The sequence below is a fragment of the Oryctolagus cuniculus genome, chromosome 11, assembly GCF_051225735.1.
Source record: "Oryctolagus cuniculus isolate XC-2025 breed Fujian yellow rabbit chromosome 11, ASM5122573v1, whole genome shotgun sequence".
In the NCBI taxonomy this organism is placed as follows: domain Eukaryota; kingdom Metazoa; phylum Chordata; class Mammalia; order Lagomorpha; family Leporidae; genus Oryctolagus; species Oryctolagus cuniculus.
Genome location: NC_142877.1, coordinates 26,610,876 through 26,734,032, shown reverse-complemented (window position 1 = coordinate 26,734,032; position 123,157 = coordinate 26,610,876). Strand labels below are relative to the sequence as shown.

Sequence of the window (123,157 nt, the reverse complement as noted above, 5' to 3'; positions counted from 1 at the left end):
GTTCCTTCAGATAGATGTTCCCGGTGCATGTTGGCTCTCTCCTCCTTTATAGTCCTCTTCCACCAATCCCAACTCTGCTACCCACACGCCGAGTACGCTGCTCTCCTCCAATCAGGAGCAGGTCCTACAGTTTATTGGTTGAACTGGAGGCAGCTGCGTAGAAGTTGTTACTCCCTTCTCAGCGCCATATTGTGGGAGAGCAGATGCATAGAATAAGTCTTAATTCCAGTAACTTAGTCTAGTCTGAGTTGCTCCCCACAGACATATTTGCTTGTCTGTACTGACATCAGTGTAAGAAAATGCCTAAGAGTAAAACCTGAATTTCTGCATAAAAGCCACGTCTGTGCCTGTGCTTAAAGGCTGCTGTCGAGCGGCTGAGCCCTGCCTCCATCTTCAGTGTATACGTTGTACGGTATTGCCATGCACTACCAGACCAACCAAATATGTTCCCATCTAGGTTCGAATATATTTGTGTATGAATATAGATTTGTTTATAAACTTAACAAGAGGCCAGCGCCGCGGCTCAATAGGCTAATCCTCCGCCTTGCGGTGCCGGCACACTGGGTTCTAGTACCAGTCAGGCGCCGGATTCTGTCCCAGTTGCCCCTCTTCCAGGCCAGCTCTCTGCTGTGGCCAGGGAGTGCAGTGGAGGATGGCCCAGGTCCTTGGGCCCTGTACCCCATGGGAGACCAGGAGAAGTACCTGGCTCCTGGCTTCGGATCAGCGGGATGTGCCGGCCGCAGTGCGCCAGCCGTGGTGGCCATTGGAGGGTGAACCAACGGCAAAAAAAGAAGACCTTTCTCTCTGTCTCTCTCTCTCACTATCCACTCTGCCTATTAAAAAAAAAAAAAAAAAAAAAAAAAAAAAAAAAAAACTTAACAAGAATACACAGCATCTCTGTATAGTTCTAGCAAAATTGCATCTATTCCTGTGTTCAATGAAGTTAGATTTTTATGTAAAAAAAAAAAAAAAAAAGAGTGTTCCATTTGAACTATTTCAAGTCTACACTTTGATGGCATTGAGTCCATTCATGCTGTTATCAGCCCTACCTTCTGTCTCCAGAACTTTCTCGTCTCCCGCAGCTGGAACTCTGTGCCCACTAAGTACTAGCTCCCCGTTCCTCCCTCCCCTGACCCCTGCAAATGCCGCTCAACTCCCTGTCTCTGTGGGCTGGATGACTCCTGGCACCTCGTGGAAGTGGCCCTGGAGTTTGATGGCCAGCCCTGCTGATGGTGACGGCAGTAGGAGGAGCAAACGCGTCCAAGGCAGGGCCCTCTGTTAGGCTCTCTGCTCAGTGAGACAGATGGACAGACAGACGGACACCCCTTGGCTGATGGTGAGGAGTTGTCCTGGTAAACCCAGTAGAAATCAGAAATATCAGGAGTCAAAACCGCATGTGATGTCTGAGCTGCTGAGCAGGGGCCTGGCCAGGCCTGCCTGAGGACACGGCCCGCTGTGCAATAAAGCGTTGATTGGCTCATGCAAGTTATGCAAGATGACGAGAATGGCAGGATGGCTGTGTCGCATAGTCGGGAACTCCTGAGTCAGCAGGCGTCTGCACCTGTACCGTGGTCACTGACTCCTCGTGCTGTCATCACTGCACACTTATTAGCACGGCTACAGATCCATGTGTGTGTATGCGTGTGTGTGCACTCTAAAGATTCATTTATTTATTTGAAAGGCAGAGTTACAGAGAGAGAGAGAGAAGGAGAGACAGAGAGAGGTCTTCCATCCACTGGTTCACTCCCCAGATGCAATGGCTAGAGCTGAGCCAGGCCGAAGCAGGGAGCCAGGAGCTTCCTCTGGGTCTCCCACGTGGGTGCAGGGGCCCAGGGACTCAAGCCATGTTCCGTTGCTCTCCCAGGTGCCTTAGCAGAGAGCCAGATCAGAAGTGGAGCAGCCAGGACATGCACCGGAGCCCACACGTATTGCTGGCATCGCAGGTGTCGGCCTAACCCACTGAGCCACGACGCCGACCCCTAGAGATTTTTTTAAAAACCTGATTCTAAGAGCTGGAATGGCTGGAAATGTCCAGCCCCATTGGAAAACAGTGTGTCAGTTTCTTACAGAATTATAAATGAACTGATACTTCTACTCCCTGATATCCACAGCAGAGACAACAATGTGTCCCCACACAGAGCTGCATGCTGTTCACGGCAGCTTTCTTTATAACGGCCCCAGATCGGACATGACCCAGTTTGGGCCATTATAACAAGGAGCAGAGGGGTAAAGCTGTGGTGTAGCCACACCACGGAGCACCACTCAGCAATGAAAAGGAGCAGACCCCGGGCAGGCTCTGCAAGCAGCTGGCTCTCCAAGCCATCTGCAGACTCAAAGCAGCCAGGCTGAGAAAGCCTCTTGCTGCAGGATCCTACAGACAGAACACAGAGCGTGCTGCGCCCGTGTTCCCGGGCGTCATAACCCCAGCGCTCCAAACAGCAAAAACGCACCCCTTACAGCTCGGAGGCCCGCGGCGGCCACCCCGGGCTGGGCCGGGCCACACTCCACCCAGAGGCTGGGGCAGACCCCTCCCCTGCCCCCCAGCTCAGGCGGCTCCGGTGCTCCTTAGCTGGTGGCCGCGCCCCTCGAGTCCCTCTCCTCTGTGTGTCTGCCACTCTCCGATAAGGACGCTCGAGCGGGCACTCACGGTCCACTGGAACCCTCCAAGGGTGGCTCCACACCTCGGGATCCTTGACTTAATTCCATCTGCAGAGACCTTGTTTCCTGCTACAGTAGCAACTACAAAATCCGGGACTTGGAACTGGTACCTGTGAATGGCCATTATCCAATCTGCTACAGCAGGGGCTGGGGACCGGCATTAACTACCAAAGGGCATGAGGAAACTTGCTTGGGTGACAGCAATAGTCCGTATAAGAATATACACGTACTGAGGCCGGTGCCTGCAGCACTGGCATCCCATATGGGTGCCAGTTTGAGTCCTGGCTGCTCCACTTCCAATCCAGCTCTATGCTGTGGCCTGGGAAAGCAGTAGAAGATGGCCCAAGTCCTTGGGTCCCTGTACCCATGTGGGAGACTCGGAATAAGCTCCTGGTTCCTGGCTTTGGATCGGTGCGGCTCCAGCTGTTGTGGACAATTAGGGAGGGAACCATCGGATGGAAGACCTCTCTCTCTGCCTCTCCTTCTCTCTGTGTGTAACTCTTTCAAACAAATCTGAAAAAAAAAAAAAGAATCCATATGTATTGCGATTTGGACTTGCAGTCATGAAGGCGTGCACGTCGTCACGATGCCCCCAGGGCACCCCAGCTGTACAGGCTGAGCTGGGGCCGGAATTCCAGGTTCCACCGCTAATACTTCAGCCACAGCTGTGGCCGTGACAGCACTGCCGGACCTTTCACCAGTCGGCAGCCTCTGGGCTTCCAGAATCTTTGCGCAGAATTCCACGAGGCAGAAGCCTCTGCCCACACTGGAGCCCAGGGGCAGGCGTCTGGGATGCTGTGGCCGTGCGGGGAGGGGAGAGCAGGAAGGGGCCGGTTGAAGATAATGGGAGGGGGAGGGGGTGTCTGACCCCTCTCCCCACAGAGCACTCAAGCCCTGTCCCCAGGGACAAGGCCTCTGTCCCCTCCATTCACTCGTCCCAGCTGATGCCACCCCCCCCCCCAGGCCTCCCAGCTCCCCTCATTGTCTGCAGGGCTCAGATGGAGGGGCAGCCCATTAACCCCTTCCTGGACTCACTGCTTCACTCCGCAGCTGTCACAGCCAGGCCGCGGCCCGAGCAGGGAGAGGCCTGGTTGTTAATCACAATTAGAGAGCAGCGTGTCAGCTGTGAGGCTAGCCGCCCTCGCGGCTGCCAGCCGGCCCGGCCGAGAGCCGACCCGCGTCAGCCACGCAGCAGGTTTTGAGACCGACAGAGGCAAAGAGGGGACAGCCCCTTCCTGGCTTACTCCTGGGGACCTCCCCCAAAGACCCCACCCAGGTGCCCGTCCTCTGCCTGATCCTCACCTGGCAGGTTCCTCCTCCTGCAGGTCTCTGCTGAAAGCCTACTTCCTCCAAGAGGCCCTCCCTGACCACCCCGGCTAAGATGACACCACTCACAAGCAGTGTCTTTCACACGCCCTGTCTACCAGTTGCGTTTCCCCTAAGCACTTGTCACTGCCTAGACTTGGGTTAGCACATGTATGCATTTCCTGGTAACAAATGCCCACAAAGTAGATGGCTAAAGGCAACAGGAACAGATTCCCCCAAAGTTCCAGGGGCCCAGAGTCCTATATCAAGGTCAAATCCATTTCCCCTTAAAAGCCCAAGGATGCTTCCTGGCTTTTAAGGGCCCGTGGGCGCACTACTCCTCCAACACCAGGTGGTGTCTCTGTGTCTCTGATCAAGCCCCCCTCCATGAGGACACCAGCTTGCTGACGTCTGCCGAGGCCCTGTTTCTAAGTATTAGGTCACAGTCCCAGGGTGGAGACTCGAACAGGTCTCCAGGCAGGCGCAGCTGGCTCCACAGCGGGATGCTTCTCCGGATGGCCTATGAGAGCAGGGCCATGTGGGTCTTGCCGTGGAAGGGGTCCCCCGTGCAGCCGTCACCTCATTTAGAAAGAACACGTTTTGTCCAGGCTTCTGCAGGAGGATGGCCCTGGCAGGAGAAGCCACGGTGTGCAGGGCACAGGAGAGGGTGCAGGCTTCCCCTAAAGACAGACCCCTGGCCCCCCGCACTCTGGGCTCCAGCTCTCGGCAGGCGCCAGGAACCCAAGGCAGCCCAACAGATGGGGGGGGGGGTGGCAGTGTGCAGCAGGTCCCCGCATGCAAAGGACTCACTGGGAGTTCAGTGACCAAGTTCAGTCACCAAGAACAGACGAGTGCACAGGGAAGGGGGTGCTGAGGGGTGGAGGGGGCCCGGGCGAGAGCCGGGGGCGGCGCCGTCCACAGAAGATGCTGCCTGGTGTGGCCGGGTGCGGGGCAGGACAGCTCAGAGAGCTCGGAGCCGCGACTCTGTGCCCACTGTCCTGAACAGCCCTCCGAGCACTGAAGGCAGCGGCGAGGTGATGACAAAGATGACTTTGTCACTTGTAACCTTTAATTACGTCATCCTGAGGATTCACTGGGAACAACAGGAAACGGAACAAGGGGTCTCTTCCCCAGCCCCGGCCACACAGGCAATCAAACAGACACAGGATCCCATGGCTCCCACACAGGCCTGCACCTCGCTCTTTGAGAATACTGAGACGTCACCGGCGCCGCGGCTCAATAGGCTAATCCTCCACCTGTGGCGCCGGCACACGGGGTTCTAGTCCCAGTCGGGGCGCCAGATTCTGTCCCGTATGCTCCTCTTCCAGGCCAGCTCTCTGCTATGGCCCGGGAGTGCAGTGGAGGATGGCCCAAGTCCTTGGGCCCTGCACCAGGAGAAGCACCTGGCTCCTGGCTTCGGATCAGCGCGGTGCGCCGGCCGCAGCGCGCTGGCAGCCATTGGAGGGTGAACCAACGGCAAAAGGAAGACCTTTCTCTCTGTCTCTCTCTCTCACTGTCCACTCTGCCTGTCAAAAAAAAATTTTTTAAAAAAAGAGAATACAGAGGCGTCGCTGACACGCGGTGAAGCGCCCTGCGTAAGCAGCATCCCAGCCAAGCCCCGGGCCGCTCCCAGCTCCACAGGCAGTACTGCATGCTCCCCCCCTCAACGCTCCCCAGCCTGGGGGAAGCCCCGTTCTGCTTCGCTCACCACCCATTGGTGGTTCCGCCTGACCTAGGCTGCCCTGGAAAGGCGTCATTACATATTGCGTGTTGTGTGCAGACTCTTTTCCCTCCGCGTGTCCCCTGTCCATGCTGAGAGTGTCCCGGAGAGCAGCAGGCGACTCTGGCTGCCCCAGGGTAGCCGGTGACTGTGGATGCACAGCGAGGCGCCTCTGGTTGTCCTGTACTCCCTGTTAAAGTCTTCTGACGGGCCAGCACTGTGGCACAGCGAGTTAATGCCCTGGCCTTAAGCACCGGCATCCCATATGGGCGCCGGTTCGAGTCCCGGCTGCTCTACTTCCAATCCAGCTCTCTGCTATGGCTTGGGAAAGCAGTAGAAGATGCCCCAAGTGTTGGGCCCTTGCACTCACGTGGGAGACCTGGAATGAGCTCCTGGCTCCTGGCTTTGGATCGGCACAACTCCGACCATTGTGGCCATTTGGGGAATGAACCATTGGATGGAAGACCTCTCTCTCTCTCTCTTTGCCTCTCCTCTCTCTGTGTAACTCTGACTTTCAAAAAAAAAAAAAAAAAGTCTTCTGAACACATTCGTGCAACTTCTCGTGGGACTATGTAAACCTAGGGGTGAAGGCATATGTTTAACTGTATACGAAATTGCCACGCAGTTTCCCACGGTGGAATATTTGGGGACAGGTGTTTGGCCCGACAGGCAAGACGCTGCTTGGGCCGCCCGCACCCCATAGAGAAGAGCCTGGGTTCAAGGCCCAGCTCCACTTCTGATTCCAGCTTCCTGCCAACACCCATCCTGAGAGACAGCAGGTGACGGCTCAAGCACTTGGGACCCTGTCACCCATGGAGAAGTGGATTCCTGGCTCCTGGCTTCGACCTGGCCCAGGCCTGGGAGTGCTGGGCTTTCGGAGAGTGAACCAGCAGATAGAAGACACTTTCTCTGTGTGTGTTTGACTCTCTGTCTTTCCAATAAATAAAAATAAGTCAAGAAATAATTTTTAAATAACAAAGTGGAATCCCTTAAACCCCACTTCACATCTGGACGCCAGCTGCACGGTGCTCCGGGGGAACCCACGCCCTGCCTGGGGATGCCCAAGCTGCCTCCAGTTTCTTCTCTGCTGTCAGAGCCAGCTGGCCCTGTAGCTGGGTCCCAGATGACATGGGCATGCACTTGTAGACACTGCTAGAGGTGGAACTCCTGAGTGTGGCAGACCTACAGGCTCCGCTCTCCTTCATCATGTGAGCAAATTCTAGCCAATGGAATGTAAGGAAAAGGATCCTATGTGACTTCCAGGGTCTCTAGGGGGAACTTCCTCACTTCTTGGCTCCCTTCTGCTTTCTCCTGAGTGGAAGGCCCTCCATCTGAGGATGGAGAGGTGATGATTGGTGTCTGAGCAGCCATTTTGGGCCTTGAAATGGAAGCCATGTACCGAGAGTGTTGGAGAAACAGGGAGGAGTCCATGCAGCCAGCCCTAGGCTGCCTCACTCTGGACAGAGAGAGGCCTCTACCTTGTTTAGGCCGCTATTATTATGGGCTTTCTGTCACCGAGGGGGCTGCAGAACTGCCCATTTGTAATTTTGAGAAACGGAACCACAAATGCTTTTAGAAAGGCCGTGGGAGGTGCAGACTGAAGGTCGCGATGAGAGCCAGGGAGATCAGCGCGACAACTAGGCAGGGGACAAGGGGACAAGGAGGACAAGGCCTGGAGACCGACGGAGGTGATGGGGACCGGAAGTTATGAGGGGCTTGGGAACAAACCCCTGTGCAAATCCAGAGGATCCGACAGGCGTCCTGCCCTGAGACTCCCGCCATCTGCATCTGACCCGTGCTCCCCTTCGTGGTGAGCGCCGGCTCCTCCCCCAGGAGCCTCTGCCCCGGGCGCACCGGGCTCACCGGGCTCTCCCCGCGACCCTGCTGCACCTGCGGAGCCCTGCCCTTCCCTGCTCCCGACCAGGCCCGCGCCCCGCCGCCGCCCTTCCTCCGTCCGGCGTTTGCCGGGCTGCATGCGGGGCCCCTGTGCAGCGCTGGTCCGGGTGAAAACGGAGGTTGCTTTGTGCCGGGACCCGCGTCTACCCGCGCCGAGAGCGAGGGGACGAACGAATGAGGTCCCCACCAGGGGGCGTTGGCGCATTGCCACCAAGCCCTGCGCCGGGGGGCGGGGGGAGTCGCGACCGCAGCCGCCCCGCCGACCCCTCCTCCGCGCGCCCCTCCCCGCCGCAGATAATTAACTGGATCCAATAAAACGCTGATTGCGGCGTCTTTGTACGCACCGCCCCGGCATTGTCATGGAAAACGGGGTCCCCTCCCCACCCGGGCCGCCCGCCCCGCCCCGGCCCCCGCAGCTGGCCCGGAGTCGGCCCGAGCCACCTGGACGGGACCGGGGGACCCGGGCCGACCGGCGCCCCGTCCATCTGCTCCCGGCCCCCACCCGCGCCGTCAGCTGCGGACGCGGCTGGCCGGCGAGGGCGGGCGAGGGCCTCCTGCGGGGCTCCAGGAGCCCCGACCCCTTCCCTGCCGCCCGGGGGCGCGCGTGCCCGCCCGCACGCGGGGTCCGTCCCCGGGGGTGGCAGCGGGTGGACACGAGCTGCTAGGCAGGAAGATGTGGGAGCGGCCCGGGAGGAGGCTCGCCCCGCCTCCAGCCCGGCCCCCCCCCCGCAGCACCTTCCAGAAAGAACCTTTAAAATGACAAGTGCACGAGCGCGTTTATAAAGAGGCCACAGATGACACAGATCACCAGTTGGACGAGGCCAGTTAAAACAAGGCCGTGGGTTGGGATAGAAGATGGTCCTCCCTCGTTCTCGCCCCTCGGTTGTCAGTCTGGGGGCTGCCCTTCCAGTCTTCCCACTGCCTGCGCGCTGCGCGGCGTGTCCCCACGCACACGTGTGCGCCCGAGTGGACCGCGGCAGTCTTCCGCGGGCGGCTCCGAGCAGGTGGGAACGCGGTGGAGCACTCTCACGCGGTGGGTGTTGGCGAAGCAAGGCTGCCGCGAGTCGGCTCTGCCCGTCGCCTTTTTCGGCCTGCGAGAGCTGCCTAGCGGCCCTCGAGCCGGACAGGGCCTGCACGGATGTGCGTCCCGTGTGCGTGTGGGTGGGGTGCGGCCTGGTGCCCTTCTCAGAGAGCGATGGAGAACAAGAAAGAAAAAGGATCCCAAACCTAGGAACCAACCGGACGCGATTCTCCCGTGGTTACAACACCCTGACCTTGGAAAAGATGTAGAGTGGCAGATTTGACCGGAAGTAGAAACGACGCTAAAAGCTGGGTCAGTTGCCCTTGGGAGGTGAGGAGTGAGGGACCTCTCTCGGGTCCCTGGTCCTCGTCTGAGCCAGCTCTGCCTTCCTGCCAGCTCCCTCCTGAATGAATTCCATAAAACTTGCACACCTGCTGGCCACGCGTGAGGCAATGTCAAAGAGCTGGTGGAAAATGGAGCGTAAAGACATCCATGCAGTTTCCTCATAAGGCGCACCTCGGTGCACTAGAGGGGCCTTTGTGTGCGCAGATTACAAAGAAACAATTCTGCACCCCAAAAAACTTCTCTTCCTCCCCGAGAGCCTTCGGAAGCACCCTGGTATTGGAAGGAGTCTTCAACTTCCTGACACTCCTGCTGTGGCCCGGCTAACGTTTCCTAAGGCTCACCTGGTGCCAGGCTCCCCATGGCTGAGGCTTAGAGGGATGTGGGCTCAAAGCCTCCTTCCACCACTCACCAGCTGTTGGGCTCCACTGAGCACCTACTGTGTGCCGGGCTCCTCCCCTTTCTTATCCCTTACTCATCCCAATTGCAGCACCGCCACTTCATCCCCGCCCCGAGCCGGAGTTCACGTCTCCCTGCGTGGCACTCTGCCCCTGATGGGTGGGTGACAGCGGCCTCTGGGATTGTGCCAATGCGCAGTGCTTGAAAAGAGGGTTCTGTCACAGTGTGCCTCGCTCCCTGCGGCTCAGCCAGCGCAGGCTGAGGGAAGAGGAATCCCCTACGGAGTCACAGAGCTGCCTGGGCGCCTCCTCCTACCTCAGCCACTCGGTGCCTCCACTCCCACCGCCGTGAAAGCGGGGTGCGGAAGCCCGGTAGCTGTTGCTGGCACTGAAGCAAACTCTGCCTGGCCGCGGGTTGGCCCCTGCAGCCGCTGCAGAGGGGTAGTCCTGTGGCTCTGTGAATGACTCCAAGCTGCCTGTGTCCAGTGTCAAGGTCACCTCTTGGGCAGCCCTGTTGGTTCTTGCTTTAAGCACTGGCACCCGAGAAGAGAAGTTTGTGCTCTGAGCTCTGGCCTGTTGCTGGGGGAGTCCTTGGTGGCTTCCCTGCATGTCTGAGGTTTTCTTTTCCGAGGTGGACCCCACTCAGATTCGGGGTTGGGGCTCCTCAATGTTGCTCTTCCCACAGGGGTCCAGTGTGGGAAGGACCATGCAGCCAGGTGCCACCTCAGGATGACAGGGCAAGAAGAGGTGGCCTTGGGATCCTGACTCCACTTACACCCTGCATGACCTTGAAACCCTGGTGCATCTTGGTTTCCTCCTCCGTGAAATGCCTTCCCCGAGTTACTTCATTCATTCACTAAGCCTTGGGCCGTTTCTACGGCTCGGTTTGCTCAGCCATGCATGGGGATGGTAACTGCTCTTCCTGCAAGGGCCGCAGTGAAGACAGAAGGAGTTTGCACTCAGGGCAGTGCCGGGAGTACAGCACGGACCCAGGACACCGGCGGGGGTTCCTGGGCATGCCCAGCCCTGACTGCACTCCTGCTGTGTGCCGGGCACCCCGGGGCTGGCAGTCCAGCTGGGGGCTGGGGCACTGCTTTATGCAGGATCCTGCAGTGAGTCATGGGGGAGCCCCAGAGCACCCTGCTCTCCCAGGCTGTGCCCTGGCCAGCCGCACGGCTCTGCCAAAAAGAGGTGCCAAGAGAGGCTGGCACCCGAGGGCACAAAGGCAGCTCCTTGCACGTGTCATGGGCACGGCCCAAGGGGAGAGCGCCAACCACCTGGCCCCACAACTGTGGAGGGGGCAGCTTGGCTCCCCTCCCCGTGTGTGGCTGGAGCTGGGGCAGGAGACAGGCCCACGAGGCTCCGCAGGGAGAGGCCGGAGCCGCAGGGGTCCCGGGCTTGGGGAGATGCTGGGCACAGGAACGAGGAGGAACACTGGGAACCTACAAGGCGCCCTGCCCTAGCCAGAGGGGCCAGGCGCTGCACCTTCACCTTGGGCCAACCTTCCAGAAAGGACCTGCACAGCTCAGGACACCAAAGCACAGACAGCAGCAGGAACTCACCCCAGGTCATACAGCCAGTAGGTGGCAGAGCCAGGCCTGGACCCCGAGCAGGCTAGCCTGAGTCCAGGATGCCAACCAGTATGAAGCTGCCCGGGGGGGGGGGGGGGGAGCAAAGGAAGGCAGAGAGGAGAAAAGGCGAGCAGAGACCGGAAGAAGAGAAGGGAGGGGCGAGAGAGAAAGCAGGCAGCAGGGAGCTAAGGTGGGGATGAGTGAATGGTGCGGAGGGAGGGAAGGGAGGCGGCCCATCCTTGGGGGTGTGGGGGAGGGCGGCTGCCGGAGCGCCCCCCTGCCCTGGGCTCAGGACAGAGAGAGGTCTAACCTGCACACAGCGGCCTCCCTGAGGGGCCGATGGGCCAAGGGAGGGGAGGCTGAGGGCTGGGGACAGAGGGGCTCCCGCCGGCGCCCAGCTGGAGGCAGGCTGGTTTCCAGCCTGCAGCACCCTGAAGGTGGTTCAACGATGAAGAAGCCTAAGTCAGCAAGGTGAAGTCAGGCCAGGTGTCGTGGCTGGCGAGCGCTGGTGCAGGGCTGGAGAGCACCGTGTGGCCCCCCTGGTTCCAGATGCCTGGTGGGTCAGCTGCACCTGTGGATCCGCGCCAGGGGGCCTTGCCCCAGGTCGTGCGAGTGACCCCAGGTCACAAGAGCTGGCTTCGCAGAGCCATCAGACATAGAGACCAAAGCAGAAGCTGCAACAACACGTGTTGTGGCCTGGCCTGGGAAGCCACAGGCTACCATTCTTTTCTGAGGGGTACGACAGCAGGAGGAGGTCCCGGGGGATTTCTGTGGGGGCCGGCGGCCACAGGGGGCGTGCACAGGACAGGTGAGCGGAACGTCTGCAATGTTCAGAGCCCTGGACAGAGCGGGGCTGTGTCAAGCCCAGCACTTTCCACCGCACACCCCAGGCCGTCTTCCACTTTCTACCTCATGTCGGCCAGTCCCCTTCCCACGCTGTCTCGGGGTTCCAGGCTTGCTGACTTCCTAGCAATTCTCCAAAGTCAAGCCTTTGTTTCTACCCTTCTTTCAACTGTGAATGTTCTTCTTACCTCTTCTCTCAGGCTACCTCCTCCAGGAAGCCTTCCTGAGTGATCCCAACATGTGTCAAGTGTCCTGTCCAGTTCCTGATACATCCCCCAAAGCGGCACAGGCCACCCCGCCCGTGCCTGCCTCCCACTGCACCAGAAGTGCCCTGGGCTGGGGGACTGATTGCCTGGCAGCGCATTGCTGTGTGGTGCATGAGTGAATGCTATGTGGGCAGAGAGGCACAGAGATGTGGGGAGAGGACCCCCTGGGAACGTGTCCCCACCTGTCATCTGTGACATCACCCTGGAAGTGTGCAGCAGACAGCACCTTGAAATTAGGAGAGGGGTCAGAGCAGGGTTCGCATCCCACGGCCCACGCTTGCCACATCTGCCCGGCCAGGCAAGCCCTCGGCCTCTGCTTCCTCCGCGGTGAGGGGGGCCAGTGTTCGTCTTCTCGCACTTGGCGCTAAGGCACAAGAAGGGGCAAATCTTGGCTCCACCGCCAGGCAGATGGTGTAACCCCTCAGCGCGTCCGTTTCTTTGTCTATTAAATGGGGACAACTATACTGGCTGACCGCCTCTGGGCACTGCACCTCCATGGTCCAGCTTGGTAAAGCCAAGGCTACGTTCTTCTCAGGTGGTCCTGGACTGAGCCAGCAGGTGCACCAGGACCTGGCCCCTTCTGCCAATGCAGAGCCCCTGTCACGGGCTAGCTTGGCTCCAGCACCCCTGTTGGGCTGACCTTGCTAGATGACTGTGGTCGCCCCTGGAGTCCCTCTCTCCGCCCTCCCCATCTCCTGCTGAACCTCTCACTCTCCTACCTCCCCCGGGGTCTGCACCCAGGCGGTGGTGCTCACAGCGGGCCCCCAGCTGGAGACCTGCAGGACACGCACACTCTCAGGCCGTCCCCTCCGTGGGGCCCAGCAATCTGTGTCTCCACACATCCTCCTGTTGCACTCAGCTCTGAGAACTGCTCTCGTGGTGGGACGCACGTGTGTGTTTCGTGGCAAGAACCAGTGTTTTCTCACAGTCTCAGCATCCCCACGCCCAGCCCCTCTCTCATTTATTTCTTGCGTCTAGAGGGATAGACCAGCAAGCCTCCCTCCCCATCCCAACCCTGCAGCTGGAGCCATCACCACCCTCGTGAGGCTGCACGCAAGCCTCAGCCTCCTCCCTGAGGCACCTGGCCCCACCAGCCTGCCTCTCCTTTGTCTGCCAATCTGCCTCTAGCCCGACGTGAGCCCCAGCCTCAGCCAGCCAGCCCGTGCTCTGTGGTCAGGACCTAGGGGGCAGCCTTTACACCCAAGAGCTTCTCACACACCTGGGAAAGAGGCCAGGAAAGTGGTCCACACCCCCAGCCATGGCCAACAATCACCCACCTGCTGGGAAGCATCCTGCCCCATCTAAGGCACTGAAAGCCTCACCATACACACAGGAGAAAACAGGAACAGAGAGGTGCTGAGGCTTGCCTGAGGCCACACAGCAACAGAGGAGAGAAGCTAGGGTTTGGCCCTTGCTCTCTCTTTCCGCTCAGCACCCCCTCCCGGGCCCCACCACATGGCAGGTGAGGATTTTGAGGTGGTCACATACGCCAGCAATGTTGTGGACCCTGGATGATGGAGATGCTTAAGAGTTCACAGAGGCAGCCACGGGCTGCCCCTGCGGTGTGCAGCGCCAAGGCCGCTCTCTCCAGTGGGCGTGGTCTGTGTACTTTTCGCCGCAGCCACAGCCCTGGAGGCGGCAGGTGGCCCCTGGCCAAGGCGCAGCCTGCTGCCTGCACTGGACGAGGCTGGCAGCAGAGTGGTCACTTAGCACCTCCTCCTCGGTGCTCAGCTCCTCCCTCACCCAGCCAAAGATAAGGATAAAGGCAGATTCCTTGCTGGAGATAATGTAAGGGGGAAGATGGTAGAGCAACATTGTTTTGTTTAAGCGTTTTCTTCAGTGAGAGAAAAATGCAGGGAAGTGAGGGCTTTAATGAGGGGAGAAAGAAGTCTAGAAGCTAAGTTGGTCCATACCAGGCAGAGAGCAGGCTGGGAGCCGCGTGGAGCAAGCGTGCAGGCAGGAAAGCAGAGAGCGGGCTACCCAAAGGCCACAAGTCGTGGGGGAACAAGGGAGGGGCCCACTGTGTTCCAGGCCTTTTATTCCCTCCCAAAGGGGCGTGGTTATGTAGTCTGATTGACAGGTGGGTGTACAGGTGGGGCCAGGTAGGAGTGTGAGATCACACAGGGGCATGGTCTCCAGCTCCCAAACCTAACAGATTTTATCCTATCTGCCTGCCTGCTTCATTCCCCCCTCAGAGACTCCAAACCTTATTCCTGAGGGATGTTGAGGGGCGTAGAATCATCAGAGCTTCTACAGCTGCTTCCTACTTACTAGGGGTGTAGCACAGGCCCTGCCTGTCCTGGGTCTGCAAGTCTCTGCCTATCTCATCTAACAAATTCGCTCTATGAGCTGGAGTAGTCTCTGTCACCACCAATGGCTGTGTCCCCTGCATGGTCAGTTATTCCCAGAAGTTGTCGCGTTCTGAAGCATGTAAGTTTATCAGTCAGCATAGGCAAAACTGGAACAAAACCAATTACAAGTGGAGTGCCCCTTAAGATGGAAAGAACATATCTTGGGGCGGGTGCCATGGCTCACTTGGTTAATCCTCCGCCTGCGGCGCCGGCATCCCATATGGGTGTTGGTTCTAGTACTGGCTGCTCCTCTCCATCCAGCTCTCTGCTGTGCCTGGAAAGGCAGTGGAGGATGGCCCAACTGTTTGGGCCCCTGCACCCGCATGGGAGACCAGGAAGAAGCACCTGGCTCCTGGCTTTGGATTGGCATAGTTCCAGCCATAGCGGCCATTTGGGGGGTGAACCAATGGAAGGAAGACCTTTCTCTCTGTCTCTCTCTCTCACTGTCTATAACTCTGTCAAGTAAATAAATTTTTAAAAAGACAAAGAAAAGAACATATGCTTAAAAAAAAAAAAAAAAGAACATCTTACAGACTCCCAGATAGTGGGTGGTGATAGGGAGATACACCTTTTAAGGTACTGAAAGAAAAAGTCTGCCAGTGCAGACTCCTATATCCAGTTAACCACCTTTTGGAAATGACGGTGAGGGGCAGGTGTTGTAGTGCAGTGGGCTATCCTGTCGCTTGGGAAGCCCACGTTGTGTATCTCCTGGGATGCATCCTGGCTCCACTTCTGGCTCCCTGCTAATGTGACTGGGAGGCAACAGACGATGGCCCATGTTCTGAGTCCCTGCCACTTGCATGGGAGACCTGATGGCGTTCCTGGCTCCTGGCTTCAGCTTAGCTCAGCCCTGACTACCTACCATGGGCATCTGGGGAGTGAATCAGAGGATGAAAGATTCTCTCTCTCTCCTTTTCATTTCAAACAAAAAAATGAATAAGATTTTTTTTTAGAAAGAATTGAAGTTGTGATCAATCAAAATATGTTTTTAACAGGTGCAATAAAGATGTTTTAGACATACAAAAGCTGAAGGAATTGGTCACCAGCCGATCTGCACTGCAAGAAATAATAGAGGAAATCCTTCAGGCAGAAGGAATGTGATTACAGGTGGAAACCCAGGTCTACACAAGGGAGCAAGAATCACCGGAAATGCCAACCACACGGGTGAATACATTAGTACTTCGTATATTTAGATTTTAAATATCTAATATATATTAATTTTTTGACAGGCAAGAGTTAGACAGTGAGAGAGAGTCAGAGAGAAAGGTCTTCCTTCCGTTGGTTCACCCCCCAAATGGCCGCCACAGTTGGTGTGCTATGCTGATCTGAAGCCAGGAGCCAGGTGCTTATCCTGGTATCCCATGGGGTGCAGGGCCCAGGCACTTGGGCCATCCTCTACTGCCCTCCCGGGCCATAGCAGAGAGCTGGACTGGAAGAGGAGGAACCGGGACAGAATCCGGCGCCCCGACCGGAACTAGAACCCGAGGTGCCGGCGCCACAGGCGGAGGATTAGCCTAGTGAGCCGCGGTGCTGGCCAAATATGTAACATATATAAGATATTAATATATTAGTATTTTAAAATTTAAATGTCTTTAAAAGATAACTTACCATTTTAATAAAAATAGTATGTGCAGGAGTTTGTAACAATGTATATGGCATGGATGGCAACTTCTGCATACATTACACAGATGTATAAGTAACACACACACACTTAAAATGCAGGACAACCTTTTGCCTTGTTGCACTCCTCTAAGCAAGGTGGACCACCAGCAGCTCTATTGGAGCAACCGCGAAAATTCGGCCAGGGTTCCAGCTCCTGCCGCGTACTCAAAGCCACACGGTCTGACCCAGAAATGCGGGCACGACACACGCTGCCAGTGTTTCCAGCATATGCAAAGGATATTGGCTTCTTAGCTAAGCTAAGTAGTTCTCCTTGGATGGATTCTCCAAGACATCAGCACTAGGAAGTCCTGCCAGCTCTCTGTACATAACATAAGGAACTTCAATTAAAAAAAAGTGTGACAATGGCAAAACAAAGGCCATGAGTAGAGAAATGAAACCATGCTACTGTAAGGTTCTTATCCTATGTGTAAGTGGTATAATGTCACTTGTAGTTAGACTGTGATAAGTTAGAGATCAGGAACATAAATCCTAGTACAACCACTAAAATAATAAAATAAAGACTTAGAACTAATAAGCCATCAAGGCTTATTAAACCAGAATAATAAAACACTCAATTAATATGAAAAAATGAAGAAAAAGGAAATAACAGGTGGGGAAAATAGAAAATTTATAAGAAGATGACTGAAATCTAACCATATCAATAATTACATTAAATGTAAATGGTCTAAACACACCCAATTAAAAAGTACAGATTGTCATATTGAATTAAAAGAAAATGCATGGCCCAAGTACGTGTTCCACCTCATAAAAAAGCACACTTTATTTTTTAAAAAATATTTTATTTATTTATTTGAAAGGTAGAATTACAAAAAGAATGAGGGAGAGAGAGAGAGAAAGGTCTTCCATCCACTAGTTCTCTCCCCAATGGCTGCAATAGCCAGAGTTGAGCCGGTCCAAAGCCAGGAACAAAAGGTGCTTCCTCCAGGTCTACCACTCGAGGTCAGGGGCCCAAGCACTTGGGCCATCCTGCACTGCTTTCCCAGGCCATAGCAGAGAGCTGGATCAGAATCAGAACAGCCAGGACTAGAACCTGCGCCCATATGGGATGCTGGTGCCACAGGTGGAGGCTTAGTCCACTGCGCCACAGCACTGGCCCCAAAAACCACACTTTAAATATAAAGTCATCAGTTAAAAGTACAGTGATGGAAAAAGGACATACCACTCTAACACTAAACAAAAGAACAATGGAGTGGTTTGTTTAATATCAGATAAACTTGGCTTTAGAACACAGTATAGCAGGGACAGAAAGATCATTTAATCATAATCTTAACCAAGAGCATATAAGAATTCTAAATATTTATGCCCTTAGTAGCAGAAATCCAAAATACTCAAAGCAAAAACTGACAGGTCTTCAAGAAGAAATCAATCTGCAATTATCAACTAAGATTTCAAATCTCAATAACTGAAAGAGGAGCAAACACTCAGACTAAGGATTAGGACAGGTGCATCTCACATCAGAGTTCCTGGGCTGGAATCGCAGCTCTAGCGCCTGACTCCAGCTTCCTGCCAGCGCAGATCCCAGGGAGAAGCAGGTGCTGGCTCAAGGGATTGGGTCCCTGTAACGCCTACGGGAGACCTGACTCCTGGCTATGACTCCAGCCTGGCCCTGGTCACTGCAGGCATTTGGAAAGCAAAGCAGCAGCTGATTCCCCTCTTTCTCTCTCTCTCTCCCCCCACCCCTTCTCTCTGCCCCACAAATACATAAAATAAATCACTGAATTACCAAGTAGAAAGAAAATAAAGTGCCACACTTGTAGTGAGTCCTGCCTTGATGGTCCATTTTAATTACACCCCTTACTGCCTGTTCCTCTCTCCCTCATCCATCATCTTCTAATATGATATTTATTTATTTAAATGTATTCATTTGTATGCCTAGAATGGTGACTGTTCAGAATAGTATCAAAAAATACTTGTTGACTAAAAACGTGACTGAAAAGTTAGTTGCTCTTTGTGTAATCTTTATTGTTATTAGAATGAGTAGGCCCTGATAAATCAATACTGGGGCCTCAAAATTGGAGGACATTAGGGGTAGAAATCCGAGCACTCCAGAATGTTTGTGTAAGATGCACGAAATATTAAAATTCTAGAAAATCAGGGCCGGTGTCATGGAATAGCAGGTAGAGCTGCTGTCTTTCGAGGCTGTTATCCCATAAGGATACCAGTTCACGTCCCGGCTGCTCCACTTCCAACCCAGCTCTCTGCTAGCAGCCTGGGAAAAGCAGCAGAGGATGACCTCAGTGTTGCTCCAACCACGTGAGAGATCAGGTTGAAGCCCCTGTCTCCTGGCTTTGGCCTGGCCCAGCCCTGGCAGTTGCGGCCATCTGGGGAGTGAACCAGTGAACGGAAGATATCTCTGTGGTGCACGCACCCAGGTGTGTGTGTCTCCCTCTCTCTCTGTAACTCTGATTTTCAAAATAAATTAACTCTTTAAAAACAAATTCTAGAACATCTGAAGCCTGCAGCATTAAAATTGTAGGGTGTTTAGAGCCTGAACATCAGAAGCAGGGGGCCTGAGTTTAGAAGAGAGGCCAATGTGGTATGCACAGGGAGAAGGCGGCTGGGGGCAGAGCTAACAGCACTGCGAAGGAGCCCACCTACTGGTTCCAGGTGTCCCCTAACCTCGGTAACCATGAGGGGTGTCTGCCCTCCAGGCCCACTCAGCGAGGCAGAGGGACTGGGAAACTGTTGGCCCAGGGCGGCAGGAGCTGCAGGAATGAGGGGAGGAAGGGGGCAGCCGTATTTCTCCATTTTAATTCCTCCTCGGCTCCCAGGGCCCCTTCTGGACCGCAGGCTCAGGAGGCGTCGCGGTCATGCAAGACTGGCGGCTTCATTATCAGAGAGCCACCAGCACCTCAGGGACAAGGGGGAGAGGCCGCAGCAGCCCCAGGCCTGTCCATCATCTCTGGGACTGCACCCCGCAGCCGCAGAACGGGCACGAGGCTGGGCCTAGCGCATAGGGAGATGAGGCCGCACAGGGTCAAGGTGGCCCTGGGTCCCTGGTCCCAGGAGGGTGGTTTTCACTGCCACATTCTAGTCAGGGTGCAAGGGAGGGGGGTCCAGCAAACCACATCACCCCCTAATCGGATGCCCTGCTTTGTTTTTATCGCCAGCTCTTAGCGCCCACTGACTTGCCTGTATCCATCCTGTTAATTTCTCATCCATCTCCCAAACTACACTGCCAGTCTGTGAGGGAAGCCAACAGCCTCTGCTTTGCTTGGGGGGTGGGAGGGAAGGGTCCCAGCTCCCAGGGGCTTTCTCTGGACTCCTGGCACAAGAAGCCTTCAGCCAGTCCTGCTCCTGGCCTGAACTGGGGTGCTGCGTCCCCAGTCCCCAGCACGTCGGGTCACACCGTCTCAGGGCGAATCCTCTACCCAGACGTCTGCTCCCTCCTGCTGCCCCATGCTACGGCCTCGGGTTTGCAGCCAGCCCAGGAAGGGGCTGAATCTCAGGGGGGCCTCTTTCCAGCCCCGTCCCTTTTCAGTTTTTCCCGTGAGGGTCCAGGGACAACCACGGAAGAAAGCAAGAACGACCCCCTGCGAGGACTCGCATCCCCCCAGTGCCGCGCTCGCATGATGCAGCCGTCAGGGGCACACGCAGGTGGCCCGGGCTCACACAGCCCCACAGGTGACTAGCAAGCACGTTTTGGACCCCGTTCCGAACCTCCACGCCATGCACCTCTAAGAGAGTCCCGGGTTTTCGCCCGCACGTGGGGCGCTGGCTCTGAACACCACCTGAGCGCTGGCGGCCTCCGGGAGGATGGGTCAGCCGCTGCCAGGGAAAAGCACAAAGAGGCAGATTCTCCTGGCAAGGCCCAGGGACCTCCTTCCCACCTGCCCCGTCCTCGGTCCTGCGAGCGGCGGCCCCGCGCTGCACACCTGGGGCACCCGATGGGTGGCAGCGTCCCCCTCCGCTCTGGCCTCAGACTGCTGTTGTGCTTCGCGCAACCCCTTCTTAATTATAACCGCGCGGCTTAATTGGCGGCCCCGAGTGTGCGCGTGTGTGCGCCCGCGCGTCCCGGGGGCTGGCGGCGGCCGGGTGGAGGGGCGCTGGCGCCCTGCCCGGGAGCGAGCCCCCTCCCCCGCCCAGGCCGCTGGGGGATCGCGAGGCTCAAACAGATGGAGCGAGCCCAGGGGCGGGGGCGCGCTGACGGGGTGCGAGACGGCGGCGCGGCGGCCCGGCCTCCCCGCGCCCCGACAAAGGCGGGGGCCGGCGGCGCGGGGCCGCCTTATCAGCGCGAGCAGACCCGGCGGCCGGCCGGGCGCCCGCGGCCCGCGCACGGCCGCACAAAGGCCCGGCCGCGGGCGGGGCCGGGGCGCGAAGATTAATTGCCCAATCAAGTCGCCGGCGCAGGGCGGGGGCGGGGGCCGCGGCCCCGGGGGACGCGGGGCGGCGCATAATGAAGTGTGCAAAAAGTTAATTTGCTCCGCGACTCGCTGCTCACCGCAATCAAAGGCCTTGGCGGAGAGGTGGGGCATGAGCAGGGAGCCCCCGCTTCCCGGCCCCCGCTTGCGATCTATTGACTGGGTCGGGGACACGGGCGCACACCCCCGCGCTCGGGGACGTGCGCGCCACCCCGCTTCTGCCTGCTGCGTGTTCCCGGGCAGGTCCCGTCCCCTCACTGGGCTCAGCGCTCCTCTCCCGGACGCACAATGGTTGACATTTCTGGAGCGCTCTTGCTGCGCCGGGCACTGGGCCAGGCGGCCAAGCGTTTCCGTGGCGTGGTCTCCTTTCCTGTCACAACCTGAGGAGGTGGGGTCTGTGCCAGGCACCCAGTTCTGTAGAGGCAGCCCGGGAGGCCTGGACATGCTGGTAAGGCCAGGTGCCCCAAGGTCACCGCTCTTACCCAGCCCGGGAAAGTGTCACTAACAAATCACACGGGAGAGATGGGGAGCTATTGTTCCAGCTATTGAGGGGAGAATACCTCAATCCTCAGACTCAGGGGGAGTCTGCGGGTTACAGGTGGGGGCATGGAGAATGGGGGAGGTCTCCATGGAAGAGGAGATGGTTATCTCTGTGTCTGGCTGGCTGCAGAGGGGCCCCGTGTAATCTCAGCTCCCCAGCCAGGAGACAAAAGAGTGGGAAGTGGCAGCCTCTTTGTCTGGTTTTGCCAGCAGGTTCAGGCAAAAGGGCAAAGGTCAAGGCAAACAGGAGTCTCAGAGAGTGAACAGTCCCACCCGAGTGGCATGGGGAGGGGTGGTCTGTCTCCATCTAGCATTTCCCTGAACAGAAAGGGCAGGAGGGTTTCTTAACCATCCCTGTTTTCCAGGAGCACAGAGTTGGGGTCAAAAGCTGGCTTCTAGCTAGGGCAGAGGCCCTGGCACCCAAAGACAGCAGCTCTGCCTGCTAAGAACTCCATCTTCATAAATACAAGGGGACCTCAAACAGTCCACAGACAAATGGAATGAAAAGATAAATTCCTTGTGATTGAAAACAATTTTGAAACCCTTTCAGAGGTTTTTCATACTAGGCATTTTCCATGAACCTGTGGAAGCCCCTCTGTACAAATGCACTGTGCAAATGTGACCCCGGGGCCGGCCGTGGAACCCCTCCACACCGCGCAGAGGATGCCGTTCTCAGTGAGAGCGTAAACACCGGGCACGAAGCTGAACAGCGGACCAGGGCAGGCGCTCGACGTGGCTGTGATCACTACTGCTTTCTCAGAGAGAAGTGGGCAGGGGTTTGAGTTCCAGCGGCGAGGTTGCAGAGGCCACTCCCCATGGTGCACCTGCTGGCTCTCCCCGTGCAGACTCAGTTCTCGCACAGCAGATACATCGCGTACGTGTGCCCCGGCTACTGGGTGCCCTCCCAAGGAAGGGCTCTCACAAGGCCTGCCCTCCTGTGTGGTTCATCCAGCCAGGCAGGCTAGCTCCAAACAGACAATGGCACAGAAGCCATGGGCCCCACCCCAAAGGAAGCTTCCAAGGCACACTGGCCAGGCTCACCCACTGGCTCTGGCTGGTGGCTCCTGAGTTCTGCTTCTCTGACTTACTGCCCAGGCTTGTCCCTGGACCCAGGCTGGACTTGGGGGCTAAGAGGGGGCCCTTGATGGCGACAGGAGCCAAGCTTTCCAACAAGAAGGGGCAGGGTCCCAGCCAAACCAAGATTTATGGGCCCGATCATAATAATGAAAGAAAAAAAGAAGAAAAGGACGCGTGTTCCGCAATGCCCAGGGACCAGGACTGCTGCCCTATTACCAAAAATGTCGTCGCTCTCGACTCTGCAAATTAGCATAAACATGCTGTTTTGCATCTATTTGCATGTCATTTGCATGCTAATGACTTGCCGCCACAATGCGCCCAGTCCCCTAAGACGCTTCTGGTCCTAGCTTTTTTCCCAGTGCCTGCCCCTTCCTTGTCTTGCAGGGAGAAAACCAGGGAGATGGAGGTTCTAGGCTACGCTGGGACACTCACTGCTGGCTGGTCCCTGCCCCTCTCTGAGTCTCTTTGCTTGACTGTGAGCTGAAAGGGACAAACGGAGCAGGGGTTTCAGATTATGCTCTAGTAGCTCCCTTGGGGGCTGCAGACACAGAGACGGGGGAGCAGGTGGGGCAGGCGCCCCCCTCCCAGACCCTCGGAACAGCTGGGGCTCTGAGTAAAATTTCTCTTGAGCAATGCAAAGCTTCTCTGTTAAAAACAAAGACTTAGAAAAAAAAAAAGTTTGCAAACAAATGGACTCAGTTTTCTCCACAGCATCTTTGGAGTGCACCACGCCCTAAAGATTTGACTCAGCCTAGTGATCAGAGTGAACGTACTTAGTTCTTAGCACGGACAAGGCCAGTTCTAAGCAACAGCCATGTATAAGTCCCTTCATCCTCACACAACGCGAGAAATAGTCATCCATGATACGATAACACCCTTATTTTACAGATGGGTAAACTAATTTAGCTACGGTCAAAGACCCACTCCAGGCAGTCTGGCTGGAATGTCTAAACCACAAATTTATCCAGCTTTTCTGGGGAAACTGAGGCTGGGAGAGGGAGGGAGACTTTCTAAGCCTCGCAGCTGAGTGGGCACTTGGACTTTTGTTTCCTGTGCAAGCCGGAGCCTCTCGGCCACCCAGGGAAGAAGGGCTGGAAGAGAGAGGCACGGGGTTTCAAAGGTGGTCCCTTGGCCCGTAGCAGTGAGGCTGCCCTGCTCCCTGGCCGCCACCAGAGCCTGCATCCTCCCCTCAGCAGCCCCCTCCCAGCTGGTAGACATCAAGGAGCGGGCGGCTGAGCCCCTAAATCAGGGCGGCAGCAGGCTGGGAGAGCACCAGGTGTGCCTGCCAGAGCCGCCTCACAATGCCCTGCTTGGCCACGCAGGTGGAGGCACCGCCGAGGGGGTCCCTGGTGAAGGGCAGGCCGTGCCAGGCCGGCAGATGCTCAGCCCCCACCCCCGGGGCTCCGGCTGGGAAGCCCCCAGATGCAGGGAAGCCTGGCCCCCCAGGGGCGTGCCGAGGCAGGTGGGCCGTCTCTTCTCTCTATTCAGTGCCTCTCCCTGGCCCGCAGGACTTGGTCCGGCCTCCGCCCCCTCTGAACTGTCCCCGCACCCTGCTGCAGCCACCCTGACCTGCTCTCACTTCTTCTCGCACCCCAAGGTTCACACCTGCTGCTCCCTCCACCCTGCTCAGCCCCTCTGCACCCTTTGGGTCTCAGTTCACTTCCTCCAAGAAGCCTCCCTTGATCACCTCTCCATCAAAAATGAATGACGAGTGGCCACCCCAGTGACTCCCTAACATCTCAACCTTGTGTGCTTCCATGTCTGAACTTGTCTGCGTGACTCCTCACTCGGTGCGCGTCTCTGCCGCTGGCCTCTCACGGCAGAAAAGCCAGGATCATGTCTGTCCTCCGGCAATACGGTTCTCAACAGAGAAATCAAGAGGGAAGACGTGGCTGCTGCTGCTGCCTTTGGCTGGTGCTAGTCTTCCCCTCCCCCACCCCACCCCAGCTATAAACACCACAGGAGCAGGGATTTGCAGTCTATTGGGCTTGCTGCTGTGTTCCCGTACCTGGCACACAGTAGGTGCTCCACAAATATGTGTTACTCACATGAGCCAAGTGTGCAACAGCTCTGACCTGGGAGTCGGGAGCCCGGAGTCCCCGGCTGGCCCCACTCTGATGGCGTGGGGGACCCAGGCCCATTCCTGCCCCTCCCAGGCCTTCCACACCTTCTCTGCCACCTCCACCAGGACTTGGAGGGTCAAGTGCGGCCCACCCTCACTCACCCCTTAGGGAAGAGTTAGGGCTGGGGCTAGCATCATCGAGAGGGGTCTCCCCACCTACTTGTCGGTCAAGTCCTGCTCAGCTGAGCTGTCACCCAGGCACCTACACGTGGCTTCCCCAGGGTGCTGGGCTTCCTCCCAGCATGGACTCTGAGCTCCAAGAGTGGGTGTCCCCTGAGGCTCCGACAGATGTGGCATGGCCCCTTCTCACTATGCTCGGAGTCACATCATGTCCCTTCTGCCACAATTTATTCCTGGAAGCAAGTCAGGGAGGGGACACCGACCTTATCCCTTGAGAGAAGAGAGTCAAGGAACTTGGGGTTGTGTTTGAAAAAGGGCCTGACTCGGCAGGAGCACCCACTGAATGGCAGCCAGGAGGAGGCAGGGGCACAGAGCTGCGAGGTTCAGGCCTGTGTGTGGCGAGCCAGCCCTATCTGGCAACACAGGCACAAAGGGCTTAAGGGGAAGGCGAGGGGACAGGTGCCTGGGGCCTAACTCCTGCACTCAGCAGGCGAGGAGAGCAGGAGCTAACACGCCTGCCCTATGTCAGGCCCCACGGGTGATCTACCCCATGCAGCAATCCAGGAGGCAGAGCCCATCAGGACACCCAACCGAGGAGGAGACAGAGGCTCAGAGAGGCCAAGAGTCTCGCCCAAGGCCACACAGCTAGGAAGAGGCCCTGCCAAGATTTGAACCCAGGCAGTGGGCTGCCAGAGCTGGTCCTCACGCCCGGAGACTAAGCCGGGCAGCCGTCCAGCCTGCCAGGTGGAACAGGCCGTCCTGACTGTTTGGTGACAGACAGGGAGGGCTGGTGCTGCTGGCCGCAGAGCCAGGACCAGGAGGTTTGTCAGCTGCAAGCCCACAGCCACAGGCGGGGGCACGGGCCAAGGGCTCCGTCTGGAGGGTGGGGGAGGGGAGGGGAGAAAACCCAAAGAGCAGAACCCAGCCCACCCCACCCCCGCCCCCAGAGGCCGTGCTCAGCTCAGAGGTGCATGGGGAGATGAAGCCCCGGTCAGCGGAGCTCAGCAAGACCCTGACCTCCGCTCCCTGGAACCCCAACCCGGTCTCCCCAGCTAGTTCCCCTCCTGGAGCAGGGCCCAGCCACTTCTGGGGACCCAGAGGCCTCAGCGATAGCGCTAGGAAGCAGAGAAATGGGGGTGTGGGGCGCCATTCCACGCCTGAGCCAGGAAAGGCCCTGGGAGCCCAGCACCCGCAGCGCGGGAGGGCGGCCAGGAGCACGCGGCCGTGCCCGGTGTCCGGACCCCTTTGATTCTCGCCAGCCTTCCTGTCCTCTCCTTCTCCCTGCTTGGCCCTCTTCTTTCCACACTGCCCTCCCAGCCCTCCTCCCTCCCTCCTTCCTTTCCCTGCCACATGGAACCGAGCAGATGGGAGGAGCTGCAGCCCCCAGGCCAGGGGAGGCCTGGCCTGAACCTCACGGACCACGCATCCAAGGCAACACGACCCCTCTGCTCTCCCGAAAGCAGCACCCGCAGTGCTGTGGGCCTGGGTGACCGCCACTGCTCCCGCAGATGGGAAACGCGTCAGTTCCTCTCCACCGCTCCCCACCAAGGCCAGAGCCCACGCGCATCCTGCTGGCTTCACAGGCACAGGGTTAGCAGCCGGATCACCTGGCACTAACGGCTCAGCCTCTCTTGGCCTCAATGGAACAACTTTGCAGGGTTGTGAGCGGCCGGCCAATGCCCAGCGGCCCTGGGTCTCGGCGGGGCTTCTGCCTGGCCCAACCTCTCGCTGGCACAGGCCTCTGACCCTTCTCCCACGCCTGTGGGGCAGAGCCAACTCTCAGCTGATGTTGGCGAGCACCGGGAGGGTGGACAGGCAGCCTGTTGGGGCCGGCTGTGTGCCCAGAGAACCTTCTGTGCCACCGTTCCCTGGCCCAGGCAGGCTCAGCCCACCGGCCACTTCCTGTGCCCCTGGCAAGACGAGGCTGCAGGCCCCTCCTCTCCCGCATGGCTGCTCAGCTGACCGGAGTGGCCACCCCTCCTCCCCCCAGGCCCTGGAAACAGAAGTCTCCAATATAAATGCAAATTTGCTGCGAGCCCAGTCTCGCTGGCAGCTCCAGCCTGTGCTGCAGGCTGGGGACAGGAGCTGACACTGGCCCGGGGTAGATAAGGAGCTTCTAGGCCACCCCCGCCCCCGGCCCTGCCCACCCCTCAGCCTGTCAGCTCCACAAAGACCCCAGGGAGGCCCTGCAGCTCGCTTCCCTTCTCTTCCCTGTCCCAGAAGGCCTGCGAAGCCCCCCTCGCCACAATTAAGGAGGGAGGCAGTCGTCAAATGGCAAGCAGGATGCTCCACCCATCTGCCCCGCAGGGCGCGGCAGGAACAAAGCCCGGAAGCAGGAGACTCTGGGAGGGTCGCATCCTCCCCCCCAACCCTCCCCTGGGCTCAGGGCCTCTGCTAGCCCCAGCATTCCTTTCTGTGCACCAGAAACAGGTACCCTTTCTTCCCCGGGGCCACAGCCCCCCATGGGGGTGCAAGGCATTCACAGCCAGAGCGAGCCCTGCACAGCTTGCACAGCCCGAGGTCACAGCCCTTGGCAGGGCCCGGCCCATCTCTGGGACTTGGTTTCTTTTTGGCCAGGCAGTTCACCTCAAGAGACCCCTCATGTTGCCCAGAGCCCCTGGAGCTGGGCAGGGCAGCACCACGGGTAAGAGTTCTGGGGGCTCGGACATCTCCTCATCCTTGTCTCCTGGTCCCAGAATCTCTGTTCTGTAAACCGAGCCTCCAGGATTCTTCATAAGGAATTGAGGGACTCTGGTAGAAGCATCCTGTGATCCACACAGAATAAAAGATGGGTCCGCTAGGGGTCAGGGGCAGGACTCTGAAATTCACAGCGTTCTAGTACGGTATTGGCTGCAGCTCTTAGGTCACCTCTTCCAAGAAGCCTCCCCTGATAACATCCAAAAAGTAGCTTCCTTCCCTTCCTCCAGGGACCACAGCACTTCTGCTCTGTTGGGTTTTCCCTCTCTGGCCATTATCCTTCCGTGAAGTGATCTCATTCGTGTCTCCCTGGGGTTCTTCTCTGGTTCCCCTCTCCCTTACAAGAATTCAAGTTTCTACAATACCAGACACCATGAATCAATAACTCCTGCGCTGACATCGAGTTAGTGTAGAGTGCTCAATGAGACGGCCGGAGTGGCTTAGCACAGAGCTGGCACACAGCAGGCGCTCAATACATGCCGACGGCATCTGTTACTGGTATTAAGCAAGGGCTGGGAGCCTCCTGATGCAGCCCCACAAATTCCGAAGGGAATCCTGGCTCCTATCACCACGCGGCCCACCCCCACGGTGGGGGCAAGTCCTCCCCAGTCACTCACCTGAGACCAAGGGCAAACTGTCACTCCTCCCCCTGCAAACTGATGAGGTGAGCTTGCTGCCTGACATGTCACTAGGCAGCATGAGTGTCAGTCAAGTGATGCCATGGAGGAGAGCACTCTAACTCCGCCCCCATGGTCCTTGACCACGCCAAGCCAGGCCTGGTCCCAAGAGGGAGCTTCTCAAAGTGCAGAACTAATCGCCTTCCTCACACACCACTGCAGCCTGCCTGTCTTACCACTTGCTTAGTATTTTTTTAAGGTTTATTTATTTATTCGAAAGGCAGAGGCAGAGGCAGAGAGGTCTTCCATCTGCTGGTTCACTCCCCAGATGGCTGCAACGGCCGGAGCTGAGCTGATCCGAAGCCAGGAGCCAGGAGCTTCTTCTGAGTCTCCCACGTGGGTGCAGGGGCCCAAGGACTTGGGTCATCTTCCACTGCTTCCCCAGGCCATAGCAGAGAGCTGCATTGGAAGAGGAGCAGCTAGGACTCGAACCGGCACCCATATATGGGATGCCGCACCACAGGCAGCGGCTCTACCCACTACACCACAGGGCCTGCCCCTAGTATTTGTTTTTAAATTGTCCCATTTAAAAAAAATAAAGCCAATTCTGGGCCAGTGTTGTGACACAGGGGGTTAAGCCATCATCTGCGAGGCTGGCACCTCATATGAGGACTGTTTCATGTCCCAGCAGCTCCACTTCCGGTCCAGCTCTCTGCTAATGCACCTGGGAAAGCAATGGAGGATGGCCCAAGTGCTTGGGCCCCTGCGCCGATGTGGGAGACCCGGATGGAGTTCCAGGCTCTTGGTTTTGAGCTGACCCAGCCCTGGCCACTGCAGTGAGTCAGTGAATGGAAGATCGGTCTCCCTCTCTCTGCCTTTTAAATAAATTAGTAAATCTTGGAAAAAAAAAAAAGCCAATTGATGCTAATGAGAAACTTTCTACCACTGTCATAATTGAAAATGACTGGTAATTACCATAAAAAGAGGCTGTGCGTTGACATCCCCTAAAGTAAGTCCGTAAGTATTGAAAGCATGGTGCTCCAAGCCAGAGGGGAACCTCCTGGTCGGGTTTCTCAAGCTGAGGGTTCTCTGGGGGACTCTGAAGATGTCCTGGGCTCACTGGACACGTGACAGCACTGTGTGCCCAGCCCGGAGGCAGCTGCTGGCCCTGCCCTCCGCACCTGCAGGCTGCAGAAGCAGCAACCCATGGCGCTCTCAAATCACCACCCCAGTAGGCCTCCCTTCCTGGCTCTCTTCTCACTCAGTGCTACCTCACAGAGGCAGCTCACCTTTCGGGGTGGGCTCTTAACTGCCAAGGTGACAGTCACCACACACAGAGAATGCCGGTCTCACACCTGCCACCTGCTCCGGTGCAGCCCCTCCTCTAGGGCCCCACTTGCTGGCTGCCAGTCTGTCAGGAAAGGCAGCCTACTACAGGGGCCTAATGCTTGGAATGCAATTGAAAGTGGGATCTGAAAATTTGGTGGAGTGCATCCGAACCCTTAAATTTCATGAGCAATTTCACTCCTAGGACTTGAAGAAAAATAATCATAAATGTGGACTTCAGCTGCCATGGGATTTTTTTTAAAGAGACTTATTAACTCTTTGAAGTGGGGGGGGGGGGAATCTTCTCTCTGCTGGTTCACTTGCCAAATGGCCACAACAGTCAGGCATTGTGGCATAGCCGGTAAAGCTGCCATCTGTGATGCTGGCATTCCTATATGGGTGCCGGTTCTAGTCCCGGCTGCTCCATCCAGCTCCCTGCTGATGCACCTGGAAAAGCAGCGGAGGATGGCCCAAGCGCCTGGGCCCCTGCATCCACATGCGAGATCTGGAAGAAGCTCAGTGCTCGTCTCACTCTGTCTCTCTCTCTCTCTCTCTGTGCAATTATGACTTTCAAATAGATGAATAAATCTTTAAAAAAAAAAAAAAAGCCAGAAGCCGGAAACTCCATTCGGGTCTCCCACATGGGTGGCAGGGGCCCAAGCACTTGGGCCATCCTCCACTGCCTAGTTAGGTGCACGAGCAGGAAGCTGGATCTGAAGAAGAGTAGCTGGAACTCAAGCCAGCGCTCTGATATGGTTGTGGGTGTCACAGCAGCAACTGGCCTCCTGTGCCACACAGGCTGGCCCCCGTGGGAGACTCCTGCAGTACTGCTGACCACAGGGAAAAGCTGAAAACAAACAAAATGTTCACCGACGGGATTCAGAACATACAAGTGGTACACTCCAGGCAACGGAAAACCATGCAGCCACCTACCAATGGAGCTGTAAAATATTTAGACAGAGGAAAATGTTCATGCTATATTGTTCACTGGAAAAAATAGCTACAGAACAGAATGTACAATATGTTCCATTTAAAAACACATTCATATGCATGGTAGAAAGAGTAGGATGGTGTTGGATTGGAGAGGATTTCTGAAATAACAAGTAAAAAGTACAAACCATGAAGGCAAATATTAATAAATTAATCTGCATTAGAATTGCCTCTGTTCATTAGAGTTCATCATTTAAAACAAAGTGGAAAGATAAAAGGTGGGAGATGTTTGTAACAATTTTACCAACAAAGATTAGTGTCCAAAATATGTAAAGAGCTTCTACAAATCAATGACAAGGACAAACAACCAAAAAGGAAAACAAGCTGAAGATCTGGACATATACAATAGGAAACATGAACAGATGTCAGCATTGTGTCACGTGGGTTAAGCCACTGCATGCAACGTGGACACCCCACATCGGAGCACTGGTTTGAGTCCTGGGTACTCCACTTCCCATCCAGCTTCCTTCTAATGTGCCTGAGAAGGCAGCAGAAGATAGCCCAGCTGTTTGGGTCCCTGCCATTCACCCGAATGACCCAGATGGAGTTTCTGACTCCTGGCTTTGGCCTGGCTGAGCCCCAGGTGTTGTGGCTGTTTGGGGAGTGAACCCATGGACTAAAGCTCCCCATCCCCCATGCCCTGCCCACCTTTGTCTTTATCACTCCTGCTTTCAAATACTTAAAAATAAAGAAAACAGCAGGGGCCAGCGCTGTAGCCTAGCAGGTAAAGCTGTCGCCTGCAGTGCCGGCATCCTATATGTGGGTGCCGGTTCGAGGCCTGGCTGCTCCGCTTTCAACCCAGCTCTCTGCTGCGGCCTGGGAAAGCAGTGGAAGATGACCCAAGTCCTTGGGTCCCTGCACCGGCGTGGGAGACCTGGAAGAAGCTCCTGGCTCCTGGCTTGGGATCGGTGAAGTGAGGAGTGAACCAGCAGATGGAAGACCTCTCTCTCTCTGCCTCTCCTCTCTCTGTGTAACTGTGACTTTCAAGTAAAACAAATAAATCTTTAAAAAAAAGAAAAGGAAAACAGGAGCAAGCAATCAACATTTGAAAAGACGCTCCACCCCTGAGTAATTCGGGAGATCCAAATTAAAAGCTCATTTCATGCCCGCAAGATTGTCCACTCTTAAAAAAAGATGGACAAAGCCAAACATGACAATGAGGACTCTGTGACGCTGGTGACAACTGCGGGCCAACTGGACGATGTTGCACTTTCTCCTACCCAGCGCTCCATGCCTGGGCACTCGTGGGCAAGAACTCGCGGGCTGGCGGAAGTGAGCCCCTCCTTCCGCCCGGGCTCTGGGGTTCCTGAAAGCCCTCCTCTTCCTCGGGAGCCCAATGGCACGGGCTCACACTTGGGGCCTCAGTCCCGCATGCGGCTAGATGGCAGGAGGTGTCTCCCCGACTCCCCGAGGGGCTCTGCTCTCTCCTGCCCCTCACCCCTCCTTCACCCTTCTCTAATCTGGAGCCTCAGATTCTAAGATGGCCCCCAAGTTCAACCCCTCCCCCTCTCGCAGGTGCACAGGTTCTACCAAATCAGCTGGCTGAGACGATGACGGCGTCCCCTCCTGTGATTCACCTGTTAGCAGCGGTGACCTTCCGAGACAGAAGCTGTCCGGGTGTGCCCGACCCCATCGCGTGAGCCCTTTAACAGTTTTCTCTGGCAGGTCACCAAAGAGAAAGTCAAACAGGAGGAGTCTTGGAGGCGACGGGGACGCCCGTCGGGGGACGCAGGTGGCCTCCGGGAGCTGGCAGGAGGCAGGGAGCCGAGGAGCTCGGCCTAGCACCACGACACTCGGAACGGTTGCTAACAAGAGCTCATGTGGAAGTGGATTTTTCCCCCAAGGCCTTCAGCTGAAAACCAAGCTCAACCTACAGCTTGATTTCTACTTTGTGACACCCCGAGCAGGGAACCCAGCCTCCCTGGCCAGCACCGCGAGCCAAAGGGGCGTCGGTTTAGGCCACCAAATGCGTGGTGATTTACTGCACAGCACCAGACACCGACGACTCGGCCACCCAAGGCGGCTGTGCTTGGGCCTCTCCCGGGCCGATCCCTTGCCTGCAGAGCCTTCCCCGGGGGTCCACAGGGCCTCTCTGTCCTTTGACCCAGGTTCCCTGCCAGACCGAGGCCCATGCTGACCACACCCCCCAGGAATACCCTCCCACCACCCCCCACCACCCCTCCGCCCACCGGATTGTTCCGTATTCCACCTTTCACTACCTGACATCATCCATTTCAGTTTCATCTGAAAAACCTGTTTATTTTGAAATAACATTAGGAGGTGTAAATGCTGGGCGGAGATTCCCATGCGTCTCTCACCCAGAATCTCCGACTGTTGACATCGAGCACATCTGCTTTCTCCATCTCTCTGTACACGCACAGCTTTTCCCCTGCGCCATTTGAGTGTAAGTTGTCATCATGCTGCCTTGCTGTTCTAGAGAACTTCAGTGTGTGTTTCCCCAAAGCAAGCACATTCTCCCCACAGTACAACTGTCAAAATCAGGAAACTGACAGACAGTTGCCACCACTGCATCTTCATACCCCAAATATTGGCAATTGACCCAATACTAATAAAGTCCTTGATAATAGGCAAAAAGATCCATCCAGAAAGGCTCTCCGCATTTAGTTGTCTTATCTCTGCAGTCTCCGCTCATCAAAAGAGGTATCAGGGCTGGCACTGGGGCACAGGTTAATCCTCTGCAGCGCCAGCATCCCATATGGGTGCCGGTTCGAGTCCCGGCTGCTCCTCTTCCCATCCCGCACTCTGCTGGAAGAAGCTCCTGGCTCCTGGCTTCAGATAAGCTCAGCTGCAGCCAATTGGGGAGTGAACCAGCAGATAGAAGATTTTTCTGTCTCTCTTTCTCACTGTCTATAACTCTAATTCTCAAACAAATAAAATCTTAAAAAAAAAAAAAAAAGAGGTTTGTGGTGTAGCAGGTAAAGCCTCTGTCTGCAGTACCGGCATCCTATGTGGGCACCAGTTTGAGTCCCAGCTGCTCTTCTTCCAATTCAGCTACCTGCTACTGCGCTTGGGAAAGCAGTAGAAAGAAGATGGCCCAAGTGCTTGGGCCCCTGTACCCATGTGGGAGACCCGGAAAAAGCTCCTGGCTCCTGGCTTCAGTCTGGCCCAGCCCAGGTTGTTGTAGCCATCTGGGGAGTGAACCAGTGGATGGAAAATCTCTCTCTCCTTCTTTCTGCCTTCCAAATAAATACATTTTTAAAAAGGCCTCTCTGAGTTTTGCTTTGCCTTTTGCTTCCTTGCATCTTACGGAGATCACAGGCATTTCCTAGACGAGTCCTCCGCTCGGGTTTACCTGATGGCTCCGTGTGATGGCATCGGATCTGCCAGCTTTGGCAGGGACATCCCAGCTGGGGTTTCGCATTTTTCCTCCTGTCTGGAGGCCCCCATCAGTGTGTCCTATGATCAGTTGATTAGGGTGGTCTTTGCCATGTGTCTCCACTACCAAGCCACTCCCCTCCCCTTTGCAATTTGTCTTGGTGGGTGGGGATACTTCGAACTTTGTCAGTAGCCTGTCCCCATCGGACCCTTCCAGAGCAGCTCCGGTTTCAGCCTCTGGCCATCACTCTTGCGTCAGTGACCACATCAGTACCTGCAGCCCTCCCTCAGCACGGACGGCACACCTCTACTGTAGAAGGCCTCTCCTCGCCTGGAAGACGTGGACGTGTGTGTGTGTGTGGTCGAGGCCCATGCTGAGTCGCTGGATTATTATCTGTTGCAGTGGTGAGTTCCACGCCCAATGTGTCCCACGCTGGCCAGTGGAGGCCCCTTCACATCAGCTCCTAAGCTCTTTGGATGGGCTCCCAGCATGCCTTGAGCACTCCCTGACTCTATGGCCTGACTACATGTTTCACATACCTAGTACCATGCACCTGCTCCATCTCCCAAGGAGCCCTAGGCCCTCTTGGTGAAGGGCAGTATTTTTTTTAAGATTTCTTTTTATTTATTTGAAAGAGTTACAGAGAGAGGTAGAGAGAGGGAGAGAGAGAGAGAGAGAGAGAGAGAGAGAGAGAGAGAGGTGTCTTCCATCCGCTGGTTCACTCCCCAGATGGCCGCAATGGTCGGAGCTGTGCCGATCTGAAGCCAGGAGCCAGGAGCTTCTTCCAGGTCTCCCATGCAGGTTCAGGGGCCCAAGGACTTGGGCCATCCTCCCCTGCTTTCCTAGGCCACGGCAGAGAGCTGGATTGGAAGTGGAGCAGCCAGGACTAGAACCAGCGCCCATATGGGATGCCAGTGCTTCAGGCCAGGGCGTTAACCCGCTGTGCCACAGCGCCTGCCCCGAGGGGAAGTATTTAAACACCCAGGTCTGGGTGCTGGGTGTCCTTGTTACTGCTCCTGGGCCCTATGTAAACAGAGCTGGAGAATGTGAGGATCCCACAAAGGTGGAAAAATGGAACGAGTGGCCGGCGCTCTGGCGTAGTGGGTCAAGTTGCCACCTGTGGTGCCTGCATTCAATTTGGGTGCCAGTTTGAGTCCTGGCTGCCCCCCTGCAAATCTAGCTCTCTGCTATGGCCTGGGAAAGCAGTGGAGGATGGCCCAGGTCCTTGGGCCCCTGCACCCATGTGGGAGACCTGGAAGAAGCTCCTGGCTCCTGGCTTCGGATCGGCACAGCTCCGGTCATTGCAGCCATCTGGGGAGTGAACCAGCGGATGGAAGACCTCTCTCTCTCTCTGTGCCTCTCTCTCTGTGTCACTCTGCCTTTCTAATAAAATAAACCTTTTTTAAAAACAAAAAGAAATGGATTTTGGTACAGTTTTTGAAATCCATGCATACTTTTCCACAATACTCATTTTTGTGAACTTTCTGAAAGACCACTTCATAACACAGGTTTCAAACTTTGTACCAAAATAAATGTACCGGTTATCACAGTTCCCCTGAGCTTTCTGAAGTACCCTCACACACGGAGGCACTCTCACACACTTGCGTGACCGATAACCTCTCTGTCTGCGTGACAGCCGTGTGTGCACACCGAGCCGGCTGCCTCCAGCGCACCGACACAGGGCTCACTCGAGGCCAGATTTGCGGTGAGTCACCTGCCTTATCCTCCCTGCATCTGGACTTGTTTGCTCGGGCCCGGCCCCCGGGCATTACCTCACCCCGCTGCCTTCGTTACATGGTCCCAAGCCCGAACCCCAGCCACCTCCAAACAACACCGGGGAAGAGACAGTCAGCAGGAAACAGGAAGCTAAATTCTTTGATTTCTTTTTTTGAGCCCGCAGTGCATATATTTGGTGCAAACCTAAAACCGCAGAAAAGGAGAGAGTGAAAATCCTCCCTCCCACCCCTTCTCTCACCCCGACGCTACTCCTCTCCACAAGGAGCAGCTGTCCTGGGTTTTTTCCGCACACAGTCATGCACACATCCCCTTTCCTTTCGCACACATTCCTTGTCTCTCATCAGGGCCTGTTGGAGATCTCTCTGCATTAAGCATTAAGTCATCACTTCTGCTGATGACTGTCTGGTACGCCATCATTCGGACAGTCCATACTTTTTCCTGCACGGGGCCATTTGGACATTTACACCACCACTCGTGGGCCGTACAAAATTATCAACTCCAAAATGAGCCTGCTGGAGACCGACTGAATTCCAAGTCCCACCTGCGGTTGCCTCTGCAGGGCTGGGCCAAATGATCCCACGAGCCAGACATGGCCCACCCCTGCTTTAGTGAGTTCAAGCAGACTAGGCATTTAAATGGTTTCTAGGATTTTGCTAGGCTAAGATGGCACTAAAAACTCTGAATGTGTCTATTCCCCCACGTGTGCAAACACATCCACGGGATAAGGTGTCGGAAGTGGAATAGTTGGTGTGACCTTGACGTTTCTGTTGAATGACTGGCGGGCCTCGGTCTGTCTCCACCTTAGGACATCGGCCCTGGGAGGAAGCACTGGAACACGGCAGACACTGAAGAAACATCTGCTCACCGCAGGAATGAAGGACCAGGGCGCTCCGGCTCTGTCGAGCAGTTACGCAGCACCGGCCGCATGCCTGGCGCTGGTACCACCGGGCTAATCCCCCAGACGGCTCCACTTTACAGATGAAACTGACATCACACCCAGCCCGGGCCAAGCCACTGTCACCACCCAGGTTCGTCAGACTCTGGAACCTGCCCAGCTCCCCTGTCACACACAGCTTGCGGCCTCCCAGCCCCACGTGGACCCCTCATCAACGCCTCGCCCACTTTCCCGGTCCCATTGACCTCCCCCAGCCAAAGGCACGACTCCCACCCTCAGCCCACACAGGACAGGACGAGGGAGAGGAGCTGCCATTTCCATACAGCTGTCCCTGGGCCCCGGGCCCTGCCCAAGCCCCCCCTCCCCCAATTCTCCCTGAAAAGGCTGAATTGTCTTGGCCATTTGGGGGGCACCTCTCGGCACAGGCCAGGCTGCCTGGGCAGGGCCGGGCCAGGCTATTATCCTACATTATCTCACTCCCCTGCTCCTGAAAAGAACCACTGACTGCTCGCCCCCCTCGGCCCTCCCCTGGCTGCTCCCGTCTTTTACACTTAATTACCTCACTCATTACCCCGCAGCCTGCAGAGGCCGGACCACAACTGGGGCGTGAGTAATCCCCGCCTCGCACACGCAGCCAGCCGGCCGGCAAGCAGCAAATTGCTCACCCGGCCCCTAAATAAAGGAACAGGGCCGGCTCCAGCCTCGGAGCAGAAGGACCGGTGCGGCGGCTGCCGGCAGAGGCAGGCATCGGTCCCAGCCCTGTTGAGGTGGTTTCCACTCCCTCGAGCCCAGACTGTGACCTTGAACTTCCCAGGCCACAGAAGTCACAGCTCTAAGCCACTGACATAGGTGGAGCAACAGGACCCCACACCCCCCCTCCACCACTGCCAGGGAACCATCCAAGCACACTCCTGGGGGCCTCTCCAGCCATCTCCCTCCTGTGCCCCCCACCCTGCTCCCCACCCCCAGAATACTTTGCAAGGCCCCTGTCCTCTTTCTTCCCCTGTTCTTTGACACATGCTATTCCGGCTCCCTGGACACCCTTAGTACCCAAGGGCCTGGTTAGTTGCTACTATTTGGAAGGTCACCTCCTCTGGGGAGCCTTTCCTGATTGCTCAGGGCTGGGTACGGGATCTGGTGTACTTCCTGTATCCAGGCATCAAGCCTTTACATCATCCCTGTACGAGGAAGCGCCGAGTCTTACACCCCCACCCCCACCCCAGCCCTGCGCCCGGCACAGGTCCCCACATGTGTCGGCGCCGTTGTCAGGAACTAAGTAATGTGAGTGAGTGGATGAACGAGGTGCGGATTAGGAGGTGGGCTGGGGCTTTGCCCGCGCTGGATGCAGGAACTTGGGTCTCCTTGTCCCTGTTTCATGGACCTCCCTCCCCCCAGGCTGGGAGCCCTGGGAGCCCAGGGCCGCTGAGCTCGGGAGGGCGGCTGATCTGGAATCTCTCAGGATTAAACCTGCGTTCCAATCAGTAGCAGGTGAGGCCCGGGCTCCTGCCCTCGGATCACTTTGGGAAACCCCAGTCACGACGAGTGCAGCCTCTCCTCCGGCAACCTTGAGGCCTGTGCTGGACCCACTGCCTCCCATGGCGTCTCAGGAGCTGGCCGCGCACGGCTTCCCCTGGCCGGCAGGACCTCATGGTGTCCACCTGCTGCCCTCCGGATCCGGGACCGGGAACTGGGAGAGGCGGCAGAGGGGGCGCTCCTGAGAGCAGAGCTCCAGGACTCCTAGGCTTCTTGGGAGGCGGCGGCCACAGGTCCGGGTGTACCTGCAGAAGCCTATGGCTTCTTCTTGCTCCAAAGACTATTTCTAAACTAATGACCTAAAACACACAGGACCACACAGGAAACCAACTGCTGGACACAGCTACCCAAGGATTAAAAACAAGCCAGCGAGCAGTCACCCCTGTGCCTCTGCAGTAGGTTCTGGAACACGAGATTTAGCAAGCCAAGTCAGGCCAAGCATCAGTGGTACTTTGAGATATCCAGAGCATCTATAAATAAGAGCTTAGCTGTGACCTCTGTTGGTGACGAAGCCACAGGTCCTGCTGACACCCCTGTGGCCTGGGGCCAGCTTCCGGGCTTGTGGGAATGGTTTCAGGTAGAGGTCAGCGACACGGAAGGCGTAGCACCTTTCCTATCCAGGTTAACAATGGTCCTACCGAATTCTGCCTAGGGCCTTCAGGTTTGGAGAATCTGTGACAGGCCACAACAAATACACCACGAGCATTCTAGCACTCCCATTCTTGTGTCTTTGCAGACATCCTTAATCAATTACAGAGTCTTTCTAAGTCCAAACTCAGTTCCAGGATCTACCTCAACACCATGGTCCAGGCAACTGCTTGCAACCCATCAAGCAAGGACCCATGCTTTCATCGGTCCTAAGGGAAAGAGGAGGAGGCTGGAGGCACTGTCATTGTGAGAATGGGATTGGGGCAGGGCTAAGTAAAATGAGGCTTTGTAGCCACACATGGGTAGGGGTCACAAAACCAGAACACTGGAGAGTAGCTTGACCTACGGCAGCAGAGGAAATGAACAAAAGCCACCGATGAGACACCAGGTTGTGTAATTAGAAGTCTAACCTGTGGAGGGAGGGAGGTGAGGCTCCTGTCTGCCCGTCCTGCTCGTGGAGCCCTGGGAGTCTGGTGTTCAGCCCCAGGCCGTGTATTTCCAGCAGCACATCAGCACACCTGAACTTGGTTCAGGGAGGGCAGATATGTGGAAGCGCTGCCCTGTACCACTGATTCGTTCAGAACATGGACTTGTGTGGAGACGTTCCTCCAAGCCACGTGGTGCCAGGAGCTGGGACACCTACGTGGCCCACGCCAGCCCCTGCCCTTAGGTGAGGACAGAGAGGAGACTGAGTGCCTGCATACCCTAGGGATTCTTGGCCAGCAGGAAACCTCCCAGCCAACAAAGACCCCCAGATTTCCGCGCCCGGGCTCCAGAGTCCTCACGGCTGACTCCAGGGCGCCCAGGACCTGACTGCCACTCTGGCTGTGCAACGGGCTGGGAGGCCAGTATCGACTCCATTCACGGGAATGGGGGGCCTAAGGCAAGGATGGGTCACCTGCCCGCTCCAGCCACCGACGACGGGTGCTTCTGCTGTGCCAAGCACTTCCATGGCTTCTCTGCGTTATTCAGTTCTGTTAATCCTGAGCACGTGCCGGGCTTATCAATCCCCACTTGACAGATGAGAAAAGCGAGACTCCGGCATCCAAGTCATTTGCCCTGTTCTAACTGCTGCAGAGAAGACGGCGAGCTGGGGCAGAAGAGTCATCATCTATGCACCGCGGAGCTGACCCAGGCATCTGGGCTCCAGACACCGCCATGCTGGGACCTCCTGGGGTTCCAGATCAAACCCCACAGCAAGGCCAAACACTGGCTGCCCTCTCCCAGACAACGCAGGACGAACACCCTCAGGGAGGTCCCCTCGACTACACCGCCCCAATGGCCCTCACTCCCCTGCCGCTCGCTTTGCCTGCTTGTCTTCCTGGGCTTCTTATGGGGAGACGGTGGCAAAGCGACCTGCTGTTGGCTCAGTGGGACAGATGCTGCCTGGCAGCAGGTCTTTGCCTTGTTCACTGCTATGTCCTCGGCTTTTGCGCAGTGGCCAGCACATAGTAGGCACTCAGCAAGCATCTGCAGCCTTCCAACTGTGGGCCCATGGGCAATTTCTTTCTTTTTTATGATTCATCTATTTATTTGAAAGGCAGAGCTGCAGAGACAGAGAGAGGGAGAAAGAGAGATCTTCCATCTGTTGGTTCACTCCCCAGATGGCCACAATGGCCAGGGCTGAGCCAGATGAAGCCAGGAGCCAGGAGCTTCTTCCAGGTCTCCCATGTGGGTGCAGCCGCTTGGGCCATCCTCCACTGCTTTCTCAAGAACATTGGCAGGGAGCTGGATTGGAAGTGGAGGAACCAGGACTTGAACCGGTGTCCGTATGGGATGCCACCAGCAGCTTAATCTGCTAACAACAACGTCAACTCCTGGGACTTTCTTAATCTCTCTAAAAGGGGGATAATCGGGGCCAGCACTGTGGCGTAGTGGGTAAGGCTGCCACCTGCAGCGCCGGCATTCCATATGGGCACTGGTTCGAGTCCCGGCTGCTCCTCTTCCCTATCCAGCTTTCTGCTATGGCCTGGGAAAGCAGTAGAAGATGGTCCAAGTCCTTGGGTCCCTGCACCTACGTGGGAGACCTGGAAGAAGCTCCTGGCTCCTGGCTTTGGATCGGCGCAGCTCTGGTGATTGTGGCCAATTGGGGAGTGAATCAGTGGATGGCAGAGCTCTCTCTCTCTGCCTCTCTTCTCTCTGTGTAACTCTGTCAAATAAATAAATAAATCTTTTTAAAAAAATAAGTAAAAGGGAGATAATCATACTACCCACCTCCAAAAGTAGCGGTGAGGACGCTGTGAGTTCCTGTGGCAACACAGCCAAGCACAGGCATGAAAAGCACTTCTATGTGCCCAGGGTTGTAGACTGGCAACTTGTGCTGGTACCTGCTCTTAAAGAGCTCAGAGTCTCAACAGAACTCCAGTGGAACCTCACCAAAGCCTCAAGGCCCTTAGAACCACAGCAATCAGAGGAAGGGGAGGCTCCTCGGGTCATCTGCAAGAGGAGGGACTTGCAATTTACAAGAGCTGGCTACTGTGTGCAAACACCTCACTCACCTCCCGCAGGGCAGGATTTGAACCCAGACCATTCATGCTTTTGACCCCGTGCTCCCCAGCTGTCTGCAGCTGGAGTGAGATGGAAGGAAGGTTGGGAGGTTGGGCACTGGGGGCACGTGACGCTTGGACTCCTCAGGAGTCTGTCCACCCACCACATCCGGGGTCAGGCACAGGTCAATATTGACAGCCCCCTGCCTCCATGCACCTGGACCACCTGCAGGCCTCGTCCAGAAGCTGATGGATCCCAGCTGGTGCACGAGCAGAGGTGGGAAGCAGGAGGCAGAGCTGGGGTGCAGAGAGGGCAGGGTCCTCTGTGCCAGGAGCCCTGGGAGCCTGGAAATGCCAACTCCACAGCTCCGACAGCCGCTTTCGCACCTGCTGGAGACGGCTCTGGCGTGGCTGGCTTGGGGGAAGAAGGCAGGAGAGGCCCCCAGGAGCTGAGGGCGCCAGCCTTGGGCTAGGGGGGAGGCTGCATGGCCTTGGGAAGCCGCTTCCCTCTCCCACGCCCTGGGTCCCCGACTGTCCAACAGAGGTGGAGCTGCGGCTGGGACCTCAAAGGCTACCCAGGCAGGGGGTCTGCTGGGCCACGGCTGGCTTAGATCCTGGGTCAGGAGGGTTCCCCAGGCAAGGGAGGGGGCGCTCTGGGCAGGGCGTGCAGTGCAGGGACAGGACCTGAGGTGGGAGGCTTTGAGGGACAGGTAGACGCTTCAGGAGGCCCCCAACCACCCGAATCAGCCCCTTCCTGAAGTCTGCTGAGGCTCTGAGGTCCTGAGCCCACAGCGAGTGCGAGTGTGCAGGCTTCCAGAAGTCACCACCCACCTCAGCAGCTGCAGGCAGGTGGCACGTTCAGGGCAAACCGCCCAGTGTGGGTCTCCGGTTCACCACCTTGGGCCAGTGGCTTGACCCCCTGTGCTCAGTATTCTCCCTCTGCAGAATGGGGCCAACAATACTGTCTGCTTCCAAAGGCTGGTGTGAGGCTTCACCAAGGTTGTTATCCCTAAGTGCCCGCATCAGAACCTGGCTCGTGGCCCAGAGCTCCATGAGTGTTTATGAAATGAGCAGAGAGGAACCTGTGGCAGTCAGAGGGAGGCAGCATGCAGCTCCCGGGACCCCAGTCACCAGGAGCCGCCAGTGACTGCCCCCTCACCATCCAACACAGTGCTCAGCTGCCAGCACAGCCCCCAGTTCTGACCACACATGGCCTGGCCATTCTCCTCTGCCTGGGAAGATGCTTGGCCCTGCTGCCCCTATTGGGTTTTGGCCGAGACTCGGACAGCAGTACCCAGCCTGAGGCTCCTCCACCCCAGTCTCCCCTCAGCCCCCTCTCGCTCCCCATGTGCGCCCGGGGGAAGGCTCACCTCCTTTTACCCCGGGGTTATCCCAATAAACCTCTTGCACTTAAGCCTCCACTTGCACTCCAGCTTCCTGGTGAGCCGAAGGAACACACAGCGAAGATGGCTCTGTCGGATCTCCCAGGGCCCAGCGCTTGCACCTCTGGGCGCCTGGCTGCAGGGGCGTGGAACAGTTCCAGTCCATCCTCTCCACCCCTCCCCTTGGCTTAGAGGAGGAGGGCCTGGAGAAACCGAGTCAGTGCAGCTTGCCAGAGCAGGAGCCCATTCACGCACTGTGGATGCATTTGTGGCTGTTCTCCTCCTTGGAATCCATACAGAATTCCATTATCGGCTCTGGATGGCAGCTCCAGGACCAGCCTGTCCCATTCCCATCTGACAGACAAGAAAGCTGGAGCCCAGGGGAAGAGACCCGAGACTAGGACCGGGCTTCTGCCTCCCGGGACACTGCTTCTTCCCGACACCCTCGGGGGAAGCCAGCACATCACATGACTTCCTGTCCCTTCTTTCCAGATGTGCAGGGGAAGCTTAGGGCAGCTCTGCCAGCCCCCTAGGGCCACACCCAGACCCTGCTGGCTGCCCTCTGTCCTGATGGGCAGGGCGGGGTTGAAATCAGGAAGAAATCAGAGCAGGGAGGGCCCCATTATTCCAAGCCTGGGGTGCCCAGGGCAATAGGCCACATAGCGATGTGGCCCTCCCCAGCTCCGCCGCATGGCGGCCATGGGGCCTGGAGCCAGGCATTTCACCTCCGTCTGTAGACCAGGCCCACAGCAGAGCTTCCTCCCATGAGCCCATGGTGAGGTGCAGACAAAGAGCAACCACAACAGCCAATGTTCATCAAGTCAAGTCCCCGTGTGCCAGGCACTGCCCTGTGCACTTTACCAGTGCTTTATCATTTAATCCTCACTCCAGCCTGGGAGACAGGGCCTAGCCATGATCCCATTTTACAGATGAGAAAACAGAGGCACAGAGAATCACAGCTGAGCAACAGCAGAGCACGGATGGGGACGGAAAGCAGGCTGACTCCAAAGCCCTTGAAGTGAGGCCGCGGGCAGGGCCAGCTTCTGCGAAGGGTAAGCGCTTCACCCAGCGCCAGGCACGGGAGCTGCTCAGGAACCGCGCTGCCTGCCCATGTGCTGAGGCTCTTCATGGTCGCTGGGGAACCTGCCGCAGGCAGCGCCATCTCCTCCAGAGCCGGAATGAATGTGTAACGAATACCCTGACACGCTGCACTACATTCTGTCATTTCTTGTATTTAGAAGTGAGTGGATTTATTCTAGCAGGTGCTCAGCATAAATGCATCTTGAGCTGAAATATTTTATGATCTTTTGGAAAAATACCAGAAGAAGAGGAAAAACCCCACGGCCCTGCGAGCCTCCTTGCACTCTCCTATGGGTGCTTCATCCTGTGAACACGCTAGGAGAGACCTCCGGATTCCGCGTGCTGCACTTAGCCTAGTTCCACGAGCTCTTTCCACCAGACGATCGCTGACAACGGCTGCGGAATGTTCACGGAGCCCATCGAGGTCTCTTCACAACATTCTCCCCACCTTCCCCGGCTTGGGATTCTCACGCCAGCCTCTGATGCTGCAGCAAACCCTTGGGAGTAACGTTCGCTCCTCACCTGATGTGACCGGAGAAATGATTTTCTAGGAGTGGGCTTTTCCGAAACCAACCAGCCGGTGCTGAGCAAGCTCACCAAGCAACTGTCACAACTAAACAAATAACTTCCTCCATGCGGGTAGTGAGAAGTTATTCTCCGGTCAACAGGTCCACGTATGTAGGTACTTCAAAAAGTCTGTGGAAAATGAATTAAAAACTGACTTGCATAGCTCTTTGCTTAATACACATGCTCCATGAACATGCTGAAGACCTGCTGTGTTTGTTTTAGGCTATAGTCATGGGCTGAATCTCACCATCATGGTCATCCACCCATTCATGCATTCAGGAGCTTTTTTATAACTTACTTACCCATTTTGAAATGAGAAAGATCTCCCAGCACCCATCCCCAGTGCCCACAAAAGCCCGGGGTTGCGGGGACAGGCTGAAGTCAAGATCCAGGAACTCAATCCAGGTCTCCCACAGGTGGGTGGCAGGGACCCAAGGACTTGAACCATGAAGTGCTGCCTCCCAGAATACACACTAGCAGGAAGCCAGAATTGGAAGCCGAGCTGGGACTGACACCCAGGCACTCCAGTAGGGATGCAGGTGTCTCAAGCAGTCACTGTGCCCAGCGCCCACACCCACTCAGGATTTACAGAGCAGGATCTCTGGGCTCCAGCCCTGCCAATGTCTTGAGGTCATCCTCTTCCACTTCTTGTTGTCCCCCAAGAGCCTTTGAATTTGGGACTCCCCTCCCATGGCTTGCTCAAGTCTTAGCTCAAATGTCACTTCTGCCAGAGACCTTTGCTAGCCACCCTTCTTTTTTTTAAAAAAATGATTTATTTATTTGCTTGAAAGTCAAGAGTTACATAGAGAGGCAGAGAGAGAGAGAGGTCTTCCATCTGCTGGTTCACTCCCCAATTGGCCTAAACGGCTGGAGCTCCACCAATCTGAAGCCAGGAGCCATGCGTTTCTTCTGGGTCTCCCACACAGGTGCAGGGGCCCAAGGACTTGGGCCATCTTCTACTGTTTTCAGGCCATAGCAGAGAGCTGGGTCAGAAGTGGGGCAGCTGGGTCTGGAACCAGCACCCATATGGGATGCCATACTGCAGGCGGCAGCTTTACCCGCTAGGCCACAGCGCCGGCCCCTAGTCACCCTTCTAAGTCAGCATCACTCCCCATCGCCCCACCCTGTTTGATGCTCCTCATAGCACCTAACAACTGTGCGAAGAGACAGTGTCAGGGATGTGTTTCTCTCCAAGAGAGCAGTGCCAGGGAGGTCTGATTCACTACTTACAAACAGGTGTAGATGTAGCAACCCTGAGGCAGCAACAATGACTACTTCCATTTTATAAATGGTGAGACTGAGGTTCCACGGCTAGGAGGTAGGGTTGCTGAGAGGCCCCAGTGTACAACCGTTAAGAGTGTGCTGAGGGGCCAGCATTGTGGTGCAGCGGGTTAAACTGCCGCTTGCAACAGCAACATCTCACATTGGTATGCCAGTTCAAATCCTGGCTACCCCACTTCCGATCCAGCTCCCTAACACACCTGAGAAGGAAGCAGAAGATTTTCCAAGAACTTGGGCCCTTGCCACTCACATGGGAGACTCGGATGGAGTTCTAGGTTCCTGGTTTCAGTCTGGCCCAGTTCTGGATATTGTGGCTATTGGGGGAGTGAACCAGCAGATGGAAGACCTCTCTCTCTCTCTCTCTCTCTCTCTCTCTCTCTCTCTTTCTCTATCACTCTGCCCTTCAAATAAGTAAATTGGTCTTTAAAGAGCGCACCAAGCCACAAAGGGATAGAGTCCTTGTCCTCATGACGAGAGCACTGACAGGCAAGCTGGCTTAGTCGTCAATGAAGGAAGCCAGGGACACTTCCCGGAGGAAGTGATGTCTCAGCTTAGTTGGGAACAAGATGGGTTTGCTGGGGTGAAGGGAAGGGAAGATCCTCAGAGCAGAGGGAACAGCGTGGAGGCTGAAGGAGCAGCCAGAATTAGGAGCAGGTTGGTATGGCCAGAGGAGAGGACCCAAGGATGTGCTGTGAGGCCGGGGGTGGGGTCACCGCAACTCACATGGCAGGCTAACACAAGTCCCAGGGAGTGACACATGCCAAGTACCGCTGGGAAGATGGCTCAGGACCCCCACACCACACACCGCCTGGGCCAGACCAGAGGCTGCCAGGCCGCTTCTCCAAGACCACGTTGGCCCCTGACTCAAGGGGGCCCAGAGGCCACTGAGGTCTCTGACAGTCACTGCTGGCTCCCTGTGTGACTTCAGCTACCTCCATGCCCTCTCTTGGTCCCAGCCCCCAAAGGACACCCCCACCATCAGCCTGGCATCAACAGGATGCCACTGACCAGGGACAGCCTGGTGCTCCTGGACTCTCATCCTGAGACTCGGGCACTGGCCTCCCCACACTTGCTGAGTGAGGCTCACTCCCCACACTGGGGCTTGGCCCAGCAGCTTCCACACAAGGAGCTGAGTTCTCCTGCTCCCCAGTTATGCCAAGATATGGGGCTGCCCCCGGTTTGGGCAGGACTGGGGGGGAGCGGGGGTCTGTTCAGATCCTTCCAGAGACAAAGGAGCTGACCTGCAAAGAGTTCCAGCAGGAGCCCCGCTCCCCCTCCCTTCCCCCCTCTCCCTTCCTCGTCCACGTGTCTCTATTGTCTGCTCCCCGCTTCAGGGAAAGACACAGCCTCGGATGTGTCAAAACTACCACCCCCCGGCAGCAGGGAAATTAATTACTGGGCGATTTTCACTTCCTCTTGCAGCGCCCGCCCGAGCAAGGCACCGGAGCAGCACGGGCTGAGCGAGGCAGGCTACGACATGGGGGCACCTGCTCCCCAACACCATCAGTTCTGGCAGAAAAAGTTGAACCCCAAACCCAACAGGGGGCTCCAGTGGGAGCCCAAGCTGGGAGAGGGGGCTTTCCTTAGTTAAAGCTGAGTGTCCACGCTGGCCACTTCAGAACTGGGGGAGAGGGAGAGGCCTGCGGGCAGCAGGGCTGCTGCCAGCCAGCGCACACTCTGCTGGGCACCCCCCGCCCCGTGTCCCCATGGGCCTGAACCCCGCCTGCTTGGGGCTGCGCTCCTCTGCTCCCCTCCACCTCTCCTTCTAGTTTGTACTTTTCCTTTCCTTTCTTTGCATCTGGGGGCGGGGGGCTTCCTTTTTGTGTGTTTGGAGCTCTTTCCCTCCCGTGGGTGCGCGAGTCTCTCCATCTCTTTCTTTCTCTGTTTCTCTCTTGTGTCTTTTTGTCCTTAGCTTGGTCTCTGCTTCTATTTCCACCTCTCTCCGTGTATGTTTCTCTCTCTCTCTCTCTCTCTCTCACACACACACACACACACACACACGCACTCCCCTTTCTCCGTCTCTCTCTGCGCCTTTCTCGCCCTTTCTCGCCTCCTGCCTGCCCGCTGCTCCCTGCGCCTGGCCTGCCCCCACCGCCGCCGGTTCAAGGGAACGTGTGCGCAGCGATTGTCCTGGGGGACATTTGATGGATTAGAGCGCTGAACAGTTCCATTGCTAGGGGACCACCTGATCTCCTCCAGCCTGCGTCCCATATAAAGCCGGCAGCCGGAGTGCTGAGCGCAGCTCCTGCGATCGCCTGTCTGTGCGCCGCCGCCGCCGCCGCCGCCGCCGCCGAGCCCGAGCCGGAGCCGGAGCTCGAGCCGGGGCGGCCACCCGCCCGCCCGCCCGCCCGCCGGGAGCTGTCCAGTGCTGAAAGCCCGCGCGGACAGCCAATCGCGCCCGCTGGCCGCCTCCCCCCACCAGGGCCCCACGCAAGTGCCCCCGCCGAGCCCCCCGCGGGCCGCACCATGCCGCGCTCCTTCCTGGTGAAGAAGATCAAAGGGGACGGCTTCCAGTGCAGCGGGGCGCCGGCCCCCACCTACCACCCCTTGGAGACTGCCTACGTGCTGCCTGGCGCCCGGGGGCCTCCCGGGGACAACGGTGAGTGGGACCGGAGGGGTGGGGGCGGAAGCCCTCCCCAACTTGAGCCGCGAGGAGGGGCGCGCGCGCGGCGGGGAAGCCCGGGAGGAGATCGTGGGCGGCGTGCGCCTCCCGGGCTTCCCCAGGGCCGGCCGGGCGCGGCAGGGGCTGCGTGGTACAAAGGGAAAGTCGCAGGGGCGCCCATCCCGCGGCCACGCGCCAGCCGAGACTTTGAAAGTTGTGGCCCCAGAATGGGGCTGGAGTGAGGGGGTGAGGAGAAACACAGAGGGAGCTGGGGAGGGGCCAGAGCCGAGAGGGGTGGGGGGAGGCGCGCGCGGGGGGGTGGGGTGGTCGGGGGTGCAATGCACCGGCAAGGTGAAGCCACAGGGAGAGACCCGGTGTGTGTGCCCTGCTAGTGGGGGAGGTAAGGCGCTGGGGCTGGCAGTCCCTGGGGACGGGGGTGGTCTTGGGGGCACCTTTAAATTTGCTCCCCCAGCAGTGCCAGACCACAAGAGACCCCCACAAGAGGCCCCCTCACTGAACAACTCTTTTGTTACCCTCTCCGCATGCCTGCCAAAGGCTGGGTCTGTCCTGGGGACTGCCAGGGAGACAGGGTTCCTGGAAGGGGTTCCCCCAAAGTGGTTCCCGAGTCCCCGGTCTTCCCTCCCTCCCCACCTCCAGCGTCTCACCCCCTCCACAGCCAACCCTGCTGCTCCTTGTCAGCCTCCCCCGCCCCCACCCCACTCCACCTCTTCTCAGAGCAAGTTTCTGCAGGGACGAGGGTGTGGGGGACAAGAGAGGTCGTTCAGACCCAGAAAGGGGTGCACAGGGAGCACAGGGAGAAGCAGCAGGGGCTGTTTCTGCGGTCCCGATCTGCCTCCGGGGGATCACAACGGGGTTCTCCTCTGAGGGTCCCCGAGCACCGCAGGTGCCGGCAAAGAACGTGCCCCCTTTGGCAGTGAGATATCTGGCATCACATGTGGCAGCAGCTTTGGAGAGAGAGGGAGGGAGAGGAGAGAAGAAAGGGCTGGAGGCAAGGGGGGAGCTGAGACGGCAAAGACAGGAGCCCGGGAGGGTGGGGGCTCCCACCTCAGGGATTTCCAAGCACTGGCCACATTCCATCACTCTGCCAAGCCAGGCAGAGAGAGGGTGCTGGGCAAAGGGCTGTGTGACCTCATCAAGGTCAAAGAAGTTGAGGAGTGAGCAGGGATGCAGCCACAGCCCCTCGGCCCCTGGCCTCTCCCAGATCCCCAGGAGCAAAGCTCCTTCTCTGCTTGCAGGTTCCATGTCCCACTGTCCTCAGTTCTTGACCCTCTTGGGGCCACAGGCAGAAGCCCACGAATAGGGCTGGGCTGGGCTGAGAGTTAGCAGAACAGAACTGAGCCATCTGGGGCCACGCCAAGGCTGGGGAGTGTGTGCTAGGAGCTGGGAGAAGGGACCATAGCTGTGCGACTGGGAAACAGGTCCAGCAGGGCTGACACCAAGCACTGGGCTCCCACTCCCTGAGGCCCCTCCGGTCCTCTCCTCAGGCCAGCTGAGGAAACCCAGAGAATTTCCCACACACAGCCAGAACTGCAGGCTGCTCCTGGGGGGGTCGGGAAGCGACGTCTTGCCTTGAATTCAGTCCAAAGAAAAAGCTTTCAAAGGAGCCCCTGAGTGAGGGGTGGGTAGCAGGGCAGGGGCAGTACCACCAACAGCAGTGTTGCTGTGGAGTTCCCCTGGGGTCTGACATCCTAGGGCCACCTTTGTCTTTGTCCCTATAGTTGCACAGGGCTCCAGCCCTGGCCTCTGGGGACTCCTGAGGCTGTCCTCATAGCACGCCTGGCCGGGACGTGGGAAGCCTGAGCTGCACATGGCTGACTTGCTGTGTGACCTTGGGCAAGTGCCTCCCCGCCTCTGGTCCTCAGCCTCCCGGCAGTGAAAGATGCCATGAACTAAGCATCCTCCCAACTCTGACGCGTTGAGCTTGTGAAGGTCAAGTGTGGCGTGGCAGGCGTGGGGATATGTGACAGAGGGTCTGGTGGGCAGGGTTTCCTTGGGGAACTGTGAGCACACACGCTGTGGCTCAGGGTGGCAGGGGCTCTGGGATCAGGCACTCTTCTGGGCTTCAGTCTCTGCTGGCCGATCTGTGGTGAGGACAGGCACCCTGACCAGGCCACCTCGGCAGTGTCTGCATCAGACAGTCAGGGCCAGGGATGAGGGGTGGCGGGGACTGTGACCCTTTGAGCCTGGGCATGAGCAAGAAACACAGGCCACCTTGGTGCATTTCCGGGGCCTCTTCTCCCCCTGGGTGTGGCCAGACCAGGCAGTGAGGGCTCCCTCACTCCATGGGCCAGTGGTAAGGGGGGCAGTGCTGAGGGTCCGGGGAGAGCCGGGCTCCTGGTGGTCCGTTGTCTCCGCTCTGCCGGAAATAACCTTGCTGAGCGTTTGAGGGAAGTGCGAAAAATTGCTGAGCCGACGTTTTTCTCTCCCAGCGTGTGTGAGTGTGCTGGGTAAACAAGGAGAAAGAGAGGAGGGAGGGGGGAGACGAGGAGAGGGAGGGAGGGAGGGAGGGAGTGTGGGCGGAGGGAGGGCCTGGGGCTGGAGATAGTTCCAGTTATTAGAAAGATCCTCTTACAAGCCATTCCTGCAGCTCTGGCTGCAGGGTCAGGCTGAGGCTGAGGCTGAGGCTGAGGCAGGCGGGGGCGGGGGGGCAGCGGGGCAGGAGGTTGAGGAGGGGACAGAGGGAACCTCTGAATGTGGGGGTCAGAGAAGCCACAGGCTCCTCACAGACACAGGACCCTAAAGGAGAGATGTAGCCCCTGTTCCAGAAATGCCTGGGAATGCCGCAGAATTCCTGGAGGGCTACACACACGCACACATGCACACACACACACGCACACACACACACACACACGAACAATGCTCTTTGCCTCCCTACTCTCTTCCTTTTCAGATCTGGAAAATCATCCAGATCTCTCTGCAAAGCTCCCCCAGACAAGGAGCCAAGCTCTGCTCTCGCGTCCCCTCTGATAAAACGCTGCTCTTCCTCCCCTGCTCCTCCGGCTCCTGCTTCTCCCCTGGGTGAATCCGAGCATCGGTTCCATCTCCCGGTGAGCTGCCAACTCACATCCTCCCAACCCTCTCAGAACCTCGCCTTCCACCAAGCCCAGCCGCCGTGGCCCCAGGCCCCCGCCCTGGGGGACGCAGGGACTCTCAGCTGCCCCAGAGAAGGCAGCTGCTCATCCATCTGCATGTTGGTGGTCTCGGGGCCCCTGCCAAGGACATCTTCTGGAGGGTCCATCTCCTCTCACACTCAATTCTGAACCCCAGCTGGGTGCCGGGGCCCCCTCCCTCTGCACCCTGGCCCTGTGCTACCCCTGTACGCTCTCAGAGTGCATCCGACCCAGGCAGAGGAGGGATCGATGCCAATCCAATAGCGCAGTTGTCTGCTCTCTGCAGCTACAGTAAGCCCCCGCCAGCACGCTGAGGAAGAGCGCCTACGTCTACCCATGGGCTTATCTAGTCGACCACATTATACCAGCGCCCACTTCCTCTCACTCCCTCTGTCGGCGCCAGGTAGTCGCTCTAGGCAAGGCCGAGTGCCCCAGCTGCTGCAAATCTTCTACCCCACGCCTCGGAAAGAGCATCTGGGGAGCAGGGCTGCAAAAGGGCTGCTGCACCAGTCCCCTGGCAGAGGGAGCCCAGAGAAGGCGGGGGAGACGCCCAAGGACATGCCGCAGGCCCATCTGCATCGCCCATAAGCACCACCTCCCCTGGCATCTTGGTCCTAGTCCGGGTCCAAGGTCCAGGTTACTGACACGTCAGAGGTTCAAAGTCTAGGTTCAGGCCCAATACCCAGTCCAGCATCAAGGTCTAATATCCGGTCCAACTTCAGATCTAGGACCAGGCTTGAGGTATAGTAGCATGATAAATGTCTGAGGTTACAGGTTCAGGTCCAAGGTCAAGTTTCATTGTCTAGGAACATGTTGGCATCAACATTCAAGACCCAGGTCCAATTCCCAGTCCAAGGACATGGACGGACTCTCACAGCTGGCTGAGTTAAGGCTTAGTCCCCCTTATTGGCTTTCTGTGTGGTCTTGACCTGGTCTTCCCCACTCCAGCTAGTTTCCCCTCTCATGAACTCAAGCAGTGGACACGATCTACTTTGGCTATGACTTTCCATGGACTAGAAATCCGACTTAGCTATGAATTCACGGCGTTCAGGAGAGTGGGGACTGGAGGACCCAGGAGGGACATGGAGGGTGGGGGCCCAAGGTTCCCCTAAAGCCTGGGGTTGCAGGGGAGCCAGGTAGGGAGTGTCCAGCTCTGGCTCCCGGCAAGAGCAAGCCCCTGTGCCGGTGCAGCAATTTATACACCCGAAGGCTCTCAGGCCACACACACAGCAGGCAGAGGGTGGGGAGGGCAGGGGAGGGTCAGCTCAGGAACACAGTGCTGGACTCTGCTGGGAGCTTCATCCGCACAGTCTAGGGATGCCTCGGGGGGGGGGGGGGATGCACCTCTGCTGAGAGCGGTGAGGCCCCCAGGCCTCTGGCCACCTTCCCAGCTGTGGCCTCCCCTGGAGTTCAGTGTCCACCCCCAGGGAAAGCAGGAGACCGGGAGAGGAGGCAGGACACTGCACAGCACGCCCTTCTCCACCAGCCGGGGCTGAGCCATTCTGGACGGTGAGCTGCTCGCTCCAGCCGCCGCTGCCTCCTTAAAAAGCCTCTTATTGATTCCTGCAGAGCTGTGGACCTCCCTGTGGGCCACAGGAATTGGGTCACAGTCAGGGAAGACCAATGCATGGGGAATTCCAGGAGGTGGGGTTGGTGGGGAGAGACCCTGGAATGTTCCAGAAGCTCCCAGAGCCTTGGTCAGTGGGCATCAGTCCCATGCCCTTCAGCCCTGGGCACGTTAGGCCAGACTTCACTGTGGCCTCTGCTCATCTGGACCCAGGGACACCCCCTCCGCGGGCAGACGCGCCAGCTGCCAGGCCTTTGCGGGAGGTGGGTGTCATTGCTGGTCCAGTGCCCAGGGAAGCGCTAACAAAGATGCTGTGGTAAGGGGAGGGGGAGGTATGCAGCCCCTTTGCCCAGCTCTGTGAACAGACAGGAGGAACTATTTTTATCTCGCTCTGCTGCTGACAGACCTGGCTTTCTGCTCAGCTGGCTGGGGCTGAATCTCGAGGCCCGAGGCCCTGGCACAGCAAGCAGCAGCTCTAAATATACCCATGCAGCAGCCCCTGCAGCCCCCGCCGCCCAGCGGGGCCGAGCCCTCCTCGGGAAACCGGGCTGCCTGGGGAGCTGGCCTGCTGCTGGGCCCCTCCTGGCTGCCCGTCTCTGGACAGGGAGGTGGGACCGGAGCCCAGGAACTCCCTGGAGGAAGTCAGGCGCCCTGGGAGTCTGGACCAGCTCCACTTTTCCAAAGGCCAGTCCAGCTCTGCCAGGAACTGGCTTGTGACCTGAGGGTGGCCAGGGGCCTCTCTCTCGGCTTCAGTTCCTGCGGAACAAGGGTGTGGGAGGCAGTGACCTTGGACAGGAGCTAATGCACCTTAAAGCACTTAGGAAGGTGCCTGGTACACAGTAAGTGCTCAATAAGTGTTGTCATTACTAAATATTATTTGCAAAAACATACAAGGGCCGGAGCATTTTCTAGAACATCAGCTTGTGCTTGCCCCAACACTCCACCATCCCGTAAGACATGAGCCCACCCCCACTTACCCCAACCTGCTCACTGAAACCCCCTCCCCTCCCTCAGCAACCTCCAGTTTTTGGAAAAAACACAGGCTTCGGAGGGGTGCAAAGCTGCCCTATGCTCCAGTGACCTTGGGCAAACCCTTTCCCCTCTCCGGACCTCTTCGAGGGCTGGCACCTGGGATTGCCCCACCCCCACCCCACGCAGGAGCCAGGCAGGGGACTAAGGCCTCAGTTCTCACACACTCCCCTTCCCATTGCTCCCTTAGGCCCAGACTCTTTTTTTTTTTTTTTTTTTCAGATTTATTTGAAAGACAGACTTACAGAAAGAGAGTGAGAGGAGATACAGAGAGATCTTCTGTCCACTGTTCATTCCCCAAATAGCCTCAAGAGCTGGGGCTAGGCCAGGCTAAAGCCAGGGACCAGGAGTTTCTTCCAGGTCTCCCACGCAGGTGCAGCAGCCCAAGCACTTGGGCCATCCTCCACTGCTTTCCCAGGCCATAGCAGAGAGCTGGCTTGGAAGTGGAGCAGCTGGGACTCGAACTGGCACCCAAATGAGATGCCAGCACTGCAGGCCATGGCTTTAATCCACTACACCACAATACCAGCCCCCAGATTCTTTTTTTTTTCTTCCAGTGGACTCTGGCCCTTTGAGCTGAAGCATCAACAAGACTCTTGGGCCAGGAAACACAAAGCTATCAAGGTGCAAGTGCACATCTCCAAATTGCTTCTGGGCCCTCCCCACAGCCCTACATGACAGGGAAGGCTCTGCTTCTCAGCCCTCTAACAGGAGATCTGAGCCCAGAGAGGCTGTGGGGCTTGCCTAAGGTCACACAGCTAGGGTCTGTGTGCAACAGCCAAGACTCTTTCCTCGGGGTCCCTGCTTGTCTCTGCTTCTGTCCAGACTAAAGCCAGAGTCCTGTCTTAATATGTTGGCTGGGGGGTGGGGAAGGCCTCTGGGTTCCATGCATAGGTTAGAGCGTGGCTTCAGTGTTCCCTGGGATTCTCCAGGGCAGGGGCCCAGAGAGGTGAAGGGGTTGCCCAAGGTCACAGAGCAGCCTGGCACAGCCATGCATATCTCCTTCACTCGGTCAGACTGGAAGGTCATGGCCAGAAAAGGCGGGAACAATCATCATCACAACACTAACAACAGCTTGAGAGCCTACTGTGCACCAGGCGTTGTCCTCGGCACGTCACGGGCACTCGCTCACCCAGGCCCGTGGTGAAGGCCACTCTGCAGATGCCTGTGGAGCTGAGAAGGGGGCAGGGAGCAGGAGAAGCAGACGAAGGGGACACAGCGCCTTGATTCACACAGGCTGCAGACAGGGTCTTTACAGCATGGCCACCAATCCTCTCCCCCGTACAGGCCAGGCGCAGAGAGGCCACACAACCTGGCCAGTTAGGACCACCTCCTCCCGACATAACCACACCGCCTTTGTGATGAGGCTTATGCAAACCCCCGGCCACTGCACATCAGGCCTGGGCCCACTGTTCCCGTCCTGAAGGCAGCTCCACACCCACACTGGCCTTTGCACACTCCCAGTTTCAAAAGCCCCCAGCCACAGAAGAAAGGCGCTGCAGTGCTGTGGGCCGCCAGCAGAGGGCACCACAGCAGAGCACCCAGCTGGAGTGAGAGCCATCCTGTTCCCGTAGCAGTTTTTCATCAGAACATGGCCAGGGAATTAGCATCCTGAGTGAGAGAGAGAGAGAAAGGCGAGGAGAGCAGCCACAGGATGTGTCAGGGTGGACGCCAAGAAAACAGCAGCACTAAAATCCATCTGGGGACGCTGGGAGTGCTGCTCCTAACAGCCAACTCACGCCGTGGGTTCCGTGTGCCAGGCCCTGGGTGGGAAATCCTGGTTCTGATCTCCTGGCTGCACAACCTTAGGCCTGTTCCTTCCCGTCCTCGTCCCTTGGTTTCTCTTCCATAAAATGGCATCAACCGCGCAGTCCGAGGGTAGAGGGCCTTCACGTCGGGGGGGGGGGGGGGGGCGGGACTCACACCTAAGTGTGAGTTAGGTCATTCTGTCTCCTTACTGCTTGTTTATTGGTAGGCTCTCTACCACAGAGGCACAGAGAAGTAAAGCAGTTTGTCCGAGGTCACCCAGCTGGGACTGGGAAAGCCAAACTCAATCCAAGCAAACACGAAAATAGTGCTCTGGGCCAGTAAATCATCGTTTTACATAATACCACGCACCACTGGCCAGGTACCACCCCAGACAGATCCCACACTATTCCCATTTCCAGAAAAGAGACTCAAGGCACAGGCACACACTGACTCACGTAAGGTCACCCAGCAGGACTCTGAGTCAGAAAACCAAATGGCCCTTCCCATGCCACGGCCCGGGACCACATGAAGTAGAGAACGGTCCTGAGCCCAGGTGGACTGGCCCTGCCCCCAGCAGACCCCAGTGGGCTGGGGAGTGAGGCTGGCCCGGCAAATCCGTATCACTCGGTCCTCAACTGCCTATGGCTGCTGGGTTGGGCAACCCAGCCATACCCCTCCCAGGGCCCTCCCAGCTTGCGGGAAACAGGGGAACAGAACAGTGGGTTCCCATCCTGGCTCCACCCCTTGAGCAGGTGCCCCCAACCCCTGTGCACCTGGTGCCTCTTAACTACAGCAAGAGTACCGTCGTGAGGATTCAGGGAGAGGTTGGCAGTGAAGTACTTAGCCCAGAGCCTGGCACACAGCGAGTGTGCAATAAATGGCAGCTGTCACGATTATTCGTGGTTACAACGTGAGCAAAGACAGAGGGAGAAGGAGGGGTCTGGGAGGGCCCAATGGGTACCGAACTTGGTCTGAACATTCTGGGAGAGGGCTGGGTCCTGGGGTGGGAGGCAGGACGCTCCCGACCAACAGCAGATGGGAAGGGAGGAATGGGACGCTAAGAGCCTGCTCACTCAGCCCCACCCCTGTTAAAAAAAAAAAAATGCCACCACCGCTCTCCCTGCCCCGCCCCCATCTGACCACAAAGCCACTTCCTACTGAGTCCTCCACTCCCACACTCCCCAATTACTTCTGTGTACAAAGAGCTCTGTGCCAGCCGCTGCAGGAACAGAGGAAAAAAACAAGGGTGCAGCCTCGCCTACAGGGCTGGGAGGCAGACTTCACCCTGTGACACCCCAAATGCCAGGAGAGAGGCAAGATCCCGGAGGCTGACTCAGCCGGGCTGTGGGAGGGAACAGAAGCTGCCCACGCTGCTCAGCCACAAGTCTGCCCGCCCGCCACCTCGGAATCCCGGTCCTACCCGCTCCCACCCGCTCCCACCTGTTCCCACCGCCACCTCGGAATCCCGGTCCCTGCTGACAATGCCCTCTTCCGCCTGCTCGCTTCAGTCGGGGCGGGGAAGGGCAACCAGACCTGAGATCTCAGAGGGCAGGGGGAGAGGGTCCAGCCTCCAGACCTGCCGCACCCCAGCCGTGAAACGTCCCACAGGGGCCTCTCCTCTGCTGTTCGCTCAAAGCAGAGGACAGCGCGAGCGCTCAGTAACTACCTGTCCGGAGGATTCCTTTGCTCAGTATCTGTCAGAGACCGCAGAGAGCCCACCCCTGCAGGGGGCACTCTGCAAAGGTGCTAGAACCAGGTAGACCAGAGGAGGCAGAGCCAAATCAGGGTGGCCCCCACGGAACCCCCGGGAGAGCCCCAGCCTGCCCCAGCTGGGGCCCATGGCACAGGGGGTTTCTGGTGCAGCTCCGGTCCCCGTGCAGAGAGGAGGAAAGGTAAGTCAGCAAGACTTCCGGGGAGCAGGGGCCTGCCACACACTTGGCAGGTGGCTCTGACCGGACTGGGGTGCGTGGGGGTGACAAGTATCCATCACACAGCCACTCTGAGCCAGGCACGTGTGGGCACTCACATCAAAGGCAGACAATTAAGTCATCTGCAATGAAGTCACTTTCTCAAGCAAGTAAACAGGCTCACTGGAACAGCCACCACCCCCACAGCAACTCCCGCGGGCTCCTCCGTCACCTTCCTCACTGGGCAGGGGGGACCCTGGGGACAGCTACCTGAGCAGTCTGCTCGTGTGTACAGGGCCTGCACGGCACCTTCCTCTCTCCACTCAGTCCTTCCAACCACGCTGGGGGCGGCTGTCCAATCACAAGCTCCATTATGCAGATGGAAAAACTGAGACGAGAGGAAGTTGCAGGGCAGGAACAGCAGTGTTGTGGGAAAACGCAGGGGCCTCTCGCTCAGACTGCTATGTCTCAATCTTGTCGGCCCCACCACTTAGCAGTTGTAAGCTTAGCCTGTTTGCTGTGGACCCCTGTGGCTCAGTTTCTCTATCTGCAAAGTGGGTATGGCAGTAAGCTCTTCACCGCGTGGCTGTGAGCACCTCGGGTGACCGTGAAGGCAAGCCAGCAGCAAAGCACGGGGGCGCGTGTTCCACGGGGTGGGAGAGAACGATCTGGACCCAGGAACCCGACCCTGGGAGCTTAGGCGCACGCCTGCGACCAGAGGCCTCCCAGCGGCCATCCTCGCCCAAGAGCTGCCAGAGGACGCTGCGGGGCGCGGGAGTGGCTCGCCCGGAGCGGGACGCCCTCTTGGGGAATTCGTCCTCAACGCCCCCCGCGCCTCCTGCACTTCTCGCCCCCTCCAGGTTACGCCCCGCACTGCCTGCCTCCGAGCAGCTACGATGCCGACCAGAAGCCGGGCCTGGAGCTGGCGCCGGCAGAGCCCGCGTACCCGCCGGCGGCGCCGGAGGAATACAGCGACCCCGAGAGCCCGCAGTCGAGCCTGTCGGCGCGCTACTTCCGCGGGGAGGCGGCCGTGACCGACAGTTACTCCATGGACGCCTTCTTCATCTCGGACGGGCGCTCGCGGCGGCGCCGGGGCGGGGGCGGCGGGGACGCGGGCGGCGCCGGGGACGGCGGCGGTGGCGGCGCCGGGGGGCGCGCGGGGCGCACGGGGGCGTCGGCGGGCGGCGGGCACCGGCACGCGTGCGCCGAGTGCGGCAAGACGTACGCCACGTCGTCGAACCTGAGCCGCCACAAGCAGACGCACCGCAGCCTGGACAGCCAGCTGGCGCGCAAGTGCCCGACGTGCGGCAAGGCGTACGTGTCCATGCCCGCGCTCGCCATGCACGTGCTGACGCACAACCTGCGCCACAAGTGCGGCGTGTGCGGCAAGGCCTTCTCGCGGCCCTGGCTGCTGCAGGGCCACATGCGCTCGCACACGGGCGAGAAGCCGTTCGGCTGCGCGCACTGCGGCAAGGCCTTCGCCGACCGCTCCAACCTGCGCGCGCACATGCAGACGCACTCGGCGTTCAAGCACTACCGCTGCCGCCAGTGCGACAAGAGCTTCGCGCTCAAGTCCTACCTCCACAAGCACTGCGAGGCCGCCTGCGTCAAGGGCGCCGAGCCGCCCCCGCCGCCCCCCGCCGGCGCGGCCAGCTGAGCCTGCCGCCTGGCCCGCGCGCCGCGTGCCCCGGGCTCCCCACCACCTGCGCCCGCAGCGCCCTCTCCAGCCCCAGCTGCAGTCCCCTGTCCACGCTGCCCGTGGGCACCCCCAGCCCAGCCCAGAATTCACATCTCACTTCCGGCACTGTCTGCCCCCGCGCCCCATGACCCACGCCGTCCTTTCCGGCTACCGCTCGGACCTCCACCTCCTGTCCAAGGCCTTCAAGGCTCCCAACTCAGGCACCAGGTCCGCACCTCTCCCAAGCCCCGGAGCCGGAAGTTTCTCTCGCCCAGACCCTGCGCCGCCTCACTTCTGCCCTTCTTTCTCTTCTCAGCGGAGGCGCAGACCTTCCCTTGACCCCCAGGCCAACCTCGGTGTACCCACCCGCCCTTTGCAGCCCTCAGACCCCAGTCCAACCCCAAACCATTCTCTGGCCTCTCGGCTGGGTCTCCCTATATGTGCCCCTCTGCGAGTCGGATCTCCCGGTCTGCCCTGAACCCGTCCGTGCCATTCACAGCCCTCGCCTCACACGCGCACGCACCACACACGCCCGCTCCACTCGCCAGGCCCCGGGGTTCTCATCGCTCGCTCCCAGATCCCCTCCTCCCTAGCAGACCTAACCTCTGAGTTTCCCCGACAGAGAGCGGGCTCGGGGCCGCGCCCCTAAGGTAAGCCCCTCTCTCGGGGGTCTCCAGCCTCCAGCTGCCCTCCCCCGGGGCCTCTGCGCACTTTCCCCATCCCAGGACTCCAGTACTGGCCGAAGTCTGGAGGCCTCACCCGCGCCCTTCTCCCGGTCCAGCTGGGCCCTCCTCGTTATTTATTTGCGTATTTATGTATTTATTTATTTATGAGTCTATTTAATCTCTCGGTCTCCCCCAGGGACAGACTGGCTTCCCCAGCTGGACTGGTGGATCAGGAAGCCAGGCACGGAGAGGGACGAAGGCCATAGAGGACTCCCCCTGCAACACACACACCCACCCACACACACACCCACACACACACTCTCTGTCTCTGGTCTCAGGGGAACCCTCGCCCCAGAGCCTTGCTAAGGAAGGGGACGCTAGAACGGGAGGCGTGGCCTGCTGACCCTCAACCAGGGCAGTGCAGCGACCTCAGGAGGTCCTGTCGTGGGGCAGGTCCCCGCCCTCCTGAGCCCTCCGCTCGGCTCCAGGGAGCTGGGAGAGGGGGATCCTCGTTTGTTTCCTGTTTATTCCTCTTGTCCAGGACCCCAGGTTCCAGGGACCGACTGAGCCCCGGACCCCACTGGGGCCTCTGGCCCGCGCCCCGGGAGGAGCGCTCTCTCCCGGCCACGTCTATGCAACTGGCCCCGGGCAGAGGGGCGGGGGCTGCCAGCCCCCCGCCCGTTGGCCGCCACTACCTCCTCTGCCGCCGCGCTTCCACAGGCCCGGGCGAGGAAGAAGCACACGCCTCCACGCGCACGGCCCGGCCCCTCTGCTTTAAGCACACGCCTTTGCCCCCAACCCAAGGGCAGGAGTCCAGACTCCTCCAAGGACCCTCCTCCGCCACCCCTGTCTACCAGCCACCGTGCAGACCGGAAGGGCCCTGGGGCTTCAGAGAGGTGGGTGGTCCTTTGCCCAGCCAGCTCCAGGCCCACCGGGAAAGGAGGCGGCAGGGACGGCAGGCGGGCGAGGGCTTGCAGAAGCAATTACGGAGGGTGTTGACCCTGTAAATAGGAACTTCTGACAGCAATAATTTTCCATGCATGCTAAGCCTTTTGGCCATATTTTGTATGAGCGCTTGGCGCTCCCTTTTCCTTCCCCCAAGTCACCCCCAGACCCCCATCCCCTCCCCACTCTCAGCAGTATTACTTGTAACGCAATTCAGGGATATTAAAGGGACTTTGGCCACTCACCAGCGCCTCCAGACCTTGTGATGGGGGAGGGGAGAAGGGGAGGGCATGGCAGGCAGGATTTTTCCTCTCTGTTTGCCTCTGCATCCTGCGCTGCCTTACCTGGCACCAGGGGTCACCCAGGCCCCTCCCAGGTCTCCTCAATCCTAAACAGTCCTCAAAATTGGGCTCAAGAACCAAAGTAAGAGCACAAGTGAATGATGCCAGATCCCTTAAGACAGCAGGGAGTGGTACAGCCTGTGGCTCATCAGCGAGTCTGTCTCACCTTAAAGAACTGCAGTCCAAATCCCCTGCCCCGTAACTGTGGAGTGCATCTGTGTACCACAGCCAGTTGACAACCCCTGGTAAGCTCTGCCCCATGTCGTCGCCTACAGCTCTGCCCCGATTCTGCACAGTCACACCCGGGCCATGCAGGCATGTGGAGAGGCTGAGTGTCTCAGCAGACCACGGGGCTGTCCTGGAGCTGGCGGGCCGCGGGCATGGAGACGTTCAGGAAGCTGCTGGTCAGTCAGTCCACACTCTGCAGCTTCGGCGTGCCTGCAAAGTACAGATCTGTCCTAGGTCTTATACAAAGCTCACTGGGGACGATCAGCCCCCAACCCCCAACCCACTCTCGCCCAGAAGCAGGGCGGCGGGCAGTGGGCACTACCACCTCCCCTGGGGCCTTCTCGTGGGGTTCCTCCTTTCGTAAGTGGTGTGCACAGTTTTTAGACCACCTCTCTCGTACCTGCCTACACCTTGTCCCTTCACACACCTCTGGGCAGGTGGCTGTGTTCCTGGCAGTGTGCTGGGTGTGCCCAATACCGACAGCAGCCATGGGAACTCCCCGGCCCAAGCAGTCTCCAGCAGGCACCTGCTGCACTTCCTCACCCTCCACATACACGCCACACCGTGCCCTGCCCTGGCGACTGTTACCCATCTCATGTGCGTTTCAGGCTCAGGGAACAGAAACTACTCTAGATCCCTTTGAATCCAAAAATATTTATATTGGGTGCTGGCAGCTGGTGAAATTCAGGGCAAGACTGGAAGACTGAGCCCTCACCCGGACTTCTGGATCCCCAGGAGACCACTGCCTCTCCCACAGTCAGACACGGGGATCAAGAGGCTGTGCTGAACGACTGACGTTGAGACTAAAGCATGGCAGGTGCCACCAGGGATGGCGGGGGGCTGCCACTGCCGCTATAAGCTTCCTCTGTGCTGACACTGGAAGACTCCACAGAACATGGCCCAGGACCATGTGGACAGCAGCAAGAGCCAAGGCAGCAGGAAGATGACCCTGGTCCAGTTTTGCCTACGGAAGTACATCCGAATGGCAGACCACGACTCACTGTCAGTTCCCTTGTTGCAAAACAGTCTGAGGAAAGTGGTTTTGAACTGTCCAGACAGGCCCTGCAGAGGGGGGGGGCAATGGGTGCTGGGTGCCCGTGGGCAAAGTCCAGTCCATTTGTCCTGGTCCCTCCTGGAGAGGAGCGTGCAATCTGGGAACCTCCGTTTCTGGAGGATCTTGACTGGTCAGAGTGACACCATCCCCTGGGTTCACAATGAGCACATTCCCCGATTCTGGCTGCTGAGACTAGAAGAGAGAGGGCTGCTGGAAGCTTCTGGAAAACTTTGCTGCTTTCTTCCTTAAGAAGTCCAGACCGTCTTCCCCTTGAACATGAACAGGGCAGCATGTCGTCTTGTGACCATGAAGGGAACCAACCTCAGCACGCAGCCTGCACCATGGGTGGAAAAGTGAGGACAAGGAAAAAACCCGTGTCTCTGATGACGTCGGGGAGCCGATGAGCAAAGCGCCCTGAAACCCACGCTCCGCGAGCCGCTGTGTGGGACACAGGTGAATTACCGTTTAAGTCGGTTGAATCAGCTTCCTGTAACCCGCAGCCCAGAGCACCTCAGTGGGCTCACGCTCCAGTCTGCTTTCCCCAGCGGCCTCTGAGGCCTTCAGGACCACCTCCCCTCCCCCAGCCTCTGCTTCCCCTCCTACCAGCCCGGCTGCCGCACCCTGCGACTTTGCTACACAGAGGAAGGGGCTCCCGGCCTGCTCCATGTATCTCATCACACCCCGGCTCCCGTGTGCACCCTCGTGCACCACTCCAAGACTTACACTTTCATTGCTGGCCTTCCCTGCAGGCTACCTCCACTTGAAAATCCCCAGAGCTTCAGCCCCACGCTGAAGCCTGACTCCGTTCTCCTCTGGGGTCTCCCACTTGCACCCACCCACTCTTACACAAAAACCCAGAGGTCATGTCTCCCACCTCTGCCTCCCCCACCAGGCTCTGTCCATGTTTCCCCTCCATTCTCTGGGCCCCAGCCTGGCCAGCTGCACTCTTACGTCTCCCCTGGGCCACTGGACCAGCCTCCTCGCTGGTTTCCTTCACTCGTCTGCCTCCCTGCCTCCCTGCCTCTAGCCACAGCAGGCCACAGTTCAAAAATGCAGATCCGATCATATCTGACTTAGTCTCCTTAGACGGTTGAAACAAACCACCCTGGCCAGGCTGGCTCACAGCCAGCGGGCACTGATTGCTCACAGCTCTGGAGGTACGGAAGTCCCAGACCAACGTGCTGGCAGACTCAGGGGCCGGTGGGACCTCCTTCCAGGTTCACAGACACCCTCTCGTGACACATGGGCAAGGGAGCTCTCCAGGTCTCTGTTCTGAAGGCTCAAGTTCCAAGAGGACTCTGCCTCCTCCTGACCGTCTTCCAAAGGCCCCCTCCTAACCCATCACTTCGGGGTTCGGAGTTCAGCAGGAGGAATTGAGGCGGGACATGCAAGTGTCTCAGCATTCCAGCTCCAACCACTGCCCAAAGCCCAACCTGCTCACACACAAAGCACCCTCGTCACATCCCCACATCCCAGCTGCCCTGAGAGTCCTAACCTATGCAGCATCGAGCCTCACGTCTAAAATCCAAAGTCTCCATGGAACTGGGGAGCTGTTTCCCCAGTCAGCCAAGGCACAAGGACACCGGGGTGCGCTGTTCCCCAAGACACGCTTCTGAGATGCAGTGGTGGGACAGGCCTGGGACAGCCTGTCCACTCCATGAGGAAGAGGAAAGAAGAGAGGGCCGACAGACCCAGCGAAGGCCGAACAATGCAGAGCCCACGAGCTCTCTCACTGTTCAAGCATAAACCATTCCAGCCCAATACCCTGCCCTCCAGGGCCACTGGGGCGGTACTCCCGACCCACTAGGCCGCGCCTCAGCCCACTGGGCTCCAAGCAGCTCTGCTCCGGTGGCTGTGGAGAGGGGCTGTCTGGTCTGCCACAAGCAAGGCCATGGTCCCCTCTTCTGAGACCCAGGAGGCACCCGATGACCTTGACCTTCCCTGTCTGAGCTGGTACCCTCAGCCAAGTCCCTGCACAGTCCGATCCTGTGAAATCCGAATGCACCTCACAGCGTCACTCCACGCCTTCCCTTCAGCTCACGCTGCCAGTTTCCCTGCTGGGGTGGCCAATTCTGCCCATGACCCACCCCCCTCACCGCCTCCTCACCCAGGGCCCCGGACCCCTCACCACCTCCTCACCCAGCGGCCCCGGCCCCCTCACCGCCTCTCACCCAAGGGCCCCGGCCCCCTCACCGCCTCCTCACCCAGGGCCCCGGCCCCCTCACCGCCTCCTCACCCAGGGCCCCGGCCCCCTCACCCAGGGCCCCAGCCCTCTCACCGCCTCCTCACCCAGGGGTCCCGGCCCCCTCACCGCCTCCTCACCCAGGGCCCCGGCCCCCTCACCACCTCTTCACCCAGGGCCCCGGCCCCCTCACCACCTCTTCACCCAGGGCCCCGGCCCCCTCACCCCCTCCTCACCCAGGGGTCCCGGCCCACGCTCAGTGTCTGCTGTCAGATGCCCTTTTTCTTTCTTTCTTTTTTTTTAACCTGGATAGGCTGAGAACTTTCCAAGTCTTTACATTCTGTTTCCTTTTTGCTTAAAAATTCCATCTGGTGGAGTTGGGGGTGTGGCAGAGCCGGCTAAGCCACCACCTGTGATGAAATGAGCACTGGTTTGAGTCCCGGCTGCTCCATTTCCGATCCAGCTCCCTGCTAATGCACCTGGGAAAGCAGCGGAGGATGGCTCAATTCCTTAGGCCCCTGCACCCGCGTGGGAGACCCAGAAGAAACTCCTGGCTTCGGCCTGGCCCAGTCCTGACCACTATAGTCATTTGCAAAGTGAACCAGCGAATAAAGGATCTCTGTCTCTCCCTCTGTGTAAACATTTGTTTGTTTACTTGAGAGGCAGAGTTACAGAGAGAGGGAGAGGCAGAGAGAGATCCTTTACCTGCTGGTTCACTTTCCAAATGACTCCCCAAAAGGCCGCAACAGCCTAGAGCTGCGCTGATCCGAAGCCAGGACCCAGAGGTTCTCCCGGGTCTCCCATGTAGGTGTAGGGGCCTGAGCACTCGGGCCATCTTCCACAGCTTTCCCAGGCTGGATCGGAAGTGGAGCAGCTGGGACTCGAACCTGTGTCCATATTGGATGCCGGCGCTGGTTTTACCCCCTATGCCACCGCGCTGGCTGGTAACTGCCTTTCAAATAAACAAATAAATCTTTTAAGAAATCCATCTTCAAGCCATTTCTTTCTGCTTGCATTTTACTCTGAGCAGTCGGGAGGAGCCAAGCCACACAGCCAACACTGCCTTACAACGGTTGTGGCTCAATGTCCACTTTCCTTTTTCTTTTATTTCTTTTTAAAGATTTATTTATTTACTTGAAACTCAGAGTTATACAGAAAGAGTAGGAGAGGCAGAGAGATAAAGAGGTCTTCCATCCACTGGTTCACTCCCAGCTAGCCGTAACGGCTGGAGCTGCGCCAATCCAAAGCCAGGAGCCAGGAGCTTCCTCCAGGTCTCCCACACGGGTGCAGGGGCCCAAGGACTTGGGCCATCTTCTACTGCTCTCCCAGGCCATAGCAGAGAGCTGGATCAGACGTAGAACAGCTGGGACTTGAACCAGTGCCCACATGGGATGCCGGCACTGTAGGCGGCAGCTTTACCCACAACACCACTGTGCAGGCCTCTCAATGTCCACTTTTTTTTTTTTTTTTTTGACAGGCAGAGTGGACAGTGAGAGAGAGAGACAGAGAGAAAGGTCTTCCTTTTTGCCGTTGGTTCACCCTCCAATGGCCGCCACGGCCTGCGCGCTGCGGCCGGCGCACCGCGCTGATCTGATGGCAGGAGCCAGGAGCCAGGTGCTTTTCCTGGTCTCCCATGGGGTGCAGGGCCCAAGCACCTGGGCCATCCTCCACTGCACTCCCTGGCCACAGCAGAGGGCTGGCCTGGAAGAGGGGCAACCGGGACAGAATCCAGCGCCCCAACCGGGACTAGAACCCGGTGTGCCGGCGCCGCTAGGCGGAGGATTAGCCTAGTGAGCCACGGCGCCGGCCTTCAATGTCCACTTTCATCACGCACAAGGTCTGCCTTCCCCAAACGCTGGATTCCACGGGCACTCGGCCACGTGCTCTGCCTGCCCTCCGCCACCCCCCTCCCCTCCCCCCGGCCTCGCGAGCACGGAGACTCCTCTCGGCTGCCTTTTCCCTCCGCATCAGGGCTACCTGGGCCTCTCCGTGACGACGGAGGCTTTCTCCGCGGCTCTCCGCGCCGGAATCACCTGAATGGTCCACACCGCGCGGCGGCTTCTTGCTACACGCATCTCACAATTCCCGCACCTTCTGCCTACTGCGCCGCCCCGAAGCCACTCCGGCTGTCTCAGACACTTGGTAAAAGGAAGCCGTGCACCCACGGGCCAGCTCCTGTCCTCACCGCCCTGGAATCTGTGGAGGATAAATAACATCCATTTCTTTCTCACTCTGGAGCCTGGGATGCCCTAGCAAAGGGGCTGACATCTTGGGGTCTGGCGCGAGCCACTTCCGGGATCTGAGACACGGGCTCCTCACGGAAGGGTAAGGGGCTCTTCCGGGTCTCTTTTCCAGGGCACTAATCCCCTGCGGAGGACTCTGCCCCCACGGCCTAATCACCTTTCAGTGTTTTGTTTTGAAAGATTTATTTATTTATTTGAAAGGCAGAGTGTGTGGGGGGGGACAGAGAGAGAGAGAGATCTTTCATCTGTTGGTTCTCCCCTCAAATGGCCACAAAGGCCAGCGCTGGGCCTGGCTGAAACCAGGAGCCAGGAGCTTCTCCTGGGCCTCCGACATGGGTGCAAGGGCCCAAGCACTTGGGGCCACCTTCTGCCTTTCCCAAGAGCATTAGCAGAGAGCTGGATTGGACGTGGAGCAGCCAGGACTCGAACCAGCGCCCATGTGGGATGCTGGTGGGGCTTTACCAGCTGTGCCACAGCACTGGCCCCTCTCAAAGACACTTCTGACGCCAACACGCTGGCAGTGGGAGTTCCAGTTAGGGATGTGGGGAGTCTGCAAACCTGACCGCAACTGTGGGAGCTGGCGTTCCCCTCAGTCACCTCCTTGGGGGTCCCGTGCTACGCTTCTGCAGCACTTCCCACCAACGTCTCTTTTCATTTATTTGGGGGGGGGGAGAGAATCTTCCATCTGATGATTTATTCCCTAAATGCCCACAACAGCCAGGCCTGGGTCAGGAGCCTGAAACACAATCCCGGATGCCCACATGGTGGGAGGGACCCCAGCACCTGGGCCATGACTGGCTACATTACAGGGTGTCCATTAGCAGGAAACTGGAATCAGCAGAGTCAGGACTTGAACCCAGGCACTACAGGTTCTAGGCACAACACGTGGTGCCTTAACCGCTGCCCTCAACTTTTCTCTTCATTCTGTTTTCCATGAACGCTTTGAAGTTCACTGGGACTAGTCTGGAAGTGTGGACCGAGACCGTCAAGATCTGTTAGTAATTTTCAGTGCAACACAACAGCTCACAGCGAATGAGCACTCGCGATGCCTCACACTGTCTCCCTCCGCCAGGCAGGTGACAGCACTGTGGCTCTTGTGTGGTGCAGGAAACTGCTCACAGACAGGTGACGGGTCCCAGGTCAGCCATGCAGCGAGATGTGAGACCTGAGCCCAGACCAGGAGCAGGGCCAAGGAGGAGCCTGCAGCGAGTCCCCCACACTCTGTTCTGCCTCCTGCCGGTGAGGTCTGAGCCGAGTGGGAGGGGACCCAGGAGCAGAAATGAGGGACAGGAACAGCACAGTGGCTGGGAAGGCGTTGGCTCGGGCTGGGGGGCACCGGTCAGTCCCAGGCTCCCGCGAAAGGGACAGTGGCTGGGAAAGCGTTGGCACCCCGGGGCGGGGGGGCGGGCACCGGTCAGTCCTAGGCTCCCAGTGGGTGACAGGTGCCAGCACACCCAGGGCAGCAGCTCAGCACAGGGCACGCCCTGGACAATGTTAGTTCCGGGCTGTCACGTGACTCGCTCTGTCTCCTGGATGGGAGGAGGACGGACAGGAGGGGGCCCTGGTGAGCCCATGAGAAGCCATCTAAAAGCTGCCTCAAGGCCCGGGCTCGGCAGGCACCAAAGCTTCGGGAGAAAGAGGCGGCTCCTGTGCACGAAACCGGAACAGGAGGGGCCGAGCCTGGTGCAGCCGTCACAACGCCAGGCATACGGGCGGCCCGTATGCCGTGTCCCGGTGCCGGGTGTGGGTCCTGGCTCCGCTCCCAATTCCAGCTTCCTGGCACTGCTCCCCCTGGGAGGCAGCAGCTGAGGGCTTGAGTACTTGGGTCCCTGCCACCGGACTGAGCTCTGGGTTCCCGGCTTGGGCTTGGCCCAGCTCTAGCTGCTGCAGGCATTTGGGGAGGGAACCAGTGGATGGAAGACTTCTCCCTCCCTCCCTCCTTCCCCCTCCCTATCTCTCTCTCTCTCTCTCTCCATCTCTTTGCCCTTCAAATACAAGCTTGAAAAAGAAAAAGAACAGGGATTTAGGGACCAGCGGAGGGCACTAGGAGGCGATGGAGAGGAAGCCAGCGTCACGCAGCGCTGGCTGCTTGGAGGGAGGGGCGCTGACGACTGGGCGTGGCTTCCGTGGCACAGAAACCCCGCCCAAACACTCAGCAAAGTGCTCTGCCGGCCCAGCTGCCTCTCCTGGGAGACCCTTGGTCAAGGAGAGAGCTTCCGGGCCAGCGCAGCCGCCGAGGCACGAGCGGGCGCTGCTGGCGGCTCAGGCCAGCCGGGGCAGGGAAGGCGCTTGTCCACTTAGCTCTGCCCTGCCCCTGATCCCCGCGCGGGGTTCGCCGAGCGCTCGGGTCAAGTGCACGGCAGCCCCCATTGCCTGACGTGTGACACCCTCAGGGCAACCTCCATCAGTGAGGGGCGGGAGTCAGTGGACACACCCACCCCTGCGCCTGGGGGGGGGCAATCCGGATGCCTCGTGGCTACAGGACTTCTAGGGCTAGATGGAAAAGGCCAGGAAGCTTCCAGCAGGCTCTCTTGGGACACCTGCTCCTGGGAAGCCCAATGGAGAAGCCATGTGCAGCGGGCGTGCCTGACAGCAGGCAGGGGTCCCGCCAACAGGCAGGTTCCCCCAAGCTGCTGAGCCCGCGGCCCAGTGTGGAGAGCGCCAAGCAGTCCTCCTGGGGGCGCCCCCTCTGTGAGGATAACAGAGCGGTCAGCTGAGGCCGCTGAGTGTCGGAAGGGTTTGCTTTGCACCATTAACTCCACCTCCCCCCCACACACACACACACCAGGGACATGCACCCAGCCCAGACGGAGACACCAGCCCCCCGCAGCACCCCGCCCCAGGCCTGCGCTGGCCCCCAGGGAAGGCCTCTCGCTCTTACCCAACCACAGGCTGCTGTGGCCGACATAACAGCACTACTGACTGGACGGGTGTTTGCAGCTCTTCTACGGTCCTGGGCCAGGGTGTGGAGCCTGTCCCACCCCCACCCCTCACCGCCCTGCAAGGGTGGGAAGCCCGGCTCTCCAGGAGAAAGCGAGGCCAGGTCCTGCAGTGCTGTTCAGAAATCAGGGGCCACGCACTTCAGGGCAGGGTGAACCTGCTGGGGTTCAGAGGTGAGAGCAAACAAAGCCAAGTCCTCTGTGGCAGTCTCACTCCCCTTGCCAGGGATTGGAGTAGGCACGGACATAGGATAATCTTCTTGCCCTTGGCGTGGTGGGGGGAGGCGGCTCTTTGTTAGAAAGAGACACAAGGGGGTGACTTTACTTCCACCTGTGAACGTTGTGAGGTAGTGTGATGTGATGTGATGTTCTGAGCTACAGCAGCCATACTGGGACCATGAGTAGCAAAGATGAGGACAAAGCCAGATGCTAGGATGATGGCACATAAAGATGGCGTGACCCTGGTCTTGGGTGACACTGTTCAGCCGCTCTTCACCAGTCTTGGAAGTGAGAAAGCCAATCTTCATGTTTAAGCTCTTTTAAGTTGGGACATGTGTATGGTAAGACACCGAATTTGATACCAGGAGTAGGGTAACAGCTTGATGAGACTGAGGTCAAATCTCCATGTTTCCACTCCAAAAACCACTGTCCTGCCCTCCTGACCTCCTGTAAGGAGGAAGACCCCTTCCCTCTCAACAGAAGTCTCCGATCTCAGTAATTCCTGGGCGGAAGTGCGGGTGGCAGCTCCACTTCCTGAGCCGGGACCAAGTGCAGAAGCCGAAAGCTTCCAGTGACACTCACAACAGCCTCGCCATCCTCGGTTCTGGGAGGAGCCGGAACGGTGACTTTCTCCAGCAAAGCGGGATGCCAGAGCCCCGGGCACCGCGGTGATGGGCAGCGTCACCTCCCCGTCCACGTGGGACTCAGAAAGCCAGTGACGGCCGAGGGCGCGTGGCCCCACGGGGACAGTGCTGTGGCTCACCTCTCAGCGCCGGGGTTCAAGCCCCAGCTCCACTCCCGACCCGGCTTCCCGCCAGGGCACCCTGGGGAGCAGCTGCAGTACCAGGCTCCCTGCCGCCAAAGTGCAAGACCCAGCAGAGTCCCCGCTCCTGGCTTCAGCCTGGCCCGGCCCTGGCTGTTGCAGCTTTCGGGAAGTGACCCAGCAGGTGGAAGATCTCTCCGTCTGTTTCTGTATCTCTCTGCCTTTCGGATAAATAAAAATAATAATAGAATTTATTTAAAGAAAGTGTCACCTGTCTCTCCCTCTCTCTCTCTCTGTAACTCTACCTCTCAAATACATAAGTAAATCTTAAAAAAAAAAGTGTCAGTAACCAACTGGCAGCCTCCCAAGGGCAGGATTCCAGGGAGCTCCGTGGGACAGTCGCTGCGGGTGAGCCACGCAGCGCGCAGGGGTGCGGAGGGGCCTCTGGGGCCGGGCTGCTGGACCTGAGCCCCAGCTCGGCCACTCAAGCCCCCTGCCCTCGGGTCCAGCGCCGCCACCTGGGAAACGGGACCTACCTGGCGGGGTCGGGAGTTACTACACAAGCAGCGTGCTCTCCACGCTTTGCAGCCTGCACCGGCTTCCGGGAGGACTGCCGTGGGCGCCGCCGCTTCTGCCGACTCACGCCTGCTCGGCAGGTCCGGCCACCGCCCGCCAGCGCGCCCGGGGCCGACCGCGCCTCCCCAGCGCCGGGACTGCACACTCACCCTGAGTCAGCCCGCCGGGCGCGCCCACTGCCGGGCGCCGCGCGGCCCGGGGGAGGTTGCGGGGCGCCCCCCGGCGGCGGGCCCGAGCCGGGCGAGCCCAAGCCCGGGGCCGCGGGGCGGGAGGGGTTGGGGACTGGGCCACTGCGGAGCCGGGGCCGCGGCCGCACCACCGCGGGGCTTGGGGAGGAGCGCGCCCCCCGACGCCGCACGGGCCCCCCGCCCAGCCCCGCCTAATGGTACGGCCCGGCCGGAGTTAAAGCCGCGGAGGCGGCGCGCGGGGGCGGCGGCGCCATGGGGCTGCGAGCGGGCGGCGCGCTGGGCAGGGCCGGCGCGGGTAGAGGGGCGCCCGAGGGGTCCGGGCCGAGCGGCGGCGGCGGCGGCGGCGGCGGCGCGCAGGGCAGCAGCATCCACTCGGGCTGCATCGCCGCGGTGCACAACGTGCCGCTGAGCGTGCTCATCCGGCCGCTGCCGTCCGTGCTGGACCCGGCCAAGGTGCAGAGCCTGGTGGACACGATCCGGGTGAGGCCCCGGGGAGGCTGGCCCGCCGGAGGGAGGGCTCGGGGCGGGGAGGTCGCGCCGAGGGAGCCGGGGCTGACTGGGCGCCTGTGGGCGCTCAGCCATAGCTGTGTGACCTTGGGCGACGGTGGGCCTCTGCTTCTCGCTTGAGCAAGGAAGGGACGAGCCAAGACGGTTAAAAGAAGGACCGGCGATTCCTGTAAGACAGCGCCTGCCCCGGCCCCGGGGGCTAAGTTCCTTAGCGTCCTGCACCCACCCTCCCAGGTAGATACCGGCCCCTTTTCCCAGGTGAGAACCGAGGCTAGGGAGAGTTCTTTTTATAGCAACGTGCCCAAGGTCAGGCGCGTGGAAAGGCCACGGGCAGCCCCGTCCCAGCGTCCCCACTGTCCAGGGAGGGGCTGTCCGGCCCTTGTGGGGACAGCAGGACCTGGGGGTCCTGGTCCTGGGGGTCTGCTGAAAGGTAGTGGGGAGGGCGCTGGGGGAACCCAGTGATGCTGGCGGGCTGGGGCTGGGGCTGGGGGCGCATGAGCGTGGGTCTGGCCGGGTCCCCTTGGCATCCTGCCCCCTACTCCGGCCCTGGGCAGGGGGGCAGAGGAGACCCCCTCGTCCCACCAGAGGCTGCCGCAGCCAGGAGGTCTTCAGTCCTGGAATGTGCCTAGCGTCCCCACACTCCCGGCCCTGCCCCAGAGCCCACAGCCCCGGTGGTTCCCGCTCCACCTCCTGGCCTGGAGCCCTGGCCCCTCTAGCTGGCCAGGGTCAGAGGCATTTTTCCAGGTAGCCCCATGTCCATCAGACATCGTCCACGTGCTTATTCCCTTGTGTCTGGTCTGTCTGCGTCATCTCCTGTGAACTGCACACGAGCAGGAACCTTGTCTCTGGGCTGTTGTCCCACTGCTAGCCCCGAGCCTGGCTCTGTGGGAGGGGGGATCTGGCTGAGCGCCCTCCTACCTCTGGGCCTTTGTGCAGGCCTCCCTCCTGCCTCGTTGCTCCGACTGCTACTTGATCTCCCGTCTTCGCTGACGGCCCCTGCGTGCCCACCAGCTCGGCTCTCGTCCTGCTGCACTGTGACAGCCTGCATGGGAGCCCACCTTCCCTGCTGGGAGCCCACGTTCCCCTGGGGGCAAGGACCGGCTCTGCTTCGCCTGCTTAGGGTCGGAGTGCATTCTGCGGGGCACAGCGCCACAACCCTGAGGGTGGAAGCCCATGCCCACGTAGTTTGTAGTTCTGTGGTTCAGAAGTTTGAAGGGGGGGCTTCCTGGGCTAAGCCCAAGGGGCGGGCAGGGCTACCCCGCTCCTGGAGGGCCGGAGGGGGGGCGCGTCTGTTCCCTGGCCCGCCCAGCTCCCAGGGGCCGCCCTCTTCCATCTTCTCAGACTGTCCTCTTCCACTTTCCCGTGGGTTACACTCACACCAGCAGGTGACCCCGGCTACTCTCCCATCTCAGCCCCAATGCCCTGGGCACTGTCCTCCACCGCGTCAGGCAGCTGAGTCACGGGCTCCGAGGGGCAGGACGCGGACAGCTTTGGGGGCCTTCGTTCTGCCCCCGCAGAGCCCCGTGGCCCCCCCGCGAGTGCTCCGCCTGCCCCTCGACTCCTCACGCGCAGCCCTACAGCGTGTCATATTCCCATTCTACAGACCCTCGCCCGGGGTCCCCCAGCTTTGCCGGGACACAGAGCTCCGTCCCGAGGCTGCAGTGCCTTCCTGCCTAGGGATCCTTCCTGGGGGGAGGGTCACGTGGCTATTAAGTGGCAGAGCTGAGATTTGAAGGCAGGCCGTTGGGGCTGTTAAACTCTTCCACTTCTCTCTCTGCCCAAGTGGGTGTCTGCTTCGCGGTCCCTTCACAAAGGCCTTGTCACCTGCATCGTCATGTCCACAGCATTTGTGGCTCTGAGAGTCACCTCTTGGTTCCGTGGACCCCTCTGGTAGGAAGCCCTGGGAAGGCTGGGGCTGTGTCTGTGTCGTTCCAATGGTGCCTTATTCCCAGAGTCAAGGTCAAGGCCGGAGGCCGTGGTACCCAGCCTGGCCCTGCGGGGCGGGGGCATCCCTCACTCGTAGCCTCTGCCCATTTTCCTGGTGTAAACACTCTCGCCGTGGCTGATGCTCCGGCTCCCAGGGAGACATCAGCGAGCTCACAGACCCCCGGGCCCCTCGCAGCCGTGTCTCGCGAGCCCTGTAGGAACTCGGCACGGCTGCCAATGCGCGCCTCGCAGACTGCCCGAGCCTGCACCCTGCCCACTCACCCCATGTCCCCTTCTCTCCAGGAGGACCCGGACAGAGTGCCCCCCATCGACGTCCTCTGGATCAAAGGGGCCCAGGGCGGTGACTACTTCTACTCGTTTGGGGGCTGCCACCGCTACGCAGCCTACCAGCAGCTGCAGCGAGAGACCATCCCCGCCAAACTCGTCCAGTCCACCCTCTCGGACCTCAGGGTGTACTTGGGCGCGTCTACACCGGACTTGCAGTAGCAGCCTCGTTGGCACCTCCAGGAACTCAGGAGACGGAAGCTGGCTTTCCGCGGGCTGGGCCTTGGAGCAGGCGCAGTCTCTTTGCTCCCTTGGGAGTGAGGGTGTGGCTGCAGGCCGCAGGGCCTTCACTAGCCGCACAGCCTCGGACTCACGACGTACAGCGGGGGAGAACGCAGAATCCTGGCCTCCCCTTGCAGACTTGCGCAGGGGGAGAAACGAGAAAGGGGATGGGTTTGGAGAGCCACGTGCTGCCGGCTTCTGATTCCCAAGGCCCAGGGCCTCCCGCTGCCTTGTCTTCATATAGACCATGGCATGGACTCCATTCCACTGCAGTGGCTTAAATAAATAGGCTTGTTTCCACACAGAACATGATTCTGAAGAAGGGAGGCTGAGTGGTGTCTGTGCAACAGCTCAGTGAGGCAGGGCTCACATCTCCGCAGTCCTTGGTGCTTGTCACTTCACCGTCACAAGGTGGCTGCCGTATCTCCAGGATCACATCTATATTCAAGGAAGACTGAAATAACAGAAGAGGGAGGGCCATGCCAGCTGCACCTGTCAGCTCCTATCAGAAAGTAAGAGGCCCTGTGTCCTCAGTCCCCCTGCATATTGCCACTTGGTTCCTCGGCCTGAGCCCGCTGCCACCACCACCCCTTAGCCACAAAGGAAGCCAGGACCGCAGGGGAGATGGTCACGACTGGGAAGAGCAGTCGTGTTCCGTCTCCCGGGCCTGGCACGCTGCCTCCCAGACGACAAGTGGGACCCATTCCCGAGAGAGGCGAGGCGCTGCACCAGCCCGTGCAGGTCATGAGCCTGCCCAGGCTCCGCAGCCAGCAGTGGGTCATTGTTTGCCCCCGGTGAGGTTGGCGAGGGGCTGGACTCGCCGGGCCGTCCTGCCAGTCCAGCCGGGGGTCTGCCATGGGGCCCTCATCAGCTATCTCCTCCCGCCGCGTGCCCACCTTTCCAAGGCGACGGGCTGGCAGCTGGGTCACGTGGCTCTCTCCTGCTCAAGCTCCCTCACGCGAGGGTTCCAGGAGAGTGAGAGCTGATGCCACCAGACTTCTCGAGTTCTAGCGCGGGGTTGGGACAGTGGGACGGGGTCACTGACGTTAAGATCTTCCGGTCACAAGGGGGTGACCTCTGGATGGGGAGAGCCGTGTGGAACTTGTGTGTGTCTTGTCTATCACAAATACGTTCGGGTGGGTCTCTCTCTCTCTCTCTCTCTCTCTCTCTCTCTCTCTCTCTCTGGCTTGCTCTGCCCAGTCTGCAGTCACTGAGACATTGTCCTGGCCCTCGGGCCTGTGGGAGGTGGGTTGGAGGGCGGCCTTGCTCTCACCGCCCCCAGGAGTGGGTCCCTTGGCATTTCCGAGCCTGGGTTTCCCCAGCTCCGTGGTGAGCATGACAGCTCTCCCGTTCCTTCTGTGTCCCGGGGAAAGATGACTGACTCCGTGACCCACAGGACTGGGAAGGGATCGAGTCCCAAGGGCGAGGTGACATCCTGAAGCAAAAGGACGCGAGTGGGAATGCTGGGAATCAGATCAGCTCTGGACTGGGACTCTGCACCACGGTGATGTCAGGTGGGTGGGGCTTTGCACCATCCTGTAAGTCTAAAATCATCCCTAGATGGGAGTGTATGGGATACACAGGGGGAACACAATTTTAGGCCAGTGGTTTGGGTCCACGCTGGGTCGCTGACTTCCAGGTTGAGCGGATGCACTGTCCAGAGACCAGAGCTAAGAGCCACTTACGGTGATGGCACCCATCCGTCCACACAGCAGAGGAGACTCCTGGGTGGTGCTTGGGAGCTCTGTGCTCTGGGACCAGTCTGAGTCCTGTGCAACAGTGGCACGTCTGCCCCCCAGGCTGGGGTTGAGAGCCAGGCAAGCTGGGGACTTGGTTCCTAGGTGTTTCCATTCTGATGTGCGCCTGTGCGGTGGGAGTAACCCTCCGCGTGCCCCCTGGGCTGGGACAAGAGTTAGCAAGGATGAGCTGGCGCTGTGACGTAGCAGGTTCAGCTGCTGGCTGCAGCGCCAGCATCCATATGAGAGCCGGGTCAAGTCCCAGCTGCTCCACTTCCCATCCAGCTCTCTGCTGTGGCCTGGGAAAGCAGTAGAAGATGGTCCAAGTCCTTGGGCCCCTGCACCCTTGCCCACAGGGAGGAAGCTCCTGGCTCCTGGCTTCAGATCCGCGCAGCTCTGGCCTTTGCAGCCAATTGGGGAGTGAACCAGTGATGGAAAACCTCTCTCTCTCTCTCTCTCTATCTCTCTCTCTCTCTCTCTGCCTCTCCTTCTCTCTCTGTGTAATTCTGACTTTGAAATAAATAAATAAGTCTTTAAAAAAGAGCAAGGGTGGCCGGCACCATAGCTCACTAGGCTAATCCTCCATATGCGGCGCTGGCACCCCAGGTTCTAGTCCCGGTTGGGGCTCTAGATTCTGTCCCGGTTGCTCCTCTTCCAGTCCAGCTCTCTGCTGTGGCCTGGGAGGGCAGTGGAGGATGGCCCAAGTGCTTGGGCCCTGCAACTGCATGGGAGACCAGGAGGAAGCACGTGGCTCCTGGCTTCGGATCGGCGCAGCACGCCGGCCTTAGCAGCCATTTGCGGGGTGAACCAACGGAAGGAAGACCTTCTTCTCTCTCTGTCTCTCTCTCAAAAAAAAAAAAAAAAAGGCAATAAATAAAAAAAAAATAAAAAAGAGCAAGGGCTTCTCCTTGTTTTTAAAATATTTTACTGTATTTATTTGAAAGGTAGAGTTACAGAGAGAGCTCTTCCATTGGCTAGTTCACTCCCCAAATTGCCACAACAGTGGGGGGCTGGGTCAGGTCAAAGGCAGGAGCCAGGAGCTTCTTCCGGGTCTCCCACGTGGGTGCAGGGCCCAAGCACTTGAGCCATCTTCTACTGCTTCCCCAGGCACATTAGCAGGGAGCTGGATCAGAAGTGGAACAGCCAGGACTCAAACTGGCACCTGTATGGAATGGCAGTGTTGAATGCTGAGACTTTAGCCGCTACAGCAAAACCCGGCCTGGGGTTTCTCCTTGCAGAGAAGACCCAACCCAGCGGCCCTAGGCACTCCTCCAGGCCCTGGGGGGCGGGTTCAGAACAGACTTGGGAGTGGGAGGGAGGGGTCATTTAAAGAAAAGGAGCCGGTGGGTTCTGCCGGGTGAAACCTGCTAGCAGTCGAGAGTTGCATTTCCCAGTTGCGCCGGCAGGTGGCAGTGCTTCCCTGTCGCCAGATCAGGGCTAGGGCTCTGGGCTGCAGAGCGACTGTTGTGGGGAAGGGGCTGCAGTGGGGAAGAGGCTGGAGGGGAGGGCCTGGCCTAGGGAGGCCTCCCAACCGCCCAGAGGCGCCGAGGGTGCAGGCATGAGAAGGCGACTGCTGGGAGTCTGGAGTTGCAGGTTCTACTTACTCTCTGGCGCTACGGCCTTGCACACCTCACGGCTATCCACACAGCGGTGCTGGACTCCTCAGCAGGGGCGGCGCCCCTCTGGAAACCTTAGGCCCCCCGGGGCTGGGCCGCTTGCCTCTCCAGGGCTCTCAGGATCCCATGACCACACCCCTGCCCTGGAGCTCGGCTCCAGAGAACAGCAGTATGCAGGGACCCCTTGGCTTCACCCCTGTCGCCATGGTAGACTTCGTGGTCACTTCCGAGGGGCCTCCCCCAACCACGCCGTCCACCCCTCTATCTGCCCGCCCAGTCTCCTGTCGGTCCCGGCATCCATCGCCCTCTCTGAAACATCTTCTGCCTCTCTTCCTGTCTCACTGTTAGCTCCACGCCAAGAGCGGCGCCGAAACCCAGCCAGGGCCAGCCGGGAGCTGCTGAGCGAACGCGACCCACGCGGGCCCGGCTCATTCTGTTCTGAGGCGCACACGGATCCATCTGCGAGTCACTTGGGGGTGTGCACTCCCCCCCGCCCCCATCCTGCATCGCGGCTCTGTGCTCTCCGCTGCGTCTCCAGCAGTGAGGCCAGCAGCCTGTAGGAGGCTGGCAGGTGACTACAAGTGCGGCCCCATCCACTGTAGTTGGGAACGCTCGTCCCTCCCCCTGCCTGCCAATCAGTGCTTCCGAGCCTTTTGGAGCAGTGATGTGAACGTGACGGAAGCCCCGGGAAAGCCTGAGCCATCTCCAGAGGCGTGAGCATGCGCAGATTGTGGGCAGTGCTGGGGGCTCCCTGCGCGCCTCCCCCGGCGCCCCTGGGTCAAACACTTGGAAGCCCAGTCGTCCTGTGAACCAGGAAGCTAAGGCGCTCAGCCGGGGCGTGAGAATGGATGAATGAACGGATGGGCTCCAGCTTTGTTTGGGTTTTTAGGTTTTTTAAAGATGCATTTACTTGAAAGGCACAGGTGTCAGAAAGAGGAAGCGACATCTACCATCACTGGTTCACTCCCCAAGTGGCCTTGAAGGCAGAGGCAGGCCAAAGCCAGGAGCCAGGAGCTTCCTCCGGGTCTCCCACATGGGTGCAGGGGCCCAAGCACTTGGCCATCCTCCGCTGCTTTTCCAGGCCTTGGATGAGAGGCAGCGCAGTAGGCGCCCGCGTAACCCGCTGTGCCACAACGCAGTCCCTGCTCTAGTCTCACGGGGCTAGAGGAGAGCGAGCAGACCCTGCCTCCCCAGAGAACCACCTATCTGGGTCACCCCACCCCCGCCCTGCCCTGGACCGCCAAGGACGGACCCCAAGGAGTCTCCAAACTCCCCCTGTCAGCCACCAGCCTGGCCAGAGGTCAAAGCAGGGACCAGGGAGAGGCCCTGCCCCTCCCCGTATGGAAGGAGGCGTGGAGACAGCCAAACTGCACTGTGTGATCCGGCCCACGCCGCCTCCCCCACCCCCAACCCGCCCCACACTTCCACGGAGCGGGACTTAGGGACCGCTCGCTACAGGTCATCACCGCTACCACCTCGCCACCAGGGCTGCCATCTTCCATTCTCAGTCCCCGGGAGGTGACAGGACAGAACCGCTCTTTCCCAAGGGCCAGACAGGTAAACTGAGGCAGAGGCGGAGGCGGAGCCGCCCGCGGGCACAGCCTCGGGAAAGGGCGGCGCCGGCGGCCCCCGGCCCGTCCGCCGCGCCCGCGCCCGCGGCCCCTTCCCCGGGCCTGACCCCGGCTCTGGCTGACGGATGACCTCAGCTGCCGCCAATCCATTGGTTCCAGCTCCCGGGGGGAGCGCAGAACAAAGCGCGCTTTGTGGCGGGGCCGTCCCCGCGGCCGGCGCGTCCGCAGCCGGGACCCCCTCCGGAACTCGCGGCGACGCCCCCCGGCCGACAGCCGTGTAATGTCTTCCAGCCCGCGCCGCTCCCGCGCGCCCCACCCCCGCGCGCCCGGCGGGCTCGGCGGCGCCTGCGGGTCCCTGCCCGGGCGCACGCGGGGCCGCGCGGGTGCCTGCCGGGTGTCCGACCCTGAACTGCGGTGGGTACGATGGTGGTCGTCGTGGTTGCGATCGTGAGTCGGAGTCCCTTTAAATTCAGACAGCGCTGGCTCTGTGGTGCCCGTCGCTAGCCGGGAGGCCTCGGTAACCAACAGGGGCTGACACCAGCCGAGCGCCTGCTGTGCGCGGGGTGCAACACTGCGTGACTCCTTTGATCCTCCGCATATCGCGTACCCGGTAGTAGGGGAGTTAGGGCGCCGTGGGACTCCAGCCATCTTGGAGATAGCTCACCTCTGGGAGCCTCAGTTTTCTTGTCTGTGAAACAGGGGCAAGGGCGGTCGCCTCCCCCCTCCCCAGGCGGCTTTCCAGAGGAAGACACAGGTTGGGAGCAGGGTGGGGGTGTGCCCCGAAGGCCTTGTCTTTGGAGGACTCCCGTGGGGACTGGCTGGGTTGGGCTGCAGTGGGAGCCTCTCCCGAGGGGGGGGGGGCTTTGCTGCCCTTCCCTGCCTGCACCAGGGGAGGGGACCGTGGGGCCACAGAGGGCCCCCTCACACGCCTCTGGGCCGTTCGTTCTGCCGGGGGCACCCAGCACCTGCGTGCCCAGGCCTGGTTCCAGACCCGGGACCATTGGAGGGCACTTGGGAGACAGGCCAGCACCCACAGGAAATGGGTAGAAAATGGGAAGACTGTATCCCAGAGAGATGCGCCCCATGAGGCAAAGCCTCAGATGGGGAAAGGAGACAGGAAGTGCCCGGGTCCGGGAGGGGCACTGCGCTGCGCCAGGAGAGGAAAGGGGCCTGGGCCATCGGAGGGAAGCGTGTGCCGGCAGAGGGAACAGCCAGGGATAAGCCCTGAGCCTGGGAGAGCCCAGGAAACAAGCAAGGAGGCCTGGGGGCTGGGGCGGCAGGTGATGAGGCCGGCAGGTCATCACCGTCAGCCCGACAGGCCTTGCCGGGGAGGGGGTGGGGGCTTCAGCTTTCCCAGGAGCAGGGAAGGGATGTGGTCTGACCCCGGCTGCTGAGCAGAGCAGGACCCGGCCCACTGCTGCTGTCACCACCCCAGCCCATGGCTGCTGGGCTGGACCCGAGTGGGAAGAAGTGATGGGAACTGGGACGTAACTTGAAAATGGAAGGCCAGGATCTGCCAGTGGCTGGGAGGAGAGACAGAGAAAGGGAAAACACAAACGAGCCATGGTGGTCCTTTCTGGAATCTTCCCTGCAGGCTAAAGTGAAGACAGAGACTCGGGAGTCCCTGGGAGGAATCCCATTCCGCCCCGGAGGACACTCGGCGGGGCCTCTGCTTCCCCAGGAGCGTCAAGAAACAGTGAGGTGAGGAAAATGTGTCTCCACATCCCGTCCAGAGCCACCTTGGCAGATTGGGCCACTTGGGGCAGAGGGCTTGTGCTCACCTTCAGGAACCATTGTTCCTGAATTCCCACATCTATTTGCTTTTGTTTAGCTTAAGTTTAAAAAAAAAAATTCCAGGGAACTTGAGATGGGAGATTAAATGGACATTCAGTCTCCTGCGACATAAGTCAGCCCAGTGGTGGACAGCAGTGTGACAAACAAGACGTGCTGGCACTGCCTGCCCCGGGGTTGGCCAAGCGCCACTGTCTTTTGGCAAGCAAGTGACAAAGACCCCCAGTCTGCCAGCCCACGACTCCCTCCTTGAAGGGACCAGGACTGGAGGAGACGGGAAGATTATGGATCATCTCACTGTCCGTGTCTTCATTCTTTTCCATGGCACGCAGCAGAAAGCACGTTGGGCTCTCCCAGGCCTGTTCTCTCTCCAAAGTCACAACAACCCACCGAGGTGCGGTTAAAAAAAAAAAAAAAAAAAAAAAACAAGTTTCTTTAAAAAGACTTACTTTATTGAAAGGCATAGTGACAGAGAGAGAGAGAGAGGGTGAGACACAGAGAGAGAGCTTCCATCCGCTGCTTCACTTCCCACATGGCCCCAACAGCCCTGGCAGGACCAGGCCCAGTCTGGAGCCAGGAACTCCATCCGGGTCTCCCAGATGGGTGGCAGGGGCCACCACCTGCTGCTTTTCCTGGCACAGTACCTGGATTAGCTGGATGGGAAGTGGGGCAGCAGGGACTGGCACTGGCCCTCTGATAGGTGATGCCAGTGTCCTGGCGGCGGCTTAATCACTACATAGCAGCAGCCCTGGGGGTCCACTTATTACCCACACTGCAGGTGAGGAGCCTGAGGCTGAGAGCGGTGAGGCCCAGCACCCCTGTGGCAGAGCAGGGGTGAGGCGGGGCAGGCATGTCTCACAGCTGCACCCCCTGCACCATCCTGTCTTGAAACTGCACCCCCTGCACCATCCTGTCTCTTGAAACCTCTCTCTGGAAAGTGCAGGACTATGGGACCCGCCAGGGCCTTCAATCTTCATTCAGTTAGGTATTTATGATCTATTCAGTTATGTCTCACACAGCCCTCATTGCTTAAAAGTGTTTGAGGATAAAATTTAGAAAACATGGGGCCAGCGCTGTGGCGTGGTGGGTTAAGCCTCTGCCTACAGCACCAGCATCCCATATGGGTGCTGGTTCGAGTCCCAGCTGCTCTACTTCCTATTCAGCTCCCTGTTATGGGAAAGCAGTGGAAGATGGCCCAAGTCCTTGGGTCCCCGCACCCACGTGGGAGACCTGGAAGAAGCTCCTGGCTCCTGGCTTTGGTTCTGCGCAGCTCCGGCCATCGTGGCCATTTAGGGGGTGAACCAGAGATGGGAGACCTTTATGTTTCTCCTTTTTGTCTGTAACTCAACCTCTCAAATAAATAAAATCTTGAAATTTTTTTTTTTTAATTTAGAAAACTTCAGGAGGGCAGGCTTGGGACGGCTGCTCCCCGTATTGCGGAGTGCCTGCTTTGAGTCCGGCTCCTCTGCTTCCTGCGAATGCACCCTGGGAGGCAGCGGGTGATGGGTCAAGTACTCGGGTTCCTGCCTCTCACGTGGGAAACCCAGATGGAGTTCCGTCCTCTTGGTTTCAGCCTGGCCCAGCCCTGGCTGTTTTGGGCATTGAAGAAGTAAGCTAGCACGTGAAAGATCTCTCTATCTCTCTGCCTTTCAAATAAGATGAAAACAAATAAATAAGACAGAATACAATTTCAGGCTTCCCGCCATCAGCGTCCTCAGTGGCGAGCCCTTCCCAGCTCACTCCGCTCTAGCCAGCCTGGCTACCTCACGGCGCCCAGTCGTTCAACCTCAGGGCCCTTGCACTTGCTTTCTTCTGCCTGGAATGACCACCCTCTGGTTCTTCCAGCTCCTTGGCATCTTTCAGGCTTTGGCTCAAACATTCACCTGCACAGAGAGCCGTCCACTCTGCTCGCCACCCGCCACCAGGCCCCCAGTGCCTCACTCTTGCTGCCTTCACAACTCCTCATTGTTTGCCCACCTACTTGTTCTTTATCCTGCTGCCCCCACCGGAAAGTGAGGTCTACGCAAGCCAGGCCTGGTGGGCAGAGGAGAGGGGCCTGGAAGGGTGGGTGCTTGAGCTGCTGTCCCCGGTAGGGGAGCAGGGGTGCCTGTGGGCCCAGAGCACACGGAGACTCTGGGGAGATCCAGTCCACACAAGGAAGGGTCTTTCACACACCTTAGTGTTTGGAAATGGAAAAGGCTGTGTCATAGGGTAGTGAGCTCCCCGTCCTAGGAGCTATGCAAGCAAGAGAGGACAGCCTCTGACTGGGACTGTGTAGCATGGACTCACTCCACTGATGGGAGATATTCACCTGCTCATTTACCATTCACCCAGTCTCCCAGCCGTCCGTCCTGCACAGACGTACATGACCTTCAGCCTCTGGCCACACCTGCATTGGCACCGTCATTGACTATAGCTCCAGTGGAAGTCTGACTTCATTAACGCATGCATTTTTCAGTGAACACTGAGCTATCATTTACATACAATGAAATGCACCCATTTGAACTGTTGCCACCTGAGGCGTCTGGACCAATGCACACTGCCACATCACCACCTCCACATAGACACCTGATGACTCCCATCAGTCAAGCCCAGGGTCACCCTAGTCCCAGACAATCCCTCAGGCTGTGCCCTGTGCACTCCAGAGGGAGGGGACTGCTTTGCACTCCCACCAGCAATACCCAGACACCCATGAAAAACCACAAACCTGCATCAGAAATAAAAACTAGCACCTGGTGCTGTGGCATAGCGGGTAAAGCTGCTGTCTGCAGTGTCAGCATCCCATATGGGCGCAGGTGCGAGTCCCAGCTGCTCTACTTCTGATCCAGCTCTCTGCTATGGCCTGGGAGGGCAGTGGAAGATGGTCCAAATCCTTGGGCCTCTGCTCCCATGTGGGAGATCTGGAAGAAGGTCTTGGCTCCTGGCTTCGGATTGGCCCAGCTCCAGCTGTTGCTGGAAGTGAACCAGCAGACGGAAGACCTCCTTCTCTCTATCTCTCCCCCCAACCTCTGTATCTCTACCTCTCAAATAAATAAATAATTCTTTAAAACATTTTTAAAAATAGATTTTAAAAATAGGGGCCAGTGCCGTGGCTCACTTGGTTAATCCTCCGCCTGTGATGCCGGCAACCCAGAATATGGGCACTAGGTTCTAGTCCCGGTTGCTCCTCTTCCAGTCCAGCTCTCTGCTGTGGCCCGGGAGGGCAGTGGAGGATGGCCCAAGTGCTCCCACCTGCATGGGAGACCAGGAGGAAGCACCTGGCTCCTGGCTTCGGATCGGTGCAGCACCGGCCGTAGTGGCCATTTGGGGGGTGAACCAACGGAGGAAGACCTTTCTCTCTGTCTCTCTCTCTCACTGTCTATAACTCTACCTGTCAAATAAATTAAAAAAAAAATTTTTTTAAATAAAAAGTAACCAAAATGAATAAGAAACAAAACAGTGCACATAATTTCTTATTTTAGCTACATTATTATCTGCAGAATCTCTGAGTCCAAGACTCTTCCTCAACAGGAGGAGAGAGGGGCCCACAGGTGTTAGAAGGGTGCTCCTGGCCTCGCTGAGGAGGACTGGAAGGTGCTGAACGAGGAGTGGCTTTCTCACTCGGGTTCTCGTGATTGGAGCTGTCCACCCACATGTTTCATCCACTTCCCAGCCCCAGCCCAGGGATACAGGCTCCACATTTGGGGAACACAAGGGCTCTTTGTGCCCCCTTCATGTCACCCCCATGTAGAATGTTCGGCAGTAGCTGGTCTGGGCTGGTGTTGGAGCTACAGAGAAAAAGTCTGCTGGGCGCTGTGCAGCATTAAGGGGAGCAGAGTGCGGGGAGAGCGCAGGCCCTGAGCAAGCACGCGTCTGTTGGGTGTGTTGTCGTGAAGCAAAAAGACACAAATACCTGATTCCTCCTTTACAGTCCACATTTTTGCTCTAACGAAGTCTGCCTGGGGCAGTCGAGGAAGGCTTCCCAGAGGAGGTGGCCCTTGAACCTAAACTTGGCAGGGTTCATTCTCCTTCCGCCCATTGGACAGATGGGGAAATGGAGGCACAGAGAGGTAGAGGGACCTGCTCCAGGCCACACAGGAAGCAAGGAGGGAAATGAGAAATGAGCACCGAGTCCCAGACCAGCGGGCAGGAGAGCAGGTCCGGGGAGGGGGCTCTGGGCTGAGTCTGGAATCCATTTGCTGCGGCCCAGCAATGCTTTCCCAGGGAGAAGCGGGACCCCCCCCCCCCACCATCTGCTCCCTGTTTATTTATTTATACTTAAATCTCACCTCCCACCCCTGCCGGGGGCACCAAACATCCCCGCATCCCTGCAGAGAGGGGAAAGAGGAGAGAGCCCGGGCCGGACAGCTCCGAGCCCCGGCCTGGCTTCAAATCCCAGCTGCTCTGGGCCCTGGCTGTGGGGTGCTCCGTGCCTCGGCTCCCTCATCTGTTCAGTGGGGCTGGTAGCGAGGACTCAAGGAAGCCCTCTGGACAATGCCCGGCCCCTGCAGGCCGTGTTTCCGGGGCTCCACAAGGGGCTGCTTCCCGCACCTTCTAAGGGCCTCCAAACCTAATGGCCTAGGGTTTTCGAGGGCCACGACCCTTGCAGCCTCACGGGGACTTCACCGGGCCCCTGCCTGGGACAGGCAGATGGGCCGGAGCCCTGCCTCCCACCCATAGCGGTGTGGCTGCCCACGCCTGGGAGGGTACATGCCAGGCAGCGGGGTCCAGCTGCTCCAGAGTGGTCATCTCTCAGGCCTAGGCTGCACCCCGCAGCCACAGCCCGCCTCCCCCAACCAGCTGTGTGCCCCACCCCCGCGGGCCCTCCCTTCCATCCCCATTCCCCATGTGTACTTCCTTTCTGTCCCTGTCCCCTCTCGGAGCTGCCAGCTCCCCCATGCACCCCATTCTCTCTGCACCCCAGCCTCTCTCTGAGCCCAGGCATCCCTGCATCTGGGCCAGCCCCATCTGCACCGTGTCTCCTACCTGGAGACCCCTCTTTCCTCTCTGAGCCCAGGCTCCACCTGTAGCCTTTCGCTGAGTCACCGCCACCTCCTGCAGCTGCCTGTCTGGGTGCCCTGGTCCCTGCCCCGTGCACAGCGCTGGGTCACACCGCGACCCCTCCAGGCTGAGCTCCGCACTGCCCTGCACCGGGCAGGTGTCTGTGAGGGAAAAGATCCCGGGGCGGCCACACGGGAGCCACGCCGTGGGAGCGCTCAGAGGCTCGGGGGACCTGGAGGCGCCTGCTGGCTCTGCTCCCCATCTGCTGGGCGTTGTGCAGAGCTGGTTGCCCTGCCCGCGTCTCCCGGGGCACCTGAGCTGGGATCAAACTAAGCAGGGTTTTCCCCACACTCCAGCTTCTCTCTGCACCCACCTTGGGCTCCCAGGCCCTGGGAGAGGGGAGGAGGTGCAGGGAGCCCGCTCCCAGTGCTCCAGGAAGGAAGGCTGGAGCTGGTGAGGGGGGCAAAGGCAGGTGTTTGGGGGCTGCTGCAGCCTTGCCCTCCCCGGGCTCTGCTCAGCCCCCCCACCCCAGGAGGCCGCCGGCCCCCCTCCCCCCCATTCTCATCTGGCCTCCATGTGCTAGAGCCTGCACCTGAATACACACTCCCTGCCGATCCGTCTTGGGCTGTCAGAGGATCAATGGGGCTCCCAAGGCCCGGCCCAGCAGGGAGCTGGAGGGGGGTCCCTAACATGAGCTAGGAAGCAGCCGCGGGGCTGGGGGCGGCGGAGGGAAGCCAGGCCAAGGAGCCGGGCAGGAGCCTGGGGCTGCTGTTTCATCGGGAGGCCCCTGGAAGGCTGGGCGTCCCACCCACAGGCCCCGTCCACTCCCTCCTGCGGGAACCCCAGGCTGGTTTCCGACTTTGTTGGCCTCTGACCTCTGGGACCCTTCCCCACGGTAGGCCTCGGTTTCCTTACTTCTGAGTGCACCACCCCAGGATTGTAGTGCAGGAGGGCCTACGTTTCTACACTCAGCAAGAGATCTCTCTTCACCGGCACAGCTTAGACCATCTCTCCGATGTGAAGTGAGACCCAGCGAGAGGCAAAGAGGTGCCTGCTCAGCTCCCTTCCCGGTGCTGCGAGGCTTAGCGCGGCCATGCGTGCCGGGTGCACTCTGGAAGCGGCAGCGGGAAGGGGATGGCGGCAGAAAGGACTGGGCAGATGGGCCAGGCTGGGCCGGAGACGCCTGACCTCTTGTGCTGGGATCCATGCCCAGAACTTCCAGCGCCATGTAAGAGTTCTAGCGAATGCGAAGTGTCCGCCCTGCGGGGACGCATGAAGAAGCACAATGCGTCTCTCCACGAGGGGCTTCATTACAGAGACGGAAACAGTCACCTCACCGTGGAGAGAAGTGGCAGACACACCAACCACGGGGTCACAGTGAGCGCCGCCGGATCCGCACAGGTCAGTGCCCGCCATGCGCCTCTTGTGGGCGGCACCGGCCGTGGCACAGCGCCCGCCCTGGGAGTCTCACCCAGGTCCTGATCTGAATCTAAGCGCAAAGAGAAAGCCAAGCAGGACAGCCGACAAACAAGTGGTCATTAAAATAAAAAAAAATAAAAGTTAGCATAAAAGTCAAAGAACTTTTAGGGGCCGGCGCTGTGGCTGTAGAGGGTAAAGCTGCCGCCTGCAGTGCCGGCATCCCACATGGTTGCAGGTTCGAGACCCAGCTGCTCCACTTCCGATCCAGCTCTCTGCTATGGCCTGGGAAAGCAGTAGAAGATGGCTCAGGTCCTTGGGCCCCTGCACCTGTGTGGGAGACCTGGAAGAAGCTCCTGGCTCCTGGCCTTGGATCTGCTCAGCTCTGGCCGTTGCTGCCATTTGGGGAGTGAACCAGCAGATGGAAGACCTCTCTCTCTCTCTCTCTCTCTCTGCCTCTCTGTAACTCTGCCTTTCAAACAAACAAATAAATAAATCTTAAAAAAAAGAAAAGAAAAGAAAAAAAGAACTAGTCTGCCCCTGCCCTCCCCTGCCCCAGGTGCCCATGGCCAGCGCACCCAGGAGAAATGTCGCAGCGAACAGCACTGCTGCCTGGTGGCCCCAGGCCCCCCGCATCTGCTCCTCCTCTTTCCTCCCCCCCCCTTCCTTCTTTCTAGGTTTATTTATTTATTTTAAAGTCAGGATTACAGAGAGAGAGGGAGAGAGAGAGAGGTCTTCCATCCACTGGTTCATTTCCCAGATGGCCTCAATGGCCAGGGCTGGGCCACGCTGAAGCCAGGAGCCAGGAATTCCATCCGGGCCTCTCACATGGAGAGCAGGGGCCCGAGCACTGGGGCCATCTTCTGCTGCTTTCCTAGGTGCATTTTTGGGAGTCAGAAGAATCAAAACGCTGGCGCCTGCTCCTCCACTTTCTCCTCATCACCTCCTGCCCTCCCCTCCTCTACTCCATGGCAGCAACGTCTGATCCCTTGCTCTGCCTCTCTCACCTCAGGGCCTTTGCACATGCCATTCCCCTTGCTCAGAATCCTCTGCCTTCCAGTCTGTTCTCAATGACAGCTTCCAGGTCCAGCTGCCCCGCCCGAAAGGGGAGAGCCTCTTCTCTGCTTGATTTGCCTGCCAATTGTTTCCTCACTTACTTTTCCCATTGGCTCATTTGTGCAGATAGAACACACGTTCCACAGGTGCCAGGATCATCGCTGTGTCCTCAGGGCCTAGGATGTGGCTGGACCTCACTAAGGATGTCCAGAACAAAGGAAAGACGGGGCCAGAGCCTGGCATCACGTTTGGAAAATGAATTAGTTAATTAAAGAAAGGAGAAAATGGAAGAGAGCTGGGACAAAAGACTCAGCAGCCAGCCGAGAGCTGGGGGTGTGTATGGCCCCTCAGTGAGATGTGCCCGTCCCATCTCAGAGCACCTGGGTTCATATCCCGCTCCAGCCCCAGCCCCAGCCCCATCCCCAGCCCCAGCTCCAGCCCCAGCCCCGGCCCCAGCCCCAGCCCCAGCCCCAGCTCCAGCCCCGGCCCCAGCCCCAGCTCCAGCCCCAGCCCCGGCCCCAGCCCCAGCCCCAACCCCGGCCCCGGCCCCGGCCCCGGCCCCAGCCCCAGCCCCAGCCCCAGCCCCGGCCCCAGCCCCAGCTCCAGCCCCAGTGTCCTGCTAGTGAGCACCCTGGCGCGGGAAGGGCAGTGGTGATGGCTCAAATAATTGGGTTCCTGCCTCTCACATGGGAGGCATGTATAGGGCTCCAGCTCCCAGCTTCAGTCTGGCCCAGCCAGGCTATCACAGGCATTGAGAAAATGAACCAGTTCTCTCTCTGCCTCTCAAATAATCTTTAAAGATTTTATTTATTTATTTGAGTGTAGAGTTCTAGACAGAGAGAGGGAGAGAGAGAGAGCGAGGTCTTCCATAGCTGGTTCACTCCCAAACGGCCACAACAGCCAGAGTTGGGCTGATCCAAAGCCGAGAGCCAGCTGTTTCTTCCAGGTCCCTCATGTGGGTGCAGGGGCCCAAGGACCTGGGCCATCTTCTACTGCTTCTCCAGGCCATAGCAGAGAGCTGGATTGGAAGAGGAGCAGCTGGGACATGAACTGGCACGCAGATTGGAGGCTGGTGCCACAGGCAGAGGCTCAACCCACTATGCCACAGCCCTTCAAATAAACTTAAAAAAAACTTTCCCCTGACATGCTGTCTGCCAGGGAACTGGGGCCGGCCACACCCTGGGAGCTGCCCAGCTTGGACCTGGGCCCCCAGGAATGAGCCAGTGTTGACCACGTGGCCCAGCTGCCCGCCGCTCTTGTGCCCAGGGATCCCACAATGCCACAATGGACGCCCTCCTGAGTTCACTGCATTCTCTGACTCCAGGGTCATAGGCAAGTGCAGATGCTGGTGTGCGAGGACCCTCCCACCCCATCACTGGAGCAGAGCTGTGACCCCAGACCGCAGCTCTAATGAGACGGAGGGCCACTGGCGCTGAAACACAGGGGCAGCCACCTGGGGGCAGGTGGGATGAGCCAGCACCGTCAGGGCTGGGAGACAGGGGCAGGGGAAATGAACGTGGACACTGGGGACTCTGGCTGGCTCAGGCCTTCGCAAGGGTGGCTGCCCACCTGGCCTGCACCTGCCTTTTCCCGGTCCTTCCTCCTCCTCCTCTGCCTCCCACCCACTTCTCTAAAGCTGTAGTGCCCTGAGGCAGCATGGTATCCTTGCTGGGCACTGCGGGCTCTGAGCAGCCTCCTCTCGTCCAAATCCCAGCCCTCTAGTTCGCTAGGCCTGTGACAAGTGACTTAACCGGCCTTTGCCTTGGTCAGCCCCTCTGTGAAAAGAGGGTAGGTAGTCTTGGCGCCCGCTGCTGAGGGTGCAGGGGTGGCCCAACTGAGAGGAAGGGGGTGTGCCAGCCAAGCGCGCTCAGGGAGCGTGGCTGTTCCTCCAGAAAGGGCGGTGGCTCTGTTAGAAGCCGGGGGGCTGCTTCCCTGTGGTTTATGGTGGCCACTGAGCCTACAGCCACCCCAAAACTGACCCTACGTTTGCACCGTGCAGATGGAAAAGCTAAGGCCCCACGCAGGGAAGCTATTATCACTCACCCCTAAGACTTCAGGGTTTTGACTGAGGACCTACTAAGTGCCAAGCCTCGTGTGAGGGGTGCAGGGGAAGACTGGGAAGAAAATCCGCTGCTGCCTCCGCCCCAGGGAGCTTACTCCGTGCTCCAGAACTGAACGCGGACACGGCAGGTGCTAGAAGGGAAAATGGAGGGACCACGGACACAGAGCGGCTGGGGGAGAGGGGCGGGGAGCCCACTAGCAGAGGGGCGGCATTAGAGCTGCTACCTGCACGGACAAAGGTTGCCATGTGGAGAGGGCTGGGGGCACAGGATGCCACCTGCACTGTTGTCTGTGATGGCAAAGCCTAGAAACCACCAAATGTCCATCAGCATGGACTTACGGTCACACGTTGTGGGTGTTCCTATTCGGTTACCTCCCTTTCTCATGGGGCACACATCCCAAGACCCCCAGGGGGCCTGCAACCCTGGAGTATGCTGAACCCTACATAGACTAAGTGATTTTTTAAAAAATGTTTCTTTATTTCAAAGGCAGAGTGATGGCAGGGGGGAGAACAGAGAGATTTTCCACTGGTTCACTCCCCAAACGGCCATTACAGCCGGGACTGGGCCAGGCTAAAGCCAGGAACTCCACTCTGGTCTCCCACATGGGTGGCAGGGGCCCAGGTACTTGGGCCATCATCTACTGCCTTCCATGGTTCATTAGCAGCGAGCTGGATTGGAAGCAGAGGAGCTGAATCGGCACTCTGACTTGGAATACGGGCATCCCAGGTGGCAGCTTAACTCACTGTGCCACGAAGCCAGTTTTTTCCCTGTGTGTCCATACCTATGACAAAGTTTAATTTATAAATCAGACACAACAAGATATTAGCAACAGTATCTAACAATTGAACAATGATAACAATATGCTATAATAAAAGTTATTTAAAAACATATGAATTGGGGCCGGCACTGTGGTGTAGTAGATTCACCTGCGGCACTGGCATCCCACATGGGCGCTTGTCGCTCCCCGTCTTCGTGGAGGAACGACACAGGACCCTGCGTTGTTCTTCTGTCTGCTCAGCCCTCCCCAGGTTTGCTGCTGGTTCTTCCCGGGTTGGCTACCGTCCCTTCCACCTCCGTGGAAGGGCGGTTCCCCCTGCCACATTCCCCACTTCCGCGGGGGAGCGGCACACCGCCGGCCGGCTCTCTTGGGGGCTGCACAGGTGTTCCCCTTAGATGTTCCTCTTAGATGTTCCTTCTCCTCCTTTATAGTCCTCTTCCGCCAATCCCAACTCTGCTACCCACACGCCGAGTACGCTGCTCTCCTCCAATCAGGAGCAGGTCCCACAGTTTATTGGTTGAACTGGAGGCAGCTGTGTAGAAGCTGTTTCCCTTCTCAGCGCCATATTGTGGGAAAGCAGATGCATAGAATAAGTCTTAATTCCAGTAACTTAGTCTAGTCCGAGTTGCTCCCAGTTGCTCCCCACAGGCGCTCATTCAAGACCCAGCTGCTCCACTTCTGATCCAGCTCTCTGCTGTGGCCTGGAAAAGCAGTAGAAGATGGCCCAAGTCCTTGGGCACCTGCATCCACATGGGAGACCTGGAAGAAGCTCCTGACTTCGGATCACCCAGCTCTCTCTCCCTGTGTCTCCCTCTGTCTGTCTGTAACTCTGTCTCTCAAATAAATAAATAAACCTTTAAAAAAAAAAAACAAATTATAAAAAATGTATGAATGGTCTCTTTCTGGAATTCTCCATTTAGTGCTTTTAGGTCGTGGTTGACTGTGAGCAACTAAAACAGCAGAGAGTGGAAGTGTGGGTGGGGACAGCAAGGGAGGGACCATCACCCCTCAGAGGGGATGGACCTGCAGCCGGCCGCAACACAGGCCGCTCTCGAAAGAACACTGCAGTAGGGAAGAGGCAAGGAGATGGAACACAAACGGCCTCATATAATGTGTGTGTGTGTGTGTGTGTGTGGTATGTGTTACGTAGTGGGCACATCTATGTATTTCAAAAACTGAAATATAGCCCCTGGATTATGTAAGGATTTATAGTATGGAGTCAAAGTTAAAACGTTCGTGGGAACAGTGCGATGGTACCATGAAAATCTCTGTGCCCCCGTGACCCCCTTCTGGAAGGCTGTGGTGTGTGGTGCTGTGTGCGTCTAACAGAACACAATGCAGTGCACTGGTGTGTGGACCATTGCTTTCTCATTTATTTTTGCTCCAGTGCTCCTTCCCCATTTTACATCAGTCCGTGCTGTGGCCTTGACCTTGGCTTCTGAGTGCTGACTGGGGCTCCTTGGTTCACAACCACCAGCCCAGTCCTGGGTACCTGGGTGGCCTCCAGTTCCCCAATGCCGTCACATCACCATGCCCTCCCAGTGGTCGGCAGGAGGATGTCCGCACGTGTGGCCAGGAGTCCAATTATTAGGCCACAGTGTGTGTGTATTCTGGTTATCTTTTGTACCACAACAAGCTGTCCTCAGCATAGAGGCTCTAAGCAATGCATTCGTGTTCATTGTGACTTTGTGGGTGAGGAGTTCAGGGAGGGCTCAGGGGGGTGACTCGTCTCTGGACTACGTGGTGTCAGCTGAGACAGCTGGGGCCCGAGGCTCCCTTCCAAGATGGCGTCTTCACTCATGTTTGCAATCTTGCTGCTCCTGGCACCCCAACTCGTAGACGCCTCTCAGGTTGGCTGGACCCTCAGAGCCTGGGGGTCTTGGAACTTCTTCCACAGCAGCTAAATATGCCCCGCCCCCCCACCACCACCAAGTGATCAGTCCCAAAAAAAGAGGAGGAAGAAGATGCCAGTCTTTCAGGGGCTGGCCCTTGAAACAGACACGGCACTGTTTCTCTGGCCCAGTCACTGACCTGAGCGGTCATGGCCAGCCCAGCGTGGATGCAGATCCAGACCTCTCCACGGCAGGAAGGCAGGAACCGGTGGCCCTCTTTGATGCCCTTCAGTGCTTGTGTGGGACCTGATGCACTGTCCCCCGGGTGGGCGCCTCAGCGTCATCTCCACATCCCCACCCGCACAGGGCTCTCCCCAGGCTGTCCACTCCCCTCCTCTCAGCTCGGCACACGCTGTCGTGTGCGGGTCATTTCACCCGTGTCAGGTACAAGTGAGGGGCGGAGCCCCAGAAGCAGCCACGCTAGGGCAAAGACAGGCACATTTTCCGGAAGGGAGTGGGCGTGCAGGTAAAGCCTTTCGGAAGGCAGGGGCAACAGGTGGCCTCGTGCATGGAACCCTGTGAGCAGATGGAAACACACACACAAGACACAGGGCAGAAGTTGTGCAGTGTCGAGTCCACAGTTCCCTCCAGGGTGTCAGCTGGGGCTCCTGGACACCCATATGGCTTCTCCATAACATCTGATTCTCTACCTTTCTGGTGATAATGCCTGTTAACCACAGCTAGCACCTACCCCGCACATCTACTGAGTGCTAAGAAACTTCCCTGCACTTGGAATCCCAGTAGCCCTAGGCAGTCGGTGACTCATACTAACCCAGTCTACAGATGAGGAGACAGCGCGAGGCAGAGCTGGGATTTGTGCGCAGGGCCTCTCCCCAAGCAGGGGTCCTGGGAGTGTCCCCGATGTCCAAGGGCTTCACCCAGGATCTTGTTTGGGCATCACTTCACTGGATTCCACAGCCACAGCCGCTGTCATTTCCATTTTGCCGACAAGGATCTCGAGGTGCAGTGCCCTGCTCAAGGCCATGTGGGGCCCTTTGCGATGAATCTGCCTGCCCCTCCCCTCCCAGGACACCACGGTGGGATTCACAGCACAGGAAGAAGCAAGGCAAGGTCTCTGGGGCGCCGGGCAGGGTTCGCAGGCTGCTGCCCAGAGACCCTGTTTACTGGCAGGGAACGGAGGCACGAGGCTCCAGGAAGGAGCGAGGCCCTGGGAGATGCCCAAGGTTTGCATCTTCAGAGCCTTGCCCTGCCTCTCCCACCCTCCGGGCCCCCAGAGGGGCAGCACGCTGTCACTTGCATGGGACGTCCTCCAGCCCTGGCCACGCAGGCTCAGCCTGGCCCCTCTATCAATCACCCTGCCCATTCCTGGTGCCATCCACTTCCCCACACCGACAGCCACAGCAAGAGCTGCCAACCATCCAGCAAGTGTCCGCTCGGCACCACGACACTGTCGCGCCGTCAAAGGTACCAGGGAGGGGCGGGGTGGAGGGGCTGCCAGCAAGGTGTCCTCCACCGGCCTCCTCGTGTGCCCTGGCCTTCCTCACTGCATGGCGAGCTCAGGGCGTGGGCGCTCCAGCGACCAGCCTCAGAACTCACAGTAACCTCTGCCATCGTCTCTGGGTTAGAGCCATCACAAACCCAGCAGGACTCGAGCGGCCAGACAGGGCTCCTGTTCTCAGTGGGGCCATGGTCTAGAACCATCACTGGCCCTTAGAAAGTCCTGTGTGTTGGCTGAGGCAGGAGGTGCAGGGAGGACTCAGAACTGGCTCTCCGCCCCATCCCTACATCTCCCAGCCCAGCGACCAAAATGTAGTCACTCCCAAGGGTGTGGCCAGCTAGAGAGAAGCCCAGGTCAGCTTGGCCAGCGAGGCCAGACTTCCCACAGAGGTGATGCCTGAGCTGAATCTTCAAGGAAAAGGATGCCAGTGAAGGAGGGCGGGGCATCCAGGGACCAACCCGGAGGATTAGGAATTCTGTTAGGAGGCAGGAGAGAAAGGGCTGGAAAGGGTTCTGGCACCCACTGCCGGGGTTTGAATCCTGCCTGGCTCCATCCAGGGCATGACACTGGGCACCCACGTCGACCCTCTGAGCTCGTCTGTAAGACTTGGGTGGTGATCGCGGCATTGCTTTCAGGGGAGGGATGCGTGCAAGGTGCCTGCTGGCTGGGAGACCCCAGCCGCCAGCTCTGACGGGCACGTGTCGTGCAGCAGCCGTCTCACTCGGGGTGCAGGTGAGGTTTGCTCCATGCCTCCCAGCAAAGAAGCAGGACCCGAGGCACATCCAGTGACTTGCCTCGGCCTGACCCCTCTCTGGCCCTCTTGCTCTTCACCCTCCAAGTTCACTTTGGAAAGGGGGGGAGGGGATGGCACCTCTTGCTTGTATGTGACCCCCATGCTGCCTCTTCCTGCCTCCCCACCAAGGTATCCTGGGAACCTCCAGAGGGGCTTACCCAATCTGCAGGTCAGGCCTTGAAGTCGGTGGGGGTGGGAGGAAGCGGGGGTCTTGGCTCACCAGGGCCACGCCGTGCCCCCACCCCCAGCCTGCCTGCTCCGTATCCCTGTCCAGCAGGAATTCCTCAGTGCAGCATGGAGTTCCGGTGGATTTTATGGGCCAACCACCAGCAGACAAATGGAGAAGAAAAACATCCCTCCGGAGCCCTGCTCAGCTCTCAAAATCTGATTTCCGCTCAGCCGGAAGGCGCCTGGGCTGCTTTAACCCTCTGTGGGAGGGGACCCGGGGTCAGATTCAAGATCCTCACTCCTGCCTGGCCTTCCCACCGCACAGACCTGATCCTTCCCCACCCTGCCCTGGGGCTCCATTTCCCCTCACACCCCCTGGCAGGAGCTGCCTCTAAGGACCAGACCAGCTTCAAAGCCTGCTCTTACCGTGGGCAGGCTCACAGAGTGTGGTTTAAACCCACACTCCTGGCCGGTCTTGGGGGCCAGGTGAGAAAGCACTGGCCGCCAGGCTCAGGTGCAGAGGTCCCCAGAGCTAGCCCGGCCGGTTCCTAAGCTTTTTTTTTTTTGACAGGCAGAGTGGACAGTGAGAGAGAAAGAGAGAAAGGTCTACCTTTGCCGTTGGTTCACCCTCCAATGGCCACCGCCGCCGGCGCACCGTGCTGATCCGAAGGCAGGAGCCAGGTGCTTCTCCTGGTCTCCCATGGGGTGCAGGGCCCAAGCACTTGGGCCATCCTCCACTGCACTCCCTGGCCACAGCAGAGAGCTGGCCTGGAAGAGGGGCAACCGGGACAGAATCCGGCGCCCCAACCGGGACTAGAACCCCGTGTGCCAGTGCCTATTAGCCTATTGAGCCGTGGTACCGGCTCCTAAGCTCTTGAGTGAAGTGCCACAACCTTGCTGAGTGTGCATTTCCCTGTCTGTGAAATGGGCTTGGTAACAGGCTCTCTGCCACGGGACTGTGGTGAGCTCGGGTATGTCGCCGTTCAACACGTGGCCCAGTCAACGCCATGGCCCTCAGTGTCCTTCCCACGGCAGGGTGGGTGGCGTCACCACCAACGGGAACGGCTCTCGAAACATTACTGCTCCATGCTCTGCTTCCTGCAGCCAGCAGTCGGGACTGCCAGCCCTACAGTCAGCTGGCAGCAGGCGGCCATCTCCCTCACGGGTTCCTGCGGTCATCCGTCAGTCCGCACGGTCAGCGGCAGCCACAGGAGGAAAAAGGACAGGCTCGGCAGCAGCTGAGGTCAGACAAGCAGAAGCCCGGCCTGCTTGCTCGCCGTCTTGCGCCTCTGGGCTTGCTGTCGGTGGTTTTACCGCGCAAGGCTGAAGCTACTAAGCACAGCGTGGCCGCAAGCACCCTGCAGGGGAGACACGCCAGGGTCCTCGGAGCCTCACCCAGGCGTGCGTGCTGTGCTGTTGGCGCGAGTGCCACGTGACCGGTCAATGATATGTATTATGTAGTTGTCTTCAAACAGAAACACACATAAGGCAAGGCTATGGGGAGCCGTATGTCATCGAGCAGGTAAGATGCCCGTATTCCTGGTTCCAGCTCCCTGCCAGTGCAGACCCCGGGAGGCAGCAGCAATGGCTCAAGTACTGGGGTTCCTGACACCCACGTACAGACCTGGATTGTGTTCTCTGCTCCTGACTCCAGCCATGGCCCAACCCCAGCTGCTGTGGGCAGCTGGGGAGTAAACCAGCATATAGGAGTGCTCTTTCATTTCTCTAGATCAAACATAAGCTTTTTTTATTTTTTTTATTTTTTATTTTTTGACAGGCATAGTGGACAGTGAGAGAGAGAGAGACAGAGAGAAAGGTCTTCCTTTCCCATTGGTTCACCCTCCAATGGCCACTGCGGCCGGCACGCTGCGGCCGGCGCACCGCACTGATCCAATGGCAGGAGCCAGGTACTTATCCTGGTCTCCCAAACGAGTGCAGAGCCCAAGCACTTGGGCCATCCTCCACTGCACTCCCTGGCCACAGCAGAGAGCTGGCCTGGAAGAGGGGCAACCGGGACAGAATCCGGCGCCCCGACCGGGACTAGAACCTGGTGTGCCGGCGCCACAAGGCGGAGGATTAGCCTAGTGAGCTGTGGCGCCGGCCCAAATATAAGTTTAAAATTTAAAAAAACAAATGGCTGGTGCTGTGGTGCAGTGGGTTAAAGCCCTGGCCTGAAGCGCCTGCATCCCACATGGGCGCCGGTTTTAGACCCGGCTGCTCCACTTCCAATCCAGCTCTATGCTATGGCCTGAGATAGCAGTAGAAGATGGCCCAAGTCCTTGTGGCCCCTGGGATACCTGGAAGAAGCTCCTGGCTCCTGGCTTCAGATTGGTGCAGCTCCGGCCATTGCAGCCATTTGGAGAGTGAACCAGCGGATGGAAGACCTCTCTTTCTCTGTCTCTACCTCTCTCTATAACTCTGTCTTTCAAATCAATAGAATAAATCTTTTAAAAACAACAACAACAACAACAAGGTGATGTATTGATCAGTAGAGAAAAATGTGACCAAAGAGCCTCAGAAACCAAAGGTTTTATTTCCTCTGCAGGCAATGGTTCCGGCTTCTTGGAGGCCATGTGTGTAAAGCCAGCTGGAATTTCCTGCTGGGGTACTTTTAGGTGGGAAGGCGTGTAGCAGGCATCGTGGGGAGCTACCGCTACAGCTAGCCCTGCTGTGTGACAAACAACCCTGCCAATTGGTGTCTTCTAACGCCAGTGTTCTGCTCACAGACCCTGGAGCTGAGGGTTCTGGATGGGCACAGCAGGTTAAGCTGCTGCCTGCGATGCCGTCACCCCATATCAGAGTGCTGGTTCGAGTCCTGTCTGCTCTGCTTCCAATCCAGCTGCTTCCAATGCACCTGAAAAGGTGCGGAATGATGGCCTAGGTGCTTAGACCCCTGCCACCCATGAGGGAGATCAGGATGGAGTTCCTGGCTTGAGGCTGATGTGACCACTGGGGGAGTGAACCAGCAGATGGCAGGTCTCTTTCTCTCTCTGTTCTTCCCTCTCTGTTACTCTCCCTTTCAAATACATTAATTTTACAAAGAAAAGGAGGGCACGGTAGCAAAGGTTTGTCCCTGCTCCATGATGGCTGAGGCTTCGACTGGGAAGACGCAAAGGTGGGGGTGACTCAGTGTCTGAGGCCAGAATCACGGGAGAGCATCTCCACCCCCTGGGCTGGGAGGACTGGCAGAACACAGCACCCATCAGAAGCACCCTCGTGCGGTCTCTCTGCAGCCTGGGCTTCCTCACAGCACGGCAGCCTCAGGACATTGGAGCTTGCTACGTGACCACTCTGGGCTTCAAGCCAAAGAGCTGCAGCGAACACAGCAGGTGCTACGTGACCTTTAGTGACCCAGCTTCAGAAGTCACACAGAGTCACTCCCACCAAGTTCATTGGCCGACACAGTCACAAGCCTGCTTAGGCTCAAAGGATGGGCTCAGGGTCCCCAGGTCCTGTTGGGAAGATTGGGGTCATTTTTAAGAAGATTTATTTATTTGAAAGGCAGAGTTTCAAAGAGAGAGAGAGGGAAAAAGACAGATGGATTTTCCATACGCTGGTTCATTCCACAAATGGCCATAATAACCAGGTCTAGGCCAGGTCGAAGCCAGGGGCCAAGAGCTTCTTCCAGGTCTCCCTCGTGGGTGCAGGACCCCAGGCACTTGGGCCATCCTCTGCTGCTTTCTCAGGTGCATTAGCAGGGAGCTGGATCAGAAGTGAAGCAGCCACGACTCAAACCAGCACCCAAATAGGATGCCGGTGTTGCAGCTGGCGAGCTAACCTGCTATGCCACAATGTTGGCCACAACTGGGGTCATTTTTTCATTCATCACAGCTGTGAACACAGAATTCCTCGGATGAGAGACGCAGGTTTAGATCCGGCCTCCGGCACTCTCCGTGCTGGATTTTCTGGGGCAAGATCCTGAGCTCCTTTGAGCTCCCATTTCCACTTCCGTGGCATGGTGGTGAGCACAGCTCCTAGGGTGAAATGAGACCCTGAGCACAGGCCATTAGCGCAGTGCCCAGCGTGCACCGAACCGACACAATCACGTGACACCTGAACATACAGATACTGACTTGCATTTAGCTGCACACAACGGAAGCCTAGCAGAGTGGCTTTGCTGATTAGGTTTTTATTTTTCACGAAACTGGGGACTAGTGCAACTACTCAAAAAAATCATCAAGGACACAACTACTCTGGCTTCCCACTCTGCCATCCTTAGCATGTACCGTTTGTCCTCGTGGCTCCAATCCAACTACTATACCTCCAGGAATCGCACCTCCATTCCAGGCAGGAAGAAGGTGAGGGAGAAAAGCATCAGCCTTCTCAGGAGACTGTCGTTTCCTTTGGGGAAGCAGGCCCTCCCTAGGAACTTCTGTCTTCATCTCATTGGCCAAAATGAGCCACACGGCCACCCCTAACAGCAAGAGGAGCTGAGAAGGGGCGTACTTACGCTGAGCTCACCACTGCCCTGGACACATCGGGGTTCTGCTGTCAGGTGGGGGTGGACACTGTAGGCAGACAGCAGTGTGTGCAGGTCAACCTGGGACAGCAATCACAAATGCACCTGCTATTCCAGCACCACCAGTGGCAATGGAGGGTAGTCTGAAACAGACCAATCACCAGCGCCTGGCTGCTGGCTGCTCACTCCCGGCTCAGTCATCAAACAGGCTCTCAAGAAACAATGGGACACCCACTCACATGGGGGAGGGTGTTGGTGACGGCAGCCCCAGGGAAACCTCTGCTAAACTATGTTTTCCAGAAGGTGGCAGGGTGGCTGGGGGAGAGAGAGTTTGCCCTCAGATAAGCCTAGCAAATGCAGGTGGAATTGGAGCCCAAGGATACTATCTTCTGCAGAACTTCCCCAGGCCTTTAACATGCTAATGTGCAGCAACTTTCTAGAAGGGAATGCAAAATACAATTCCTCAGACTCTTTTTTTTTTCTTTCTTTCTTTCCCAGTGGCCGGTGCCGCTGCTCACTTGGTTAATCCTCCACCTGCGGCTGCCAGCATCCCATATGAGCGCCAGGTTCTAGTCCCAGTTGCTCCTCTTCCAGTCCAGTCCAGCTCTCTGCTGTGGCCCGGGGAAGGCAGTGGAGGATGGCCCAAGTGCTTGGGCCCTTCACCCGCATGGGAGACCAGGAAGAAGCATCTGGCTCCTGGCTTCAGATCGGCACAGTGCACCGGCCGTGGCAGCCATTTGGGGAGTGAACCAATGGAGGGAAGACCTTTTTCTCTGTCTCTCTCTCTCACTGTCTAACTCTACCTGTCAAATAAAAAAAATGAAAGAAAGACAGAAAGAAAGAAAGAAAGAAAGAGAGAGAGAGAAAGAAAATGATGGCTTCCAGGGACATTGGTGGACTTAGAGCCGGCGCTGGCATCGAAGGTGTGAGTCAGTTCCACTCCAGAAGAGCCACATGAGGTCAGGGGAGTGTACCCATGACCCTGAAGTCTAAACAGGATGCAGGCGAGCGAGCATCCCCGCTGCAGGGCGCTTCACGCCAGCGTTCAGGGCGCTCCCTCAGCACAAACTTCTGGCACCTGCTTGCTGCCAGCTGCGATCTGGGCCTTGGTCTTGCTCTCCACGAGTTTCCCTGGCATGAGGCAAGCGGGGAAAATTGCTTGGAGGCCAAGTTCTTACTTCCTGGCTGTGACCTTGGGAAAGTTCCCCTTCTAGGCCTTAAGTGACGATGGTGATGCATACCCAGCTCACGTCATGTGTCGCCAACGCTGCACACACTGACTCATTCAGTCCTCGCCACATACCAGGGAGGCAGGCTCTCAGAAAAACTCCATTTCCCAAGGTCACACAGCTTGTAAGTGCAGAGCTGAGATTTGAGCCCAAGCAAGCGTCAGCCTCCCAAATCTGCACGCTTAGTCAGGTGACACTGTTTGGTCTTCAGAGACAACAGCTACGACACACATCATAGCTGTTTCCTGATAGCCATTCTTCTCTTCTCTACCCGTGGGCCCGGTGTGCAGCTGCGCATGTGGCTGGACAGTGAGATTCGGCCAGCAGAACGCAAGCGGAAGAGGCGTCCTCGCAAACGAGGCTCCTCCAAGGTGGAAGCATGCTCTCCCTTCTTTTTTTAAAGATTGATTGTATTTATTTGAAAGGCAGAATTCTAGAGAGAGACAGAGAGGGAGATCTTCATCCACTGGTCCACTTCCCAAATGGCCACAATGGCCACAGCTGGGCCAAGCCTAAGCTGGGAGCCTGGAACTCTGCCCAGGCCTCCCCTGGGGGTGCAGAGGCCCAGGCACTGAGGCCATCCTCCACTGCTTTCCCAGGGAGGAAAAGCAGGGGGCTGAATGGGAAATGGAGCAGCCAGGACGCAAAGTGGCAGTCCAATACGGGATGTGGCGTTGCAGGCAGTGGCTTAACCCACCACGCCACATTGCTGGCGTCGCGTGCTCTCCCTTCTAACTCTGTCCACTGGAATGCAAACAGAACGGCTCCAGCAGCCATCTGGTCCATAAGACAACCTAATGGAGTGGACCACATAGGACAGAAGAGTCTGGGTCCATGACCTGTCTGCCTTAAAGATCGAATGATCCCTCACAGTGTACTCTTGGGCTAAGAATGCATGTTGTCTCCAGCCCAGCGATCCTGGCCCTGGGGGTTTACCTCAGATGTTGTGGATTGAATAAGACATGCAGACATTTAAACCCCAAAGCCTGTGTTTATTAACGGATGCATGCTAGTGGTTGATGGGGTGGGAGGGACACTTGATATAATTGTGGCAGCCAGCAGGTGGGCTGATGGCAGGTCTTTCTTCACTGGAGACTTGCTCTTGGAAGGTAGGTTTGTTTTTTGGTTTGTTTGGTTTTGGTTTTTTGTTTGTTTGTTTGTTGAAAAGCAGAGCTATGAAGAGAGAGAGAGAGAGGTCTTCCACCCTCTGGTTCACTCCCCAAATGGCTGCAATGGTCAGGACTGGGCCAGTGCAAAGCCAGGAGCCAGGAATCAGGAGCTTCATCGAGGTCTCCCATGTGGGTGCAGGGACTCAAGCACTTGGGACGTCTTGTACTGCTTTCCCAGGCACATTACCAGGGAGCTAGATCAGAAGTGGAGCAGCCGGGACTCCACTGATGCCCATGTGAAATGCTGGTGCTGCAGGCGTGTGAGTGTGTGTGTGTGTGTGTGTGTGTATTAGAGTGGTGCTCTGTGGGGGGAGTGGGGAATCAGGAGTGAAGGGAAGGGAGTCCCAGTGTGCTGGGATGGATGTGATGAGACTTGCACTAAGGCCACAGGCAGGGGATCAGCAAAGCAGCCTTCACTGAACCTTGGCAGAGGAGTTGGGTGGTCTGGTCAGACCCAAAGGGACAGCACCCCTGGCAGGGAGGTCAGCTGGGGGAGGGCTCAGAGTCTCTGCGAATGTCAAGGCTTCAGGCGTGCAGGGTGCCTGTGGGCAGGGAGAAGGATGCAGCAGCTGCTCTCTCTGCCCATAAGACTTTCCTCCTTCTCCCACCTGGCAGACTCTGATTCAGGCCCCGCAGTCCCCAGGACCAGGGAAGGGGCACGGGCTTTGGAGTCAGATCGATCTGAGCTCCCTCACGGGTCTCTGGTGTGACCTCAAGCAAGTCACTTTCTTCTCTCTGCACTCCCTCTCTTCTGTACAGTGGGAACAATGCCAGTGCCTCCTGCAGGAGGTTGTGGTGGGAAGCGGGGGAGACGACAAAACACGGAGTCCCTGCCCCAGAGGGCTTACAGCTTAGTACAGGGAGACGGATGGGCTGACCGGCATTAACTACAGAACAAGCCACTGCCACGCTCCCACACCTGGGCCTGGCACCCGGCAGGTGCTCAGTATTTGTAGGATGACTGAATAACATGGATAATGCAAGGCAGCGAGGAATACCACAGAAAGCAAGAAAGCAGGTGGTGAGAGGGAGCTGGGACTGCCGGTGGCAGGGAGGCGCCGAGACGGAATCGGCCCTAGCGGTCAGCGAGACCCGCGTGAGATGACAGTTGCGGACAGAGGAAGAGAGGCACGGGCTACACGGCCATCTGGAAACAGCAGTGGCAGGCCAGAGAGGGCACAGGGACAGACCGAAGTCAGAGGACGGGAGGAGCTAAGGCTGCTGGGGGACATGGGCAGAGAACGTGGCTGGAGCCCCCTGCCCACTCACAGCCCCAGGGCCTAGAACAGGGTCCCGTGACTGGGCTCTTTCCCCGACAGTGGCTGGGGCCAGCCCCTAACAATTGTTCCGCCAACCCCTTACAGGTAGCGCTGCGCTCCAGGCCCCAGCTTTCTTGGCATAAACTCAGGGAGCCGTCCCCTGGCCTGGGGACGGGCACTATTTTTACCCTCGGTTTTCAGAGCAGGAAACTGAGACTCCAGGAGGTGGCTAAGCTCGAGGCGGAACTGGGTCTCTCCGATGCCAGCCCCTGGCTTGCTCCCACCACATTGTCCTGCAATTCTTTGTTTACAGCTCCCTTTCCCTCTGGCTGCAGAAGGCTCAGTCTCATTCATGGTTTTAGTTTACTCCCAGGGTCCCACGTGTCAAAAGCTGCCTAAGGAGCAAATGAATGAATGAGCCTGGCAGGCAAGCCCCCTCCCTGCCTTCCGGCGGAGCCTGTTTGGCATCTCTGGTTGGAGCTGGAATTGGGAGGGGGCCGGACAGAGGAATTTCAAGCCCCCCTCAGGGTCAGGAGCAGAGGGGAGGGGGAGGAGGAGGGAGAAAGCGAAAGTGAAGGGAGCTGGGAGCCCCTGCGAGGAGGCGCAGACAGGGAAGGAAATATCCCGGTAATAATTCATCGGCTCAGGAAGCAGCAGCCCGGCCTGGGGCTGCGTGTGGGGCTGGCCCTCAGGGAGGGGGCTGTGCAGACTCCTGCTCCTCCTCCCCGAAGCCCAGCCTGGCCGGGGTCACGGTCAAATGGTGGGGGTGGAGGTGGGGGGGATGGCGGGGAGCCAGGTGTGGGAACAGACTCTCCAGCAGTCTTAGGTCCGGAAGACTTACGGGGGCTCCTCTCCCAGCAGCCAAGGGAACCCCTCAGACCCCTCCCCCCCAAGCATTCTGGTTTGGAGCAGGGGCGCCCGGAAAGCACGGCATGGCGGAACCAGGGGCTTCTCCAAGCAAAGAGGCAGGAGGAGCCAAGCTGCACCTCGACACCCCCGGGCTCTGCCCCTCTGCTGGCCATGAGCCCAAGAGGCTTGTTTTCAAGGCCAAGTGGATGCCGACTTGGCCAGTCCCTGAGATGGAGCTGCCAAGTGGGTGTGAGTGATGTGGGGACCCCAGAGCCATCATCAGCTCAGCAGTTCCTCCCAGGGCCTGCCAGGGAGGAGGACAGGTCAGGAAGAACAATGGAAAGATTCCCAAAGAAGGCATCTTGCATGTGTGAGGGGGCATGCTGGTGGGATTCCCCCTCCCCGCCTGCCAGGCTCAAGGCCAGAGCTCACAATTGTCAATCAGATGTGCTGTCTGGACATCAGCTGGGCACGAGAAAGCACCCAGGACAACAACACACCCAAGGAGCTGCACCAAGGGGCCAGTGCTGTGGTATAGCGGGGAAAGCCACCACCTGAAACACCAACATCCCATATGGGAGCTGATTCAAGTATCAGCTGCCCCACTGCTGATCCAGATCCCTGCTAATGTGCCTGGGAAAGCAGCACAAGATGGCTCAAGTGCTTGGGCCCTTGCACTCAGGTGGGAGACCTGGAAGAAGCTCCTGGCTCCTGGCTCCAGACCAGCCCAACCCCAGATGTTGCAGCCATCTGGGGGGTGAACCAGTGTATAGAAGATCTCTCTCTCTCTCTCTCTCTCTCCCTCTCTCTCTCTCTAACACTGACTTTCAAATAAATAAACTTAAAAGAAAAAGGACCTCCACCAAAATGTCAGCTCTCTAAGGGCAGAGTCTGGTGCACCTCTGAGGCCTCAGACTGAAAACCATGCCTGATGCACAGGAAGCCCCCACAGGGTTGTTGCGTGAACAAACGAACAACTGTGGAACGACTGGTGCTTGTGGTTTGGCTTTGTAAAGTTTGTCATCCAGACAAACACTGTGGAATCTTGATTTGGAGAGATTAGCGTTTCTCCCAGCCTTTCCCCGTTCTCCCAGCGACACCCCCGGCTTGTACAAAATGCAGAGTCCTGGGCTCTTTTCTGGACCTGCTCGTCGTCAGGGTGGGGGCCGTCTGGAGGCTGGAGCGTCACATGTCCCTTGAACCGCAGGATTGGAAGGTGCAGGCGGGAAGGCTGGAGGGAATCTCCGCAATGTTTTCGGAAGGACACTGAGATTAAAAGAGGAAAAAGGACCTGCCCGCGGTGTCCCAGCGGGTCTGGGCTCAGGACCAGGAATCTGGATCTGGGGACACCCAACCTGAACGTCGGCCCAGGCCTCCTCCTCCTCCGGGCTCGCCCATGAAGACTCCAAGCCTTCGGGGCGGGCCACCGGCTCCCGGGCCGCTTTCAACCTGGGGGACGGGGGCGACGGGCGCGTTGCCATTGGCCGGGGCGCGGCGGACGCTTCCCCATTGGCCGCGGAGGACCCCCCGCCCCCCGCCGGGGCGGCCTCGTGATTGGCCCCACCCTCGGCTATAAGGCGGCGGCCGGCGGGGCCGTGGGAGCGCGCGGGAGCGCACGGCGGGGCGCGGCCAAGGCGGGGAGACGGCGCGCGGAGGGACTCGGCCGGGCGCCCATGGCGTTCGCGCTGCTGCGCCCCGTCGGCGCGCACGTGCTGTACCCAGACGTGCGGCTGCTGAGCGAGGACGAGGAGAACCGCAGCGAGAGCGACGCGTCGGACCAGTCGTTTGGCTGCTGCGAAGGCCTGGAGGCGGCGCGGCGCGGCCCTGGCCCCGGGGGCGGGCGACGGGCGGGCGGCGCGGGCCCCGTGGTGGTGGTGCGACAGCGGCAGGCGGCCAATGCGCGGGAGCGGGACCGCACGCAGAGCGTGAACACGGCCTTCACGGCGCTGCGTACGCTCATCCCCACCGAGCCGGTGGACCGCAAGTTGTCCAAGATCGAGACGCTGCGCCTGGCGTCCAGCTACATCGCTCACCTGGCCAACGTGCTGCTGCTGGGCGACGCAGCAGACGACGGGCAGCCGTGCTTCCGCGCGGCCGGCAGTGCCAAGAGCTCCGTCCCTGCCGCCGCCGCCGCTGCCGACGGCGGCCGCCAGCCACGCTCCATCTGCACCTTCTGCCTCAGCAACCAGCGAAAGGGGGTGAGTTCGCCGGGCTGTGGCCACCAGGTCGGGGTTGGCCCGGGACGGGGCTCGTCGCGGAGCCAGAGAGGCAGAAAACCAGGGAGCGAAGGGGGCGCAACGTGGACCTGGTGGTGTGGCGCACAGCCACTCGCTTGTCCCCCAAACCGAAAGGGTGCAGGGAAGCCGGGACAGAGCTCGGGGCTCGCCGAGGATGCCCTCTGCCTCGGAAGGTGTGCCGGGACGTCCTTCCTTCCGGGAGCAGGGCGCGAGGACAGAGGAACAAAGCCCAGCGTTTATGGAGCTCTTCCTTCGTGGCCCCTGGGGGAGACTTCACTAGAATCCAAGCTGGGGGTGCTTCCGCCCCTTTTACCGCTGATGAGGAGCCGAGGCCCGCATTCACTCAGCTGGTGCAGGCTCGCCTTTGCTTGGATGTGTGTTCCCCGGGCTGGCCCCTGCTCCATATAACTCTCCCCCCATCCTAAGATCTGACCCCAGAGCAGGAGCCTGAGAAGCAAGGGGGTCATATACCCCCATGCAAGAGCCTGAGGTGTCCAGCTGATGGACGTGGGAGTGAAGAAGGGGACCCCATGCAAGCACCCAGCCCAGCGGGTGCAGTGGGGTCCAGCTGGGCAGAGCTGGAGCTGAGCTCCTGCTGGGAGACCTAGGGAATGGTGGGAACCAGGCTGGCCAGGGACTGGTGGGGGCTGGGTCGGAGCAGAGGCTGTGTGACAGCCTTGGATCCTACAGCCGCCATTTACATCCGAGGGGCTGAGGCTGAGAGAGTCCTGATGGCTTTTGGTGGCCGTGTGGAAGAGCATGGGGGCTCGGGGTCAGGCCCCTGACTCCTGGGTCTTTGGTCCTCACAGCCGTCCTGTGTCCCTTGCTCCATCTCGATGTGGGGAGGCCTCTGTGTCTTTCTGTCTCACTAGACTCCCAGTCTGGCTTCTCAGCCCTTGGCTTCCTCGCTTTCCCTCCATCAAGCCTTTTAGCCTCAGACTTGTACCCTCTCAGGGACCCCGGCAGCTCCCAGCTCTGGGCCCCAGCACTGCCCCAGGCTGGGCGCTAAGGGCTGACGGGCTTACCGTGATGCTCCCTGTCTGCCTTTCACCCACCCATTCGGCTCAGCAGCCCTCAGCCACCCAGCTGCCTGCCCCTTGTCGGCTCTGGGACCGTACCTGAGAAGCAGGTGCGGGCTGACCGCCCACCAGCCGGGAACCACAGCATCGCCTTGGGGCCAGGACGGGGAGATGAAGACGAGGGTGGTCTACTGGGGGAGAGGAGCACAAAGCAGCTGCCAGGGCCCAGAGGAAGCCCCCACCACCACCCGCGTGCTGAATTCCTGAGCGGGGGCGGGCAGGTGAAGGGGTGCCGGGAGGTGTTCTAGGCAAGGACATAGCAATAGCGGGGCTGGGAAAGCGCAGCCCAGAGAAGGAAGTGGAAGTTCAAGGTGGTGAGCGGCAGAGGGGAGGCAGGAGCCAGCCAGTGGGAGGCCAGTGCTGATCTCTGCCCGGTGCTCTTCACGCAATGTCCTTAATCCCTCAACAGCCAGGGAAGGAGGCCCTGCGGCTCTGCCCACCCGCTCGGAGACGTTAAGCCAGCGGTGGAGCCGGGACTCCCACTCAACCCTGCACCTGGGAAGTGGGAAAGGATGCAGCGGGAAGGCGTGGAACCGCAGGCCCAGGGAGGAGGCACACGGGTCACATGTCCGTTCCCCCAGCGGTCAGCCCGGCAGCTCCTCAATGGGTCTCGGGCTCTCCTGCAGCTGATGCGGCCCCGCCTGGGCCTGGCTGCTTCCCACCCCAACCCCCACCCCCGGGTCTGTATATGGGACTGAGAACGCAGCCAAATTTGGCTACAGAAGCCATGCTTGCAAGGCCACAGGCCCCTGGGGGAGTAGGCAGGTGGGGCCGTCCTCACCCGCTGGGGCCCCTCAGACTGGGCTGTCTTGCGGGGCCCTGTTCCCTTCCACTGGTCAGGGGCTGGAGAGCTCCAAGGCCACACGCTCTGTTCCTTCACCCTGAGCCACTGCCTCCCTCTGTCCTGCTTGCTCCGGGACTGGGATCGCTAACCGTTCCCGGGAGCATCTTCCTGTTTAAGGAGGAGCTAGGTGTGCCCTCCGGGACAGAGATAGCGAGTGGGCACTGGAGAGGGCGTGCTTGCCTCTTGCCCTGTGGGGGGCCCTGCTGGGGGGGCCTGCTCAGAGGGCGGCTGGGCCATGGCTGGGCCGCCAGGCGCCATTTGCTACCAGCATGCGCTGCCCATCGACGGTGTCGGTTGAGCTCTTCCCGTGTTGCTGGGGCGGGCCTTCCCCACCCCGCCCCCGGCGGCGTGTGAGGCCTGGGCCAGCATGGGTGTGAGCCTGCAAAGTAACGCCACTTGACAGGTGGAGAAACTAAGACCCAGGGGGGTGAAATCTCGCGCCCAGGCCTCCATGTGGGCCCAACTCCAGAGACCTCAGCTCTGAGTCTCTAAGGAACTGGACCTCTTCCCGTGCCCCTGGTACTTCACCCCGATTCACAGATGAAGAAACTGAGATTCAGGGAGGTGAACAGTCCTCACGCTCGCGTTCTGTCTGCAGACGAACTCCAGACTCGGGGCAGGAGGCCACTCTCCTTGCATCCGGGGACTTGACCCGTGAAAGGCGAGGAGGCTGTCTCCTACCCCCGACCTCCACGCGGCACCCCTCCCCTGCGCCACCCGCCCTTCTCAGCCACTCCTGCCAGAGTTTGTCTGAGAAGCCCAAGCCCTGGACTCTGCTGGGACTGTGGCCTCAGCCCTCAAAATAGCCCTGCCTGTGAGTGGACACGCTGTCCCCGGGCCTGCAGAGCCTCCTGGGAGGCTGGGCTCGCATCTGCATGGATCTGCCCCAACCTGGGCCCGGGCCGGAGGGAGGCAGGGGCAGAGCTCCCAGATGTCAGGCTGTTTCTCCGCGGGGCCTGAGAAAGCCGCCTGTCATCATGTCCCGGCCAGGCCAGGCTCGAGGCAAGGAGGAGCGCCGGCCTTGGGATTCCTGACACCATTCAGCCGGAGAGCGAGATAAGCTTATTAGACAACACAGATCTGCAGCCCAACTCCTACCAACTGGCCTGGTACCCCCGGGGCTGGTCACTCAATAGCTGGAGGCCTCCAAACAGCGCGTGCTGTCCTACCTGTGACCTCTCTAGCTAATGGGGGTGAAGGCCTCACTTGAGACTCACAGAGACGGCCTGCCAAGTAGCATTGATTGGCACCTGCTCCCAGCCAGGTCTTGGGCTGGCAGCAGGGCCATGGCATGAACGCCTGTCCCTTACGGGTTCCCTGAGCTCCCAGCCTGGTGGGAGACAGAGGAGAGACCCTGCCTTCCCCTTTAGGGGCTGTCCCCAGAGAAGCAGGAAGTCTGCTCCCTGGAGTCGAGAAGCCTTCCCAGGGAGGCAGGACCAGAGAGCACCCTCCTGCCAAAGGGGGCATTTGCCCCGCTGCACGGAGGCCAGGCGGCCAGAGGCACGGTGCTCTCTGGAAGGCAGCCAAGGACGCGGGCAGGCAGTCCGAGAAGGCTGTAGAATGGGGCGCTTCCCGCCTTGAATGTAAAATGCTATGCTGTAAAGCTGTCGGGTTTTTTTTTTTTTTTGGAAGTGAGAGATCCCATAGGGAAGAAACAGAAAAGGTGAGCAAGTGTGCAGGGCGGGGGCTCATCTCCCAGCTGACCTGCAGCGTCAGTCTCCTTCTCCCAGGAAACCAGCCGCGTTTTCCCAGGACTCCGGCAGCAGGAGCACGCCCTCAGCTCTGCCCCGGCTTTTGTCCTGTGTCAGTGCGTTTCCGTGCGGCTCAGCTGTGGCTTATTTTGCACACAGAGGCTGGCTCCCGTGCTGGGGGTGGTCTGATCCAGCCTCCTCTTTCTCCCCTCCTGCAGGGCGGCCGGCGTGACCTGGGGGGCACCTGCTTGAAGGTGAGAGGGGTGACCGCTCTTCGAGGACCACGGAGATGAGCCTGGGCCCCAGCGGTATTTGCTCCAAGCAGGACCCCGGAGAAGGAAGCCAGGAGCCAGCCAATGGCTGGATGGGGATGAAGACCCCAGGAACCAGAGCCACGTCTTCTTTGTGAAGGGTCCCGGGGACAGTGGCCTGGGTGCAGGACCCTCTGGGCAGGGCCCCGGGACATCTCCAACCTACCCTGGAGAGCTGCGAGGACCCGACCCGTTCAGCCCACAGCCCTGGCTGATCAGAGATAAGACAGAACCTTTGGAGAAACAAAGACTGCTGGTGACAGAGGGTGTGTTCATGTCTGTGCATGAGGGTGTGTTTGTGTGTATGTGTGTGTGTGTGTGACAGAGAGAGGGAGGGAGAGATTTGGTGGGTTTAAAATAAAAGATATTTTTAAATAAAAGATGTTGTTCCCAGCTGAGGAATGGAGGGGTGTGGATATTGGAGGGGAGAGGAAGCCCTCAAAAGAGGCCCAGACACTACAGGTGCTGTCCTGAGCCCTGGGGGTGGCAGGTGGAGCCCCCTCTCTGGGCAGAGAATCCCGTTCTTTCCCCACGGCTGCCACTCGGCAGATGTTGCTGACAACTGTTAGCTGTCTGGTGTTCCTTTCGTTTGGTTCTGAGTGAGGACATCTTCACCTCGTTCGTGGGGCTCAGAATTCCAAAGGCAGGAGGGCGCCCCCCTCAGCTCTCCCCCGGGAGCAGCCGGAATCCCGGTTTTTCATGATGTTCCCATTCCCCAAGCAGCAGCAGGCAAGTGACCACCCGGTCATCCTGGTCACTGCCGGCGTCTTCCTTTCTTCTTGCTCCACCTTGGGATGGCCCCAGGAAGTGTCCTCACTCTTCATCGATGCTCACTGTTCCCTTTAATGAAGGCGCCATACTTGAGCGCGCCCCGTGCCAGGGCCGCCACGAGCGAGGCTGCATGGACACCCAGTTGTCCACCTGTGCACACACACCTGTGCCCGAGCAGGCTATGCTTACGCCTGTGTAGCAGATCACTGTGGAACCAAGGATGCCGGGGCACGTGGCAGAGTAACACCCTGCGTCCTGGCCACTGTGAAAACGCACAGGTGCCCCCTGCCCTGCCCTGGAGATGGCACAGCCTGAGTGCCAGCCAGGCCGGGGCGCTGGGGTTGCTTCTGCTTTGCAGAGTTGGCCAGATTGGTGACGGCACAGCTGCTCAGGGGAGCCAGGAGTTCGGTAGGGCCAGAGGGAGAGGCCAGAGCTGTCCTTGCCTGGGCAAGCTACCTTCATATGCCTAATCAATTATTTATTTAAAAGAGAAATAGGGGGGCCTCCCATCCACTGGTTCACTTCCCAGTGTCCATAGCAGCATACCTGGGGCAAAAGGCAGGGCAGGAACTCAATCCAGGTCTCCCGTGGAGGCAGCCCATGACTGGAGCCCTCCCCGCGGCTCCCAAGGTCCCCGTCCTAGCACACCGCCTCGTGTGCACTCACTGAAGTCTGGCTCCCGAGCCCGCGGGAGTGCTCCCTGGGTTCGAGCCACCCCTCCCCTCCCTGCGCACAGCTGACCCTCGGACTGTGCCCGGGCTGCCCGTCCTGCCTATCAGCAGGCAGATTGCCAAGCACCTAGACACCCTGGCTGAGCCCACAGACAAAACCCAGGGCTGGGGTGAGCACGTGAGTCCCCGAGACACCAGTCCCGGTTGGAACAGGCCCTGAAACCCCACACTTCAACTCCCTAGGTACGAGACGTGGAGGAAGGAGGGCCCCCGGGGGCCCGGCCCGCCCAGGCGCCCTGTCCCTCACCTCCCCCGTGTGCGGGGACGCCGGTCTTGCCTATCCTGTGTCCCAGTGGCCTGTACTTCCCGCGCCAGGAGCTGATTAGGAAAGCACATTGCTCACCGTGCCTGCCCTGGTCCAGGCACAGGCAGCCTTTGGCAAAGCCACAGGAAAAGGACTGTGACCTCGTCAATGGCAGGAAACCTGGGAGTGGGGACAGAGCAGACCCTTGGGTGCTCTTGGCTGGGAGCCCACTCTGCCATCACATCTGCAGGGGGACCCCCGCGATGCAGCTGAGCTGCGCTCACTCAATCTCTAGCCAGCAAGCGAGCCGGAACATAAAGGCAAGTGTCTGTCTTGCTGTGTTCAAAAAAAAATTTTTTTTTTCTGACAGGCAGAGTGGACAGTGAGAGAGAGAGACAGAGAGAAAGGTCTTCCTTTACCGTTGGTTCACCTCCCCAATGGCCACTGCGGCCGGCGCACTGCACTGATCCGAAGCCAGGAGCCAGATGCTTCTCCTGGTCTCCCAAATGGGTGCAGGGCCCAAGGACTTAGGCCATCCTCCACTGCACTCCCGGGCCACAGCAGAGAGCTGGACTGGAAGAGGAGCAACTGGGACAGAATCCGGCGCCCCAACCAGCACTAGAACCCGGTGTGCCGGCGCCGCAGGCGGAGGATTAGCCTATTGAGAGGCGGCACTGGCTCAAATCATTTTTAGTAGGCCACGTGCACACTGAGCCAGTAGTTCAAGGTGTAGCAAGTGGTGTGCAGTGAAAAGTCTGAACCGAGCCTCCAGTCCTCCCCGACCACAATGGCTGCCAGCAGTTTGCTGGGTGTCCTAGAAAGCTTTAAATGGATAATTGTCTGAAAAAAAAAAAAAAATAGGTAGGCCCCTCTGCTTCTGCTTTCATTGGTTAAAAAAAAAAAAAAAAAAAAAAAAAAAAAAAACAGATGTACAGATATCCCCAAGAAGTATCACCAGTTCCAAAAGCAACCATCATCGATGCGTAATCCTGCGGTTTTTGTTGGACACACGGGCATGCGTGTCCACGATCATGTACAGCACACTGAGTTATGCCTTTCTGAAAGTACACACGTCAAGGGGCTGTCCCAAACTAAGCACACCTGTGTACCCAGCAAGCCAATCAGGAAGGGCGATTAGGGGCCAGTGCTGTGGCCCAGGGGGCGGGCTGCCACCTGTGACACCGGCACTCTCCATATGGGCGCCAGTTTCAGTCCCAGCTGCTCCACTTCCAATCGGGCTCCCTGCTATTGTGCCTGGGAAAGCAGCAGAGGATGGCCCAAGTGCTTGGGTCCCTGCACCCACGTGGGAGACTCAGATGGGGCTCCAGGCTCCTGGCTTCAGCATGGCCCAGCCCCAGCTGTTGCTGCCATTTGGGGAGTAAACCAGAGGATGGAAGATATCTCTCTCTCTCTCTCTCCCTCTGTCTTTCTTTGAAAAAAAAAAAAAAAAAATCCAGGGCCTTCAGTAGCTTCCCAGGGGCCCCTCTTGCACTCCAACCAATCCTGGCTTCTTGCAATCATGTTTCCTTTGAAAGAAAAAACACGTGCAGAATCCACGAGTCACAAGACACAGAAGACAGCCAGCCTCCTCCCTCCCCAGCCACTGGGCTCCAGTTCTCAGAGGCAGTTGCTGTGAACCAGGACCGGGTGAATTCCTGCAGTGCTCATCTGCGTATCTGTGCAAATGCCCTGAACACTGGCTTTCCGCCGCGTGGTAATATTTTACAGACCCTGCTCTGCGCTGGGGTGCGTGCCCCCTAACCACACTTCTTAGAGACCTGTGGTGTTCCGAGGGCTGGTCCGTGGGGCTTCCTGTGGCTGCACGGTTCTCCATTGTGCACATTGTGTCGCTTGCCATCTTCCCCGGGCAACGGGCAATGTCCACGAGGCTTTGCAAGCGGCAAGGCCAGCCCAATGCACGTGACTCAGGAGAAGCAGACGTGAGCAGCAACACCTCTGCAGCCATTGCACACCCTCCCCCCACCCTGTCCCAACCCCGGCACACACTCCCCACCCCAGGAGGAGCAGCCCGGCCAGACCCCTCCAACCTGGGGGCCAGAGGAGTGACGCTCCTTAGGGAGAAGAAACCCCAGGACTGAGGGGTGTGGAATGGCCAAGGTCACCCAAACCGGAAGCATCGGCCCCAAGCAGATGTCCGAGCTCATCATTTCACAGTGAGGAATCTGAGACGACATGGGGTGGGGGGTGGCGGCAGAAGGTCCCACGGGAAGCCCCTGATGATGCTAAGGCACCAGGACCCAGGTCTCCCCGCTCACCGTGCCCAGCTCTCTTCTCTTGTTGCACAATTGCAAGTGGGAAGGGCAGTGGGAGACTGAAGCCCAGAGAAGGAGCACAATGGGCCAGAGCTGCACAGCACTTGGAACTGAGCAGGGCTGGGGACCAAAGGCCTGGAGCTCCCTCACCAGCGTGGGTCCCCCTCATACACCCTGCTCGCTGCCATTTTTATCAGGCTCTTGTGAGGTTAAAAAGTAATACCACATAAGAGTTCTGGCAATTATGGTCTATTTAGCAGGCTAATGCCTAAACATCTACACAGTCACAGCACAGTGCATTCTGGTGAGAACATTTTAGAACTAGAGGATTTATAGAAACACCATTCAGGGGTCAGTGCTGTGGCGTAGCAGGTAAAGCCACCGCCTGCAGTGCGGGCATTCCATATGGGCACCGGTTCGAGTCCTGGCTGCTCCACTTCTGATCCAGCTCTCTGCTATGGCCTGCGAAAGCAGTGGAAGATGGCCCAAGTCCTTGGGCCCCTGCACCCGCGTGGGAGACCCGGAAGAAGCTCCTGGCTTCTGGCTTCAGATCGGCCCAGCTCTCTCTCTTTCTTTCTCTATCTCTCAAGTAAATTTTTTTCTTAAAAAAGTATCTAAACCCAGACAGCTAAATGCCCTACACAGTCTTGGGTCGGCTCCTGTCAGGGAGGGGTAGGGACATTATACAGCCAGGTGACAAGTCTGGAATGTGAACCATAGATGTAGCAATGGGTGTCTAAATTTGCTCTCAGTACTATGGTTATACAAAACAATAGCCTTGTGCTTAAGAAATAGAGCCCTTGAGCTGGCCTGGTGGTGTAGTGGGTTATGCCAGCATCCCATAAGGAGTGCTGGTTCGAGTTCCAATTGCTCCGCTTCCGCTCCAATCCAGCTCCCTAGGAATGCACCTGGGAAGGCAGACGTGATGGCCCCTGCCACCAACATGAGAGACCCGGCTCCTGGCCCAGCCCTGGCTGTTACAGCCATCTGGGGAGTGAACCACTGGATGGAAAAACTGTCTCTCTCTCCCTTTCTCTGTGTAACTCAGCTTTTCAGATAAATAATTTAGAATTTTTAAAAAGGTTTATTTATTTATGTGAAAGGCAGAGTGACAGAGGGAGGGAGAGAGAGAGGGGGAGAGACAGAGACAGAGAGGGAGAGACAGAAACAGAGAGGGAGAGACGGGGGAGAGAGAGAGAGAGAGAGAGGCACCCATACAACGCCAGCCCCAAGTGGAAGATCTCCGGCTCTCTCTCTCCCCTCTCTCTGTCACTCTGCCTTTCACATAAATAAACCAACGCTTTCCAATAAAAATAAACAGCCTCATCTGCAGGGGAAGAGGAGCGTGACGTGAGTGACACGGGCGGCAGGTCCTCGTATGCACAAGTTGTGCAGACAGAGTTGCTGTCTCCTAAGCAGTGCAGTCCAGCTCTGCTGGCTGTCACGTTGACATGTATCAGGTGTCAGCCGGCACCTGGAGACAGTCTGCGGGGGAGGGGAGGTGGGGCGCGGAGACTGCGCAAGGGACCTGGAGTTTGGGCTCCACGAGCCCTGGAGCCATCCCCCTGCAGGGGAGACCCGAGGGACAACTGTGGTCTCAAATGGTGCAGAAAGTAAACAGACCCCACGTGGGGAGAGGGAAGGAGGAGGCAAATGCGGCCCACTGAGAACGTGGTGAACCCAGGAGGGGCTGGGTGGAGCCCGCACCACTTCCATCGCTTCCCCGTCAGTCTGGTAAGGGCTGCAAAGTGAAAAGTTGAAAAGGAGTGGGACTCCCAGCCCACCAGGACGCGGAGCCTGCCAGGTGGTCTCCCGGCTCTGTCTGACCCATCCTGGCTTCAGCTGGTCGGGCAGAGGACAGAAAACACTCCCGTGGGCCCAAGCGTCCCTGCCCCTGACTCCCGGGCTCCTGCCTCCCTCAGGAAGCTGAGGTGGTCCCAGCCCCCACCCTCCTGCCGCGTGATTTATGTCCCTGTGAGCCCCAGCAGCTGTGAGCACAGGTCCCACCGGGCGGCTGGCTGGGGGGGCCAGCGTTTGCTTCTCAGCGTGTCTAATCCAGACCAGACTTGCAGACCCCACGGGCCTGGGATCGGGCTCCCAGGGGGCCGGGGCCAGAGGGCAGGCCAGCAGGGCCTGGAAACCATGGACACAAGAGACCTAGCCTGGCCTAGGTTGACCACTGCTCCTGTGTGACCTGGGATAGGTGTCTGCCCCTCTCTGGGCCTTGCTTCTCCTCATCTCAGCACCTGCTGCACAGAAGGGCTTCGCCAGCTGGGACAGAGTGGTCTTGTGGGCAGGAAGGCCGTGTAATATAGGGGTTGATTTTTTTCCGAGCAGATCCCCTAGGCTTGGGAAAATGCCTGACTTCTTTAAGACCCTCTATGTATTAGGCCTCAGTGTATACACTTCATGTGAAACAATTAACATACGCTATCTAACAAGCTTGTGAGATATATATTATTGTCCCATTTTACAGATGGGGAAATTGAGGCAAAAGGAGGTTAAAGAACTTGCCCAAGGCCACATGCTGGCTGGTTAGTGAGAGATGTGACCAGGAGGTCTGACAGCAGAGCTCTGCCAGGCCCTCCCCACCCCCACCCCACTGGGGCAACACTGAGACGGTGCCTGCTCCTGACACCAACAGTGCTCACCAGCCTGGGGCTGGTGAGTGACTGCCACAAGTGGCCTCACAGAACCCTGTAGCAACCTCCCTAAGCAGGCACTGTGGCCATCATCATTCCACAGATGAGAAAGACAAGCCCAAGGTCACCTAGCCAGGCAATGGCAGAACCAGGATTTGAACCTAGGGGTCTGGCCCGGGTCACAGCAGAGAGGCATAGCGCAGAGTTTAGCATCATAGACCAACTTCAGATGGGCTCTGTCAGCCAGTCAGTCAAGAAACGTGTATTGGCCTTCTCCGTGACCCACGCCAGGCTCTGGGGGCGATCGGAGAACAGAAAGATGTGGGCTTGCACTCACAGAGGTGACCACATATGGAAAAAGCAGGCTCTGAGTAAATCACAAAAATGTGGATGCAGTTTAGCCTTGCAGTTAAGATCCCCCTTCCCCAGTCAGAGTGAGTCCAGCCCCTGGGAGGGGGCAGTGATGGCTCTGGTAATTGGATTCCTGCCACCTATGTGGGGGACTTGGGTCAAGTTCCCGGCTCCTGGGCCCTAGCTTCAGTCCCTGTGGGTATTTGGGGAGTGAACCAGCAGATGGGAGCCCAGCGCCCATCCCATTCACCCGCTCAGTGCCCAAGGGTACAGTCCCAAGAGAGCAGCGGCTCTCCCAGGCCACAGAGCCCCCCATTGGCCACACCTCTGTCTGCACCCTGCTGCAGCTCCCAACTGCCTTTTCCAGTGTGAGAACATTCGCTAAACGACCCAGAGTGGCGGTGCTGCCACTCGGTCTGCACAGCCGCGCGGCAGGGCCAGCTCTACCCAGTTCCCAGGCAGTGCTCAGAGAGCAGCAGTGACCGGCGCGAGGTCACACAGCTGGGGGTGCAGCCTTCGACCTCAAAGCCAGCTCTGCCGTTCAGTCCATTTGCAGAAAAGCCAGTTTGGAAGATTCTGGCAATGGGCCTTTCCCAGTAGAGGACGGAGGGGTGGGCCCAGGGCTGAGCAAGGGAGAAAAGGCTGAGAACTCTATGGAAACATCTCTCAGCTCCCCCCCAGCCCATCCCGCCACACCCTGGGACCTCCCCCAGGCACAGCCAGGGCAGGGAAGGATGGGGTCAGGGAAGAGGCCTCGGATTCCTGAGGAGCCCACCCCCAGGAGCCCCTCTGAGGGATGGTCCAGGAGCCACTCCTGCAGCTGTGCCTGTCCCTGCTCCCCCTCCCCTCCCTCTCCTCCCACATGCAGCCCCCCCCATCCACGGCCCTGCCCCTCCCCGCTCAGCCCAAGCCCACCATCACCCCTGGCCCTGGCTTTCAGAAAGCCCTGGAAAGGCTGCTTTCTTTGAGACAGGAAGGTGTCCTCAAGTCTCAGGAAGGAAAAACAGTCAGGCTGAACCCCAGAGCGTCTCCAGGGGGCCGGGCTGGAGCCTGGCCAGGACTGACATCACCTGGGAACCGCCAGCGCCGCAGCTGCAGCACGCCTCCTGGGGGGACGCGCGGCGGCTATTTAAAATAATAATAATAATAAAAAAACGTTTCCAGTCTGGTGTTTTTTAATGTGCTTTTTATAGTGAGTCCTGGGGCGGGGGTGTTTGGGTCCCCCCCCCCCCGCCACTGGCCTGGTTCTCACACTACACACTTCAGTCTTTGACCAATCATAGCTCATTCTTGATGATTCTGGGTGGGGTCTCTCTCTGGGCCCTGACCCCATCAGATTCTTTTTTTCCCCCTAGGTAGAATATATTTAATTTCAACTTTCAGAAAATACTGAAAATATTCACCTAGGCACCTGAGGACATCAGATGAAAAAATTCTCTCTCTGCTTCTCCTTAGCCACTTGCCCCTGTCCCCGAGGGGGATCGCTTTTTACTTAACTTAGTGAAGTCTTCTGTGGTGCTAAGTGGGCTCCAAGCACTCCTCTACGCGTGCATCTGATACTGATCATCAACTCGCTCACAATCCTAGCAGGAAGGGCCTCCATGGGCCTTTGTCTTGGGAATATTGACGAAGACACTCCGTGCAGATAGAAGCATGCCTAGCCCGCTCATCTTTTTTTTTTTAATATTTTATTTATTTATTTGAGAGGTAGAGTTACAGACAGCAAGAGGGAGAGACAGAGACAGAGGTCTTCCGTCTGTTGGTTCACTCCCCACTGGCCGCAACGGCCGGAGCTGCGATGATCCAAAACCAGGAGCCAGATGCTTCCTCCTGGTCTTCCATGCAGGTGCAGGGGCCCAAGCACTTGGGCCATCTTCTACTGCTTTCTCAGTCCACAGCAGAGAGCTGGATTGGAAGAGGAGTAGCTGGGACTAGAACCAGTGCCCATATGAGATGCCGGCACTGCAGGTGGAGGATTAACCTACTGCACCATGGAGCCGGCCCCAGCCCTCTCATCTTAACACTTTCTTTCAAAAACACACAGTGGGGCCAGTGTTGTGGGGCAGCAGGTAATGCTACCACCTGTAGTGCTGACAGCCCATATGGGTGCCAGTTCAAGTCCTAGCTGCTCCACTTCCATTCCAGCACCCTGCTAATGTGCCTGGGAAAAGCAGTGGAGGATGGCCCAAGTACTTGGGGGACCCTGCACTCATGTGGGAGACCTGTCTCAGCTCCAGCCTTTGAAGCCATTTGAGGAGTGAACTAGCAGATGGAAGACCTTTCTCTCTGCCTCTGCCTCTCTCTGTCTATAACTCTACCTCTCAAATAAATAAATAAAATCACACACACACACACACACACACACACAAGCTTAGTCTCCATGCTGGTCTGCATTGTGCTTGATTTACTTAAAATGTCTCTTGGGAATCACTCCATCTTTGCACCAAGAGATTCCACTCTCCAGCTGCATGGTGTTCTGTTCTGCAGGAGGACGCGCTGTCTTCCAGTGAATGCACCCGCTCTTATGGGGGATTCAGTATGCCCTCGGGCATCCACAGCAATGAACAGCCCGGGTGACCATTCCAGATCGGCTGGGCCTCATCTGTTGGATACTCAGAAATTCTCCATCGCCCCCACCCCACCCCCCATAGAGAGAGAGGCACCTTAAACCTGGGGCTCATCAAAAACCCCTCGAAGGTTCTGATCAAAGCCCCTCCCAAAAGAGCTCATGAGCAAGCAAGCCTTGTGTGGTGTAGAGGGACTCCCGGGAACCCCACCCACGCAGGCAATAGCACCCAGACCCTGCCCCAGCAGGGTGTGTGTGTGTGTGTGCTGTGCCCACGGCTTTGGACAAGGCACTTGGGAATAAGCACCTCTCCTGCTGCCAAGTTTCGAGGCCTTGGGAAAATGACTTAATCTCTCCAAGCCTTGGTTTTCTCATCTCTAAAATGGGGCTAATGATAGTGGTTTTCTCCTAGAACTGTGAAAAAATAAAATAAGTCCAGTGACAGGCGTGTGGCAAGTCCGCACCTTGGGTTGTCCTGCTGTTGTGGTGGCGGTGGCTAGTGGTGACACCGTTCCTGCAAGGTAAGTTTCAAAGTCATGCATTTATTCAGTAACTATTCATCAAGAACACACAGTGAGTAGGAACTGGGAGTTTAAGCAGGGGAGGAGGAGAGGAGGGAGCACTGAGGAGAGAGTTGAGCCCACCTGGGGTGGGTGTGGTCAGGGGCGGAGCCCCAGAGGGGTGACGCTGGATGGTGAAGAGTGTCTGAGTGAAAGGGAAACTGGGCAGAGGAGAGACTCAGGCAGCTGGGGGATCTCGAGAGGGCTCAGGTGACAAAGTGCAAGCTTTGAGAGGGAGGATGGAGAGGCCACAGAGCCGGGCTGGGAAGCAGGCAGCCGTTGCGTTTCCTGAGGTAGAGCTGGTGAGAGCTGCCTGCACAAAGAGCCCCCGTGACTGGTGGAGGCTGCATCAGCAGGGGGCAGGGAGGCCACTTGGATCATCACGTGAAAACTGATGATCTCAACTAGGACGTGGACACAAAGAGGTGCAGAAGAGGGCGGCGGCCAGGAGAGAGTCAGAAGCATCAATGAGCTAAGTGCCCTGATTCAGACCTGAGAGTAAGGAGGGAGCTGCTGAGAAAGGGGCCAGCCTTGTGGCCAAGTCCCCACCTGCGACCCCAGCATCCCATATCGGAGCAGCGGTTCAAGGCCCAGCTTCTGTGCTTCCAATCCAGCTCCTTGCTAATGCACCTGGGAAAGTGGTAAAAGATGGTCCAAGTGCTTGGGCCCCTGAATCCACATCAGAGACCCAGAAGAAGCTCCTGGCTCCTAGCTTCGGCCTGGCCCTGCCTTGGCCATTTGGGGAGTGAACTCGCAGATCAAAGATCTCTCTCTTGCGCTCTCTCTCTCTCTCTTTTTTTTTTTTTTACAGGCAGAGTGGACAGTGAGAGAGAGAGACAGAGAGAAAGGTCTTCCTTTGCCGTTGGTTCACCCTCCAATGGCCGCCACGGCTGGCGCACCGCACTGATCCGAAGGCAGGAGCCAGGTGCTTCTCCTGGTCTCCCATGGGGTACAGGGTCCAAGCACTTGGGCCATCCTCCACTGCCTTCGTGGGCCACAGCAGAGAGCTGGCCTGGAATAGGGGCAACCGGGACAGAATCCGGCGCCCCGACCGGGACTAGAACCCGGTGTGCCGGCGCCGCTAGGTGGAGGATTAGCCTAGTGAGCCGCGGCGCTGGCCTCTCTTGCTCTCTCACTCTCTCGCTCTCTGTCTCTACTCTCTCTGTGTTACTCTGCCTTTCAAATAAATAAATAAATAAATCTAAGAAAGAAAGAGTGAGGGGCCAGCACTGTGGCGAAGCAGGTAAAGCCACCACCTGCAGTGCCAGCATCCCATATTGGCACCAGTTTGAGTTCCAGCTGCTCTACTTCTGATCCAGCTCTCTGCTGTGGCCTGGGAAAGCAGCAGAAGATGGCCCAACTCCTTGGGCTCCTGCACCCACATGAGAGACTTGGGAGAAGCTCCTCGCTCCTGGCCTTGGATCGGCACAGCTCCAGCCGTTGAGTGAGGCCAATCGGGGAGTAAACCAGTGGATGGAAGACCTCTCTCTCTCTCTCTCTCTGCCTCTCCTTCTCTCTGTGTGTAACTCTGACTTTCAAATAAATAAATAAATCTAGGAAGGAAGGAAGGAAGGAAGGAAGGAAGGAAGGAAGGAAGGAAAGAAGCCGGCGCCGCGCTCACTAGGCTAATCCTCCACCTTGCAGCGCCAGCACACCGGGTTCTAGTACTGGTCGGGGCGTCAGATTCTTTCCCAGTTGCCCCTCTTCCTGTCCAGCTCTCTGCTGTGGCCCGGGAGTGCAGTGGAGGATGGCCCAAGTGCTTGGGCCCTGCACCCCATGGGAGACCAGGAGAAGCACCTGGCTCCTGCCTTCCGATCAGCACAGTGCGCCGGCCGCAGCGCGCCGGCCGCAGCAGCCATTGGAGGGTGAACCAACAGCAAAGGAAGACCTTTCTCTCTGTCTCTCTCTCTCATGTCCCTCCCAGCCCAACCCTCCAATGATTTCTCAGTACTCATAACCAAAGGCAAACTTCTCTTCTGAAATCAGTGTTGTAGCATAGTGGATACAGCCACCACCTGAGTCACCAGCATCCCATAGGGGCTCCAGTTTGAATCCCAGCTGCTCCACCACTGATCCAGTTCCCTCCTAATGGCCTGGAAAAGGCAGCGAAGGATGGCTCAAGTGCTTGGGCCCCTGCCAACCATGTAGAAGACCCGGAAGGACTCCTGGCTCCTAACTCCTGACTCAGAGCTGACTGTGAGGCCATCAGGGGAGTGAACCAGGGGATGGAAGATCTCTTTCCCTGCCCCCTCCCCGGTAACTCTAACTTTCAAATAAAATAAATCTTTAAAAAAAAACACACAAAAATAAAAACTTCTCCCCTGACATGTGAGCTCCTGCCCACCCTGTAGGTTCATCTTCTCCCTCTCTGCAGGGTGAGCTCCAGCCACGCCCACCCGCTTGCTGTTCTCAGCATATGCCAGTCACACTGTGGCCCCACGGCCTTTGCCCTGGAAGTTCCCTCTGCCTGGAATGTTCCTTGCCCCAGATAACCTCAGGGCTTGACAATCCCGTCCATTCAGATCATTGCTAAAGTCCACCTCCTCAGAGGCATGCATGATCACTCTAAAATAGCACCCTGTAGGGTGGGTGTTAGGGCACAGCAGTTAAGACACGGCTTTGGACACCTGCGTCCTCTGTCAGAGCCCCAAGGTTTGGTCCCAGCTCCACCACCTCCCATCCAGCTCGCTGCTAACGTGCACCCTGGCAGGCAGCAG

At 58.4% G+C, this 123,157-nt stretch overlaps 3 protein-coding genes and 1 long non-coding RNA gene across 7 annotated transcripts; 3 read left to right on the top strand and 1 right to left on the bottom strand.

The window, feature by feature from the left end:
• Positions 1-43,134: 43,134 nt before the first annotated feature.
• Positions 43,135-70,818, bottom strand: LOC108176616 (uncharacterized). 2 transcript variants are annotated; one of them, XR_011379954.2, is made up of 4 exons: positions 70,629-70,818; positions 69,053-70,313; positions 65,906-66,124; positions 43,135-43,698 (listed from the first exon to the last, which is right to left on the bottom strand). It is a non-coding gene; the product is annotated as an uncharacterized LOC108176616 (long non-coding RNA). The 2 variants fall into 2 exon arrangements; XR_001793275.4 differs by lacking the exon at positions 43,135-43,698 and having other exon boundaries at positions 64,993-66,124; positions 70,629-70,816.
• Positions 46,204-60,367, top strand: SCRT2 (scratch family transcriptional repressor 2). Of its 2 annotated transcripts, XM_089307230.1 has the most exons (3): positions 47,313-47,449; positions 50,364-50,520; positions 57,696-60,367. In XM_089307230.1, the coding sequence occupies exon 3, from the start codon at positions 57,884-57,886 to the stop codon at positions 58,490-58,492; it is 609 nt and encodes a 202-aa protein (XP_089163356.1). In that variant the 5' UTR covers positions 47,313-47,449; positions 50,364-50,520; positions 57,696-57,883; the 3' UTR covers positions 58,493-60,367. The 2 variants fall into 2 exon arrangements, with proteins under 2 accessions (XP_069908079.2, XP_089163356.1); XM_070051978.2 differs by lacking the exon at positions 50,364-50,520 and having other exon boundaries at positions 46,204-47,449.
• A 91-nt stretch (positions 70,819-70,909) lies between the features above and the next one.
• On the top strand, positions 70,910-74,175 carry SRXN1 (sulfiredoxin 1). Of its 2 annotated transcripts, XR_016215891.1 has the most exons (3): positions 70,985-71,336; positions 71,489-71,621; positions 73,593-74,175. XR_016215891.1 is itself a non-coding variant. In XM_002710893.6 (2 exons), exons 1-2 carry the CDS (start codon positions 71,109-71,111, stop codon positions 73,794-73,796), a joined length of 432 nt encoding a protein of 143 aa, XP_002710939.2. In that variant the 5' UTR covers positions 70,910-71,108; the 3' UTR covers positions 73,797-74,175. The 2 variants fall into 2 exon arrangements, 1 of the variants encoding a protein (XP_002710939.2); XM_002710893.6 differs by lacking the exon at positions 71,489-71,621 and having other exon boundaries at positions 70,910-71,336.
• A 31,554-nt stretch (positions 74,176-105,729) lies between these two features.
• TCF15 (transcription factor 15) lies at positions 105,730-110,682 on the top strand. The gene is made up of 2 exons (XM_051846081.3): positions 105,730-106,338; positions 110,210-110,682. The coding sequence occupies exons 1-2, from the start codon at positions 105,814-105,816 to the stop codon at positions 110,282-110,284; spliced, it is 600 nt and encodes a 199-aa protein (XP_051702041.2). The 5' UTR covers positions 105,730-105,813; the 3' UTR covers positions 110,285-110,682.
• The last annotated feature ends 12,475 nt before the right edge of the window (positions 110,683-123,157 follow it).

What these genes read in the sequence shown, in the direction of transcription:
- SRXN1 (XM_002710893.6), top strand. Translation starts at nt 71,109, where the DNA reads ATGGGGCTGCGAGCGGGCGGCGCGCTGGGCAGGGCCGGCGCGGGTAGA. An exon ending in GCCTGGTGGACACGATCCGG is followed by an intron (nt 71,337 to 73,592) that starts GTGAGGCCCCGG and finishes CCTTCTCTCCAG; the next exon opens with GAGGACCCGGACAGAGTGCC.
- TCF15 (XM_051846081.3), top strand. Translation starts at nt 105,814, where the DNA reads ATGGCGTTCGCGCTGCTGCGCCCCGTCGGCGCGCACGTGCTGTACCCA. An exon ending in TCAGCAACCAGCGAAAGGGG is followed by an intron (nt 106,339 to 110,209) that starts GTGAGTTCGCCG and finishes CCCCTCCTGCAG; the next exon opens with GGCGGCCGGCGTGACCTGGG.
- SCRT2 (XM_070051978.2), top strand. Translation starts at nt 47,317, where the DNA reads ATGCCGCGCTCCTTCCTGGTGAAGAAGATCAAAGGGGACGGCTTCCAG. An exon ending in GGGGCCTCCCGGGGACAACG is followed by an intron (nt 47,450 to 57,695) that starts GTGAGTGGGACC and finishes CGCCCCCTCCAG; the next exon opens with GTTACGCCCCGCACTGCCTG.